Source organism: Pelophylax lessonae (assembly GCF_965119305.1).
Source record: "Pelophylax lessonae genome assembly, chromosome: 10".
NCBI lineage: Eukaryota > Metazoa > Chordata > Amphibia > Anura > Ranidae > Pelophylax > Pelophylax lessonae.
In genome coordinates this window covers 97,290,602-97,434,780 of record NC_138777.1, presented here as the reverse complement: position 1 = coordinate 97,434,780, position 144,179 = coordinate 97,290,602, and the positions used below count along the sequence as shown (strand labels likewise).

The 144,179-nt window shown below is 44.5% G+C and overlaps 1 protein-coding gene and 1 pseudogene across 3 annotated transcripts; one reads left to right on the top strand and one right to left on the bottom strand.

Moving 5' to 3' along the window:
• The first annotated feature begins 40,866 nt into the window (after window positions 1–40,866).
• Window positions 40,867–43,738, top strand: LOC309565711 (protein BUD31 homolog; annotated as a pseudogene). Its single transcript has 2 exons — window positions 40,867–40,942; window positions 43,370–43,738. The product of its transcript is annotated as a protein BUD31 homolog (transcript).
• Window positions 43,739–56,711: 12,973 nt separating this feature from the next.
• DPF2 (double PHD fingers 2) lies at window positions 56,712–137,104 on the bottom strand. Of its 2 annotated transcripts, XM_082270933.1 has the most exons (12): window positions 136,991–137,104; window positions 128,894–129,054; window positions 128,073–128,180; window positions 127,408–127,571; window positions 106,000–106,092; window positions 105,015–105,093; window positions 85,271–85,312; window positions 71,955–72,101; window positions 65,120–65,248; window positions 58,071–58,183; window positions 57,303–57,384; window positions 56,712–56,971 (listed from the first exon to the last, which is right to left on the bottom strand). In XM_082270933.1, exons 1-12 carry the CDS (start codon window positions 137,011–137,013, stop codon window positions 56,898–56,900), a joined length of 1,215 nt encoding a protein of 404 aa, XP_082127059.1. In that variant the 5' UTR covers window positions 137,014–137,104; the 3' UTR covers window positions 56,712–56,897. The 2 variants fall into 2 exon arrangements, with proteins under 2 accessions (XP_082127059.1, XP_082127060.1); XM_082270934.1 differs by lacking the exon at window positions 85,271–85,312.
• Between the last annotated feature and the right edge of the window lie 7,075 nt (window positions 137,105–144,179).

Genomic DNA, 144,179 nt, shown 5'->3' with positions numbered 1-144,179 from the left:
GCTGGGTTCCCGGCTGACAGATCATAGGCACAGTAAGAGCAGGCGGCGCCTGTAGTCCTGCCCACCGTGACCGACTGCCTCTACACTTTGTAATTCCCAGTCTTCAGAGGAGCATGGAGCGGAGAACACGCAAGGTAGCAGTGCTGCTGCTGAGCAACTGAGCCCCCCTCTTTCCCTTTCAGCTTACTGCCTGAGGGGTAAGTGAGACTGTGGCAACTGGCAAAGTTTTTCACTAAACACTGGGATAGTGGGTTATCATTTTCCACTGATAGTTTGGTACTGACAGTCCAGCCTGGCTCTGTCAGCCATGTTGTGGTGCTGACTGCAGAGCTAGAGGGCTCAGGGTTTACTAGGTACAACATGGCTGCCAGAGCCAGGCTGGACTGTTTGCTAGATTCAGTGCCCTAGACCTTTTTTGATTGTGTTATAAAGGCATTAATAAGCTTCCGTTCATACTAGGATGTGATACAGAAAACCTGCAACGTGTGTCCTGCACAAGGCTGCCTTTAACGCAGGGCAAAAGGGATAGCTGCCCTGGACTCAGCCCCAGTCCTTGTTGTGGGGCGCAAAGCAGCTGCCCTTTGAGCCTGCACTGCCTGTAAAAAAGATGACAGCCAAATGCTAATGTGGCATGGTTGGACTTGAGCTGTCTGGCGGCAGGGCAGGCCTGGGAGGATGCGTGCCTGGCTCTCTCTAACCACATCTAAAATCTCCCGGCTTGGTGCTCCATCATCTCTCCCAAGTCCCAACCAACCACTGCCTGACATGTCCCACTTATTCGCCTAACAAATGATCACTCCGCCCCCTAACAACCAGAGCTGTGATCAATGGAAAGGAGAGGGAGGGGCCGCTCCTCCTTCTTCTGTACAGCCCATGCTCAAAGTCTGGGACCTGTCCTCATTGTCCGTGTCACACAGTAAGTAAATGATGTGTGGTGTGGGGGCACTGACAGCACCTTTTATGGTGATCAGGAAGGATCATTGTGAGTGTTCAGCAGACCATGTCCAGGGATAGGACATCAGACAGTACATGGAGCAGTGCAGTCTCTGACCATCTCCTGTACTATGTCTGCAGTCTCTGACCATCTCCTGCAGTACGTCTGTAGTCTCTGACCCTCTCTTCCAGTATGTCTACAGTCTCTGACCATCTCCTGTAGTACGCCTGCAGTCTCTGACCATCTCCTGTAGTACATCTGCAGTCTCTGACCATCTATTGTACTCTGTCTGCAGTCTCTGACCATCTCCTGTACTATGTCTGCAGTCTCTGGCCATCTCCTGTAGTATGTCTGCAGTCTCTGACTATCTCCTGCAGTACGTCTGCAGTCTCAGACCATCTCCTGCAGTACGTCTGCAGTCTCTGACCCTCTCTTCCAGTATGTCTACAGTCTCTGACCATCTCCTGTAGTACGCCTGCAGTCTCTGACCATCTCCTGTAGTACATCTGCAGTCTCTGACCATCTATTGTACTCTGTCTGCATTCTCTGACCATCTCCTGTACTATGTCTGCAGTCTCTGGCCATCTCCTGTAGTATGTCTGCAGTCTCTGACCATCTCCTGTAGTACGCCTGCACTGCAGTCTCTGACCATCTCCTGTTGTAGTACGTCTGCAGTCTCTGACCATCTCCTGTAGTACATCTGCAGTCTCTGACCATCTCCTGTACTATGTCTGCAGTCTCTGTCCATCTCCTATAGTATGCCTGCAGTCTCTGACCATCTCCTGTACTTTGTCTGCAGTCTCTGAACATCTCCTGTACTATGTCTGCAGTCTCTGACCATCTCCTGTAGTATGTCTTCATTCTCTGACTATCTCCTGCAGTATGTCTTCACTCTCTGACCATCTCCTGTATTATGTCTGCATTCTATGACCATCTCCTGTAGTATGTCTGCAGTCTCTGACCATCTCCTGTAGTATGTCTGCAGTCTCTGACTATCTCCTGTAGTATGTGTGCAGTCTCTGACCATCTCCTGTAGTATGTCTTAATTCTCTGACCATCTCCTGTAGTACATCTGCAGTCTCTGACCATCTCCTGTACTATGTCTGCAGTCTCTGTCCATCTCCTATAGTATGCCTGCAGTCTCTGACCATCTCCTGTACTTTGTCTGCAGTCTCTGAACATCTCCTGTACTATGTCTGCAGTCTCTGACCATCTCCTGTAGTATGTCTTCATTCTCTGACTATCTCCTGCAGTATGTCTTCATTCTCTGACCATCTCCTGTAGTATGTCTGCATTCTCTGACCATCTCCTGTAGTATGTCTGCAGTCTCTGACCATCTCCTGTAGTATGTCTGCAGTCTCTGACCATCTCCTGTAGTATGTGTGCAGTCTCTGACCATCTCCTGTAGTATGTCTTAATTCTCTGACCATCTCCTGTAGTATATCTGCAGTCTTTGATCATCTCCTGTAGTATGTCTGGCACTAAATCAGTGTTTTTCAACCTTTTTTTCAGTCAAGGCACCCTTTAAAAATTACGGACAGTCTTGAGGCACCCCATTCTGAAATGTAAAAACTATTCGAATTGTTTTACATAATGCAGCAACATCCACACACAAAAAAACACCTAACATTAGAGGTATTTTATTCTTCCAAAGAAAATACACTTTTGCAAACTGGTACTGACTAGTATTCCAGTGTTTCTCTTCTCCCTCAGTTTTTCTCCATCATTCAGCTAATGTGACCCCAATGCTGATGGAGAGGGGCAAGGGAGGGGCAAGGGAGGGCCAAACAAGGATGCTATGCAGGCAACTGACATCCTCCTTATCAACTGATGATGCCATTGGTCGTTAGGACGCCAGCAGCTAGAAGGTTGCAAGGTTGCACAATGAAAACCTGTGGCCTTGTGTAACTAAAAGGAAAGCTTTATCCATACGCCGTCTTCCCCCATTTCACCACTTGGTACCTGGCTGATGCTAAACCCCCCCCCCAGGACAGAAAATGATCTACGGCCCTGTTCAGGACATATTTATCGCTAGCAAAGAACAAAGTACCCTCATGTTTTTTATTATGGTTGCGTGCATAGTGTTTTGATACACTATGTCCAAGAAACCCACGCCTAGGAACATGTTAGCTACATGTTCCTCGATTCTAACCTACATAGATCTAATTGTGTTGCCCACATATTGAGGGCCGCATAGACATTGAATTAAATAAACAATATTATCTTAAATACAAATTTTTGTAGTATATTCTTTTGCACCATTCCATTTGCTTCCCTCTGTGATGTATATTGATTTATATATTGATGTTCTTTGGTTTTGTTTGACACAGTGGGTGAACACCTGTACAGACCCAGGGTGGGTAACAAGCAACAACAAGGAAAAAATTCCCAGCTAACCTATACAGACCCAGAGTGAGTGAACATCTGTACTGTCCAAGAGTGGGTCAACTGTAAGTGCACAGTATTCTGTTCCACCAACAGAAATGTACAGGCTGAGCATGAATAGCAACAATGAAGACCCGGCCTTATTGCACTGTCTGGCAGGGCAATAAGCTGGAATCTTATTATACACAGGAACGTATTAGTGAGAATCAGCAATATGATATGTTGGATGGCTGTGGGCCATGCACAGCTACCCTGATCCAAGGCCTTTGCTGGCTATGCAAAGAGCTTGCCTTGCCTGTAGGGTCATTAGCAATACCAGTCCTTAAAAATGTAAAGCCAAACTCTGGGCAAAAAAAGATTTCCCATGCAGTAGTGCTGTGCCCGCACTGCATGGGCCAACTGCTACTTTGGTCTAGGGGTAAAGAGAAAGTTTTTACTCACCCAATCCTTCCTTCCAGTTGAAAACGGTACTCCCCCACAGTCCAGCGGTGGACTGTTCCTGGACAGTGGTACTAGGAACACATATCCCCCTTCTCCTCTCCCCTAGACAAAGACAAGCAGTTAACCCGTGCAGTGCTGGCACAGCCCCATTGCTTGGGAAAACGTTTTATTTTTTTTCCCCAGAGATGGGCTTTAAATCTTCAAACTGGACTTTAAAAGATTTTATTACACTCCACTGGGAAGATGAAGCCAGGAACAAAAGCGGAGTCAATGTCACATAATGACGGCCTCCTGTACATTTACTGCGGCACTCTGCCACTTACAGTACTACGTCGCTCGCCCACTCGCAATCTCCCGCAGGAGAGGGAGAAAGACAGACGGCTGATGAAAACACAGCCGTCTGTCATTCTCACTACAGTAATCACAGAGGCTATGCGATCCTGCTATGTAGGATCGTATGTCTCTGTGATAACATCACAAGCCACCCCCCCCCCAGTTAGAATCAGGCCCCTAGGGACATACTTAACCCCTTGATCACCAGTAAAGTTAACCCCTTCCCTGCCAGTGTCATTTTTACAGTAACAGTGCATATTTATAGCACTGATTACTGTAGAGATGTCACTGGTACTCCAAAAATGTCAGTCAGGGGTCCGATCTGTCCGCCGCAATGTCGCAGTCCCGCAAAAAAACAATAAGCCATTACTAGTTTAAAAAAAACAATAAAAATGACATAAATCTTTCCCATAGTTAGTAAACGCAATAACTTTTCCGCAAACCAATCAAAATACGCTTATTGCGATTTTTTTTTTACCAAAAATATGTAGCAGAAAGCAAATTGGCCTAAAATGTTAAAAAATTTTGATTTTTACATTTTTTTTTTTTGAGAATTTCATATTAAAAAATGTGAAAAATATTGTTATTTTTTTTTAAATTATCGCTCTTTTTTTTTTATAGCGCAAAAAATAAAAATCGCACAGGTGATCAAATGCCACCAAAAGAAAGCTCTGTTTGTGGGATAAAAAGGACATCAATTTCATTTGGGTACAGCGTCGCACGGCCGCGCAATTGTCCGTTAAAGTTACGCAATGCCGAATGGTCGAATTTTGCCAAATCGCAAAATAGGGCCTGGTCTTTGAGCAGCCAAATCCTCTGGGGCTTAAGTGGTTAAAATCAGTAAGGCCCCATCCATTTTTGTCTGGGAAGATAAAACATGGAATAGAACTAGTATTAAGGGCTACCCCTTTTTCCTTTTATTCTCTCAAGGCACAGGTGAAGGTGCTTGCAATGTAGAAAGAAAGCGGCACTTCCAGCAGTAGGAAAAACTTGATTTTATTGCAGAATTAAAGGTCCAACATCCAACATCGAACACACAGGACAAACTGGATCAAGGTGAAGGTGCTGACAAAAAGTAGTGTGCACAAACCCTTTATTGTTTATTAGAATTTCAGTATACTACTGTGACTCAAAGGCTATATATTTCTAGCTGTAGCACAACCCATACTGTGCAGTAAACATTGCTTTTCATGATCACAATTTAAACACAGGATAAAACAAATATGAGTTTATGTTTACCAGGCGGCACCTTGTTATCATGTACAGTGTACAATTAATACGGTGTCTTGATAAGAAAAAATCAAATGTGTATTCCAATATCCTGTATATGGAACCACCGTAGAAAACAAACTATCTTGATTTTAAAACATAACAGAGGATGCTGAATGGCATTCTATTTTTATAGGAACAAAATACGATTAACTGCAAGCTGTTTGGTCCTGCAAAAACTAAAATACAGAACAGGTAGTGCATGACCTCTGCTGGTGGATCTATGCATTGCCTTGAAAGTACCATAAATTATATCTCAACTCTAACTATTTTTGCCATTTTGCCATGCCAAGCATGGCAAAAACCTACCACAGTATACACGGAAGATAAAAATCAAAGGAGTGCTATACAAGTACTGGAAACAAGCCAAGATATGCACATCATGAATGGCCTACTATGACTATCCATAGGACATTACTATGACAACAGTGGAAGAAAAAAGACAAAGAAGAATCATAATCTCATTCAAATCTAGCACTTTACGTGACAAAACCCTGCACTGCATAATGTTTACTTTATCATAAAAAAAACACCTTCCTAGTACAGGAAATTAAAATTTTAATCACTGTGGGAGAAGCTTAAAACAGTAACTGAGCCAAAAAGAAAAAAGCAAAGAAACAAAATGACATTGTTACAGAATCCGGAAAGATTTTGTTATAAATAAACAGATTAAAATATAAAATAAACAGGACCAGTAAACAATTTCACATAGTGCAGAAAAGCTAACATTCTAACTTCTGTTTTTAATAAACCTTTATTCACAAAGTTAAACAAGATCAATATATATATATATATATATATATATATATATATATATATATATATATATATATATATATATATATACAGTATCTCACAAAAGTGAGTACACCCCTCACATTTTTATAAATATTTTATTATATCTTTTCAAATGACACTATGCTACAATGTAAAGTAGTGAGTGTACAGCTTGTTTAACAGTGTAAATTTGCTGTCCCCTCAAAAAAATCCAATACACAGCCATTAAAGAGGAAGTAAACCCTCCTCTACAACTTGCACCTATAGGTAAGCATTTAATAAGGCTTACCTATTGGTACTGTAAATATCTCCTAAACATGTACCGTTTAGGAGATATTTACCTTACATGCAGCCAGTGACGTCACTGGCGCATGCGCTCTGAAGGGACGGCCGCTCGTGCCGTTCCTTCAGAGTCCCGTGCCGTGACTGTCGGCTCTCGCGCGCGTGTGCGGGAGTGACGTCACCGCGGCTCCGGCCAATCAGATGGATGCATACTAGCTCATTATGTCTTTCTCTTGCAGGGTGTAAAAAAAAAAAAAAAAATACGAGTTTACAACCTCTTTAATGTCTAAACCGCTGGGGAACAAAAGTGAGTACACCCCTAAGTGAAAATGTCCAAATTAAGCACAAAATGTCAATATTTTGTGTGGCCACCATTATTTTCCAGCACTGCCTTAACCCTCTTGGGCATGGAGTTCACCAGAGCTTCACAGGTTGCCACTGGAGTCCTCTTTCACTCCTCCATGAGGACATCACAGAGCTGGTGGATGTTAGAGACCTTGGAATCCTCCACCTTCCCTTTGAGAATGCCCCACAGATGCTCAATAGGGTTTAGGTCTGGAGATATGCTTGGCCAGTCCATCATCTTTACCCTCAGCTTCTTTAGCAAGGCAGTGGTTGTCTTGGAGTTGTGTTTGGGGTCGTTATCATGTAGGAATACTGCCCTGCCCTGAGGCCCAGTCTCTGAACAGAGGGAATCATGCTCTGCTTCAGAATATCAGAGTACATGTTGGCACTCATGACTCCCTTTAATGAATTGTAGCTCCCCAGTGTGGGCAGCACTCATGCAGCCCCAGACCATGACGCTCCCACCACCATGCTTGACTGTAGGCAAGACACACTTGACTTTGTACTCCTCACCTGGTTGCCGCCAAACACGATTGACACCATCTGAACCAAATAAGTTTATTTTGGTCTCATCAGACAACAGAACATGGTTCCAGTAATCCATATCCTTAGTCTGGTTGTCTTCAGCAAACTGTTTGCAGGCTTTCTTGTGCATCTTCTTTAGAAGAGGCTTCCTTCTGGGACAACAGCCATGTAGACCAAGTTGATGCAGCGTGCGACATATGGTCTGAGCACTGACAGGCTAACCCCCCCACCTCTTCAACCTCTGCAGCCAAATCTGACCCTCAAGGCCATTTCATGTGGCCCTCGCACCTTTCCTAGAGCTGCAGTAGAGCTCCAGCCCTCCTTTGCACCTCGTCATGACCCTGCACTTACTGCTTCCCAGCTGTGCCCCTAGCTTCTTCCCAGCAGCAACACAAGGTAAGGGTGCACTTTAAAGTAAGGGAGGGTGGGGGGGACTCTTGACATCTGTTGTAAGGGGGTTGGGATACTCTGGACATCTAGTATTACAGATACAACCGGCCCTTTGAGGGCAATCATAATGTTGATTCCGCCCCTTAACGAAGTTGAGTTTGACACCCCTGGTCTAGGGGATAAAAGCGCTATTACTTACTCGATCCTTTATTGTCCGAGCAGACATCACTTCCCCTTGCTCTGGCAGTGGACTATTGCGTCCTCACATCCAGTGTAAGGTTATGGTTTCTGCTGGGCTGTTGGAGCACAAGGGGGAGAACAAGCTGTGGGGATTAATCTAGCAGCACAGAGGAGCCTGCAGGAGCAGAATCAGGTTAGAGAAAGTACTTTACCAAGTCCCTTAGACATAAATGAACAGGCAACCCTTGCAGTGAAGGCACAGCTCCAAAGCATAGGACGATTTTTAGGTTTCTTAGAATACAGCTGTAGGAAAACTATGTTTTCTCAAAAAGAAAATGAAAATACACTGTGAAGGCCCTATAAACATTTCTGGCTGCTTTATGCATGAAAGAAAGTGCAAAGCAGACAATGATAATTTTAAAGAATTGGTTGCAAGATCAGTTTGTGCTATGATTATAAAGTGCAGGGCAAAGGGCTGTAAAGCAGAGTTGTTACTCCAAAATGTTCTCTGTGGAAATCCAGGATCTGACATTAACAGTGGAAAAAAAGAGGAAATGATGAAGGTGGCATCTATCCAACAAACTGAAGCAGTAATGTCTTCATTCTACTCTCTGGGGGCATTAAGAAGCATTGCCTCTCCACCCAAGGAAGCTGCAGTAGCCAGACCAGCTGGGCAAGAGATAAAAGAAAATCTGAGAGACTCTCCAGTTTTTATAAGCATTTTAATTCAGGCCTTATTTAAAAATGTCCAGAAAAAAAGAAATTTCAATGGCACTTGCTTCAGTGAAAAGCCATTCAATTACAGCTTCTTGATCAGCTGTAATTAATTGTAATAACAAGGGACATTTGGCCTATGTGTGCTCACCCAGTACATAGCTAAAAGATCCAGTTTGAGCATTAACATGGATTGGTGAGTGATGGCCTGACAATAAGGTGTCAGGTACATCATTAGTAAATAGACTTTATATTAAACACATGATCACCAGTGAGCGTCATAACATTGGGACCTCAGAGCCTTCAACTCTACAAAGAGCATGATGATATACATACCCACTAACAACCTCTTTCTTTCAGGGGTAATTATACTTTTTAAAGGGATAATTAGACTACTTGTTGTAGTGCAAATTCTTCTAGCAGGGTGCTTTCTTCCTCAAATTAATTCCTACCAAACATATTTTTATGATTATCATTATGTCTTTCAAAAATGTAAAAAGTAGGGAAGTCAGACTCAAGGAGTGTGATTCTGGGAAACTACTAATTTTTTATGCAACCCAAGGCAGACTGTTCACTAGTTCAAAGATATCTATCTACCTGTGTTTGATCAGTTTTTTATATTATACTATTATACATTCACATTAATGATAAATGAAGATGAAAAATCCCAGCATGGCAATGGAAATTCTGCCAAAAAAACCCTCTGAAAATTCTGGGTGATATCATCAGAGCAGAACTGTAGTTTACTTGTCCATTTTCTAAAGGATCCTGCATGACAAAAGAATGCCTCTTGACCTATAGTCCTCTTTCATAGTCGTGTCTAATTCCATCCATTGTCACTTTGTGATCTCTATTTCCATACCAACTTTATTCCTCTCTATGATAGTTTTCACTTTATTCAATGCCCATTCTCATCTCTGTTAATTTCCTCTGATTCCACCAATACCAGCTTTCCTTTACTTCTCGCTATGCCAGCTCTTCTCTTTGGTCATTGTCCTTGTCTTTTATTCCAGTGGAGATGTAGGAAGGTGTAGGTTGCAGTGTTTCCAACCTGAAGGTAGCACTGTGCCATTTCTTCAAACTGGCAGGAGCCAATTGAGGAATATTTGCCTCCTGCTATGGGCTCAAAGCAGTCATTTTGGGGAGGATCTAAATCCTTTTTTTCAGACCAGTCTTGCAAGAGTTGGGTAGCCATCTTGACTAAGGATTCTAAAATGAATCTGATTCTGCATCATCCGTTGTCCTGCAGTGTGGGAGTAAGATAAGGACAGAGCCCCTGCTGTTAGTGTTCCATAACACTGGAAGTCTGCCTTTTTTATGATCATTATTTTATATACCTGAAGAACTGTCAGGTTCAGCCAAGGTACCCTTTAAAATTATGGACAGCCTCCAGGCACTCTATTCTAAAATGTAAAAAGCTATTCTAATAGTTTTACATAATGCATCAACATCCACACACGTAGGACACACAAAGTTAGAGGCGATTTATTCTTCCAAATCAAATACACGTTTGCACACTAGTACTGACTAGTATTCCAGTGTTTCTCATTTCCCTCAATTTCTCTCCATCACTCAGCTAATGTGACCCCAGCCTTGACGGAAAGGAGCAGGGGAAAATCAAACAAGTATGTTGTGCAGATGACCTTGATTGTTAGGATGCCGGCGGCTAGAAGGTCATAATGGTGCACAAACAAAACCTATGGCTTTGCACAACTGAAAGGCAGGCTCAATCCAGCTGCTAGCTTGTATACAATTTTTGGGCAATTTTTAGGGAATTTTTCCAAGGCATACCTGAAGAAACCTCAAGGCACCTGGTGCCTGGCTACCCTGGTTGAAAAAGGCTGCTTTACAACATACATAGCTCCATTGCTATAACTGCTTTCTTTCTGCATATTCAATTTCATCATATAGCTAGTGTTCAAGTAACTCCTTTGGCAATTCCTCACAATCTTCAGGTACACTGATTAGCCCCCCCCCCCCCACACACACACACACATACACACACACACACACGTTCCTTCCCTCTGTGATAATTCTCCTGCTCTTTATCCTCACCCTGTCTCCTTTGATGTCATTCTCCTCCGCTTCCATTCATGCCAGCTTTTCCTCATTCTCATCTACCTCCATTCTCATCCACTTGCATCCTGGACTTATTAATTATGTAACAAACACGTACAAAAAACAAATATTACACAAAATGACTGCTCTACAGAAAACATACACACTCAACATTACTCCACACATGAATGGCCACACATCTGTTAGTGCAATTTAAGGCAGTATTTATTTTCTTCATATATTTCTCTACATGCAACTGCCCAAATGTGTGTCCAATATTTTGTAGCTTAGATTTACATTTGAAGATCCAGAGATTCTCCCTTTGTGATGTGTGAACAGAAGGCAGCAATATTTTTTGTTATTATGACCTTCTGCATCTGCTCATAAATCAGATATACAAGCAGCACGCTATCAGCAGATGTAAAAAAACAAAAAAGTCTCACAGGCTTATGATGTAAACTCTTCATAAAAAGTATATCTTTCAAAAGACTGGCAACTATTCGAGTATAAAATCACTGATTGTTCCTATGCCCTCTTATATGTGTTTTAAAATAAAGCTATACCCAATCACTGCTTCTTTCTTTTCCATTAACCAAAACAGACTAAATCACAAATTTTCTCCTAGGGTATCTTACTCACTTTCCTTTACATTTTATTTTTCAAAAATTCAGTTTAGCATTGTAATAACAAAACAGGGAAATTGGTGAGGTGCTGCTACTCATTAGCACACAATCAAATTATTATTAAAATACCGTGCTGAATTAATAAAATTAAGTTGTGCTCAATGGTCAGTACTAATTAATAATATGTGCTGTATGGTCAGTGCTAAGCAGTCAGTGCAATTAGAAGTGCTAAATAAATTAATGTAAAAAATTGGAATATTATACAATGCATCAAAAATCTTATAAAAATAAAGTGCAAATTACAAACATACGTACAAATATATTTTATTTTTTTGCTGTTCTATTTTATAGACAGCAACTCAGTCTGGTGAGTGTGCACTTTTACCATTGGTGGAGGCACGTCACTTGGGAGACATTAAATGGTGAAGATTTGGATACATTTCAGCAAAAAATTGCTCACATACACCAACTTGTGGCATCCATCCCAAATAACATAGAATTCCAGTATCTCCGAGAATGCCAGTGTTTTTGTTGATTCATTTCTTCGTCCCTTTGTTACAAGTTTACCATCCTACGTCAAAGACACTGGTCATTTTCTTTCCTGTATAGATGGACTCCACATCCCTGAGGGCACCATTTTGGTGTCCTTTGACGTGGAGGCACTCTATTCATCAATACCCCACTCCAAGGGTTTACGTGTGGTTATGAGCTTTTTTACACAAAGTGCGATACATTCCAAGGAGGAATTCCAGTTTGTCCTTGACATTTTGGAATACATCCTTTATCATAATGTTTTTTTCCTTTGATTGTTGCCACTTCCTCCAGGTACAAGGCGTAGCGATGGAGACTAGTTGTTCCCCATCCTACGCCAATTTGTACCTGGGGGAGTGGGAACGTTGGTTCCTTCATTCTGAGGAATTTTTTCAGTTCTCCCGACATTTTCTTTTATGGTTACGTTATATAGACGATGTATTTGTCCTATGGGATGGCTCCTCAGCCCTCCTATAGGTCTGTCAATCGGCCATGAATGTCAATGATTACAACTTATCTTTTACAATGACATATAGTCATGAATCCATTACGTTTTTGGATGTTTCGATTGGTGTTACCCCCAAGGGCTTGCTGATGAGTGATCTCTTCCGCAAGCCCTCGGCTGGTAACACAATTTTGCGGGCTAATAGCTTTCATCCGGAACCACTAATCTGTTCCATCCCTTACTCACAATTTCTTAGGCTTTGCAGTGACGATAATAAATTCAAGCTTGCAGCCTCTCAACTTAGGGACCGGCTCCTACATAGGGGTTATTCTAGAAAATGTTTGCAGAAAGCATTTAACAAAGCTGCAGGGAAGAATAGATTCTCTTTACTTACTGACAGATCTAGAGATGCCTCCATCACTAAACAGCCTATAAGATTCATTACCTCTTTCCCAGCATAATGTTATATGCAAACATATGTCCAATTTTTGGCACTTACTTCAGGCGGATAAAAAAATTGCTCAATTGATCCCTCCAAAACCCCTAATCACGTTTAGGAGGACTCCCTCTTTAAGGGATAAGTTGGTATCAAGTACATTTACCTCTCCTATACCTGTGGGTGGGCCTCAACCCCGCCGGGGTACACATCCTTGTGAGGATTGTCAGTGGTGTGTATTTTTGAGGGATTCCAACTACCACATTCTTCCAAAGAAACACAAACATAAACCCCCACACTATGTTGATTGCCAGACCGTGGGAGTGATCTATCTTTTAGATTGCTGCTGCGGGGCTTATTATATTGGCAAAACAAAGAGGGAGTTTTGGCGGAGGGTCAGGGAACACGTTACGTCAGCAGAAAGATAGGTAGACATGTGGCTCAGGCACACAACTACCACATGCCAACCCTGTTGTTTTGGGTATTAGAAACCATCAACCCGAATCAGAGAGAAAGAGGGGGGACTGGAACAAGACCCTTCTACAGAAGGAGGCTCGCTGGATTTACAGTTTAAAAGCAACCCCCCTGGTTCTTAATGACATTTTGAGTTTTAGACCCTTCATGGAGGGCTTTTCGTCAGGACGCTCTGAACATCTTATGTAATTTTGCCTTAATTAGTGTGTTTATTTCTATTATGTTTTTTTTTTGTCATGATTGCCCATGCCCACGGTGACTAGCCAACTGGGACGTGGTTCCGTGACTGGGGAGTATAAGGGAATAAGGGAAATTCCTACTATAAGTAATAAGACTGGCTGTGACATTTTCACAGCCTGCGCTGCCTTTGGCCACCACTACTAGAGGGAGACTCTACTCCAATCCAGCTGGCTGGCCAGACACAGGCAGATATGAATCTTACATACAATCTGGTGTACTTTTTTTTTCTGTCACGATTACCCACGCCCATGGTGACTGGCTAACTGGGACGTGGTTTCATAACTGGGGAGTATAAGGGAATAAAGGAAACTCCTACTGAGTAATAACACTGGCTGTGATACTTTCACAGCCTGCGTTGCCTTTGGCCACCACTAGAGGGAGACTCCATTCCAATCCAGCTGGCTGACCGCACACAGGCAGATACGAATCTTACATACAATCTGGTGCATTTTTTTTTACCCCCTCCCTTCCCCTCCCTTCCTCTTTCCTTTTTTCATCCTTTGTTCCTTTCTCCATGTTGATGGATAACATTTATTTGTTTCTACACATTAGTTATGTTATGTTGCTTTGGAATTGTTTATATGTATGATCTGTATTGTTATGTCTTGGCTCCTTGCATTGTGATTGACTTCCTGTGGGGGCTCTAGCTTGCTTGGTGCCAACCGGGTTCCACCTGGCACATGTAGCCCCTTCCCTTGTGGGTTGGGGCTTGGAGGTGTCACTTAGGTGGGTTTCCTCCTTTCCAGTCTCCCCTTTGGGGCCACCGTATACCTGTGTCGGCGCTAGTGTTTTTCCCATCCCTCTGCCCTCTTCCAACATGGCTGCCCTGGCTCCTCTTTCACCCTTCTGGGCGGACGTCACTGAACGTGTCATCATCCTCCCCCCGACGTTGTTCCCGGCCACGGGTGCCCGTCCCTTTGAGCGGCGTTGTTCTGTTGCCATGGATGCCCTATGTCGGTGGCCCCGCAATGTGATGGGTTAACACTGCGGTGGGCAGGTGGAGTTCTTTGCTCCATTACAGGCACCTGGATGGGAGTCTTCCCTATATACCTCCACACCTGACAGGTAGGATCATTCCCTTGCTTCAGCTGGGAGGTACGCTTGCTGTGTGACGGTGTGGAGGTAATTACATGATATCTTAGATAGCCCTTATCCTTTTTTTTTTCTGCTATGCTACCCCTATTTAATGGGATTATTTTTACTTTACTACATCACTGATAGTTCCTTTTTTTCCCCTGTTTGGGGAATATTTTTTTTCTCTTCTTTATCTGCAGAAAGGAGTATTGGTTACAGCTATCTTTTGTGTCACCAAGCCTCCACTCTGGAGGCTAAGTGTTTTTGTTGGACTGTGGACACACTGATCCCTAACTGGGCCTCGCCTTAAAGTAAATATATAGGTGCCCTAGTTCATACATATATATCATACTCTTTATACTTGCCCCTGCTATTAGGTGCTTTTCTGTGGCCACTATTGTTCTCTATGGCTTTACACTTTATATTTGTTTTTTGCTAGGATTCTCTCCATCCATTTTATGCCTTGCACCTTGGGGTCCCTGGTTTGAACTCGTGCAGTTGGGTTGTCCTGGGGTCTTCCATCTGCATACAGCCAATGCATTGTACATCGTTCTTTCTTTTATAGTTGGTGCATTTTCTTTGGAGGACTGTCTAGTACGCAAGTGCTTCAGTCTTATATATAATTATGTTGTTGGATATTCCATATATTGTTATGTACTATTTTATATTCATGTATTGTATAGAATATTTGCTCGCCTGCTTATTATATGTACAGGTTGAGTCCATAAAGAGTCTGTAGGATCGATATTCCCCCTGAGGAAGACTTCTCAAAAAGTTGAAACGCGTAGGGGTCTGCATCCTGAACCAATAAACTTCCATTGTGCCATACGTGTTATCCTCCTAATGTGAATTTTAATAAATTTGTCATGTATTTATTGTCATGGATTTTTGATGATCTGTATTATCATTAGAATGTTTTTGTTTGTTCATTTATTGATGTATTTAATAAATATATTTTTTTATACATTTAGATTGCATTTATATACTTTTCCGGCATCACAACATCCTTTCCCTCGCCCCTCTGTCAAATCCTGATCCAGGATTTGTGTATGCATTGGATAAATTTCAGCGTGGATCACTATATTGCTCTTCTGCATGGAAATTTTGGACATTGGTCCTTTTATATTTGTTTGAATATTTATACCTGTTTATGGACACATACCGCATAAACTGCACTGGGTGTTATATAAACGTTTTATTTCTAGTGCTGCATTTTTTTCAGTTTTTTTACATGTAATATATGTCTATACTTATTTGCACGTGGCTACTTTTACTCTTACCATTAAGCAACTTATACTCATAGTTTTGATACTTACCTAGGTGGATGCAGCATCATGCCAATGCTGCATTTGTCCCCCCCCCCCCCCCCCCGGCTCTAAGTCTGAGAAGTGAGCGATCAAACACCGCTGAGTGCTCAGCTCTCAGTGCTCTGTGAGCAGAAAGCTGGTGACTGGTAGTCACCTTCATTCTGCTCTGACCCCCCTCCCCCCCCCACGCTCACTGAGAGGCTGAGCCAGGTGCAGGTCCAGGCTCCTGGGTGGATCCCGACTATATGGTCTCTCTGAACATGGGTCACAGGACTGTAATACGAACTGCACTCCTGTGATCCACAGGACAAGTACAGCCAAACGAGTTTTATCTGTACTTCTCCTTTAAGCTTTGCTTTACTGATCCTTTCTCACCATGTAAGTCAAGCAGCCAGGCCAGACTGACCACAAACAATTAAATATGTTGCTTTTATAAAAAGTCCTTGTGATGATAATTGTATACCCTGATGTACGTGTACAAATTTCTGTATGAGTTAAAACAATAAAAATATGGAACAACAAACTCATAAAGATTTCAAAGGTTCATTGTTTCAAATGTTAAAATAATTATATGGTAAGCCTTTTGCAAACATTCGTATGAATAAAACATATAAACCCTAACAACAAAGTTGTCTTATTTGCTTCCTTTTGGTCTGCAAAATATACCATTTGAAAGAGTTTTGTTTCATCTTTCCAATAAGTACAAACTTTAGTATCTAGTAATGCTTCCAAAAATCTTGTGACCTAATAACTTCCTGTGTTTTCTGCCTCTGCTGTTACCAGTCATCATTATTCTCTCTTTGTCATAGAGAAGAGGAAAGAGGGTGTTCTGTAGTCCTAACAAACTTACTGTCCTAGGTGGCAAGGCTGCTCCTCTATCGATGCAGTATAGTGATTGAATGATGGCCCCCTAGTACAGGGATTGTGTTACTAACAGAATCCCCAAGTGATAATAAAGAGAAATTAAAGCGTTTGTTACCACAACATTTTATCTTCCTGATATGTGGCTGCTGTACCATGTACTTATGTGAGAAAGTCTTCTGTTCTTTGTATTGCTTCCTTTGTGTGAAATCCCTGGCATTCCTGCTAGTCCCCTAGCTTTCCTTTTAAAAACTTACCACACTAAGAAGGAAAACACCACATCATGGTCAGTTCTCTAGCTGTGCTGGGAACTCAGCCTGCTCTCCTCCAATGATCAGACTTGTCCTGACACCCCCCTTTCACTGGGAAGCTCAGTGTGCTGCTGCTTCTCCTCCCCCAGCTCTTTTGTAGCTGAGAACAGATGGAATGTGATCACTTATAAAAATGGGGAAAAAGGTATTTTGTATTTTTTTATATCTATACAAAAATGTTTTGCCTTTCATTTTTATTTCAAATTGAATGGGTTGTTTTACAAGTTTAAAAAAAGAAAACCAATACCGCCACCATATCTAAGTGCTAATAAGCTTCAATGTATTACATTTATTACATTTTTATTGTTGGATTTATATACACTTTAACCTTCTGTCTCTGGTATCAAGAAAAGTAAAGGTCTGAGATATTTAAAAGATTAAAAAATACATCTGCTAAATAGATAAACAAGGGTTAACATGTGGTAATGTCAAGTACTTTCCATTTAAGTATGGTAGCCCTAAAATATCCCCTTTTGTTACAATTGATTTAGAGAAATAGTAGCTTGAGCTGCTTCTTAAATCCAGAGATTTGCTGTGCATTTTCTCTTGGCCACTTCCTTCCCTTATTAAGTAATACAGATAAATCCACCATGATTAAATTTTCATTTTGGGATTTATAACTAGCAACTTAATAAAAAATAAATATATAAAAGCAGAATATAGCATCTATTTCATATTAAAGTAAATCTACAGCAAATTAAAACAGTGACCTGTTTTCCTGTAATTTAATAATGCCGGGGTTTAACATAGTTAAAACGGCCATATATCAATAAAGTGAGCAGGTTAGGCTCTTGTTAGCACTGGACCTCACAGTTTCCCTACCATGTTTAGTGTTGTCCAAGTCTCTGCTTTTAAATTCTTTCCAATGTGTCTGAAAGCAGATTCCTGCACTGCAAAGAAATAACAGCAAAACAGTCAGGTTGGTCATTTTTAAAGCAGAAGTTATTCCCAAAAAAAATAAAAATAATAAATTGCATTTGGTGAACTGTGTAAGTGAGTAATCACTGTAGTTTGCTAAGCTCCTTTCTGCTCTGGAAAGGTTCTAGAAAACCTTACCTGCAGGTAAAGTCTGCAAAGCAAAAGGCATGATGCTTAAGCTACTTCAGTAGGATGTGGAAGTAGAAGTAATCCATTGACAGCCCAAAGTAGTATAGTTATGCCGATTCCCACCCCCGGAGATGCCTTCATGTGTGCTTTAAGTGCACCTCTACCTGTGCACCTATTGTAAGACAGTAGTGAGGTCTGACAAATTTCTGTGTGGGAAGAATGAAGGAGTCACGCTGAACATAGTGCCACTCTCACTTTTCCAAAATGTCCAGAAACAATTGAGTACTGTCCAAGATACTTTTTTTATTTGCACTAGTATACAATTTTTCAGAACAAGCTTTCAGAGTGTGCCCCCTTCTTCACGGTCTGAGCAGTACTAATTCACAAAAGTTTTAGCAGAATGTTAAAAAAAAAAAAACAACAATCTTTGAGGTAAAGGAAAAAAAAACATACCATAGTGTGGTCTTCATGGGAGAAGTGATGTCCCACAGGTGTGCAGTACTCATCTTCTTTATGTTCCTTGATTGTATGTCTGTGCAAGTGCATCCTTGTTCGCAACTACTACTGTTTAGCCAACATAAGATCCTTTGATATAACTTTTGCATTGGGTGAGGTACATGACATTACTGGAGGTTCAGTTGTATGACCCTGTGATATTGAAGTTTTCTTTTGTGTGTGTGACACTTTTAGATGGATTGATTCGGTTGCACAGCTTGCAGCGTCTTTTATTGCAGGGTTTGCTTCCATTATTTGTGACTTCATAATCAGAATGAGGTTTCCTGCTTATTTGATTATGTCTGAGGTTGGGTAGTAGTCTAAATGCCAGTATCGCTGGTTGTTGGAATATTTCTTTCAGAGTTTCATCCTCTGTTATGATGGGTTGTAAATCTTTGATTATGTTTCTTATCCCTTCTAGTGCTAAATTGTATGCGGTTACTAGAGGTATACGGATATTTGTTTTTTTCCCTTTGCATTGAAATAGATTTTCTCTTTGTATTTTCAAGGCCATGTTTATGCTGGTGTTGATGGTTTTGTCTTTGTAAACTTTTTTTATGGACAGAGTCTGCTAGTGTTCTGAGATGCTGTAAAACTTTCACTAACAGGGTCTGCAAAAGACTTCTAATGAGGCCTGGCGTAAATAGTCTGGCGTAAATTGGCTTATAAGCAATACACATCTGCGAGTCTGGTTTATAAACTTAGGCCCCGTTTACACTTGTGCTAAATTGTATGCGGTTACTAGAGGTATACAGATATTTGTTTTTTTTTCCCTTTGTATTGAAATAGATTTTCTCTTTGGATTTTCAGCCCCCGTTCACATAGGGGCGATCCGACTTCGGGTGGCGACCTCCGAGATCGCGGTACGAGCAGCGCGCCGCGACCTCGGAGCGGCCGCCACGGACTTCATAACATTGAAGTCTATGGCGGTCGCCTCCTGGTCGCCCCAAAGAAGCTCCGGACCCTTTTTCTAAGTCGGAGCGACTTGTGTCGCTCCTATTAGAACGGGTCCGCAGCTTCCCTATGGAAGGCGACCTGTGAGGCGACCAGGTCGCCTCTATGTGAACGGGGGCTTAAGGCCGCGTTTATGCTGGTGTTGATGGTTTTGTCTTTGTAACCTTTTTTTTATGGACAGAGTCTGCTAGTGTCCCAAGATGCTGTAAAACTTTCACTAACAGGGTCTGCAAAAGACTTCTAATGAGGCCTGGCGTAAATGGCCTGGCGTAAATTGGCTTATAAGCAATACACATCTGCGAGTCTGGTTTATAAACTTAGGCCCCATTTACACTTGTGTGACTTGTCCTTGCTACTTGGGACTGCAAAGTTGCATGACAAGTCCATGATTTCCAATGAGTACCGTTCATATCTGTGCTACTTCAACTCGCAACGACTTCAAAATAGTCCCTGCACTACTTTGGTCCAACTTTGATGCATTTTGAGGTCTATAGACCTCAAGATTACACAGGCATCGCTTCAAGTCCAGTCAAAATCGTGGCAAAAAATTGCAGTAAAATCGCGTGACTTTTAGGTCGCACAAGTGTGAAAGGGGCCTAAAACATTACTTTCATACCTCTCAAGCTTTCAACTCTGGTTCAAATTGCATAACTTCCGTGGCAATGCAGTTACATTCACAAAAGTGGTTACACTAATGTGTTGCAAGAGGACAAGGTCCAGACATGCATGCAAAACTTCTGCATGCAGGACTTTTGGTGCACTTTCAGAAAGCACATCAAAACTATGGGATATAAAATGACTCTATGGGTACACTGCGCTCAGGGCTGGCCCTACCATGGGTCCCGCTGGGTCCATTGGACCCAGGCGGCACTTTGGGAGGGGCGGCCGCAGCAACAGGGGTGGACTGACGCTTTGGCCAGGAGAGTGCAGTGTAAGGATCACTCTGTTGGCTGTGTTGTGGGGCGGACACATCAGTTTTGACAACACCTCCGTCTCCCTCCCTCTACCGTGCAGTGTCATCCTTGCATGTTGTAGTGCTAGGGGGTGGGGCTGGGGAGCAGAGCGGGGTGGAGCAGCTCTCCCGGAAAAGCACAGACTCATAGCAGGAGCTTGCGCTGCTGGAGTTGGGCTGGCCGGAAGATGCCAAGAGTCAGATGAGACGATCCGATCCTGTCTGCGCCTCTGCAGCAATTGTTCCACCCCCCCGTCGACTTTCAGCCAATCAGCATTCAGATCTCTACTATAACCCACCCCCCTCCACAGCCGCCACATTTGACACATTTGACAAATTTGAAGAAGATGTGGGCAGCCAGGAGTGGGCAGGCCTCTGAACTGCATTATGCGCATTACCAGTAAGAACTAGTAGGTGAATCAGGAAAACAAACTTGAAGTGATGGCAGATGTGGGCTGAGAAGGGGGAGCAGTCTCTTTATTCTGTTTGTTGGGTAGGCTAAGGCTCTCTCTCTGTTTGTAGTGTTAAACTCACCAGGGGGAGCTGTAACCGTACCAACCTTTTGGGTGAGGATAATAGAAGGAGTGAGCAAAAGAGGATCTTCTGGATCGCTGGATATTGAAGTCAAAGGTCTGGCATTCATGATTGTCACTACTTCGGCCATAAAGGTTGTAAGAGACTCATGGGTAAGCTTCAAAGTCCCCAGCTGTAGAAAGATAGAATCAAGGATCCTGCGGGCTATACCAATCATACGCTCCCAAGAGCCTCCCATGTGAGAGGAGTGTGGGGAATTGAATGTCCATTTACAGTCTTGGTCAGCAAGATATCTCTCTACATGGTCACTGTCGATGTTTGAGGGGATCTGCAGTTCCTTACAGGCTCCCACAAAATTAGTGCCTCTGTCAGAGCGGATTTGTTTGACTGGGCCTCGAATAGAAATGAAACGTCTGAGAGCATTTATGAAGCTGGATGTGTCCAAAGACTCAATGACTTCTATATGCACAGCCCTAATACTCATGCAAGTGAATATGACTGCCCAGCGTTTGCTGTTTGCACGACCTCCTCTGGTGTTTCGTGTAGTGACAGACCAAGGGCCAAACACATCAAGACCAACATTTGTAAAGGGAGGGTCTGTACTGAGTCAGTCGGCAGGAAGATTAGCCATTTTCTGTGACTGAAATATACCACGTAGTCTTTTGCAAGTGATACATTTGAAAATTAGACTACTCACAAGTCTTTTTGCTCCCACTATCCAGAATCCAGCTGTCCGTAAAGCTCCTTCAGTGAACAAACATCACTGGTGCTTGGTCTTTTCATGGTAGTGTTGCACAAGTAACGATGCAATATGACTGTTTGGAAGTATTATTGGGTTACATTCCTTACTCTCAAGTTTTGCCTTAGAAATACGTCCCCCAACTCTCAATAGTCCATTATCATTTATAAATGGGTCAAGTCTCTTAAGGGAACTGTCTTTAGGAACGCATTTTTGCTTTTGGAAGTATTCAAGATCTTGAGCATAAACTTCTTGTTGGATACACCGGATGATAACGTCTCTAGACTGTGTGAGTTCATCCACTGTATAGGTTTTATGACAGTAATGCCAACCTTTACAATGTTCTGATCTTGTAGATGTGGCTCTAAAGGATCTGGCTATGTGGATCAAACCAGCTAATGCTCTGTTTAACGATTTCCATGTGGAAAACTTGTTGAATCGTTCAGATCCAAGATGTCTGTTAGAAAATGTTGTGGTGAGTACAGAAACGTGAGGACGAATCTCTGCATCAGAATTCGGCTCTGACAGCTCAAATGTATCTTCCTCAAGAGTGTCCACTACTGGTCTGTAGAGGAATGTTGACCCTGTGAGCCAGGTAGAGTCTTTAAGGTGGGCTGCAGGAACAGCTCTTGTGGCATGATCTGCCGGGTTTTGGTCAGTCGGTACATAGCGCCACTGGGTAGGCTGTGTTGACCTCCTAATTCTTTGCACTCGGTTGTTTACATAGACGTAGAATCTCCTAGTCTCATTGTAAATGTAGCCCAACACTACTTTGCTGTCTGTATGAAACACTGCATTGTCAAGTTGTATGTCTATTTCTGACACGATAAGCTCTGCTAGTTCTACTGCCAGAACAGCAGCACAAAGTTCCAACCTTGGTATGGTGAGCTCAGGACATGGTGCCAGCTTCGCCTTGCCCATTACAAAGCCAATTCGAACTTGACTTTTATTGACTATTGTTTTGAGGTAAGCGACAGCAGCAATTGCTTTTACTCTGCTGGAGAGAGGTGGGTATATGACCTAGGTATGTGTAGGGTAGATAATGTCTTTAAAGAGTCTCTCCATGTTATCCATAGTGCCTCTTTCTCTGAGGAAAGTGGAGAATTCCAATCACATGTATCTGTGGTTAACTCTCTGAGCAGAGTCTTACCTTGGATGATCACAGGTGCTGCAAACCCAAGTGGGTCACATAGACTGTTGATTGTAGATAAGACACCACGTCGTGAGAAGGGCTTTTCCTCTTGGTTGACCTGAAAGGTAAAGGTGTCAGACTTGAGATCCCAGCTGAGCCATAGGCTGCGCTGCATGGGTATTGTGTCTGTAGCCAAGTCTAGGTCTTTCAAGTCGCTGGCGTGATCTTGAGTGGGAAACGCTTCCATAACAACTTTGCTGTTTGAAGCTATCTTATGCAATCTGAGGTTTGAACATGAAAGCATAGTCTGAGTCCTCTTGAGTAGGCTGATCGCAGCTTCTGGTGAGGGAAGTGACTTTAGACCATCATCAACTTAAAAGTCTCTTTCAACAAACTTCTTAACATCCTGTCCATAGTCTTTCTCACCTTCTCGGGCAGAGAGTCTTGAGTCCATATATTGCGACTGCAGGAGATGGGCTGTTGCCAAAAACGTGTACCTTCATGCGGTATTCTATGATGTCCTTGGTGGGGTCATTGTCTCTGAACCAGAAGAATCTCAGGAAGTTTCTGTGCTCCTCTGTAACTTGGAAACAATAGAACATTTGTTGTATGTCAGCAACTATAGCGATGGATTCTTTACGGAATCTGATGAGGACACCTAGAAGAGTTATTGAGGTCTGGTCCTGTCAAAAGAACATTGTTGAGGGAGACTCCCTGATATTGTGAGCTGGAGTCAAACACTACTCGGATTTGACCTGGCTTCTTAGGGTGATAAACATCGAAGATTGGCAGATACCAGCATTCTTCTTTTCCTTTCAGAGGTGGAGATAATTCTGCATGGTTGTTTTCAAATATCTTGCCCATGAATAAGAAGAAATGTTCCATCATCTCTGGTCTTTTCTGGAAATTGCGTCTAAGTGAACAGAAGCGTTTTAAGGCCTGATCCCTGTTGTTAGGAAGACAGTGTCTCTGAGTTTTGAATGGAAGTGGTGCAACCCAGGTGTTTGTTTCATCCTTGAAAATTCCTTGTTCCATTATTTTTAAAAAGGTCTCATCTTCAAAGGAGGGAGCTATCTTGTGATCTTCTTTTGTCCCCTGGAACACTGTGCATCCTAAGTGGTCTAGGTCTCCACCACAATAAGAGTTCTGGATTTCAGTAAAGTCAGAATATAGCATACCTGCAGGCTTCTCTCTTACAAGGAATTTGTTAGGGCAAGGCTGAAAGAGGGATGGACGTCCATTTTCCAATGTATGCGTGTAAAAGGAATTTACAGTGGTTGGCTTGTGGACATTTCCTAAGCAGACATCACCTATAATGACCCACCCTAGGTCCAGCTTCTGAGCATATGGAGAATTGTGAGGACCGTTTATCTGTTCTCTCACCTTGTGGACTCTTATGATGTCTCTTCTCAGCAGGGGTATTATTTGAGCCTCTGGATCAAGTGCAGGAATGAGATGTGCTATGGGTTTCAGATGCCAATGATGCGATGCAGCCTCAGGTGTAGGAATCTCTTCTCTATCGTTTGGAATCTGGTTACATTCGATCAGGGTAGGCAGAGGCAAGGATGCTTCCCCATTTACGGATTCGATTTGGTAACCAGTAGCTCTTCTGCCTTTTTCTTCACTCACACCTGTACAATTTTTAAGTGAGTATGAAGATTTATGTCCTTTAATACTGAAGATATCAAAGAAAGCTGAGGTAGCAAGAGATCTATTGCTTTGATCATCAAGGATGGCATACAGCCTTAGGCCCCTTTCACACAGGTGGACCGTTCAGATCCGCCTGTCCGTTTTTTTGGCGGATCTGAACGGTCCCCCCATGCATTCCTATGGGGCATCGGATGTCAGCGGAGACATGTCCGCTGACATCCGACCCGATCCGTCAAATCTGGACGGATGGAAACCCTATTTTCCATCCGTCCAGCCGATCGGATAGCATCGGATGAGAACGGACAAACGGTCCGTTCCCATCCGATTTACCCCATAGAGATACATGGGGAACTGACAGCTGTGTCTCCGCACACAGCGCGGAGACACAGCTGTCATCCTCCTGCTCAGCGGGGGATCGGCGGCTCGATCCCCCGCTGAGAAAAACGGACGGAGTGTGTGAAAGGAGCCTTATGGCTTTCTCTTTGTGACCAATGGGGTAAACTGTAACCAGACAATCAAGAGCATGATTTGTTACTAAGACCTTCTCCACAGACTTGGGTGCACTGGGGTGTCATTTCAGGAGGTTTTGTATCTCTCTCCTCCCCACCGTGCTCTGCAGCCTGGTCTGAAGGTGTGAGAGCCAATGGAGGTGGCCCAGGGTGTAAAGCTGTAATATGCTCTTCACTGTCACATTCTGAGCATTTAATGTTCTCTGTACAGTCTTTTGCGAGATGAGAGGTTGATGCGCAACACTTGTAGCAAATATGGTTTTCCTTGAGGAAGGTTTTGCGTTCCTTGAGAGGTTTTCCTCTAAATCCTCTGCATTTCAGCAATGAGTGTGGTTTCTTATGTAGAGGCCAATTTCTGTGCAGGTCTTTTCTTGGGACCTTCTCAGTCTCTGTAGTACTGTAAGTTTTGATTGAGGAGTCTTTAAGAGATACACTGGTTTTGTGTACTGCAACAGGTGTACCTTTCAGGTTGCGAGGTGAGACAGGTTTACCTAGTTTGGGGTATGCGGTGTCAAACATTGAGAAGTCAAAGCTAGGATCATTTCTGGTCTTTGCTTGTTGGTGCACAAAGTCCACAAAGAATGAAAATGGAGGAAATTGGACATTGTACTGCTGTTTGTACTTGGAGCCTTGAGCGATCCACTTCTCTTGTAGACTAATAGGTAATTTTTGTACAATGGGGTTGACACCACGCGCCATATCTAAGCATGCTAGACCTTGCAAGTCTCCTTCGGCCTTGGCAACTTGGAGTTCCATCAGCAGATCGTTTAGTTCTCTAAGCTTTTGATAACCTTTGTTATGAATTTTGGGAAAATCTTGGATTCTTTGGAATAGTGCGTTCTCTATTACTTCTGGTGAGCCATAACACTCTTCAAGTCTCTCCCATATGGCGTTCAGCCCTCTGACTGGATAGTTAATGTTAATGTCTCTAATCCGCTTTGCATGTTCTGCGGACTCATTTCCTAGCCACTTGACTAGAAGATCAACTTCTTCACTTGCAGACAGATCTAGATCTCTGATCGTATTCTTGAATGATGATCGCCATGATCTATAGCCTTCAGGTCTGTCATTAAACTTGGAGAGCCCCTTGGTTATTAGCTCACGTCGGGCAAAGAATTTAAGGAAGTCTGACATACCTTCATTTCTGTTTGATGGACCTGGAGATAAGCTGTGGTGTAAAGGTCCCGTGGGCTGGTATAGCTTTTTGGTGTCAACTTGTTGCTGTAATAGTCACCATCTACTTCAGGTTGCACTGAGGGATGATGGTATGCAAAACTGCTCTTGCTTAACATGAGGAGAATGGTCAGCAGAAGTTGCTTGCCGTGTGTCAGGATTCTGCTGCTCTTTAGCAGGGGTTGACTCTGCTCCTGGTCCTAAATGCAGACTGTCACCTGACTTAGAGTGCTGCAGTATGTAGTCTGTAGTGCGTTTCATGTTATCAGGATGGCCAGGTTCAGGCCCAAGCATGTTGCTGAGTCTATCACTTGTGGAGTTTGCTGCTTCCTCTAAAGCTTCTGCTTCTGCGATAGCGCGTGCAGCTTCCTTCTCCACTTCTAGCTTTTCCAATGTTGCCCGTTGTTCAGCTAGGACTGCTTCCATGCGTGCTTTCTCTGTTTTCAATTGTCTCTCTTGTTCCAACAAATGTGGCTCGCATTTTGGCGGCTTCAACCTTTGCGCAGGCAATGGCAATAGTGGAGCTGCTCACTGACCTCTTTGAGCTTCTGGAACTGGCTGAGATGTGGGACCTTGTCTCCAATGGATCAGACTTGCTTGTTGACATGGTAGCAGGTTTGCACACTTGCACTGTGTGGGGTTCAGTATCACGTGGTCCAACCTGTACTCGGTTGCTGTTTCACTGCAGCTTGTGAGAGGTCACAGCGTCTTGCATCAGCTTGTGCAGAATCTGCAGCTTCACTGTTTCTCTAGCTTGTTAGGAGGTCGCTGTTTTACTGTTCTGTCCTCCCTATGTGTGAGGGTACATAGATTGACAGGCAGTATAACCCTGATTTCCTTCAATGCATTGACAAAGGAGTAAGGTCCAACTTCAACTTTTATTGCAAGGAAATACGTGAAAATGAGAGGTAAAACTGTGGAACAGAAAAGAGAATACAGGTACTAATGTATACCGACATGTGGCAATGCATATAAGACATTACTATACATAGCAATGCAAATACAAGAAATGTGCACAAGATGTAAGTTACCCAAGACATAGATACAGGATGGTAATGTTAAGCATCCATAAGAGTATACACAGTTATATACTGAGCAGCATGCTATCTTATCTGCATGAGAAGTAAGGTCCCTAGCTGCTAACTATAGACTGTAATCACAGACACTTTACTATGCATAAAGAGTTAAACTACAACATGAAGTAATAAAGTACACACCAGCGATGCCGCCATAAACTAGGATGAGGGAGGATGCAACTAGCCGTGTTTCCTCTAGCCGAGTTCCCTGTAGAATGCACGATATGGAGGGAAGATAGTAGCCCTAGTAACTGATGATGTCACCAAAATTCGTAGGTGAAAGCTATGGTAGCTGAACTGGGACAAACTTGTTCTATATATGTAATATGTGATATATGTAAATGGCCACTAGATGGCGCTGGTACAACATGAACAGTAGGTTACACAGTGAATTACACATTGTGAAAACTCTCATAAGAATAACATGACAATATAATGATGAAGACATGACAATTACGGTAGTGCTCTTTATTTATGCTGATGGGCAAATACGGTAGTACCTTTTATATAAGCTGACAGGTAATTACGGTAGTGCCCTTTATTTACGCTGATAAATACTTACGGTTGTGCCCATTATTTACGCCGATAGGTAATTACGGCAGTGCTCTTTATTTAAACTGACGGGTAATTACGGTAGTGCCTTTTATTTAGGCTGACGGGTAATTACGGTAGTTCCCTTTATTTACTCTGACGGGTAAATACGGTTGTGCCCTTTATTTACGCTGATGAATAATTGCGATAGTACCCTTTATTTATGCTGACAAGTAATATGGTAGTGCCCTTTATTTAAGATTACGGGTAATTAGGGTAGTAGTGTCCTTTTCTGACAGGTAATTATGGTAGTGCCCTTTATTTACGCTGATGGGTAATTATGGTACTGCCCTTTATTTAACCTGATGAGTAATTACGGTAGTGCTCTTTATTTAAGCTGATAGGCAATTACGGTAGTGCCCTTTTTTTTTTACGCTGACCGGTAATTACGATAGTGTCCTTTATTTACGCTGATGGGTAATTACGGCAGTGCTCTTTATTTAAACTGACGGGTAATTACGGTAGTGCGTTTTATTTACTCTGACGGGTAAATACGGTTGTGCCCTTTATTTACACTGATGAATAATTACGGTAGTGCCCTTTATTTACGCTAATGGGTAAATACGGCAGTGCCCTTTATTTACGCTGACGGGTAATTACGGTAGTGCTCTTTACTTACGCTGATGGATAATTACGTTAGTGCCCTTTATTTAAGCTGAAGGGTAATTACGGTAGTGCCGTTTATTTAAGCTGACAGGTAATTACGGTAGTGCCATTTTATTTGTGCTGACAGGTAATTACGGTAGTGTCTTTTTCTACGTTGAAGGAAATGTATTTCACTGGGTTCTACCATTGCAACTAAGAACTATATAACCGATATGTCAGAGTATAAAATTGTATGTGCTAGTAGCAAGAGTAATGACATAATCAGAGGATAATTTGTATCAAAGTATGTCCAGGTGGTGCAAGTATGAGATCCCAGAAAATTAAATGAATGGTGGGAAATCCCAGGATTGGGGTGTTATGACCATGAGAAAAGGAGGGGGAGAAAAAGGAAAAGGAAAGAGGTGTCTGAGGTCTCAGATTAAGGAATGAACAAATTGTAGTGAACAATAAGTAAACTATTGGCAGACTGTGTGATAAAATGAAGCCCAAAAGTAGCATTAAGGAGTGAGTGCTATGCTGAAATATGAATGTATTGTGTCCAAGCCATTCCTCACCTGGGAGCCCGCATCCACTGCATGTGGGTCCTTGTTCCTAATGCCATGTAATGGTTTGGGCAAGCACACGCCGACAGCATGTGCACATCCAGTGGAAGCAGCCAGGATTTGGCCAGCAGTCACAACCAAGGATAGTGATCTCTGTATATAAATGTGGACGCCACAGGTGTGGTGAGTGCACATAAATAGCAGGAACATGGCGTCGATATATAGGTGGCCCCACCCTAGGGGGGGAGGGTAGGGACAGCAGGGGAAGAAAACCTTCCCCATAATATATCGCAGCTCCCGGTGTAGGCAATGCACCACCACCAGAGGGAGCGATTCCAGCAGTGAATTGCAAAAGCACAAATGTTGACAAAATTGGATATAAATAATTTGTATAATTGTCTTGTAAGACTAATTAAACCAACGCTATTGTAGTGCATTGGTAGGACTCAGGCAGCATTAGACCATGAATGGGCACTTAATGTGGGTGTCTTCCAACCTATACATATGTAGAAACTGGGAAATGGTCTGATGTTGTCTATTACATCCACTTCCATCCCTAAATCAAGCAAAAAAGAGAAAAATGGCCCAGATGGGACTTTAAATGAAGTGGATGCATGAGTCGCTGATGCATAAAAGTAGATTTTAATGAGTAAAAAACATGTAAGCAAAAGTACAAAAGTACAAAATATGGCATGGCAAGATTTCAACAGCAATATTGATATAAAAAAAATCATGTAACATGGAGTGAGCAGGATACACACAAAATCCATACTTGCTGATTTATCTCCAACATCTATTGGTTTTTGACATTACATACAAGTCTTTCATTCCTTTGACAGGTTTACCTGTACATACTCCTGATGAGTGGGCTACAGACCCACGAAACGCGTTGAGTTTTCTACTATGTTGTACATTATATTTAAGACAATTTTGTGTGTATCCTGCTCACTCCATGTTACATGATTTTTTTATATCAATATTGCTGTTGAAATCTTGCCATGCCATATTTTGTACTCCATCCGTTGGGCAATGCATGTTTTTGCTTACATGTTTTTTACTCATCAAAATCTACTTTTATGCATCAGTGACTCATGCATCCACTTCATTTAAAGTCCCATCTGGGCCATTTTTCTCTCTTTTTTTTTATAAGACTCCCCAGGGACCCAGGAGGGATCCCTGGAATAACACCTGAGGGAAGGGGGGAACCGAGCCCCCACACAGGTACAGTACCCCCCAGCCGACAGCTCAGTCGCCGGAGGCGTACCCCCGCCCCCCACTACCATTACAGCACCATGCCCCAGCAACAGCCCAGATCACCACACTAACCCAGATGGGGGGGGTTGTATGGGGGGGCTAGATGACCCACAGGGACCACCAAAATACAGGGGGGCCTAACGGGAATGAGGGGAACCCGGGGTCCGACCATCCCAGGGAGGAGCACACGTCCACCCAAAATCCTCCGGGGGGAGTAGAGACAGCTACTCACCATACCGGAAACCATGTGGGCACCGCTCCAGACAGAACCTCCTTGCCATCGAAATTATGCTGCGACGTAAGCCGAGACCCAGTCGTATGTGATGTGCATTGACGGACACAGCTCCTGATCTTCTTAACCATTGGGCTAAACTGCCCTCTACAGGAGTAGGACACTAGGCAGAAAAAAGTCTGACTACACCTATGGGCAGTCCCAGGGGTATACTCCCTCTCTCTGCTATAGGTACTCAGTTTTGTTATAAGCAGTGTCAGAAGAATTACAACTCCACCGAGGGTTGAGTGCTGTGTTCGTCAATGAACATCAGAGAAATGGATTTTACGGTAAGTCAAAAATCCCGTTTTCTCTTTCATTCATTGACGGACACAGCTCCTGATCTTCTTAACCATTGGGACGTCCCAAACAGTGTTAAACATGAGGGGTGGGAAAAGCGACTTACCGTAAAATCCTTTTCTCTTAAGCTCATTGACAGACGCAGGACTCATATCTTGATATCCGTAGGGTATTGCTGCCCCCTACAGGAATATGACACTAGGCAGAAAAAGAATTCTGGCTACACATATGGGCAGTCCAAATGGGGTATACCCTCTCTCTTTCTGCTATAGGATGTCAAGTTATGTAACAAAGCAGAGTCAGAGAAACCACACCAACCCAACTCCAAGAAAGAGGGGCGGGTGTTGCGTCTGTCAATGAGCTTAAGAGAAAAGGATTTCATGGTAAGTCAAAAATCCAGTTTTCTCTGTCGCTCATTGACAGACGCCGGACTCATATCTTAATATCCGTAGGGATGTCCCAAAGCAGTGCCATAATTGAGGGGTGGGATAGCAGAAGAAAAATATTCCATAAGGCCAAGAACATAGCCAACCAGGAAACCTAGGACTCATCGGAACAAAAAGATGAGACCACCTGACCCAAAACAGAACCCCCGAGGTAGACCAGGGGTCCCCTCAAACAGCAGCCTGCAAAACCGTGCGGCCACAACAGGCATCCGCGGATGCCAGCACATCAACCTTAGAAAACTTAGTAAAGGTATATACAGATGACCAGGTAGCCGCCTTGCATACCTGAAGCACAGACGCCTGATGGCGGAAAGCCCAGGAAGCCCTAAGTGCCAGAGTAGAGTGCACCTAAAAAGGGAAAGGGGGAACCTGACCCTTACTCGAATAAGCCTGCACCACCGTCTGCCTGATCCATCTGGAGATAGTCGCAGCAGACACAGGCAACCCCTTCCTAGGCCCATCTGTGATCACAAAGAGCGAATCTGACCTACGAAAAGAGCCAGTAGTGGCCAGGTACACCCTGATCGCCCGAACCACATCCAAGGTGTGCAGTGCAAATTCTTTAGGATGGCTGGGCTTAGGACACAGGGAAGGCAACACAATATCCTCATTTAAGTGAAAGCCGGAGACCACCTTAGGAAGGAATGACGGATCCGGACGAAGAACCACTTTATCCCTATGAACCACCAGATAGGGAGAGCGACAGGACAACGCAGCCAGTTCCGACACCTTGCGCGCAGAAGTAATAGCCACCAAAAAGGCCACCTTCTGTGATAAGGTAAGCAGGGGAATCTCCTTAAGATTTTCAAAGGGAGGTTTCTGGAGAACCAACAGCACCGAATTAAGGTCCCAGGGCGGTAAGGGAGAGCGCACCGGAGGAACCAGGTGCCGCACCCCCTGGATGAAATTCCGCACCAGGGAATGAGTGGCCAGTGGTCTCTGGACCAAAATCGCCAAGGCCGAGACCTGAACCTCGATAGTACTCAAAGCCAGCTTCTGCTCAACCCCCCCCCCCCCCCCCCCATTGAAGAAAGGCCAAGACCTGAGCCACAGAGTAAGAACGTGAAGGGACTCACACAACGCAATATAAGACTTCCAGGTACGATGATAGATCTTTCTAGAAGTCGCTTTCCTCGCGTTAAGCAGAGTAGGAATAACAGAAGCAGACAATCCCCTGTCCTAGCTCTCAACAGCCAAGCTGTCAAAGCCAGCGACCGTAAAGCAGGATGGAAGATCGGCCCCTGAGACAGCAGATCCTCCCTGAGAGGAAGCCACCATGGAGCGTCTGCGACCAGCCTGACCAAGTGGGCGTACCAGGCAAGACGAGGCCAGTCCGGAGCCACAAGAATGACCGGAATCCCTTCCGCCTCTATCCTGCGAAGAAGTCTCGGCAGCAACTTGAGAGGAGGAAAGGCATACAGCAGCTGATACTGCCCCATGGGGCCACCAGCGCGTCTGTGGTGTCTGCCAGAGGATCTGGGGATCGGGCCACAAACCTCTGCACTTTCCTGTTGAGCCTGGATGCCAACAGATCCACATCCGGGGTGCCCCAACAAAGGCACAACTGGTGAAACACCTCCGAATGAAGAGACCATTCTCCTTGATCCAAGGTCTGTCGGCTGAGAAAATCCGCCTGCCAATTTTCCACGCCTGGAATGTGAACCGCGGAGTGAGCTGGAACAAAGCGTTCCGCCCAACGGAGGATGCCGGCCACTTCCAAGGCCGCAAGTACACTCTTGGTGCCTCCTTGGTGATTGACATAAGCCACTGCCGTGGCATTGTCCGACTGAATCCGCACTGGACAGCCCCCGAAGATGCTCGGTCCAGTGAACCAGGCAAAGCCTGATCGCTCTCAGTTCCAATACATTTATCGGCAACCTGGATTCTTCCAGGGACTGGATTCCCTGAGCAGAAAACCTGCCGAGAACCCCTCCCCACCCAGATAGACTGGCATCCCTGGATTTCCCTTGAATGAGCATCGGAGACCGAAGCCACCATATCAGGGACTCCCTGGTCCGCTCACTCAGCCGGATCTGATTGTCCAGGGAATGGGGATTCCTGTTCCATCTGAGAAGGATCTCCTCTTGGAGGGTCCTCGTATGAAACTGAGCAAAAGGTACCGCCTCAAAAGATGCCACCATCAGTCCCAGAACCCTCATGCAGGTCCGAAGGGACGACCATTTGGCGGAGAGCAACAGCTGAGTCGCTGTGTGGATTTTCTGGAGTTTTTCCGCAGGAAGAAACACCTTGGCCAGGGATGCATCCAAAGTCAGGCCCAGATAGTCCAGTCTTCTGGAGGGGACCAAGAAAGACTTCTGCAGGTTCATAAGCCACCCAAACTCTGCCAAAGTGGTCATGATGATTTCCAAATTTGACATTAGAGCCTGCGGAGACTCCGCACAGAGGAGGAGGTCATCCAGGTAGCTCAGGACCGATATCCCCCATTGCCGCAACAGTGCCAGAACCGGAGCCAAAACCTTTGTGAAGACCCGGGGAACAGAAGCGAGACCAAAGGGTAATAGCACAAACTGATAATGGTCCTCTCCCACTGCAAAGCGCAGAAAACGCTGGTTTCCTGCGTAAATGGGAATGTGAAGGTAGGCATCCTTGATGTCTATGGAGGCCAAAAAGTCCCCCTGATGCAGGGAGGCCACCACCGTGCGAATGGACTTCATCTTGAACTTTTGCACCCGGACAAAACAATTTAGCATCTTTAAGTCCAGGATCGGACGCACCTTGCCCTCCTTTCTGGGTACTGTGAACAGATTTGAGTAAAAGCCCCGAAAACATTCCCCACATGGAACCGGAACTATTACACCCTGTTGTACCAAGTCCTGGACTGCCCCCAACAGAGCCTCACATTGGAAGGGAAGAACCTTACCAGTGGAACCGATCAAAACTCGATCTTGTACCCCGACCGTATGACCTCGTGAACCCATTTGTCTTGAATCCTGGAGAGCCACGGATCCGGGAGTCGGCAAAGACGTCCCCCCACCCCTGACATGGGTGGGGGGGCGCACCTTCAGGCCAAAGCGGACTTGTCCTCAGGTCTGGAGGAACCTGATTTCTGCTTACCAGACCAGGGTCGCTCTGAACCCCCCGAGGGGGCCTTGAAGGGCATCATTTAGTCGACCGCTCCAGTGGAACGAAAAAACTTCTTGTGGGCTGAAAAGGAGGGTCCCTGTCTGCGACGAGGGTCCTTACCCTTGGCAGCCTGTGGGAGAAAGGTGCTCTTGCCCCCAGTGAGACCCTTGATAATATCATTCAAGGTAGCCCCAAACAGGCGATCCCCCTGAAAAGGGAGATCAGTCAAGGCTTTTTTAGAAGCCTGATTCGCCGACCAGCACTTCAGCCACAGCATGCGCTGGAGGACCCCCCCGCCGAAAACGACAAACGCCCCAGCATTGGAGCAGTATCCAGTGTGGCGTCGCAAACAAATTGCAGTCCCTGCACCATCTGGTCCAGCAACTCCGACACGGCAGGGGGGAGGATTCTCCCCTCCAGGTCATGGCGTAGTAACTTGGTCCATTCTGTTAATGTTTGCGAAACCAGGGCAATGGTAAACACCGGCCTGAAGGCAGACCCCGCCAGGGAAAACATAGTGCGGGACACAGACTCCACCCTACAATCAACCAGATCCCTAAAGGACGGGGAGCCCTCCACCGGGATCACAGTAGCTTTATTCAGCCTGGAGACCCATGGATCCGCCGCAGCTGCGTCCTCCAGCTTTAGGGTATCCCAGATAGACACAATCAGTTCGTCCACCAGTACCTTGTCTTGTGCGACAGCGGAGGCAGAAAGGTCATCCTCACTATCAGAGGAGACGGGGCGCGAGACAACAGCCCCAGAGGGGAGACCTGTGTCAGCAGCGCCCAGTTCAGATTCCGAATCTGAGGCATCAGATGAGGCAGGGGTTGGCGGGGGTAGTTTTTAAGCACCTCGCCCCTGAAAAGCCACCTCCACCCGGGACACAAATGACTCCAGGACTGCCGAAAGTGCATCAATAGTGAGCGTGCCTAGAAACCCCCGCAGAGAGAGAGAGAGACCCCCCAAGGCTCACCACCCACAGAAAGATGCACCAGAAGTCCCAGTATGTCTGCTCAGCAGTGCTCGTCCTTTCAAAAGGAAGGCCTGCAGGGCGACGTGCCCGGGTCTAGGGAGGGGCTCCACCCCCTCACACGCCTCCAGGAACTCCCACAGTAGCCCAGCTTTGAGGAAAAAACTGAGCTGGGTGTACCAAGATGGCCACCACCATGTAAAGCACATGGAGGCTTCAAGAAAATGGCGGCCCCGCGCGTCTGCGGCGGTAAAGGGGGCCCCCCTCCTGACTGACCGACGATCGACCAGCAGGTGGGCCCTGGGGAGCCAGGTTGGAAACCCCCCCCCCCGCACAATAGCCGTCCACACCGGCGGGACCCCCCACCCCCTGCCCGCTAAGTGGCCTGCACGCAGATCCAGTCTCCCCACATATCCCCATGCGACAGAGACCCCCCCAGGAGGGGGGAAAAGGGGGTGGAGGAAGGGGGGCACCATAGGTGGGGGGTGCACAGTGGAACAGGGGGGGAACCCGGAGAAACGGGGGTCTGACTGTCCCAGGGAGGGGCCCGCATCCACCCCCAAAACCTGACATGAGGAAAAGGGGAAACAGCTACTCACCATACCGGAACAGGCAGGCGCCAACTCCTGACAGAACCCCTTGCCGCCGTAGTGGGGGGGGGGTTGTCGGCCAATAGGAATGCTGCGACTCGGTCGCAGACCGGTCGTATGCGACCAGGCTAGATGTTTAACCCCCGTCCAGTGGGACTATGTCACGGCCGACCCAGCGCGGAGCTAGGGCCTGCACGCACTTGTAGGCCGGCTGGGTTGACCACTGGATCTCAATATACAGCCTGTCGCCCAGATCCGGCATAATTGCTTGTAGATCTCACAAGAACAATCCGGAGAAAAAAGCCAGCTAAAAAAAAAAAAGGAATAATCTAAAAAGCTTGCCAGGACCAGAGATCCCAGCAAGAAACTTAGGTCCTTACTCCTGACTAGGCAGAAAAAAACTGACATCCTATAGCAGGAAGAGAGAGGGTATACCCCTTAGGGACTGCCCATAGGTGTAGCCAGAATAATTTTTCTGCCTAGTGTCCTACTCCTGTAGGGGGCAGACATACCCTATGGATATCAAGATATGAGTCCTGCGTTTGTCAATGAGCGACAGAGAAAACAATACACCCTCAAAAAGAACGACCTTTTAACCGGCTGTGGCGATTTCTGTGATCTCGCCGAGCCGGTGGAACTACGCCATTCCGTCTTCTTACAGCAGGTAAATTGGTCTCTAATTTTGAAACCCCGTCTACTTCAACCTCTGATCTCTGAAGGACTAGTCTGGCTTTCTGACTTTATCTCAAAGCAAGCACATTTGTTACTATTGAAACTATGGGAACACTTGTCTTGGCTGCATATGTCATCCTTACTTTCTATCTCTCCACACACTCTTTCTATGTCTTGGGTCCATTAATGTTTGGTCAGTATGATTATCATCTATAAGTATTGGACAATTTAGGTACAATATTTAGAATTCAAACGGGATAAATTGGATCCTTTCTTCTTATCCTTTATATTTATATCTTTGACTTCAGAACATTGGCTCTTTATATTTTATATATAATTTTTATACTTTGACACTATATTTGAGTTATTGACCAAAATCTCTATTTAGACCCATCATTTATTTGGGGTACACTGCTTAACCTACATTCACTGTGCCAAAAAAATTTTGGGCAACTTCCGGTGGTCTTCTTAGTCTTTTTCTTTTCCCTCACTTGTGGATTCTTTACACACATACTGTACATTGCTTCTGTGTGATAATCTCATTTTGCACATACTATGCCCACATTTTGTGCATTTCTCCGGTGGTCTTACTATTCTTTTCTTCTCCTTCTCATTTGGATCTTTCACTTACATACATTTCCTCTGATAGATATTCTTTTATATTCATATCCAGTAGGGCCTCTGCTGAGGCCATCACCTGCTGCCTGTTACGGATATATATTTGCTTCCATTCAAGGTGTTACAAGTTACCTGGGATTATATTATGTACGTATCCAACCGGTATTTACTTATGTAAAGCACATCACCTTGGGTATTGATTTGACACTATAAAAACTTCTCACTTACTTCCAACTTCTCAGACGTCCAGTGTGGGCTTTCCGGGATCCTTGCGGAATCGACCGAGGCAGTTTATTCAATTATTTGGGAATTACTCACATACTACTTCATTCAGATGCACCTACACACCTTGAAGATCTCTTCTTGCCTCGGCCATAATCGGCGCCTTTTTTGCTACACCACCACTTAAATGTGGCAACATTCAGACACGGCCTTGTACACCATAGTAGAATGACTAGAGTGCTGCGTATTAGCTACATTTTTTACTTTTATACAATATTATACGACAGATGCAGTGTATGTAGATGTATTGTGAATATCTATATTTATATGAATTACTGATGTATATATTCTTTTCACCAACATCTAGAAATGAATTCCAGTTGACCTCTGAAGAAGGCCACTCCCGAAACGCGTCAGTTCTTCTCTGGAATTCATGCGCTCTACTCCTGGCCCTCTGTAACGTGTGATGTACTATGTTAGCAGTGCTAATGTCTGTGTTTTTAACAATATAGTGTTTATCTACAGATGTACCGCTGTATGCGGTTTTGTTTTATTATGGTTCACTCAATAAACTTATAAATGTTATACCTTTTGTATTTTTTGGATGTTGGGTTGCCCATAAAGTCCCGCCTTATAGGGGAATCTTTTCTTTTCATATACTACTAGGGATGTTGGCAACACCCATCCAGACACCTATAGCTGAACAAATACATTTTCTCAAAGAGGACCAGGTCCTCTAAACAGCAGCCTGCAAAACCTTGTGGCCAAAGGAAGCATCCACAGATGCCAACACATCCACTTTATTGAACTTTGTGAAAGTGTGCACCAACGACTAGGTGGCCGCCTTGCATGCCTGTGTCACTGACGCCTGATGACGGAAGGCCCAGGAGGCACTGAGCACCCGAGTAGAGTGCGCCTTAACAGGGAAAGGAGGAACCTGACCCCTGATGGAATAGGCCTGAATCACCGTCTGTTTGATCCATCTGGAAATGGTCGCAGAGGAAGAGGACAAACCTGAGTCTGACTTCCTAAAAGACTCTGTAGCTGCCAGGTACACTCTAATTGCCCAGACCACATCCAAGGCATGCAGCAATTTCCTTCAGATGTTTTGGCCTGGGACACAGGGAAGGCAACACAATGTCTTCCTTCAAATGAAAATCAGAAAACCTTTGGAAGGAACAACAGACAGGGACAAAGAACCACCTTATCTCTGTGAACCACCAAGTAAGGTGAACGACAGGATAACGGGACCAATTCCAACACCCTGCACGCAGAGGTGATAGCCAACAAGAAAGCCACCTTCTGGGACAACTTAAGCAGGGGAATCTCCCAAAGATTCTCAAAAGAAGGCTTCTGGAGGACTGAGAGCACCAAATTGAGCGCCGAAGAATGAAGCCACCATATCAGGGACTCTTTCGTTCCCCGGCTCAGCTGGATCTGATTGTTCAGAGACTACAGATTCTTGTTCTATTTGGCCAGAATCTCCCTTTGCAGGGGCCTCTTATGGAACTGTGCAAACGGAACCGCCTCAAAGGTGGACACCCATCAGGCCTAGCACCCGCATGCAAGTCCAGAGGGATGACTATCTGCTGGACAGCAGGAGACGAATCGCAGCCTGCAGTTTCTGGAGTTTGTCCAGAGGAAGGAGCACTCTGGCTAGGGCCTAATCCAGAGTCGGAACCAGATAGTCCAGCTTTGTGGACGGAACCAGAGCGGACTTCTGAAAATTTAGAATTCTGCCGAACTACCTCAGAGTTCGTATGGTGATTTCCAGGTTATCCACCAGAGCAGTATCAGACTCGTAGAAGAGGTCGTACAAGTAGCCCAGTACCCAGATCCCCCATTGGCATAACAATGCTAGCACTAACACTTTTCTGAAGACCTGAGGAGCAGAGACAAGACCAAAGGTAAATGCCACAAACTGATAATGATCCTCTCCCACGGCAAAGCGAAGGAAGCGTTGGTGACCGGCGCATATTGGAATGTGAAGATAAGCATCCTTGATGTCGATTCGCACAAAGCAGTTCAGTGCCTTGAGATCCAGGATTGGACACACCTTGCCTTCCTTCCTGGGAACTGTAAACAGGTTTGAGTAAAAACCCTGAAAACGTTCCGAAGTTGGAACCGGGACAATTGCCCCTTGAAGTAAAAGGTCTTGTACCGCCCCAAACAGACCCTGTAAGCAGTCCAGGGGCAGGCGCAAGATGGAAGGCAAGAACCTTGCCGGAGGACAAGAGCGAAACTCGATCTTGTAGCCTGACCGAATGACTGTGGACCCACTTGTCTTGTACCAGGGAAGTCCATGGGCACAAAAACCAGCGAAGACGTCCCCCCACCCCCGATACAGGTGAGGGCGCACCTTCATGCTGAGGGAGCCTTGTCGGCAGGTCTGGAGAAGCCCACTCTCTGGTTGCCAGACTAGGTTCGTTTGGATCCTCCAGAGGAGGCCCTGAAAGGCTTCGAGCCCTTATCAGTCGACCCTGAGGGACGAAAAAACTTCTTATGAGCCAAGAAGGAGGGCCCACATCTACGACAAGGGTCTTTGCCCTTAGTAGCCTGCGGATAAAAGGCACTCTTTCCCCCTGTGAGACCTTTAATGATGTCATACAGGGTAGCTCCAAACCGGTGATATCCTTGAAAGGGGAGATCAGTCAAGGCCTTTTTAGAAGTCTGGTCTGCAGACCAGTATTTGAGCCAAAAGACGGCCCAAGGACCACTGTAAAACAGAGAACCGAGCCCCTAGGGGGGCCGCATCCAAAGAGGAATCACAGATAAACTGCAGCCCCTGGACCAGCTGGTCCGCCCGCTCAGCAAATACAGGGGGGAGATGTTCTCCCTCCAGGTCAAGGCACAAAAGCTTAGCCCATTCAGTCAGTTTGTGACACCAGGGCAAAGGTGAATAACAGCCTCAGTGTTGAACCAGCCAGAGTGTACATATTGCGGGCCACAGCCTCCGCCTTGCTGTCAGCCGGATCCTTAAAGGCCGGAGACTCTTCAAATGGAATCATGGTTTCCTTGTTCAATCTGGAAACCAGAGGGTCCACCACCGGTGGAACAGTCCACTTCTTAAGAAGGGACTCCTCATAGGGGTTTCGCCTAGCAAATCACTTAGGGACCCCAAGGGGACGCTTTAGTCATCCTCACTCTTTAGCGACAATTCTGTCAAAATAGGCGGGGAAAGGAAATACCTCTGCCGCTCTGTATTGCTTGTGAGTGCCAAAGGGAACCTGCACCTCCATCGCAGCAGTAGCTGCATCCTCCATCTTTAAGGTCTCACGCACAGATACAGTCAGTGTTTTCACCAGTGCCTTATCGTGCGCAGTTACAAATATGGAGTAATCATCCCAGCACCGAATCTGGGAAGGACCCCAGCAGATTGGTGATGTCATCAGTCAGCGTTTACACGGAAGTGGTGAGCAACGTTTCCGGATCATAGAGCTGTGTGAGAAGAGCTGGGGTCCCGGGCTGTGTGTTCTCCCCTGTGTTCAGGTAGTCGGATAAATGCCAAAAGTAAAGCGAAGCCGGAAGCCTCCTCCCGATGGATGGGAGCTGATAGAACCTACATTGAGATATAATGGTGGTATGGCGCTTATAGATAATGCAGGGGAATATATAATAATAATAATGATAAAAATAGGGAGTGGTAAGTATGGAATGAGTGGCCAGGACAATATTCAGCGTATAATTATATGCTGTACTGATAATGAGCACAAGGTGGGGATTATAAGTCCATTGTGCAAGTCTCTGGGGAGATAAAGAACTGGAATCCACTGAAGGATAAGCAGATACAGGGTAGATCCAGGGATGGATGGATGGGTGGGTCACAAGGCACTCAGGGCTGCTGTCCAGGAGAGTGAAGGGCCGGCCGACTGCCTTAATGAATACTTCTGTTCAGTTTTTACAGAAGAAAAAGAAGGAGAAGGACCTCCACTTGAAAGGATGACTAATGAATCGTTTGATGCATGTGTCTTTACAGAGGAAGACGTTCTAAGATTGCTGTCTAAAGTGAAGACAAATAAGTCACAGGGTCCTGATGAGATACACCCAAAATTATTAAAAGAGCTTAGTGGTGAGCTGGCAAAACCATTAACAGATTTATTTAACCAATCATTAGTAACAGGAGACGTCCCAGAAGATTGGAAATTGGCAAATGTCGTGCCCATTCACAAGAAAGGTAGTAGGGAGGAATCGAGCAACTATAGACCAGTGAGTCTGACATCAATAATAGGCAAATTAATGGAAACCCTATTAAAGGATAGGATTGTGGAACATCTTAAATCCCATGGATTGCAAGATGAAAAACAACATGGGTTTACTTCAGGGAGATCATGTCAAACAAATCTTATACATTTTTTTGACTGGGTGACTAAAATAATAGACGGTGGAGGTGCAGTAGACATTGCATATCTAGATTTTAGTAAGGCTTTTGACACTGTCCCACATAGAAGACTTATAAATAAACTGCAGTCATTCAGCATGGACTCCCATATTGTTGAGTGGATTAGGCAGTGGCTGAGTGACAGACAACAGAGGGTTGTAGTCAATGGAGAACATTCAGAACAAGGTCATGTTACCAGTGGGGTACCTCAGGGATCTGTACTGGGACCAATTTTGTTTAATATCTTCATAAGTGATATTGCAAAAGGCCTCGATGGTAAGGTTTGTCTTTTTGCTGATGACACAAAGATATGTAACAGGGTTGATGTTCCTGGAGGGAAACGCCAAATGGAAAAGGATTTAGGAAAACTAGAAGAATTGTCAGAACTCTGGCAACTGAAATTTAATGTGGATAGGTGCAAGATAATGCACCTGGGGCATAAAAACCCAAGGGCAGAATATAGAATATTTGGCACAGTCCTGACCTCAGTATCTGAGGAAAGGGATTTAGGAGTAATTATTTCAGAAGACTTAAAGGTGGGAAGGCAATGTAATAGAGCAGCACGAAATGCCAGCAGAATGCTTGGATGTATAGGGAGAGGTATAAGCAGTAGAAAGAGAGAAGTGCTTATGCCGCTGTACAGAACACTGGTGAGACCTCACTTGGAGTATTGTGCGCAGTACTGGAGGCTATATCTCCAGAAGGATATAGATACTCTAGAGAGAGTTCAGAGAAGAGCTACTAAACTAGTACATGGATTGCAGGAAAAAACTTACCAGGAAAGGTTAAAGGACCTTAACATGTATAGCTTGGAAGAAAGAAGAGACAGAGGGGATATGATAGAAACTTTTAATACATAAAGGGAATCAACTCGGTAAAGGAGGAGAGCATATTTAAAAGAAGAAAAACTACCACAAGAGGACACAGTTTTAAATTAGAGGGGCAAAGGTTTAAAAGTAATATGAGGAAGTATTACTTTACTGAGAGAGTAGTGGATGCATGGAATAACCTTCCTGCAGAAGTGGTAGCTGCAAATACAGTGAAGGAGTTTAAGCATGCATAGGATAGGCATAAGGCTATCCTTCATATAAGATAGGGCCAGGGACTATTCATAGGATTCAGATATATTGGGCAGACTGGATGGGCCAAATGGTTCTTATCTGCCGACACATTCTATGTTTCTATGGGAAGTCGACTCTGAGCAGTAGATAAAGAGAAGAGGGAAGCACCTCTTGAGTGTGGTAAAAGCACAATTTATTACAAAGCGATATAGTAACTTACATTATAGTAAGCAGGTAAATACATGGCTCTCCAAGGGCGGCTGCTGGGGGTTACATCCCAGTGTCCCGATGTCCAGGTGCAGGCTTGATGACCGGAAATTGGTGGAGACTTTCCTGGGTCCTTCCGGAGGTGCCGTGCAGCGGTGGAGACTTGTGCGGCGGCCGGGAATCAGCGGAGGCGTCTGACGTCACAGGTAGGTGTGGGTAGTCTGGGCTTTACAACTAGTTTCGGAGCATGCGCGAGAGTCTGATCCCGGACCTGCGCTCTCCTTTCTCAAGTAAGCTTACTATAATGTAAGTTGCTATATTGCTTTGTAATAAATTGTGCTTTTACCACACTCGATAGAACCTACATTGGATGAGCTCGATCAGAAAATGAGAGAAGCTGAGACTGAGCTTCATGAAGGAAAGAGGAATTTCTGTGGCTAATATTTCGTATTCATCATCAAAAAAATCGTTATATATTTGACCTCTTTTACAAGAGAAAATCTATAAGCAGAGAATTGTATGATTATTGCATCAGAGAAGGATATGCAGACAAAAATCTTATTGCAAAATGGAAGAAACAAGGATATGAGAACTTGTGCTGCTTGCGCTGCAGACCAGAGATACAAATTTTGGAACAAACTGCATTTGTCGAGTCCCCAAGAGCAAGCTTGAAGTGGGGAGAATTATTGAGTGCACACATTGTGGCTGCAGAGGATGCTCTGGATAAAGACTGTTTTATCTTTGCTTTTTTTTTCATTTATAGTGTTGTTATTTTAAAATGGTAACTGTTTGTTCCAGATATCTTGAAGCTATTCATTTTTATGTTTAATAAACTTGATGTCCACCTTTTGCTTTTTTCAAAAATAAAAAAAATCATCCCAGCACCAGGGGATTAGGAGGGGCTCCCACGGCCAAAATCCCCATCCACAGGGCTCCACTGTCATGGCCGCTGCTATTTTCAATGGCAAACCACGTAAAATGGCCACCGGACTACACAAACATGGCCGCCGTGCATTGAGCACACAGGCTACAAGAAAATGGCGGCCCAGCACCATAAGGCTCCCAGGGACCCAGGAGGGATCTCTAGGCCTCAAGGACAGGCCCAGGCAGGACAGGGGGATCTGGCAGGAGCCCCCACCAGGTACGCCCCCCACCCCCATCTCCAGTATAGCGCCCTGCCCGCACCCCAGGAGGTAAACCAGACCACCCAACAGTCCCAACATAAGTGGAAGGGGGAAAAGATGAACAGGGTTCATACACATTTTCACCAATAAAATTCCATGACTTTTCCATGATTTCACATAAATATTCATGACCTAATGTTTCATGAAATGTCTATGTATACATGTTAAATAAGAAGAAAATCCATGTCACACCCAGCATATTTTTACTAAAATAAATGACAATCTTTGTAGTGTACAGTACCTCTGCATTTAGGGTTTAGTTTCTGGATACAGCGTGACTCAAAATGGTCCCTTGTTTTACAGGGGATGAGATGGAAGTACCGCTGCTGCAGCTGGGAGCCGGTGTCACTTAAGGCGCACAGGTGAAAAGGCCAGCGATCAGATTGGAAGCTGTCAAGCACGCAGCTGCAGACTGCTGCTTTGCACCTTTAGCGTGGCTAGACAGCGCTGCCTCTCCCATGTTCGAAATGTCACACTGTACATTTAGCGGACATGATACAGGAGAAGGTCAGAGGCTGCGGACATGATACAGGACAAGGTCAGAGGCTGCGGACATGATACAGGACAAGGTCAGAGGCTGTGGACATGATACAGGAGGTGGTCAGAGACTGCGGACATGATACAGGAGGTGGTCAGAGGCTGCGGCATGATACAGGAGGTGGTCAGAGGCTGCGGACATGATACAGGAGGTGGTCAGAGGCTGCGGACATGATACAGGAGGTGGTCAGGGGCTGCGGACATGATACAGGAGGTGGTCAGAGGCTACGGACATGATACAGGAGGTGGTCAGAGGCTGCGGACATGATACAGGAGGTGGTCAGAGGCTGCGGACATGATACAGGAGGTGGTCAGAGGCTACGGACCTGATACAGGAGGTGGTCAGAGGCTGCGGACATGATACAGGAGGTGGTCAGAGGCTACGGACATGATACAGGAGGTAGTCAGAGGCTTCGGATATGATACAGGAGGTAGTCAGGGGCTGTTGACATGATAGAAGATAGAAGAGCACAGGGGAAGCAGAGAGCACTGGAGGAGCTGAAGGGCACGGAGGGGGGGAGGGAGACTGGAGAGAATTAAGGGGGGGTTTGGAAAGCATTGCAGGGGGGTTGGAAGGCGCGGGGGGAGCATTGAAAACCAGGGGGATGGAGAGCACAGGGGGAGGGGGGGCTGGAGAGCACTGTCTGGGGGGAACTGGAAATCACCGAGGGTGGAGCCAGGGAGCTAGAGAGCACTGGGGGACCCAGAAAGCATGTGGGGGGAGAGATGAAAAGCACTGTGGGGACGTGAAGAGCAACGGGGGGGGGGCTAAAGAACACTGGGGGGGCTAAAGAGCACTGAGGGGGGGCATTTTTACATTCAGCGTATAGCACTGGTACAGGTAGGTGTCCTTCCGGGTCCGCATTTTGACCTTACTCTCAGTCACTGGCCAGCAGCAGCCGAGGAGATGATCGTCCCTCCAGTGATGCGTCCGCTGCCTGTGATTGGTTTGTAATCTCCCGGCTGTTATTGCTGCTGCTGGCCAGTCACAGTGTCTCCAGGCAAACCGCGGCCGGCCCTCCCCGCTGCCTGATTGGTTCACAATCATCTCCTTGGCTGCTGCTGGCCAGTGACAGCGCAAAGCAAAGTAAATAGTATGTGGCACTGGCAATAAAATAACATTAGGGAATAAAATAAATTAAAATAATTAAGCATCCGCTCCCCGCTCCTCCACGTGACTTTTCCAAAACCTTAGTGTGTTTCCTAAGTTTCCATGATCTTTCCAGGCCTGGAAAGTGTCATCTACAAATTCCAAAACTTTTCCAGGTTTTCAAGGATCGTACGAACCCTGGATGAAGGGGGTGCCTGATGAGGAGGGGAACCTGGGGGTCCAACCGTCCCCAGGAGGGGCCCATGACCACCCCAAAACCCTCCAGGGGGAGAGGGGGGACAGCTACTCACTATACCAGGAACCAGACAGGCACCACCCAAGACAGAACCCCTCGCCATTGAAATGGGGGCTGTAGGCCAGGAGGAAGGCTGCGACTCAGGCCAGGACCCGGTCGTATGCGACCTCACGTGGCGTTTAACTCACAGTCCAGCCCCCATCCAGTGGGTCTATGCCGACTTATCGCGGAGCGGAGATCTGCGTGCGTGTGTGTGCTGGCCAGACTGGGGTGACCACTGGATCTAGATTATCCAGCCCATTGCCCAGTTGATTGTAGATCTTACAGGGAAAAATTCAGGAGAAAAAAATCTATCTAAAAATAAAAATTTGCCAGGACCAGAGATCCCAGCAAGGAACTAGGTCCTTACTCATGACTAGGCAATAAAAAAAAAAAAGAAGTACCTATAGCAGAGAGAGGGAGTATGTCCCCTGGGACTGCCCATAGGCGTAGTTAGACTTTTTTCTGCCTAGTGTCCTACTCCTGTAGCGGACAGTATAACCCAATGGTTAAGAAGATCAAGAGATGTGTCTTTCAATGAAAACAGCAAAATAAAGGTAGAAAAACTGGGATTTTTTTCATTTTGACACATAAGGCTGAATTCCGCTCACATTATTGATTGCATGGGAAAATTTAAGGTATTAGGCTGTACTTGCGCTTTAAGACCAAACAGATTTTTACACATTTAAAATTTTTTATATGTAGTAGGTGCACTTCAACTTACAAGGAGCTGCATAGCTGATTGAGCATATGTAAAATAGAACAAGAAATTATGGGAATGGCACAGTATTTTGGATTCATTTATAAAGAATGGCTACAAGAAGTAATTTCTGCTACAGTGGGCAATATCAACTTTTGATGAAGAAAGGAATACTTTTTCAATGGCAAACCATTACATCTATCTAATTAACCCCTTCCCTGCCAGTGTCATTTTTACAGTAACAGTGCATATTTATAGCACTGATTACTGTAGTAATGTCACTGGTACCCCCAAAAGTGTCAAAAATGTCAGTCAAGGGTCTGATCTGTCCGCCGCAATGTCGCAGTCCCGCAAAAAAAAAAAAAAATTGCAGATCGCCGCCATTACTCGTTATAAAAAAAAAAAAAAATGACAGAAATCTTTCCCTTAGTTAGTAAACGCAATAACTTTTGCGCAAACCAATCAAAATACGCTTATTGTGATTTATTTACTAAACATAGGTAGCAGAAAACAAATTGGCCAAAATTTAAAAAAATTTTGATTTTTACATTTTTTGGGGGGGGGGGGGGAATTTCATATAAAAAATTTTTAAAAATATTGTTATTTTTCAAAATAAATGCTCTTTTTTTTGTTTATAAAAAGTAAAAATCGCACAGGTGATCAAATACCACCAAAAGAAAGCTCTGTTTGTGGGGAAAAAAAGGACGCAAATTTTGTTTGGGTACGGCTTCGCACGACCGCGCAATTGTCAGTTAAATTTGCACAGTGCCGAATCGCAAAAAGTGGCCTGGACGTAAGACAGCAAAATCCTCCGGTGGTAAAGTGGTTAAACACATCCAATAAAAAAAAAAAAAAAAAAATCTATTTTTTTCATCAATTTAGGCCAATATGCATGCTGCTACATATTTTTGGTAAAAAAAAATCCCAACAGGCGTATATTAATTGGTTTGCGCAAAAGTTATCGCGTCTACAAACCATGGGATATTTTTATATATTTATTTTTACTAGGAATGACGGCAATCAGCGATTTTTAGCAGGACTGCGCCATTGCGGTGGACAAATTGGACATCTGACACTTTTTGGGGAACCAGTGACACTAATACAGTGATCAGTACTAAAAAAAAAATGCAATGTTACTGTACTGACACTGGCAGGATAAGTTAACATCAGGGGTGATCAGATCAAAGGGTTAGGTGTGTTCTTAGGTGGTGCTTAGCAGGAAGGAACACAAGATCTCCATCTTATCCCCTTGGAGAACGGCAACCCGCCTCGTTTACATAGGCAGAGCGCCTTCCTGCCTGTCCCAGGGATGATTGCGGGTGGCCGGCAGACATCGGGTCTGTCGGACCCATTGATTGACATCACCACTATACAATCATGGCAACATCTAGTGGCTATTGAACGAGATGACATAAAGGTAGGCCCTTTTGTGCAATAGTGCCACTTTGCAGCAGTATATACACGGCGGCTGGTCGGCAAGTGGTTAAAAAAAAAAAAAAAGGTTTTTATTTGTACTTACCGTAAAATCCATTTCTCTGCGTTTGACGGACACAGTGCTCCATAAATCATAACTAGTGGGTTATATTGCCTCCTCCAGGAGTAGGACTAGGCAGAACAAAAAACCACCTGGCTATGCCCATGGGCTGTCCACAGCTTGGTATATAACCCCCCTCTCTGCTCTAGGTAATCAATTTTGTAGCAAGCAGTATTAGAAGTATCAGAACTCCATAGAGGGATGGGATCTGTCTCAGTCAAACTCAGAGAAATGGATTTTACGGCAAGTACAAAAATCCCATTTTCTCTTTCGTTCATCCATAAATCATAACTATTGGGACGTCCAAAAGGAAAATGAGGGGTGGGGAAAATAATCCAAGGCTAAGCATAGGAGCCCTTAACCAGGACACAGGAGCCCCATCTGTAAAATAAAGGTTTAAAGAAAAAAAAACACCCCGCAAGAGAGAACAGCCCCTCAAACAGCAGCCTGCAAAACTTTTGCGGCCAAAAGAAGCATCCGATGCCAAAAGAAGCATTCGATGCCAAAGTATCTACCTTATAGCATTTTGTAAAGGTATGCATGGATGACCAAGTGGTCGCCTTGCAAACTTGCGATATTGAAGCCTGATGACGGAAGGCCCAAGAAGCACTCAGCACCTGAGTAGAATGCTCTGTGACAGGGAAAGGTGGAACCTGACCTTTAATGGAATAGGCCTTTGTCACTGTCTGTCTGATTCATCTGGAGATGGTAGCCGAAGAAGCAGCTAAAGCGGGTCTGACCTTCGAAAGAACTCAGTAGCTGCCAGATACACCCAAATCGCACAAACCACATCTAAGGTATGCAAGGCAATGTCCTTGGGATGAGCCAGTTTGGGACACAAGGAAGGCAACACAATGTCCTCATTCAAATGTAAGTCAGAGACAACTTTGGGCAGGAATGATGGACTATTAAATAGGGACTGCAACAAGATAATGCCGCCAATTCCGATAACCTGCGGGCTGAGGTAATCGCCACCAAGAAGGTCACCTTCTGAAATAAAGTAGGCAAGGGAATCTCCCAAATATTCTCAAATGGAGATTTCTGGAGAACCGAAAGTACTAAATTTAAATCCCATGGCGGCAAAAGAAACCGCGTACAGGTGAAGCCACATGTCAAAATCCTCGAATGAAGGTATGAACTAAAGAGTGCATGGCTAGGGGTTGCTGAAAGAAGATTGCCAGGGCAGACACCTGGCCCCTTGATAGTACTCAAGGCAAACTTCTGATCAGCGACTTGTTGAAGAAAGGTTAAGATGCGAGCCACAGAAAAGGATCGAGGATGTGCGCCAATCGACTCACACCAAGAAATGTACACTTTCCACGTACAATGGTATTACTTGCTGGAAGACAACTTTCTCGCCTTCACCATAGTAGGGATCACTGATCCAAACAGTCCTCTATCTCACAGTACCTGGCTTTCAATAGCTAAGCCATTAAAACCAGCCACTGTAAAGCAGGATGGTAGATCAGCCCTTGGAACAACTGGTCTTCTCTGAGAAGAAGCCCCCAGGGGATGTTAACAGCCACCAGGATGATTGGAAGATCCTCGCTCTCGATTCCTCGCAAGAACTGCAGAAGAAGCCTTAGCCGAGGATGATATTAGCCTTACCCTGGCCCTTGGAGGCCTGTGGCATCTATCAAAGGACCCCGTAACCTCGTCACGAACTTTGGTATCCTTCTTTGGAGCCGAACCTGCTCCTACTAAAGAAGCTGCATGTAACACATGCATGTGCAAACAGAACTGTATTAAAAGGTGGATATCACCAGACCCAGAACCTGTATGCAAAATGGGGGAGAGAGAACTATCTGTGTGATAGCAGCGGGTGAATCATGGCCTATGGTCCTGAAGTTTGTGCATAGGAAGGGCCACCCTGGTCAGAAATAGAATTAGACCCAAGTAAATCCATTCCCTGGACAGGGATAGGGGGACCTTAGGTAGTTCACACATTACCTGAACCTTTGCAGGAATTAAATCCGCACAAGGAGACTCAGGACCTAAAAACGCTGTAAAGGATAAGCTTTGTCCCCCTTTCTGGGTACCCCCAGAAGAAACATTTCACAGATATCCTTGACGCTCACCAAAGAAGTCCACACAGGTCAGAAACCAGCGAAAATGTCCCCCCACCCCAATAATGGGCGAGGGCAGACCTTCGTGCTGAAGGAGTCTTGTCTGCTGGTCTGGGGAAGCTAGCTCTATGCTTACCAGACCAAGGTTGCTTGGAACCTCCCGGGGAAGATTTAAAAGATCTATTTTCCTTATTCTCCATCCCAGAAGAACGAAAGGATTTTATATGGGCTAAGGAGAGCCCCAGTCTGCGGCGAAGCTCCTTCCCTTTCCTTGACTGTGGCAGGAAGGTACCCTTCCCCTCCGGGATACCCTTAATGATGTCATCCAGAGTAGCCCCAAACAAGCGATCGCCTTGAAAGGGCAGATCAATTAGAGCTTTCTTAAAGGCTTGGTCTGCGGACCAATACTTAAGCCACAGCACACGCTAATCGCCACCGCTGAAAAAGACAGCGTGGACAGCACAGGAGCTGTATCCAAAGTTGCATCACAAATATACTGCAGCCCATGGACCGACTGGTCAGCTAAAATCAACATAAGCAGCGGGGACCTGCTTACCCCCCCAGGCCCTGCGCAAAAGTTTGGCCCATTTAGTTAGGGTCTTAAGACACCAAGGCTTAGGCAAACACTGGCCGCAATGCCGAACCAGCCATAGTAAACATGCTGCATGCCACAGCCTCCACTTTGTCAGCGGGGTCCTTAAAGGACGGGGATTGCTCTACTGGGATCATGGTTGCTTTATTCAACCTGGAAACAGGAGGGTCCACCACTGGTGGATTAGCCCACTTTTTTTTTTAGCCCACCCAGGACAATAAAGACTGCAGGACCGCCATCAATGCAACCATTGGAAGCTGGGGTTCCAAGGGGCCCGCCACCTCAATGAGTGGGTCAGTGGGGGAGATGTGACCCTGAGGCGCCATAAGGAAAGGAAGACCTTGCAGTAAAAAAAACAATCTTTTGGCACCACCAAAGGATCCCCTCAAGGCTCAGGGTACCTATCAGCAGAGAGAAAGATAAGAGGGACCCCCAAAGACTCACCCTACCAACCGGAGGAGCGCCGAGAATTCGAACCCAACATCATTATGGAAGCTATCCCTGTTCATATGGCCCGGGCACAGGAAGAGGAAGAACTTGGACATCCCCACGAGGCTTCAGTTGTCTCCAGCATCTCCCAGACTAATGGAAAAATCGACCCTGTGACACCATCCGGCTACACAAACATGGCTGTCAACTGGAGACCAGCCAGACTAGGGGAAAATGCCCACCATAAGCTATAAACACTGAAGCATGCTGCCAGGATCTTTCTTGCACCCTCTGCAAGGTGAACCCCTCCCCAAAGGTAGGACACACATTTAGGGGAAACTATCCACCAGTCTCTGCACTGGGACCCCCCCCCTGCACTATACCCACACTGCAAACACAGCAGGGCATGCACCTAGGGGTATCCTACACTGGGACCCCTGCAGACTACCAGGAAGGGACACACACTATCCCAGGACCCTTACTGCGTGGGGATAGCAGGGGAGAGCCCAGGGGTCTCTGCTGCATTCTCTGTCGTGGGACCCCCACCAGACCTCATGTCCAGACAGGGGGAATGGGAGTGGGGGAAGCCCAGCTCAGTGAGGGATTTAAGGATGGGTGGTTACCTGCATCCACCCCAAAGAAAACCAACAAAAGGGGAGAGGGGGACTGTACTTACCCTTCCATGGTGCAAGTAACATTCAAGATAGAACTCGCCACCAAAGTAGGGGAGCTGTCGGCCAAGGGAGCGCTGCAACTCAGACCCAAGCCCGGTCATATGCGACCCTGCGAGGCATTTAACTCATAGGCTAGCCTCTGTCCGTGAGGTTATGTCGTGGCTGACCTAGCACATAGCTGCAGTCTGCACAAGCTTGCTGGCTGGGCTGGGGGGACCACTGGATTTAGATTATCCAGCCTGTCCCCCAGCCTGGCAGTTGATTTTAGATCTCCAAAGAGAAAACAAAAAAGATGTAAGGAAGGAGAAAATTGCTAGGACCAGAGATCCTAGCCAGAAGCCTAGGTCCTTACTCCTGACTGGACGGATTAAAACTGATGGCCCATGGGCATAGCTAGGTGTTTTTTGTTCTGCCTAGTCCTACTCCTGGAGGCGGCAATATAATCCACTAGTTATGATTTATGGAGTGCTGTGTCCGTCGATGAACGAAAGAGAAACATTTTTACAGTCTCCTTAAATTTTTTTTCTTTTTTTTTTATGAACTTTATTGCTGTCACAAGGGATGAACAACTCTGAAAGCATGGGCAGTGACAGGTCCTCTTTATGAAGAAATCTGGAGTCTTTTAGACCCCAACCATCTCCTCTGGCCTCCAATAGAGCCTAGTCCTGGAAGAGGCAATATAACCCACTAGTTATGATTTATGGAGTGCTGTGTCCGTCGAACAAAAGAGAACATTTTTACACTGTCTCAAATTTTTTTTTTTTTTTTATTAACTTTTTTGCTGTCACAAGGGATGAACAACATCCCTTGTGAAAGCATGGGCCAAGACAGGTCCTCTTTATGAAGAAATCTGGAGTCTTTTAGACCCCAACCACCATCTCCTCTGGCCTCCAATGGAGCCAACCACACACAGATTGGTCTGATCTGCTGCTTCCCTGGCCGGTAATGGCCAGGTAAACATAATTGAAGCCGGAAGCGATGAACTCGTTGTCGCTTCTGGTTTCTGACGTGAACATCAAGGTGTATCCAGAACTGGATGCTGTCGGTCAAACATTGGGCTTCCAGATTGCTCAGCCCAGTAAAGGCGGTGGCAGCGACACCAACTGCCTGTAAAAGTAATCCAGCAGCTCTTTAGCCACTCAGATTACTTTTACTGGCTATGAAATCACAATGACCAAGATGTCAGCCTTCCTATCCAGCATCATACTGGTATGTCGCTGGACCGGAAAGGGTTTGAATTGAATATGGAGACAGTTCTGGATTGAGGGCCAAAGAATCATTGTAGAATAGTAAGATAACTGTTCTTTAGATGCTGCTGAGCACCAGGAACACAGCCAGATATGCCAGTGGACACAGTCACATGGTTCCATAAACAAATTTCAGATCTGTGGGAAAAGAAATGTAGAATAGTGTGCTGGTCTTAATGTGAGACTCATCTATCAGTAAAGACATTGAGATAGTGAGTGAACGTAAAAGTAACCTGAAAAAAGTGCAACTACACAAGTTAAGCAAAAATGAGGTGTAACAACAGAGATCTTAACTTACCTAATACCTTTATATATAGCTTAACTCTTCTCTCATACTTAAAATCTTTGCATCCATTACCTATTAGTAGAGCTGCACAATTAGTCGTTAAAAAAAAAAAAAAAAAATCACATCTTGAGTCATTTCCCCCCCACCCCATTGCAATCTTTTATGTCACAGTGTATTTGCGCAGAAGTCTTTCAAACGCAGTTTTATGGGGAAAAAATACACTTTGATGAAGTTACACTGAGAATTGTGAGAGAATTGAGATCTTTATTCTGAGCAAAAAAATTGTGATTCTCATTTTATCCAGAATTGTGCAGCTCTACCCATTAGGCAGTAAAAGACTAATGGCTGTGCAATTCATGACTGCCACTCGGTCATAAAACATTTACATAAGCTATAACACAAATACTGCCGTGAAGCTGAGGCCCCATTTTTTATATATAAATGTAGCATTTTTATTTATTAGTGTTCAGAATGAAATGCAACAAAAAGTTAAATTACAGTATTTTCACAATAGATTCCCTTTCATTCCATGGCAATATTTGATGGATCTACTGTTCACTATGACACAAAGCACTTGTGCTAAAAGCCATATCTTTTGGTGAACGCATGATGAAGTAACATTTGCCAACTAATTAAGTAAGATACAGCAATGTAGAACAGGCAGGTATGATGCCTAGCAATTCATAATGTGTTCTAGATAAGAAAGGAATCTAAGTACTAAAACCAACCATTATCAACTTCATTATTCTATACCATATTATATTTAGGTCATGATATGTAATCACAGCATTAAGGCCCAAGTTACTCTTCTGCTTTAAGGGTCCATGCACACTGGGCTTAAAAAACAACAGTTCTTTTGGCAGAAAAAAAACACTCATACAGAGCAATTTTGTACATGCAATTTGGCACGTTTATCATTTTTTTTCTGCCAGAAAACTCTTAAAAAACGCAATAAAGGGGGCTTTTTTTTTTTCTGCCTTCAAACGTTGAGATTAAAATTTGCCTCAAAACCAGTTTTTCCAACCTTTTTTCAGTCAAGGCACCCTTTAGAATTGGGCACAATCTCAGGGCATACCAGGCTCGTTCACACCACGTGGTGTCTGAGCCTACTTTTTTTTTTCCACACTCCCTCGTGTATCAACCTTTTTTTTTTTTTTTCATGGGTTGCCCTATTTGCATAAAAAAAAAAGTGCCAGCGAGAACTTTTAAAATTACATACCAAAACCTGGTGTGAACAAGCCCTAAAATTTGGTTTGTGAGGCAGAGTTGGAAAATTCTCTTCCCCCCATAACCACCCTGGTAGCACGAATCCTCTCCTAGCCCAAATACCCCCCCCCCCCCCACACACCTAACAAAAAATGTGTTCTTCCTCCCCTCTAAAAATGCTCTGATCCCACCACACAGCAGCAGAGAAGGAGAGCGAGCAGGCTGTCTAGACCCCCCGCCCCACCCCCAGTCTGATCTGTGTGGGCTTCGCATATTTGACAGTTGCTTTATTTGCAAATCTGTTCTGGAGTGGATGAGTCTCTCCACTCTGAGGTGCCTCCACTCATCTGGATGAGTCACACAGCATATTTTAGATGGCTCCAGGAGTCAGCAGCATTTCTCTCTCCAGTATACAGAGATGAGAGAGCACAGCCCGGACCCCCCCCCCCCCTCTCTGCCGCTATCTATATTTGAATCAGCAATACAGAAAGCTTTGCAGGCTGCCTGACCTGTCCATAGCAACCAATTACATCATCGGTTGGCAGGACGCAAGCAGGTGGCCCAGACTGCATTCTGTATTGCTGACAGGAGTATAATTAGTGGCAGAGAGGAGGAAAGAGCCGGGAGGGGGTGGTCTTGGCTGTGCTCTCTCCTCTCTGAATAGTGAGGTTAGCACAGTGCAAGTTTTTTGTCCTTTTTTCGCGGCACCCTGGTTGACAAACGCTGTTCTAATGTCCTAAAGTGCATGGACACAAGATAACATTGAGCTGCTTCTACAGGCAAAACTCCTGTAGTAGTGGCATTTAAGCCCAGTGTGCATGGACTCTAAAAAGTATGTGCAATATAGCAAAAAAAATTATTTTTACTGTGAGAGTATATGTACTATACATATTCATTTTTTTGATTCCTTTAGAAGTGCTTAATAAAATTGCAATGCATTTTTTATGCAACTTTGATGTTTTTGCATGCATTTTAACATTACCAAAATGCACATTTGCACTATAAGATTTTTTTGTAAAGGTTTCTAAAAGTTTTAAAAAGCAGAAGTGTGAGGGGTCTTCAGGCTGCTCAACCACAGCCCTGTTGGGTCAGTATGTAAAAAATATATATATATTTATATGTGTGTATGTATAGTCTAGAAAAATAATGAATATTGTCACTTCCAATGCTGACAGGAATAAAAACAAAAATCTGCAGATTTTTCAGACCCCAGAGAAGCAGCAAGTTTGGTACTGTGAAGGGAAGTCTTTGGGAGGAGGCTAACAGCTTTATTATTGATCAACCTGCAGCAGAAAATTACACACAGCTATTTTCTCATGCTATACACACCAGTTTACCCTGAGAAGGAAGGAAAGGATGGTTAAAAACACTCTATGGAGGATATAAGCAATGCTAGTAACTATGATCATTTGTTGGTCTATTCTAAGACTGGTTCTGTGTAAATTATGTACCAAACTTTTACATCCAGCTATACTAGAGCTGAATATTACTGAAAAAGCTTGGTACATGGCACTCTTACACTACCTGAAGGGAGATCAAAGTGAAAGGCACAGAAGGTTCACCAAATGTCATGGAGGTAGTGTCAGCAATACTGAAGAAACTTTACAGTGAATACTAAATAGAATCAGCAAAAGACAGCACAACATTTTATCTTCTCTTCGGTGTTCACTCTAACAGTCATCACTTTCACTGGCATTTTAGGTTAGACAACCCTATACAGGTTGCCCAGACAAACGTTAATGAGCTTAGCAATCTTTAAGGATCATGATAAAAAATGTTTACATAGAATTTCTGCCATACAAGAGATCAAAAGGTCCATTGATAAGACAATGTGATATTAAAAGTGATTAAGATACTAAATCTTTACATGTTTTTAATGAATAAGAACTGCCAAATAACACATTGTTCATACGTATGTGTGTAAGTTCACGCATACGGCATATAGAATTAAGGGAAAAAACCCTCCCCCCATAAGGTGTTCTGTAATCAATTCCATGGGGTCTTCTCTGCAGCCTGCACTTTGTATTGATGGTATTTATGGATCTGTCAGGAGTTTTGGTTCTGGTAAATAGAAGCCTTGTCCTTTAGCAGATCGAGACACAAATGACAACTCCAGCTTCCTAAAATAGCAGAGAAAACATCTTTAAAATTTTTTTTACGATCATGAAAAGTACAATAAAAAAATGATTGTGCGGATTTATCCCAATGCTTCCATCTACTGGGTTTGACGTCACCCATTCACTTTGTTCCCTGTGACCATGTTACAAGGTAAAATGTATCCAAATTAAAAACAATCTATATTGGCCAGAGGGTTCTCATGTATTAATTTGAGCTTATAATTATTTTCAAGTTATTTATTGAATACAAAAATGAAAAAAATACAGTGGATGTTAACTTAAAGAAAAAATATCCTGCCATGGTTGGGAAAACAGAAAAATTGCATATACTCACCCTCAGGAGGCTCAGCCATTGGTGGAGAGAGGCAATACATATGGTATCCACGGTCACAATCATCACAGAATAGCAACTGATCCTATTAAAAAGCAAAAAAACAAAAAAAAACACTTGGTACAGAACATGTCTGAGGCAACATGAAATGCCAAGATGACCAGCCATATAGTGGTAACTAAGTGATGCTCCTTAAGTGCAGGAACCTATGTAATCCAGTCAAACTCTACCTTGCAATCCTATGACTTCAGCAGAGTGAATCCTGATTGGTTACTATGGGTTTCTGCATTTATTTTATCAGCACTCCTGTATTTAGAGGTTTTGTTGCTTGCTTAAATGCATTACATTAGGATTACTGTCTTCCCCAGGTAACTATGATCTGTTGGGCAGCTCTTTAAATAGAAGTTAGAGGTTCTCCCATTACTTAACATGTTTTCCTGAACTGAAAAAAAACTTCAGAACACATGGTTCACAGAGGCCGGTGACAACTCATAGCCTGCCGGTGTTTCATCTCTTGAAAAAGCTAATTGCCTGCCTGAACTTGATGGTGACTCTCTGGTTTTAATATTTAGAGACAGAGATTCAGAAAAAGTATGCAGATCACTTTCCCCTCCTTCACTTGCTGCATGCTTATTTAAAAAAACATTAAGTCCTGAATTCAGCAACAGCCAGGAAACCAGTGTTTGCAAAATATCAGTAATTGCAACTTATAGATTTTCTTCACTCCCGGTTTCCTTTATATTCAATTAAGGGTAAACAACATTTACTTACATCATTCTCAGATGTCCCACAGATGTTGCAGCATTTACACTCAATGCACTGCCAGCGGTAAGTCTTCACAGCAGCCATCATCACTGCAGTAAACTGCAAACAGGAAGGATGTCCTACGATCGCAAGAGAAATGGGGCTCAGACTATTCCAAATGATTGCAGACAGTTTTATTATGGTGTCACACTTTTAAAATGAAGTACACTAAGATGTGGTCATATTACCAGATCTGGACTACATGTGATGAACTTAAATATGGCAATATATCTTGAAAAATTATTTAGGGATAGGTGTAATTGATTTCTAACAAGTTTTTTTTTTTTTTTTTTTTTTTTTTATCTGAGATTGATCAGAACAGCAAAAGCTGAATTGGAATATTTTACTACCCTTTTCCAGGGTTTGGAAATCACAAAAGGAAAACTAGATATACTGAAAGTATACCAGTGGACCTGAATTATAGGATAGCCAGATTACTTTGTTTTCTGTATAACATAGTCCATTAAGCATAAATATCAACTGCTGCAGTCATTAAAAATAACCTGTTCTTTTTAAAATACGTGACTCTTCATTTTGATGCAAGGTATGTTTTACAACAATGAAACAGTGTTAAGGCTCCATTCACACCTGGGCGCTTTCAGCTCCAAAACCGCAGCTCCAAAAACGCTCAAAAGAAACGTTTCCAAAACGCCCAACAAGTAAAACCTCATTCATTTAAATGGCCCCTGTTCACATCTGAGAGTTTAAACGCCTGAAGCAAAATGCCCAACGCTCAAAGTACATGAGCTTCTTTTTGGGCAGATTACAGGCGTTTTCCATTGGTCTCTAGTCAATCTAAAAACGCCTGCACAAAAAACGCCTGTAAAACACCTGCAAAAACGCCTGAAAAAAACACCTGAAACAAAAACGCCCAGGTGTGAATGGAGCCTAAAAGCTCTTTCCACAAACAAAATTACATCCCATCCCAAATATGCCTTCTACATCAGTTCTTCTTTCAAATCCCTAATCCCATATGCTCCCTGCTACCTAGTTGAACTCTGATTGCTATTACCTATACTTTTTCTTTGGCAAAATCCCTGCTCCCTAACCTCAGTCATGACCTACAAGATACATTTTTGATGGACAAATGAATAGAGTATCACTCAAAGTATCTGAAGAAGTTGGAACACCAAACCTGGGCTAGTAACTTCTAGATAAAAAGGGTAAAAATATTAGCCCTGGTGCCAACACCTTCAAAAAAAATAAATCAAAAAAAATTCCTGGTAGCTTCACTTTTTCGGTTTCCAATTTTACTACTGATCAGGCAGCACTACTCCCAACGGCTGAAGGATACAAATGTAGTCTACATCTGACAAATCGGAAATCATGTACAACTTTCAAATTTCCTCTATGTAAAAAAAAACAGCTCTGAAAAAAAAAAAAAAAAAAAAAAAAAAAAAAAAAAATTGATAAAATATTTCAAAAGGAAAATTTTCTTTAATGGCAACACCTCAAAATGATTATCATATGGATAGTTGCTTTGTTTAAGTCTAAATGACGCAATAATTTACACCACAAACACACAGGGCTATTTAAAAAAAAAAAAAAGAAACCTAGGCCAGCATTGGTTTCAGTTAAACCTGACACTTTCTGGAATAAGTAGATGTGGGGGAAACTAAAGGGCAGTAAAAATTGATCCATCTTTACATACCTACTACTGTATAGGTGTAATCATTACTAAATCCTTGTGCGAGTTTGTAAAATGTGGACAACCCACAGACCAATGTATTCAAACACTAAACAGAGGAGATTAGTGAACAATAAAACAATCTGATCAGATTCAAAGTGTTCTGAACTCAGCAATTTTCTATAAGTGGATTAACGTTGTATTCCATGTTGTCTGAAGAAACGGTTGTTAAGCTGTTCTACAAATGAGTCGCTAATTTGGCATGTCATGTGGATGGTGTTAATGGAAAAAGCCAAAGTGATCTCTACACAGAAATCAAGTCTACCCCAGAAGTATCACATTCTCCTTCGGTGTCAAGCCATGTGAAGTGCACAAATAATAAAGTTTTGCTGCTTGTTAAAGCTGAACTCTAGAAATTATCTGTATTGTATACTTACATTCCTCCAGTCCAGTTTTGCACAATGTAAATAGGCATTAGTCATACTACAAGAGAGTAAGGGCAGCGATGCCAATCTTTACCTTGCCCAATCAGAGAAAACCTTGTATTCATTGAAAAAATACAAGGTTTTCTTTGTATGATGGTGGTGCCAAATGATTGACCCCCAGTGGTCAGTGCGGTAGCCACAGAACCAGAGCAGGACCCAAAAGATTGCAGCTACTCACTGTAGGAGTGCCAACTACTACAGTGATTTCCAGATTTTCCAGCAGTCCATCGGGTAAGGTCAATGCATTCTTACATCCTGCCAAACTGGAGCAATAAGTATGCAGTGCAAATATAACCTGGAGTGCAGCTTTAACTAAAATTTTACATAAAACCGGATAACCATTTGTATACATTTAGCTTGTCTAAAACTGTAATTGTATGTTTTATGAAGCTAGGTCGGTTTCTTCCTTAAAACACAATGCCATCATAGGATATTCGTGTATACATAGGTTATAGAGTGTGGTATTCTTCTTATAAAACAGAACAAAAAACACCAACATCTGCAAGAGCCTATTAAACAATGAAGACCCAAGAAGTTGGCCACGCAATCTGATTGTACAGTCTCCTTACAACTTTCCTGAAAGGTAAACAATGATTTTGTTGCATTATTTCTATTATTTTACTTTTTTTTTATACCATTTTATACTTTAAAACGGTTTATTTTACAGGACAAAGGTTTCCTGAAGTACTGTGGGTAATCTAAAGAGCAAAATGGAACAGCATGCTTTGCAGTTCTATTTGTCAAACAGAAATCTTTAGGCTAGGGGTTGACTCGTTGCTTTGATAACTCTAATTCTGTAAACAATGGGCTTTTTTAGAACAACTGAGATGTAGTCAAGCTAGTGATGTGAAAAGAGGACTGGAGCTCAATCTGTTGGCTGAACAGAAGAGCTACAAAAATTAACAGCATATTGTTTAGTCTGGACCACACAAAAAGAAAAAAAATCAAACCATCTATCAGTCCCTAAAATTTACTAACAATGTATAACACCGATATCCAAAATATGGAAGGTTTTGCCCTACCCAGTAGCTGGTAAATCTGTTTGAGATTGTACAGTGTGAAGAGTGTGTGGCCAGCTTCATACCTAACCCACTTACCTGTGGCTAGGTCACAAACCGGAAAAAAAAAAAAAAAACGAATTCAACAGATTTACCACCTTTTTTTGCCATCATTGGATTATTGGTAATTAATTTGTGTATGATGTGCAGGCTTGTGGCACTTTGACTAACTTTCCTGCCCCCAGCTCATTCTCACCTGTCATCAATCCAGCGAGAGGTCAGTGGCGCACAGCTGCTTTTCAAATCTTCTGTGCTGGGCCCATGCAAGGGAACCAGCATCTAAAATTGATTCCTATGAAGCGTTTGATCTTCACTGAAACACAAAGTTTGAGCTCTCCAAATGGACTGATCAGAGAGTGTGGCACACATGTGGGCCAAGCAGAGACTTTTGCAAGCCCCTGCATGGGGCCAGGGAGACTGTACAGTCAATATATTGCTGGATTAGGGGACAGTTGAGTAAAAAAAATGGTGGTTTGTAAATGAGGATGTAGAAGAATGTTCAAATTACATGCAAAACCACATATCTAGCTTATATCTAAAACAGCTCAATTTACTTACAAATCCATAAACCAGCTGTCTCCATTAAAAAAACATATCAACCAATTATCTACAAATCTCCGATAGGTGGTTCAGATCATGTTTCTTTATACAGCCGTATACAGAAGCTGTTATAACAGGATCATGACTGTAGCTGCAGCTATAATCCAGGTATCCACTTTCAGTTGGTGATCCTCTTGTGTAAAAGTGATCTCCGTGGCTCTAAAGTCACCCTATCACTTTAACAGGGGTAGAGGTGAGGGCACCCCTCCTGCCGCAGACCCCCCCCCCCCCCAAAACGCCTATCCCAGGCTCTCCCATTCCACCAGGAAGCCAGGACCGATGAGGCCTGTCGTACCAGGGACACTACGAAGAGTTTTGAGGAACTACCGTTCTTCAATATCTTCTGTGTCCTAAGATACTGGAAGCGACAAGGATTTCATAACTTCAACTTCCAGTTTACTAACCAGTACCAGTTAGTAAAGCAGTCGATTAACCAATCTTTGGAGGGCCCAAAACACCCCAGATCTCTCCATAGATTAAAAGTGACTGAAAAAAGTTGAATAAAAGGAAGCAGGGTAAAAAAAATAATAAAGTAAAATAAAAATAAAATAATTTAAAGCATACCCGTCCCCGTATGCAAATAGGTCCTGAATGCATCTGTAAATGATCACACCAAAGGAGAGGTATCTCAGTAAACAAAGTGAGAACAATAATTGTACCTCCAGACCACCTGTTCAACTCTAAACTTGTAACCTGTAAAGGCTTTTATTTGTTGACTTTGGATACATTTAATGCGTAACATCTTTTATAGTTTAGCAAACAAATTGGCAAATATGTTCACTATAGTACATTTAGAAAAATCTTCCTGAAAAAATTGAGTTTCGTAAACCACTGCGCAAATATTGTGTGATGTAACAAAGTGCAACAACCACCATTTTATTCCCCATGGCCTTAACTTTCAGAAAATATATGTTTGGGGGTTCCAAGTAATTTTCTAGCAAAAAAGAAAATGTAGATTTTACATGTTTGAAAGAAATGTCAGAATTGGCCTGAACGTCAAGTGGTTAAATTATGAATTTGATAGTCTTCCAATTCATGTTATAACTTCCTGTTCCACACTGAAAAGCAATGATAATGCTTTTTGTTTACAAGCATTCCATAACTCATAGCAGACTACGATAAAGAAAGAAACCCCAAAGACAGCTATAGCTAAATCCAATAATGTACCTTCAACAAAAGGTATTTTTAACCACTTCAGCCCGGGCCAATTCTGGCACTTCGCACATATATGTGAAACTACATATTTTTGCTAGAAAATTACTTAGAACCCTTAAAATATTATATATTTTTTAAGCAGAGGCCATAGAGAATAAAATGGTGGGTGTTGCAATTTTGTATATCACACAGTATTTGCACAGCAGTTTTTCAAAAGCAATTTTTTGGGCAAAAAAGCACTTTGGTGAATTTTAATGCACAAACATAATATAAAATACCCAATTGTTTGATAAAATATAAAAGATATCAAACAAGAAGAAGCTCTATTTACCAATCAATAGTCAATTACAGGTACCACATCCCGGTTATATTGGAAAAAAAAAGGGAGTACAATAATGTGGGGCATATGTGGGGACTTTATGGGGTACCGTCTCAGACAAATAGTAATGGTACATTACCACACTATGTATGTTTGATCTAATGTTATATTTGTTGTTCTCCTGTCCTCCCTCTTCGTTTTTTGTATCTTTTTATATGTTAATAAAATAAAAAGATTTTATACTTTTATTGGAGTGGTAATATACCATTACTATTTGTCTGAGACGGTACCCCATAAAGTCCCCACATATGCCCCACATTATTGTACTCCGTTTTTCCAAAATATAAAAGATGTTACGTCGAGTAAATTTAGATAATTTAAATAATATATTTTTAGTAAAGTTTCACAGGGGGTCTGGTGCTAGAATTATTGCTCTTACAATAATGTTTGCAGCGATTCCTCACGTGTGTGGTGCAATCACGGTTTATATATGCGTGCGGGATCAAAGCATGTGTTTGTCTTCCTGCGCAAGCACGGTCAGTCTGGGCGGGGGGGTTGGCTTTAAAAAAAAATGTATTTTATTCGAATTTTTTGTTTCTCTGCCTTCCAAAGCATCAGATCAAATCAAGATCCGTTTTATCTGATGCTTGTGCAAGTCAGTAATGGCTTTTTTACATGAGACGGAAACCGGACATGACAAAATCCTTGTTGTTTCTGATGTCACACAGCGGGAGGAATAACATCTGTACCTCTTACTGTGTCTTAGGAACCAGATGCTGCTGGTTGTGTCCTAGCTAAGCTCCCCGATTGCTTGGGAGAACCCAGTAAATGCAGCAGCAGAGAGGGGACGCCCTTCAGCTGCCTGTAAAAGTAGTCCAGTGGCTCTTCAGCCACCTGGATAACTTTTACCAGCATCAAATTCAAAAGCTGAAAAAAATCATCACTCCGTCATCGCTGCAGCAGCAATCACCCCAAACATTCGACAAAGGATGGTGAGTGTTGTGTTGCTGCTTAGTAAATCATTCAGAATTTATTCCACATAATTGTATGCATCTCAGCCTACATAGCCATGTTATTGTAAACCCTGGTCCTAGGAAGTAACATACAGGTCATGTTTTCCACTTTCAGTAGAAGCAAATCCTTGTTTATTAATAATGGCTGATAATATGCACATTTTACACTTCATTCTGGGAAGAGAACATGAGTACTGCTGTTGAAAAGCACTGAACTGGCTCTCATTCATTAAATGGCTTAATTAACCTTCCTGCTATAAGCAATGCAAATGCATTTGAAATGTGAAACGTAAAATATTCTCTACAGTTAAACACTTATATGTATTGTGTTTATTTTTTAGGGGCCAAGCTGTTGGAAATTCCTCAGGGTTTACTTCTAATGTATGCTATCGCTATCAACATTTATTTGCATAGTCAGATTATTGTTGCTGAATTTCTCACCTTGCAAGCATTTGGTGATTAGAAATAATAGTTTTACATGTTTATATCATTTTATTGCACCACAAAATATTAAAATGTATAAATAACCATCTCCTGTACAATGATCAACTGTCTCTAACAAAATTAGGTGAATGCTAAAAAGGTAAGGGTAGGGGGCACGCACATTGCTCAGCGTCTTAGACAATCTGTTAATAACTTAAACTGCAGACAGTCTACACCACCCATTCTTCTTGGGCAGCAGGCAGTTGCTGCACTATGGAATTCTCACAGCTGAAGATGCTCATTGTATCACCCTCCTTTTTCCCCTGCCTCTCATACCAGAGCGACCGCAGTCTGAGCAAGATACCAGCTCTTCCGGCTGGCTTGTCTTCTTGTTGATCTTTGAATCTCCGAGGCAAAAGTCACAATAATTGTTGGGTAATGCTAGACCATCTGGACCCTTTTTAGCTAAATGGGGAAGCAAAGAGAAAAAAAAAAAGGCATTAGATTGATATGCAGCTTCAGAAAGTAGCACCTGGGCACAGATTACAAGACCTAAACATCTAAACAAGAACCCAAAAACAGGGATCATTGGATCGTGGTGTCAACTGCTACTCTCGCAAAAAGCATCTCTCACGTTCCTCTACCTGTGAATCTGTCTAGGTTTTGAGAGAGTTCAAATATAAATCTTACATAGTGGGCAGGCAAAAGGCAGTGCAGGAAATCATAGTGGTTAGGAGACCTCGAGGGGGCAGAAAAAAAAAAAAAGCACAAAGGTGACTATTTCAACTTGAATTTGGTTGTGTTATACTTTAAATAGTCAACTTGAAAATAAGCAGTTTTACCTACACAGAATTAAAAGTATTATAAGTGATTACATGAAGCAATTTTCCTTGCAATGTACCCGTGAACTTGCTCTAGTCCATTCTCTAGGAGAGACCCATTCCTCCTTGCAGGTCATGGCCCTCTTCTCTGCTGGGAGCATATAACTACTCTACCCTCCCCTCAAACATAACCTTTTATGTAGAAGCCAGTGGAGAAATGAAAAGGAATACTATGAAGTGTCACCTGAGTGACAGCTCTGAGTCTGATGGCACTGCTGACATCACACATAAGATAGAGGTGCCGCAACCCAGTTTTGGACTTTTACTCAAAGGACGTTTTAACAGGTAAACAACATGTCTAAATACACTGATCAGCTATAATTTTATGACTACCCACCTAATATTGAGCAGGTCTCCCTTTTGCCACAAAAACAGCTCTGACCTGTCCAGGAATGGATGCCACTAGACCTCTGAAGGTATGCTGTGGTATCTAGCACCAAGCCATCAGTGGCAAATACTTTAAGTCCTGTAGGTTGCGAGGTGGGGCCATGGATAGCAAATCCCACAGTTACTCGATTAGATTGAGATCTGGAGCATTTGGAGGCAAAGTCAACTTCATAAACTTATTCTTGTGTACCTCACACCTTTCTTGAACTATTTATGCAATGTGGCAGAGCTCATTCTGCTGAAAGAGCTACTGCCATTAGGGAATACAGTTTTCATGAAGGGGTGTACTTGGACACCAACAATGTTTAGGTAGGCAATATGTGTCAAAGTAACAGCCTGAACATGAATCGCAGGACCCAGCGTTTCCCCATTAGAACACTGCCCAGAGTATACTAGTGCCTCCGCCAGCTTGCTTTCTTCCCATACTGCATCCTGGTGCCATCTCCTACCCAGGTAGATGACACACACACCCCACCATCCACATGATGTAAAAGAAAAAGGAGATTAATCAAATTAGGCTACCTTCTTACATTGCTCCATGTTTCAGTTCTAATGCTCACGTGCCCAGTGTAAGTGCTTTTGCCTGTGGACACGAGTCAGCATGGGCACCCTGACTGGTTTGCGGCTATGTGGCCCCATACAAACTGCAATGCTCATTTTTTCTGCTTTCAACACAACTTCAGGGACCGGTTTACTTGTTGTCCAATATATCCCACCAACTTTTCAGATGCCATCGCAAAGCGATAACGTTATTCACTTAACCAGTTAGTAGTCATAAAGTTATAGCTAATCGATGTATGTGCATGCAAATAAAATCTTATAGTCTGGTGACAGGTTCTCTTTAAGCCTTTTACTGCCTTCGATGTATGTCAAAATGTTGGTAGCAGCAGGTTGTCTTTTCTCTTCACACACTCTTGCACTGTGAGTATCACACCTCCCATTTGCTGATCTCCCCTAGCTGCAAGGAATGCGGAAGTGACATGTTTAATGCCACTTTTAGTTTCAGGTGTCATCTAGCCGCTGTGGCCAGGCAAATAAGTTAATGTAGTGCGACCAATTGAAGAACAGAAAAGACATCAGGGGTCTAAAAGACGATGTGATAAAACAACAAAAGACACGCCCAAGCCCTCAAAACCCCCCGCACAGCCACATGCACGCATATACAAAACATACACATGCGTCGGGGGCACTGATGTCCAAAAACTCTGATTGCACCAATCATGTCAAATATACATTATCCACGGTCAACTCTATATGGATGACCTGCAGGGGCTGCTAAAGCATCACCTATGGAAAATTTAAGGTGCTGAAGTTTGTCTCTGAGTCACAGGTATGTGCAATTTTAAGGCTTGACAGGTATCCATTTACTCGGTGCAACCCATTTAAAATTTTACCAAAAATTGGGTAAGATGTGTTTGCATGCCCTAAAAGTAGAATTTTTTAATTACCTGTCACATCTAAGTACAGTACAGGACACAAGCTTCATATTCAAAGACCCTAGATTATAAGCCGATGATTGGAACTGGAAACTGAAAAAGCTTTTGAGAACTAGCTACTCCCTCCCAAGCATCCGCCTATAACCCCTCCCTACTTCGTGAGCGATTTATAGTGAAATTACAAACCTTGTGGCAGAAAGGTGTATCTGCAGAAGATTGGACATCCACCTGGTAGAAAGTTGAAAAGGAATGAACAGAAGACCAACTAGTGGCCTTAGAAAGCTGGGAAAAAGAAGCTTGACTTTCGGATGCCCAGGAAACTTCAACTGATCTGGTAGAGCGAGAAAATCTTAGTGCAGGAGGTGCTGTGTCCTTTGAGACAGTGGTTATCAACTTTCTTGAAATGGGGGCCACAGGTGCAGCACCCACATCAAAAAGCCACACATCAAATTTAGTGAGACAGCAGACACACAACAGGATATAGGCAAAGGCTATGGGCATGATAGAAGATTGTCAGAGACTGTGGGCATGCTGGAGACTCTCAGAGACTGTGAACATGCTATAGCAATTGTTGGAGAGTGGGGATATTGCTTTAGAAGCAATCATGTATTAGAACCATATTATATTAGGCTTCTAGAAATCATAGCTATAACAGAGCAGTAGAGACACACAGATTAGTGTCTTCAGGGGCCACAAGGGCTTCACGAGCTCCAAAGGGCCACATGTTGGGCATCAGGGAGTAAGCTCTTGAGGTTGTCTTGTATAACTAGCAATGGGGGATCTTGAAGCAGGATGTCCTATGTAAGGTCCTGAGGGCAGGGTATTGGGGAGTTTATATAACTTCCTGACAGAAGCTGTAGCTTTGAAGTAGACTGATGGCTGTGACCACATTTAGACAAAGCAGTCTCTTTTGGGTGCTTTGGAGCCAGGCACAAAGGAAGGAAGGATTAGGACTTCACTGGAGGTGGAAGGTTGACCCCACCTTAGGAAAAAAGAAAGGCCCTGGGCACAAGAGAACCTTATCTTTAGGAAGGAGGAGTAATGGCTCCTTACAAGAGAGCCACTAAATTAAATGTGTTTGATAGACATAATGGTCACCAAGAAGGCTACCATATAGGAGAAATCATTCAACGGGTTAAAAGGGTGATTTCTGCAAAGCAGCGAACCAAATTGAAGTCCCAAAGAAGCGCTGGGTGCTGTAGGGGTGGTTTGGTCTAAGAAACATCTTTAATAAAAGGTCTTAAAGGAAAACAAAGTCAGAGGATTTTAGAAAAGAATGGACAAGGCTGAAAACCACCCTTTAACAGTACAACAGGTCAAGATCTGGTTCCAATTGAAGGAAAGCCAGTATGGGAGGCACAGAGTAATCTGAGACTGAAGTGCCTGAGTTCACATCAGGCAAAGAAGGATTTCCAGGTATGATAATAGTGGTTTCTGGAATTGACTTTCCCTTCTCTGTCCCTCAAGATCCAGGCTTTAACAGCCATGAAATGAGAATCACTGGTTTATTTTCTTGCTCTATCTTGCTGAGCAGTCAAGGCAGAATTTTCACTGGAGGAAAGGTTTAAATTAGCCTGAACTGAGTCCAGGGAATTATCAAACCATCCAATGGCAGTGGTAAAGGATCCTTGGTCTTAGCCACAAACATAGGTGGCTTTGTTGAACCTGGAGACCAAGATGTCTACATCAAGAATGCCCCATCCCTGACAAATCAAGATGAAGATATTGGGGTAAAGGGACTATTCCCTTTACTTTAGGTGACAATGACAAAGGTAATCCGCAATCCAATTGTCCACTTCTGTAATGTGGACAGTAGAGATCACGGGATAGTATTTTCCCCATCCAAGAGATGATCTGGCTTGTTTCCTTCAAGGCTGCATGACTCCTGGTACTGACCTAGCGATTATTGTTGGCTGCAGCTGCAGAATTTACTAACTGAACTCTAATCGGGTTTTGCTAAAGAAGGGGGGGGTCCAGTGAAGCACGGCTAGATCTCTGGGTTTTCCGACAATGATGAGTACAGCAGAGTGAAATCTTTGCCTGAGCTTTTGCTGCGATTCCCTAGTGCCTGGTTAATGCCACTGCTATCAGTCAGGATATTCCCTCTTAGGGACCCATGGAATAGTGTGCAAGAAATGGAGTAGGCGTGTGCGAGGAGGAGGAGTACACAGCAACCCAGGTGGTGACTGTAAAATAAACTAGTTAAAGTATAACTGAAATCAAAACTTTTTTTTTTTTACATTTTCCATAGAGTGGAGAAGGATTAGAACAATTGTCAGGTTTTTATTGCTGTCTATATCTTCGTTATCGAGATTCACCCCATTTGTCCTGTTTACCATTATCACCAACTGCAAAAGTGAGGACAGGCTCATGTGCCCACATCCAATATTCTATAGACTCAACAAAATGTGCAGCAAAGGACATTTTTTTAGGGCACGTTCCTAAGATGTGGTAATACCAGATCCATACAGTTTGAAAATTAATTTTATACAGATTAAAAAAGAAACAAAAAAAAAACCTGCATAGGCCAATGTCTACATATTAAAGCAGAGTTTCTCTCTCCCCCCCCCCCCTTCCGGTGCCACATTTGGCACCTTTCAGGGGGAGGGGTACCTATTTTTGACAGGTACCCTTCCCCACTTTTGGGAGATTGCGCCGCAGCGCTGTCCCTCGGACGTTTTGCCCCCTCCTCCTACTTCCGAGCCAATCCGAATGCGCAGCGCGCTTTGGGCATGTGCAGTAGGGACCCGCCCGTGAAGCCGTAAGGCTTCACTGCCAGGTTCCCTCACCAGCAATGGCGGCAGCAGCATCAGACAGCCGATGGAAACATCGGCTGCGGTGCCGACATCACTGGACTCCAGGACAGGTAAGTGTCCTAATCTTAAAAGTCAGCAGCTACAGTATGTGTAGCTGCTTACTTTTAATTTTTGGAGGGGGAGGCTGTAAAACCACTTTAAACACAAAGATTTTACACACGAAAAATATCAGAAACTTTTCAGGAGCACATGTGAGCAATATCATCACAGTCCATCTTAAATCTTTAAAAAACTGGGAAAAAAAATGACAGCACTAAGAGGCACTAAAAAGAAAGACCAACTCCGGTTACCAGATTCCAAAATGGCCACAATGGGGCTGCGTTTGCGTGGTACCTCATGTCATAGCTCCGCCCTACGTTTCCTTACGAAACTTGCAGGGCAGAGCTTGGATGTACAACGCACGAGTTACTACGCATGTGGGGCCCCATCGTGGCCATTTTTGGAATCTAGTAACTCTAGTTGGCCTTTTGTTTTAGTGCCACATACATGCTTTGATTGCTGCCCATGTTTGTAATAGCAATACTTTTACAATAAATGCTTTGAATGTGAATACAGGACTTCACTATGGTCTGATTGTTCCATCTTTAGGTGTACGATGAGGGCTGGTCTGAATACTGTGTCTATTTGGGTGGACAACAACATTAAGAGGCTCCCGTTAAGGAATGAGTGACCAGGATTGGAACTGGTTAACAGATGATTATATCCACCAAGGCATATTTTGACCACCTTATTGGGGTCAAAAGCTTCTAGTATGCCCCCCTTTTGCTACACTAGGGTGGCGTGACCCCTTTCTCTCTGGGAGTTTGGACATCTTTTGCATTTCCCTGCTCTGGTGACATCTCTGCATTCATTTATATGAACTATTTTATCACCTTTGGAGGCCATTCCATCTGCAACCACTTTTCATAGTTTTCGTGATAAGGACTATACTGTTACATGTATTATTTAGTTCATTCTTTATGCACAAGCACTTTAATGGATTGGATTATTTGATGATTTTGCAGATTTGTTTTTATTTTATTTATATTTTGGCTTACTAGCAACTCAGTTGACTAACTTAATGATTAATTCACCTATGAACACCACAATTTGTCCAACTTTATTTTTTTTTGCACAACCACTTTTATGGATTCCACTGTCATTCTTTTCTGAGAGAATGTTTTTTGTATATTTATTTTTTTTGGGCAATCAGACTGCTATTGAATTATTGTTGTTACATATGTCATGTAGTATTGATTTAGAGCCGAGTCTCATTAGCGTGACTTGTAAGCCTGACAAGTCGCGGTCCATTGACCGCTACAGGACCCGTTCTAATAGGAGCGACACAAGTCGCTCCGACTTAGAAAAAGGGTCCTGTACTATTTCGGGGCGACCTCGGAGCGACTTGCATAGACTTCCATTATGTGAAGTCCCTGCAAGTCGCTCCGAAGTTGTGGTGCAATGTAATGCACAAGTCTCCCCCGAAGTAGTAAGGAGTCGTGTCGCGCTAATGTGAACCGGCTCTTATGGTACACATCAGAAATGTTTACAATAAAAGAATAATCAAGCATACTTTAAGATTAAAAAAAAACAATATGTATGGAGGAGTAGCCACGCAGACAAACAACTACAAAAGTATATAAACAAATTACGACTTGAGATCAAAACTTACATTTCTGCTCCTCAGGCCTATGCATAATAGGGGTAGGTGGCTGAGAATCCTCCTTGTCCTCTGCTCCTGCACCCTCTTCATCAACCAAATGAGAATGTGCATAGTGATAGCTCAAACCAGGTCGATTCTTGTATCGCTTTCCACAGACTGAGAGGGGAAAAAAGGAAGTAAAGTAAAAGAGAAAGCAAAAGGGAGTAAAACTGGTCAAAGACAACACTTAGGGCATACAGAGCGAACAGGCAATGAAAAAGCTGAATAGCTAACAAAATATTTTCTAATCATTCCAGCTAAAGAGGGGTTAACACACAGTAGCAAAGCCTTGATGGGACTGGGAATGGAAGTGAGAATCACAGATTGCAAGCTTCTTACATATTACTATTAATCCTTATGTATACTATACAATACTAAGAACAGACCACCTAGTGTACGCATCAGCCATTACCACTCAGTTTCTTAGCTAGAAATTATAATTACACCCAAATTTATCAAATACAGTAACTTAGCATATTCTATATTCTTTAGGCTGTGGACGACCACAATCACCTTTATTGTAAGCAATGAAGATTCGTTATATGGCAGCAATCTCATTGCTGGGAGATTGTTCAGTGCCAGGTATATCAGGCGTTAAAGGATAAGATCATCTTTGGAACAGGTTATATGTTCCACCCGTTTTTAGGGTGGAACATATAACACATTTCAGCATCTGCAGCCTCTCTCTGTCACAGTGGGCGGGGGATCTTCTCCCCACACCTGCTGTCACAATTTGAAAACAGCACTGCTGTGCAGTGCTCCGCCCACAGGACAGCATTATTCACTCAGTTTCCCGTGACTTAATAGATTACAAATACCGCTTGTTGTTCTCAATGAACTAGGAGGACATTGGCAAGTGTCCTCTTAGTTTATTGATCTTCCTGGTCTCATGCAACAGCCTGCCCATATCAGAGGTACGGGCAGACCACTATCCTGATAGTCTGCAGGAGCCTGGCATTGCATCTGCAATCTGTTAATAATGGGTGCAATGCGCTGCAGGCTCATTGGGGAAAAAAATAAATGCACATTTTTCTTACCGGTGCCATTTTTTTTTTTTAACAGATAAACTTAACATTTAATGTGTAAAAAAGCTAGGACTACACACAAACTAGATTACTAAAAGCTAAAACAGCAAAATATGCCTTTAAAATAGGTTTAAAGTGAATTATAAATGCCTTGCAGACTTCACAAAAAAGTCTACTTTCCAAGAACGCTTCAACTCTTTACATGGTATAAAATCAAGTCACAGTGCGTGGCTGGATATGCTGGTTAAAACCAAAAAACCCCTATTTTTTTCCCTTTTACACTACTTCATAAAACACATGCACACCTGGAGCACCCACGTTTGTATATTTATATGTATGTCCACAGAGGCAAAAGTGTGCCTTGAAACCAATTGAACTAACTTTTTTAAAAGCGAATAAAATAGGTTTGACCAAAATTCATCAATACAGTGAGAAATGCCAAGCTTATTCTTTGCTTATCAGACAGGAGGATAATTGCTTGATCCATGACAAACAAGTCAGGTCCATGGCCAACTAAATTATAACTACTTAACTGAGAATAGAACTCCTGTGCTGGTAAAAAAAAAAAAAAAAAAGAAAAAGCAATTTATAGGACAAAAAATTGTGTAGCATTACTATAACCCTGCCTTTTGTTAATAAAGAATCTTTCCCATTATTGTAGTTTATATTCTTCTCTGGGGGTCAAGACTACATAGACTATAACCCAATTTTTTTATTTTATTTCATCATTTGACACCTTCGCCGCACGACTATATACTGCGGCGGTCAGCCCCGGCCAGGCAGAGTGACGTATGGATACGTCACTCGCCTGTCACTGACTTGCGAGCCAATTGCGGGCGGGCGGGCGCCCGCCGCGGCTCGTTCACAGACAAGTCAGTGCGTGTGACCGGCGGACTCGATGTCCGCCGGTCACACTACGATCGCTCCTGTGAAGGGAGAAAGGCCACACTTAACCCCTCCCTGTCCAATAAAGTTAACCCCTTCCCTGCCAGTGTCATTTTTGCAGTAACAGTGCATATATATAGCACTGATTACTGCAGTAATGTCACTGGTACCCCCAAAAGTGTCAAAAATGTCAGTCAAGGGTCCGATCTGTACGCCGCAATGTCGCAGTACCGCAAAAAAAAAAAAAAAAAAAAAAATCGCAGATCGCCGCCATTACTCGTTAAAAATAAAAAACACCAAAAATGACAAAAATCTTTCCCTTTGTTAGTAAACGCGATAACTTTTGCCAATCAAAATACGCATTTTGCGATTTTTTTTTACCAAACATATGTAGCGTAAAACAATTTGGCCGAAAATGTTAAAAAATTTTGATTTTTACATTTTTTTTGGGGGAATTTCATATAAAAAAAAGTGAAAAATATTGTTATTTTTGCAAAAATTACGCTCTTTTTTTGTTTATAGGGCATGAACAAAAAATCGCACAGGTGATCAAATACCACCAAAAGAAAGCTCTGTTTGTGGGGAAAAAAAAGACGTGAAATTCGTTTAGGTACAGCGTCGCACGACCGCGCAATTGTCCGTCAAAGTCACGCAGTAAAAAAAAAAAAAATCGCAAAAAACCCCCTGGTCTTTTAGCAGCCAAATCCTCCGGGGCTTAAGTGGTTAAAAACACACTATACACTTTAAAGGCCCTTTCTCACTGATCCCTTTTAATGTGTTTTGGGGGTAAAAAAAAAAAAAAAAAAAGTGGAAGAAAAATGCATGAAGAATATATCCCTTTAATATTGAGCTCTTCGCACCAGTGCATCTCGAGTGCAGTGTGTTTTTAAAAGTCCCACATGCAGCATCTTTGGTGCACTTTTCAAAAACACACCAAACACGCATCTCCCATTGATTTCAAATAGAAAAAGCACTAAAAACGGTAGTGCTTTTTGGTGCGTTTTGAGTCACACATCCCAAGTTTTCACAGATACATGATTGGAGTCAAGAGTTCAGAAAACACAAAAAATGGATTTTTGTAAAATCTTACCGTAAAATCCTTTTCTCTTAGCTCATCGACAGACGTAGTCCTCGGTGATACACCACCTTCGGGTTACGTTACCTCCGCAGGAGCAGGACTAGACAGGAAATTAAAAAGCTCTGGCCACACCCTAGGGGCAGTCCCAGAGGGTATATCCTCCCTCTCTCTGCCTCAGCAAATCAGTTATGTGAAAAAGCAGTGCTTAGAGAATTTAACCCAACCCAACTCCAAAACAGAGGGGCGGGGACTACGTCTGTCGATGAGCTAAGAGAAAAGGATTTTACGGTAAGATTTTACAAAAATCCATTTTTCTCTAGCGCTCATCGACAGACGTAGTCCTCGGTGATACACCACCTTCGGGACGTCCCAGAGCAGTATCACAACTGAGGGGTGGGAAAATGGAAATCAAATCCCAATCTAGAAGGCCCAACCGGTGCCAACTAGAAGTTTACAATGCTCATCCTTAATGATGAGACTCAACCAAAAAAAGAGAAAACAAATTTTTTTTTTTTTTTTTTTTCAAACAGAAAAAAACCCTCGAGGTAGACCACCGGTCTCTTCAAATTGCGGCCTGCAAAACCTTGCGGCCAAATGAGGCATCCGCCGATGCCGTCACATCAATTTTATAGAATTTTGTAAAGGTATGTACCGACGACCAGGTGGCCGCCTTACATACCTGGACCACTGACGCCTGATGGCGAAAGGCCCAGGAAGTACTGAGCGCTCGAGTGGAGTGCGCCCTAACAGGGAACGGAGGACTCTGACCCTTAATAGAATAAGCCTGTACCACCGTTTGTCTAATCCATTTGGCAATGGTCGCGGCAGATGCAGGCAAACCCTTTCTGGGGCCATCCGTGATCACAAAAAGTGAATCCGTCTTACGGAATGATTCCGTAGCTTTCAGGTATACCCTGATTGCCCGAACCACATCTAAGGAATGCAACGCATGTTCCCGATGATGCTTGGGCTGAGGACACAAGGAAGGTAGTACAATATCTTCATTCAGATGAAAATCTGAAACCACCTTGGGAAGAAAAGATGGCTTAGGATGAAGTACTACCTTATCCCTATGAATCACTAGGTATGGTGACTGGCATGATAATGCAGCCAGTTCTGACACCCTGCGAGCAGAAGTAATAGCCACCAAGAAGGCCACCTTCTGGGATAATGTAAGCAAGGGAATCTCCCTGATGTTTTCAAAGGGAGGTTTCTGTAGAACCGACAAAACCAAATTAAGATCCCAGGGCGGTAAGGGCGCGCGGACTGGAGGAGCCAGGTGCCGCACCCCCTGGATAAAATTCCGCACCAAGGATTTGGTAGCTAAAGGCTTCTGAAAGAAGATTGCTAATGCTGAAACTTGACCCTTGATGGTGCTCAAGGCTAGCTTCTGCTCAACCCCTTGTTGCAAAAAGGCCAATATTCGAGTCACCGAATAGGTACGTGGAGGAAATCCTAAAGATTCGCACCACGCAATATAAGTCTTCCATGTGTGATAATAGACTTTGCTGGAAGTCGCTTTCCTTGCTTTAATAAGGGTAGGAATGACTGAAGTAGACAAACCTCTGTCCTTCAGTACTTGGGTCTCAATGGCCAGGCCATTAAAACCAGCGACTGTAAAGCACGAAGGTAAATTGGTCCTTGAGACCACAGACACTCCCTGAGACGAAGTTCCCACGGAACGTCTGCGACTAACATGTCCAAGTCGGCCAGGCCGGCTTGAGGAGGCCAGCCTAGAATTTCTAGGACCACTGGCGCTGATTGGATCTGAACCAGGCGTCCCTAGAGCTATCTGGCCCCGACCATCCGAGAAAGTCTGGTCGTTTTCTGTTCCCACACATTTATCAGATACCTGATAGTTATCAGAAAAGGTGATCTTTTCTGGTTGAACCTCAGGGACCGAAGTCACCCGACTAGAGGCTACTTGGCCTATCTGGTCAACCAGATCCGATTCCTGTGAGGTATCGGGACTAATCTTAGGAAAAGGTAAAGGAAAAGATCTTTTCAGGGAACGGTAACTACCGCTTCCTGTGGTACTTAAATGTTGGAAGGGAAGAATCGCACCGGTAGTAGTGGTTGATGTTCGATCTAATGTCCTGAATACCGGTGAAAACGTCCCCCCACCCTGAAACCGGGTGGGGGCGCACCTTCAGGCTGTGTACTCCTTTGCTTCGGGTTTGGCTGGGTTGGTCCCCTTCTTGAACCCTCCTGGAGGAGTCTTGCCTTTCCCGCTAGTACCAGCCGGGCGTCCTTTATGGGCGGTAAAGAAAGGTCCTCGCTTGTTGCGAGGTCCCTTAGCTTTTGCAGCCTGTGGCAAAAAAGTGCTCTTGCCCCCAGTGGCATCCTTAATGATTTCATCTAGGTTGGCTCCAAATAGACGATTCCCCTGAAAGGGGAGATTGGTCAAGGTCTTTTTGGAACCTAGGTCAGCTGACCAGCATTTTAACCACAGCACACGTCTGAGGATCACTGCTAACTTAGATGCATGCCCTAATAGGGGAGTAGTGTCCAAGGCTGCGTCACAGATAAACCGTAGCCCTTGTATGATCTGTTCCATCAAATCAGATGTCTCCTGGGGAATATCTTTTCCCCTAAGATCTTGGCGTACCATTTTCGCCCATTCCGTAAGTGTCTGGGAAACTAGACCAATAACGATTACTGGTCTAAATGCTGACCCTATCAGAGAAAAGATAGTGCGGGACTCTGCTTCTATCTTTCGATCCACCGGATCCTTAAAGGACGAAGTGTCCTCCACTGGAATAACCGTGGCTTTATTCAGCCTGGAAATAGGCGGATCCACGACTGGTGGTACCGTCCATTTCTTAATGATGGATTCCTCAAACGGATAGCGTCTAGCAATACGCTTGGAAATAGTAAAGGTACGTTTAGAATGCTCCCATTCTCCTTTAATCTGATTACCAAAACATTTAGGTACAGGAAAAGCCTTCACCGTCTTGATGGGCTTATTAGTCCCAAAAGGCCTCTCTGTTTCAGTTGCCTCTGCCGGTAAAGCCTCAAGTTTTAAGGTTTCTTGCACTGCCACAACTAGTGCGTCCACCAATGCTTCTTCCTGAATTATAGCAAGAGAAGAAGCGTCCTCCTCACTGTCTGAGGGGGCTTTACCTGGGATAACAGCCCTTGCAGAGGAACCTGCAACTGCCGTGACCATCTCTGAATCTGAGTCAGAGGTGTCAGATGGTATAGGGGTAGGCGGGGGTCGTTTCCTTGACCCCCGTCCCTGACAGGCCGCCTCCACCCGAGCCACCATAGACTCCAAAATTGCTGTAAATGACTCTATACTCTGTGCACCGGCGGGTCCCGAGGCCCCCTCGAGGGAAACAGGTGGGGGAATATGTGTGGCAGGGTCCATAATAACTCCAGTTACTTCCTGGATAATATAATTCAAAGTAAAGAAAAAAACTTTTTTTTTTTTTCTTTTTTTTTTTTTTTTTTCTGACCCCCAGCGCCACAAAAAGCCCCTTAGTGTTACCTGCTTAGGGATCCCTATCGATCGAGAGAGAGAGAGATAGACCCCCAGGCTCACCACTTGATGCTCAGAGTTAAACTGCAACAGCTTACAGCGCTGTCTTGACAAACAGGAAGTCTTTTGGCTGGCTGCCCAGGAAGAAAGGAGGCGGCTCCGCCCCTCTGCATGCCTTCCGGCGCCTCCCCCAAGCTCCACGAGGTGTAGAATCACCTCAAACATGGCCGCCCCCATGCTGGAGACACGAGGCTACGCCAAAATGGCGGCTCGTGCGATCCAGCAAAAAAAATGGCGGCGGCCTAAACTGAATAGCGGTGTGCTGCAGGGCACACAACACTCTCTCTGCATGGGGATATGGCGTGGTTGGCGGTACCGGCCCTGGCGGACCGCGTGGCCGTTCGGGAGGCCTGCTAAATAGCTGGAGATCTGATTTGGAAGGCAGTCTACATGTCCGTGGCTTCTGACTGGTAGGTAGCTTATACTTAACCCATAAGATTCCCAGAATGCCACAGATTACATCTTTAAAACATGTATACAATAGATTGTTAGCTCCCAAGCCAAGCTTCCTGGCTTTGCACACATAAATCACACTCAAAGTAGGAGGATTTGTGACATGTTATAGGATAGAAAGGACTCTTTCTTACCATACAGAGAGGGGCCCGCGTTCACCACAAAACCCGTCAGGGGGAAAGGGGGAACATACTACTCACCATACCGGAACCAGGCGGGCACCAACTCCTGACAGTACCCCTCTCCACCGGGCGGGAGGGCTGTCGACCAATACGGACGCCGTGACTCATGGTCTTTGGCGTTTCAGCGAGACGTTTAACTCGCGGGGTCAGTCCCTTAATGGGACTTTGTCGCGGCCGACCCAGCGCGGAGCTATGGCCTGCACGCGCTCGTAGGCTGAACTGGGGTGACCACCGGATCTCAACATCCAGCCCGTCGCCCAGTTCAGCTTTCTTGCTTGAAGATCTCACAGGAACACTGGAGAAAAAAGCTGTCTAAAAAATCTTTTTAAGAAAAAAATCTTGCCAGGACCGAAGATCCCAGCAAGGTATCTAGGTCCTTACTCCTAACTAGACAGAAAATAACTGATTTGCTGAGGCAGAGAGAGGGAGGATATACCCTCTGGGACTGCCCCTAGGGTGTGGCCAGAGCTTTTTAATTTCCTGTCTAGTCCTGCTCCTGCGGAGGTAACGTAACCCGAAGGTGGTGTATCACCGAGGACTACGTCTGTCGATGAGCGCTAGAGAAAAACGCATATGAGCTTTATGGCATTTTTTTTTTTTTTTTTTTTTGTCCAGCGAAGCAGTGTGAAAGCCATCCTAACAAAGAATAAATGTTTTCAAAATAAAAGTTAATTTGAAAATATATTTAAAAAAGGAAAGAAAAAAAAAGGAACACAAGTACTGTACTAGGAAAAATGAAGCATTTCAGCACTGAGTGCAGAAATTCATTAATGTACATTTGAACAGAATGTACATGGGACTTGATGTAAAAGGGGTACAGTATATTGCATTTCTATTTCCTGAAAATAGGATGTTTGTACCACTAAAATCTTTGTGAAGTCCACTGAGGGACACAGGATGCCATGATACATTGTCAGGTTATATTGTTGCCTATTGAATATTGGGCACAGGTACAAGAGGTCATATACTGATGGGACATCCAAAAGCTATTCCACTTCGAAGTGGGCAACACTAAACAAAATGCTAACAGGCCTACAAAAAACAAAACTGGGGACTATCTGCAACACAACGAGCCACCTGAAGGAAATTATGCCAAAAGCTGGCATATAGATGAGGCCTGAAAAACCACAGAGAACATTTTTCTGAAAGAAGCAGTGGCTGTGAGATAAAGCCTCAAAGCCTGAGCTACATCCAGGCAATGTTGAAAGATCTTTCTACTGAACTAGTGCCAGATAGAGGGACAGAAGAACGAAGTCCTTAAAGGTCTGGACCTCAACACTACTTTACCCACATGATTAAGCTTAGATACTTGCCTTACAGCAGTGATAGAATCAAGAAACGCAACCTTGTGAAGTCTGGAAAGAGGAAAATTCCTAAAAAGGTTCATAGGGTGGTTTCTGAAGTGCTGGAAGTTTCCAAATTCAGATCCCACTATGTCGCAGGGAACAAACCGGGGAGCTTCATGCAAAACACCCCCCAAGCAATCTCTAAAATAAGACTTGACTAACATTGCTGAGGGTCGGATTAATGATTTGTAAAAAAAAAAAAAAAAAACTAAGATTTGTCAAAACAAAGATATATATACCACTACTGTGGCACTGTCCAACTGACTTTAGATAGGATGACCTTCTAGCTGGGAGGTCCAGAGTTGCAGGCAAAAAAACAAATTAACTGAAGTTCCAGGATGCTGATCAGGAGACTAGATTCCTCCGAAGTTCCCTGCATTGGGAAGGGGCCCTGGATTCTTCCTTGGCCCAACAGGCTGGTTTTCATTATGAGAATTTTCCAAAATACAGGAAGAACAAATTTCGCTGGTTCTATGGCTGGATTCCTAAGCCACTTAGCCAAAGAAAACTTGGTCTTTGGTGACAGACAAATCAGTCCAAACACTGGACTAACTTGTTCCTCAATGACAGAATGTTGTGTTTAATGCAGCAAGGAACAGAGCAGAGATTCAATTTTCTATTAGGGAAGAAAAAACAATGGCAAGAGCTGCGCCTAGGACTAAACCGAGATATTCCAAGTAACGAGTCTGTTCTAGCACTGATTTCTAAATATTCAGGATGCACATGAACCTTTGCAAGGTCAGGGCTATCTTGTCCATTAGAAACTATTCCGACTGTTCTCTCAGCAGAAGCTAGTCTAGATATACCCCGACAGGAATGCCAGACCTGACAGATTCAATGCAGATCTTCTGGGCCTAAATGAAGACATTCAGGGCTTAAGATCCAAGATAAGGCAGATGGTTTGGGAGGCCTTGGAATTACATGGTTTATGGGCAGACGGGTGCTGGACTTGGAGTTTGAGCAGCAATGAAAAGGACTTTTCTTATCCTTTAGCGAAGGGCGATTCTTCCCAGAGTGAGCCTTAAGATTCTGTGGCCGAGGAAGATGGAGTACTCCTGCCATCTGCTGTATCCTTGATGAGGGTATCCAGGGCAGACTCAACAAGGCACTATCTCTTAAAGGCTATGCAGAACAAGAGAACTTTTTTTTTTGTTTTATTTAACATTGGCTCAACATTCTATCACTTCAGTTAGTTAACATGAGGAGGGAACTCTGTCTAGACACTCATGGGAAATAGACAGGAGACCTGCAACCACCTTGTCCATGCTGCAGCTCAAACCTGCAGACCTACATTTTAAACATTGTTTGATCAAAGGATCAACTGCAGTGATGACCAGATCCCTTCTAATATTCTTAAACAGAATTTGAAATCTCAAGGTTACAGCTAAGACCAATTACAGTGCAGGATCTGCCAGGGAGAACAGAGCTCTAGAATGGACCTCTAGTAGTTGTAGATGGGGTCCTTAAATACAGGTACATCCTCCACTGGGATGTTAAGACACTTTAAGACAGGATACTGCCATATTCACACGAGGAGCAGCCCACTTTTACAAAAAGTCCTCCTCAAACAGGTACCGGATGCTTGGGAGGTACAAACATCTTGTCAGGAAATTTCCAGTCTTTATAAATGAAGACTGAACAGCAGGGTAACTAGAAAAAAGGTTGGAATCTTAGGAGCCGTAAAGAACCCTAGCCTGGGGACTGCACTATTAGTGGCTACAGGCTGATCCTCAAGTTTTAAAATTGGTGCGTATTGTACACTGTCTGAGTTTAGAGTGTTGGCACAAGATTACAACTTTATCCCATCAAGGACTGGAGTAATCCATCTTAAAAACAGAGGGATGCTGAGAGTGGGGGGGCCTGTTCTAGGCTTGCCTACATTTTTTACCCAGTGTCCAATTTTCTAGTAGGCAGCAATGTAACCAGACCAGTATATGACTTCCTGTGTCCCAAAATGGATAAAAAAAAAAAAAAAAAGAAACCCTTGGTTCCAAGATATTATGAAGCACCATGATACCTCACAAAAACAGCCAGCAACATAAAATAGAGTGCTTTTCACACTATAAGCAGAGCTGTTTTAAATGCAGACATCAGATGGCTGTGTTAAGATTTATCCCCTAAGAACATTTCTGAAAAGCTTATGACAAATATTTTACACCTTGAAAGGTGCTTAAATTTATTATGGCTCTGTAAAGTAGCAGAAAAGGGAAACTGGCACAAATACAAAAAAATCTGACTAATGAATAAAACAAACCAATGTTTAATGTGGAGCTAGCATGAGGTTAATTTTTTCATGCTAAATGATGCACAACACTCAGGCTGGGTTCACACTAGACATATGCCGGTTTTCGGTAATTCGATATATAGCGGTATTGCATAGCCACGGTATTGTTATTGTGGCATTTTTAAAATACCGAGTTTCTCTGCTCCTGGGTCTGACTTGTGAATTGATACATTTCAGTGAGCTGGATGACTCATTTACTCACACAGCTAATGCCTATCAGCATTAAGCCCCGGTTCACACTAGGGCGACCTGTGGGGCGACCTGGTCGCCTCACAGGTCGCCGCAGGTCGCCTCCCATAGGAAAGCTGCGGACCCGTTCTAATAGGAGCGACACAAGTCGCTCCGACCTAGAGAAAAAAACCTAGAAAAAGGGTCCGGAGCTTCTTTGGGGCGACCAGGAGGCGACCGCCATAGACTTCAATGTTATAAAGTCCGTGGCGGCCACGCCAGGCCTAAAGCAATAGTAAAGTCATTAATAGATAAAAACACCGGTCCTCCTGCAGGTTTAACCAATTAATGACTTTACTATTGCTTTAGGCCTGGTTCACATGTATGCGGGTTGGGGGCCCACATTTGCACAGGCATAGCAGCCCATTGATGTGAATGGGCTTGAGCTGCTATGCCTGCGTTTTAAGCTGAAAAAAGGTGCATGCAGAATTTAAAAAAATGCAGTGGCCATGAAATCCATCCTTCTTTTGCACCATGCGACTTACCTGCCTTTGATGCACACGCAAACTGTTTTTAAATGCCGTGCCCACGTATACAAAAAATGCAGAAAGCTTGCCAGAGCAGGAACTGCAGGTTAGTCGCATGGTGCAAAAGCAGGATGGATTTCAAGGCCACTGAATTTTAAAAAAATGCTGCATGCACCTTTTTTCTGTGGAAAATGAGGGCATAGCAGCCCGTTCAAATCAATGGGCTGCTATGCCTGTGCAAATGTGGGCCGCCAACCCGCATACATGTGAACCGCCAACCCGCATACATGTGAACCACCAACCCGCATACATGTGAACCAGGCCTAAAGCAATAGTAAAGTAATTTATAAACACCACCTCCTTCAGGTTTAACCACTTCTTGACCACAAGGATTTGCCCTCTTAATGACCAGGCCATCGGATTGGAGCCGAGCGCCAGGACCAGTTATCACCAGTTAGGCCAGACACTGCTTGATGACCTATTTTAGGCCTGGTTCACAGAGTCTGTACTGACGGACTATATAATAATGTGCATAAGTGAACCAAAGCCCCTAAATTCAGCAATGAAATTGAAGTGAGGTGGAAATTGAATAATTTAAATTTAATAATAGAATACCGTGATAATACCGTATACCGTGGCAAAACCTTAATCAATTAATCGCAGCATGAAAATCTGATACCGTCACAAGCCTAGTTCACACTGATGTAAATTGGATGCGGTTTCTTCACATCCAATTGGCATGACAAGAGACTGTGACCAGCTCTCAATGGATCCTGTTCCCACACATCCAGGGCGGCCGCAGTCTGTATTGCAGAAGAGTCCTCTGCATCTTCTGGTCCATTTCAGGTGCAAATTAAGCCAAAAATTCAGACTCGATTTTCACCTGCAACGGTGAACAGACACGCACCGGACCCCCCCGCTGTGAGCCGTGGCTAGCATGAAGCCAGCCTTACAGTTACAAATTACCTCTTGCTGAGATCACAGTACTCCTCTTGACAATACCTTCAGTTACTTTTCTTATCAGAAGGACAGACTTTCTTTCTAGGCATCATCCAGTGTCAGCATCTGCTTACGGGACTTAGATGCTGGCTCAGAGATAAAGCCATATATATATATATATATATATATATATATATATATATATATATATTATATATATACACACACACACACACACACACACACACACACACACATACACACAGGATGGTGCTTGTGCAGATCTTGGCCATGTTCACAGTTGTCTGACATTGTTTACCACCATGCTGCAGCCTCTCACCTTGCTACAAAGTTACAATGTAGCAGTTTGATCATTAAGGGAGAGGAGACTGGGGATGTTTTCTCTTGTCAGAATGATGGAGCTCAAGAACTGCTTTTTACTGATATAATGCAATCTTATAGGAAAACTGTAATATTGCTGTATATTGTGACATGTCAGGAATTGATTCATGCAGAATTGTAAAGCTTCAAGGTCTACTTTAAGATGGAATATGCCCTTTTATCATGTGATGTAGCATTCACAAGATAGAACTGAAAGCTACCATCAAATGAAATGATCCTACTACACACACTGAAACCATGTGCATATTATTCAGAACCAGTGCGCCAGGCAAGGAGGAGATTAATATATTAATAAAATGGGGGCATGATGGACAGATGGCACAAGTTTACAGACACCACATTAATGGCGGCTGGCATGGTTGAAAGAAGACAAAACATGCTAAGCTTCAGCGCCAGGAACACGGGCAAAGTAGGGAAAATGGCAAACTAGCGCCACAAGCGAGCAAGTTCAACTACCTCTTTCGGAGAATTTCGAAGTTTGCTTTAGTTTGTAACTGTCTGAAACGAAGAAAGAAAGAAATAGAGACAGAAGTGAGTAGACTACCTAAACAAAGAGAGCAGTGAGAGCAAGTGCAGCAAAAAGATGTTTTGACTGTAGAAAGTCCACCAAGGTGTTTTAAAGGAAAGCTGCATTCCAAAACTGACAATAAAGACGAAGAAGGAGCACCGAGGATACAAGTGTGCGACAAGTGCAGGAGCTTAACTTAAAACCACCATCCAAGAAACGTAGGTATATTAGAATTTTCCAAATGATCTTGAAGCAATAATACATATGCAATGCACATTTTTATAAAATCACTCGGCACTTACACATTTTGTAGAAACTAGTTTTTATAATTCAGTATACAGGGATACAAAAGAGAAGTAGAGTAAATGATCTAAATAAATAAAATACAAAAAAGGAAGTCGATAAGGTGAAGTGGTAAAGCAATATGGAAATACCATGCACACTATACAATGAAGAATTTTAGAAATGTATAGACGGCAGCGCAACAGTTAACAGCTTACAAGACTAGCAGGAGAACAAGTAATTTTGGCACTTAGATAACAAAACAAGCTTTCGTTGGCATATTAAACAGACCAAAGGGGAGCCAAAATAAATTCATTGTTAGGGTTTACATACACTTAAATATATCTAAAGCCCAAACATTTGTTTTATGTATTTGTTTTTTATATTTTTAAGAGCATAGGAAATGGTAAAATGTCTATTAGGTTTTTTTCCTTTATGCCATCTTTATCCCAATTGGGGGAGATTAATAGAGTAATATGCCCTCTTAGTATTCACCAAACAAATGTACTCATTGGAAGATTTCTTAAAGAGGAACTCCAGGATCCTGCTGTCATTGCATTTCCAGATCCTTCTCCCCAGGCTCTACTGGATCGTTTAAAAAGTGTTAATGAAAATTACTCACTTTTCATGTAATAGCCAATTTTCTGCCCCAGTGACTTCCTGCAATGCCTAGGGAAATAGAGGTTGCAGCAATCGTGTGTGCGTGAGGGCGGAGCAGGCCTGTCATTGGAAGATGCATCAAAAGTGGGCAGTGTCTGCCCACTTCAGCAAGGATGTAGTTACATCCCTATTGCGGAAAAATAACTACAGCACAGAAGTTACAAGATTGTTGGCTGGGGCAATACAGGAAATAGCAGTCACCCATCTTACAAAGCAGAAATCACAGGGAATAAAGCCTGTGATTTGAAAAAAAAAAAAAAAAAACATGAATTTTCTCTTTAATTAAAGAAATGGAGCACATCTCTGCCAAGCACGAGCAACAACAGCAGAAAAAGTTTCTGCTTGGAGTTTAGCTTTAAATGTATCCTGACCTTTAGCCTGGTAAATTTTTTCACTAGGGAAAAAAAAAAAAAAAAAGTGTAAAACTTCCCTAACTGGGACACAGACAAAAACCTGACAGGGGATCCCCTCACCACACTGTACAAACCATAAAATAAAAAAGTTTTGGCTTTAGATATACCAATTCCTAAGCACAATAACCAATAATCAAAATGTCTTGTACTGGCCTGACTAACAAAGAACATTATATTTCTGCTCTTTAGAAATAGCACTTAAAAACCCAAAAGACTAAGACCATGGTTACCTTTTCATAAAATTAGTAGTCCAGAACAATACACGAAAATAATACAATACATTTGGTCATAACATTTAGCCTTCCCAATCAAAATATGCTCCTCATATTCTTTAATTACTCTACTCGTAATGACAATAAGGGTACCACCGTAGATACTAGGACATTAAAGGCTTGCAACATTTCCTAAACCGTCACCAGCATTTGCTCTGTTCTCTAAACATAGCAGCAGTGACTACTCATGAAAATTCCTGCATCTGACAATCACGTTAACTTAATATAACTACATACATATTCATTAGGAAATGTTGGGTGGATGCTTGCTGCTCTCTTTGGGACTGCTGCAACAAAACCTCTGAACCCCAGTTCATAGCTCTAGCCATCAACTACAATGAGGCCTAGAAAAGGTCACTGTGCTTACTGGATACTCCATGCATTTTAAATGCAGAAAACACAGAAGAAGCAGAACTGATTGGGTAATAACTACAAATACTTTTGACTGTCAATACTGTCCCCCCCTCCCTTTTCATTTGATGGTTGCAGTTCACCTATCAGCCACTTCCTATCTACATAATTGCCTTGGACAACCGTGGACCATGCCTGCAGAATGTGTGCAGGTATGGTCACCTGCAGTTCTTACTGGGGGGGTATGTGACAGATATGTGACAGAGTGAAAAAGCAGGAGCAGAGTTAAAAGACAACTGCCATCCCATGGCACAGAGTGCCTGAATAAGGGGCTTCATTAAACATTCACCAGGTATTTAGATAAAATATGCCCATTTAACAGATAACTTTAAAAATTACTTATTTTAAAGTTTATATAAGAATTTAATAGGTGGGTTCAGATGTACTTTAACATTTATAGACCATTGTCTGTGTCAAGATAAAAGGTGTCCATATCTATTTTTTTGAATGCCAAACATTAACAAGAGAGCATCAGTGGAGAAAAAAAATCCCACAAGTTAGTAGAAAGAAAAAAAATGGGATTTTTGACTTACAGTAAAATCCATTTCTCCGATGTTCACCGACAGACACAGCTCCTGATATTCTTAACCATTGGGTTATACTGGCCCCTACAAGAGTAGGACACTTCACTAGACAGAAAAAAATGCCCATGGGCAGTCCCAGAGGGTATACTCCCAGCTCTGCTATAGGCACTCAGTATAGTTACAAGCAGTGTCAGGAGAAATAAAACTCAAGAGGGGTGGGAGCCATGTCCGTCAATGGACATCAGAGAAATAGATTTTACAGTAAGTCAAAAATCCCATTTTCTCTTTCGTTCATTGATGGACACAGCTCCTGATATTAACCATTGGGATGTTCCAAAGCAGTGTAAAACATGAGGGGTGGAAACAGCAAAAACGAAATTACCGAGGCTAAATTATAGCCAACCAAACCAACTGGAGCCCATCTGAAAAAAAACGCACACCCTCAAAGAGGATCAGGTCCTCTTAAACAGCAGCCTGCCTTGTGGCCAAAAGAAGCATCCGCAAATGCCAACACATCCACTTTATATAACCTTGTGAGTGAGCGCCGACGACACTGAAGCCTGATGACAAAGCCCAGGAGGCACCAAGCACCCTAATAGAGTGTGCCTTAACAGGGAAAGGTAGAACCTAACCCCTGAAGGAATAGGCCTGAATCAGCAGCTGCCTGTTCCATCTGGAAATGGTGGCAGAGGAAGTGGACAACCCTTTACGAAGTCCATCCTCGAGCACAAAGAGTCCGACTTCCGTATCTGCCAGGTACACCCTAATTGCCCGGACCACATACAAGGTATGCAAGGCAATTTCCTTCGGATGTTTAGGCCTGGGGCACAGGGAAGGCCACACAATGTCTTCATTCAAATGAAAAAAAAAAAAAAACCTTTGGAAGGAACGGTGGCCGGTGAACCACATCCCTATGAATCACCAGGTAAGCTGAATGAGAGGGAAACGCCACCAATTCCAAGTCTAAGCAGGGGAATCTCCTGAAGAGCCTGAAAGGCAGGCTTCTAGAGAACCGAAAGCACCAAATTGAGATCCCAAAGGGGGCAACGGAGCCCGCACTAGAGGAACAAATGTCTGACACCCTGAAGAAAAGGTACACACCAGGGAGTGTGGGGCCCAATGTCGTTGGAAAAAGACCATGAAAGCCAACACCAAGGCCAATTTCTGTTCAACCCCCCATTGAAATGAGGTCAAGATTCGAGCCACCGTGAAGGAGCGAGGTTGAATCCTAAGAGACTCACACCACACAATGTGCAACTTCCACGTACGATGGTAGATATTCCTAGAAGTAGATTTCCTAGCTTTCAACAGGGTAGGAATCACCGACTCAGATAAACCCCTATCCTTCAGCACCTGGTGTTCAACAGCTAAGCCGTCAAAGCCAGTGACTGTAAAGCAGGATGGAAGATTGGTCCTTGGGACAGCAGATCATCCCTGAGAGGAAGCTTCCTTTTTTTTTTTTTTTTTTTTATATATATATATATTTTTTTAAATTACAAGGACGTCAGCAACCAGCAGCACCAGATCGCTGCACCAAGCAGCCCGGCGAGGCCATTACGGAGCCACTAAGATGACCCTAATCCCTTCTTCCTCGATCCTGCAGCGAAGTCTTGGCAGAAGCTTGGGAAGGAAGACATAAATCAGAAGATACTGACCCAACGGGGCCACCAGCGCGTCTGTGGCATCAGCCAGAGAATCCCTTGACCGAGCCACAGACCTCTGCACCTTTCTGTTGAGCCGAGATGCCAAAAGATCCACCTTGGGGGTGCCCCACCAGAGACACAGTTGATAAAACACCTCCGGATGAAGGGACCAATTCCCTTGGTCCGTCTGACGACCAGTTTTCCACCACAGGAAAGTGTACGGCGGAGGGGGCTGGAACAAACTGTTCTTCCCAACTTAGAATGCCGGCTATCTCCAGAGCCGCCAGGACACTTCTTGTGTCCCCTTGGTGATATGTCCTATACAAAGGGAGGAAGGGTTTGCCCGGTCAAAGCACTGGAAAACGAAGCCACCATATCAGGGACTCCTTCATTCCCCGACTCAGCAGGATTTGATTGTCCAGAGACTGCGGAGTCTTGTCCTATTTGGTCAGAATCTCCCTTGCAGAGACCTCGTATGGAACTGTGCAAACTGAACTGCCTCAAAAGGTAGACACCTTCAGGCCCAGCACCTGCATGCAAGTCCGGAGGGATGACCATCTGCTGGACAGCAGGAGACGAATTGCAGCCTGTAATTTCTGGAGTTTGTCCAGAGGAAGGAGAACTCTGGCTAAGGCCGAGTCCAGAGTCAGGCCCAGATAGTCCAGCTTAATGGAGAGAACCAGAGCAGACTTCTGAAAACTCAGAATGTAGCCAAACTCCCGCAGAGTTTGCATTGTGATCTCCAGGTTTTCCACCAGAGCAGGAGACTCCGCTCACAGGAGGAGATCATCCAAGTAGACCAGTACCGCGATCCCCTGTCAGCGTAACAAGGCTAGCACCGGGCTAACACTTTTTGTGAAGACCCAAAGGAGCAGAGGCGAGACCAAAGGGTAATGGTACAAGCTGACAATGCTCCTCTCCCACAGCAATGTGGAGAAAACGCTAGTGACTGGCACATTTTGGAATGTGAAGGTAGGCATCCTTGATGTCAATAGAGGGATGCCACCACCGTTTAAATGGACCCCATTCTGAATTTCTGCACACACACAAAGCAGTTTAGCGCCTTGGATGTCCAGGATTGGATGCACTTTGCCTTCCTTCCTGGGAACTGTGAACAGGTTTGAGTAAAACCTCTGAAAACGTTCTTGGAGTTGGACCCGGGACAATCACCCCTTGAAGTAACAGGTCTTGTACCGTGCCAAACAGGCCCTGCAAGCGGTCCTGGGACAGGCGCTGGAAGGAAAGAACCTTGCCGGGGGAGGACAGCGAAACTCGATCTTGTAGCTGGACCGAATTACTTTGTGGACCCATTTGTCTTGCACCAGGGCTCTCGGCTTGCTGAAAAGCTTCGAGCCCTTGTCAGTTGACCCTGAGGGATGAAAAAAAGCTTCTTATGAGCCAAGAAGGAAGGCCCACGTCTATGACGAGGCTCCTTGCCCTTAGTAGCTTGCAGAAGAAAAAAGTACTCACCCCCCTCCCCCCCCCCCCCGTGAGACCTTTAATGATGTAATCTAGGGCAGTTCCAAACAGGAGGTCTTCTTGAAAAGGAAGATCAGTCAAGGCCTTTTTAGAAGTCTGGTCCGCAGACCAGCACTTGACTTGACACGCCGAAGGACCACTACCAAAACAGAGCCGAGCCGCATCCAAAGAGGCATCACAGATAAACTGCAGCCCCTGGACCAGCTGGCCTGCCAGCTCGGCAAAGGCAGGGGGGAGCGGTTCTCAATCCAGGTCATGGCGTAAGAGCTTAGCCCACTCGGTCAGAGTTTGTGACATCAGGGCAATGGTGAATACCGGCCTCATTGCGAACCAGCCAGAGTGTACACATTGCGGGCCACAGTCTCTGCCTTCCTGTCAGCCGGATCCTTAAAGGCCGAGGACTCTACAACCGGAATCATGGTTGCCTTGTTTAATCTGGAGACCGTAGGGTCCACCACTGGTGAAACAGTCAACTTATTAAGGATGGACTCCTCATAGGGGTAACGCCTAGTAAAGTGCTTAGGGACCCCACAGGGATGCTTCGGTCGTCCCCACTCCTTAGTGACAATTCTTTCAAAATAGGCAGGGAAAGGAAACACCTTTTCCACTGTGGATGGCTTGAGAGTGTAAAAGGCAACCTGCGCCTTCGTCACCGCTGCATCCTATATCTTCAGGGTCTCATGCACAGATCTAATCAGTGCCTCTACCAGCGCCTTTTCGTACGTGGTTGCAGCAGACGTAAAGGAATCATCCTCACTATCAAAAGATTCCGGGTGCGAGGTTGCAGACCCAGCAGGGTGACCCACGTCCGGGGGCGCTTTTTGCCAGCCTGTTGCCTGAAAGCCACCTCCACCAAGGACACAAAGGACTCCAGTGGATTAAGTGATGGTCGGGACCCGGAGGGCCCGGCAGCCTCAGATAGGGGATCAGGTGGGGAGATGTGCTCCAAAGACTCCATGAGTCACCAGGGGGACCCCACAATAAGTGTAAAAACACTGTAAAAAGGGACAACCCCCACTGCGCTGGCAGCACCACCCGGTCGTCCGGCACATGCACTAAGCGATCTTTAGCAGGGAGGGAGAGGACCCCACCAGACTCACCACCCAGCAGAAACAGGGATCTGCAGCCACCAGGAAAATCTGCACTACACTTATGGCAATCAGGAAGTGAAAGTATCCAGGAGTCAGCACCGGGGGATGAGGAGGGGTTCCCACCGCCGAAATCGCAGCCCACAGGGATCCACTGTAATGGCCGCCGCTATTTTCAAAGGCAACCTAAAGCAAAATGGCCGCTAGACTACACAAACATGGCTGCCGTATATAGAAACACACAGGCTACAACAAAATGGTGGCATCACAGGGCTTACAAGGACCCAGGAGGGAACCCAGGCCTCAAAGACAGATCTGGGCAGGACAGGGGGCCCAAGCAGGAGCCCCCCCAGGTACTACTACCGCCCCCCCCCCCGCACATTTGGTCAATCGGTTGCCGACGGCGCCCCCCCCCCCCAATCACCAGCTAGCTTCCTGCCCCCACCCTAGGAGGTGGACCACACCACCCAAACAGCCTCAGCATATCTGGGTAGGGAGGGGGGGCAGGATCAGGGACACTGGAAAGGGGGGTGCCCGATGGGAAGGAGGGGAACCCCAGGGTCGACTGTACCAAGTACGGACCTATATCCAAGCCAAAACCCTCCAGGGGGAGAGGGGGGGGGGGACAGCTACTCTCGCTATTCCATACCAGGAAACAGGCGAACACCACTCCAGAGAGAACCCCTCTCCATCTAAATGGGGGGCTGTCAGCCAGGAGGAATGCTGCGATTTAACCTGAGACCCGCTCGTATGCGAGGCTTATAACTCGCAGGCCAGCCCCTGTCCAGTGTGGCTATGTCGTGGCAGACCTAGCTCGGAGCTGAGGTCAGCGCGCACGTGCTCGCTGGCCAGACTGGGGTGACCACTGGATCTAGATTATCCAGCCTGTCGCCCAGTCCAGCAATTGATTTTAGATCTCACAGGAAAAATCCAGGTGAAAAATTTTCTATCTAAAAAAAAAATAAATAAAAAAAATTTGCTAGGACCAAAGATCCCAGCAAGGAACTAGGTCCTTAATCCTGACTAGGCAGAAAAAAACTGAGTGCCTATAGCAGAGAGAGGGAGTTTACCCCCCTGGGACTGCCCATGGGCGTAGCCAGACTTTTTTTCTGCCTAGTTTCCTACTCCCGTGGGGGGCAGTAAAACCCAATGGTTAAGAATATCAGGAGCTGTGTCCATCAATGAACGAAAGAGGAACAATTGTTTAATCTTTATTTACCGTTAGAAAAATTGTTAGATTGATTGCACTTCAAAGTGATCATGCGACTTGTACCTTACAAAGAAACTGCAAAGTGAATCAGTTTATCTAACTTCTTGGTTTAAAAGATTTGTGACAGTATGCCCCACAGCCAACAGGCTGGAAAATTAGGAAACCATGGAAATGACTTTGGACAGATAAGCAGCCCTGAATGGTTGTAAAACCTAAAAAAGTAAATTAATTGGTACACTGGCACAAAACTGGCATATCTATAAGGAGGAACAGGCTTGTATTATGAATAGCCATGTCTGCCACCATAAGTGCTCGTTCACATGGATGTGCTACAGTGTACACCCATGCGAGTGCCATGTTTGCCTGCATGAGGATGCACAGATGTTCGTGCATTCCCAAGCAGGCAGGCTCATTCATGTCAAATGAGACACAGCCGCTGCGGCTTCCACTTTGACAGCCTTGCTTGCATGGCCTAGAATGCGCACTATCTGCATTTGGTGCCATGCATCCACACGGCTGTCAAAACGAAAGCAGTGGCTGTGTTTGTGCAGCCGCTATGTCCCAATTGGCATAAATGGACCTGCCTGTATGGGGATGCACAAACATTTGTGCTTCTCCATGTGGATAAAAATGGGACTCGCATGGGTGCACACTGTAGTACATTCTTGTGAACAAGGCCTCATAGTGCTATACTAATCCTGCATCTTTTTCCCCTTCTAGTTTTGCAACAAGGGAAATTTGAATAAAATACAACAAAAAAAAAAAAAACAGTATAAAAGATGAACAAATGTAACTGGATTTTGATCCTGAAAGTTTTTTTAATGGATTAAACTGAAATGAAAAATATTGAGGAAAAATAAGCATATAAGTAGGTGAACAAACCATGCCTTTTCTAAATAAACATTGCAGCTAACCCTACTACACCCTAGAAGGACAATCAATGATAAGGGTCATATCCATCTATAATCGGCTATTTAAAAAAAAATTTGATTTTTCTTACAGCTTACCTTTAAAATCCTTTTTTTTGTAGTACATCAAAGGACACAGAGCAGCCATAATATTTACTATCTGGGTTATACGCCACCTATAGGTGAATGGACACTGGCAACCAAAAAGACAGGAAGTCCCCCCCTATATATATAACCCCCTCCCATACAGGAAGTACCCCAGTTTTGTAGCAAGCAATAAACATCCCAGACAAGAGGGGAGGGACCTCTCTGTTCTGTTATGTACTCCAAGAAAAGGACTTTACAGGTAAGCTGCAGGAAAAATCCAAATATTCTTTATCGTACATCACGGAACACAGAGCAGCCATAATAATTACTATGTGGGACGTCCCAAAGCAATGCATTTGAGGGGTGGGGGGGGGGGGGGGACGCTAAATATGAAAAAACCACCATCAGGCCGAAAAGATCTACATAGCTGCCTGCAGCACACTGCGGCCAAATGCAGAATCCTACCAGGTCCCAACATCCACCTGAAAGAATCTAGTGAACGTATGTACTGAAGACCAAGTAACGGCCCTGCAAATCTGAGCCACAGAAGCTTGAAGGCGAACTGCCCAAGAAGCACCTACTCTTTTGGTAGAGTGTGCCTTTACCGGAAAAGGTGGAACCTTCCCCTTTATTCCATACACCTGGATAATTACCTGACAAATCAACTGAGAAATTGTAGACCTAGATGCTGCCTGCCTTTTCCTTGGCCCTTTTGTCAGCACAAACAAAAAGGTCGGTCTTCCGAATCTGAGCGGATTCAAACAGACCTTAAATGCACATACTACATCGAGAGAATGGAACAACTTTTCCTCTGCTGTTTGAGGATTTGGAAAGAAGGCAGGCAGTATAATGTCCCAATTCAAATGAAAAGCGGACACCACCTTGGGCAAAATCCCTGGGTGTGGACAAAAACATCCTATCTTGATGCAAGATCAAAAATGGTTCCTTAAAAGAAAGAGCCGCTAACTCGAACACTCTTACTGCAACCAAAAAGACTAACTTGCTGGCCAAAAGAACCAGAGGAATATGCCGAAAGGGCTCAAAAGGCTGTTTCTGCAGAACCGCCAGGACCAAACTTCAATCCCAAGGACACAACGGTATCCTAACTGGCGGAAGCATATGCAGCACCCCTTGTATAAAGGCTCGGAACAAGGAATGCAAAGCAATCGGTCTTGGAAAAAAAAGACTGACAAGGCTGAAATTTGACTTTTAATAGTGCCTAAGGCTAGCTTCATATCTACCCGTACTTGCAAGAAGGTTAGAATTCTCCCGATTATATATTAAACAGGGATGCCACTTTGTGGCCTCACACCACACCAAGAAATGTAAGACTTCAAGGCTCTGTAATAAATGCCCTAGAGACTGGTTTCCTAATGTTTATCACGGTAGAGACTGCAGGATCAAATATACTACTCCGCTCCCTCAAAATTCAGGCTTCAATAGCCAAACCATCAAATTTAGAGACTGTAAAGCAGAGCGGAATATCAGATCCTTAGAAAGCAGATCCAGATGCAGTGGGAGAGCCCATTGCCTTGCCACCGCCAACCTTAGAATTTTCGCGTACCAAATCCTCCTTGGCCAAGCTGGAGCCACCAGGATTACTGGTTTCCCCTCTTCCTGAATCCTGCGCAAAAGTCGTGGCAGCAGCTGAACCGGGGGAACTACTCCCAGGGAGTCACCAAGGCATCCACTCCGACTGCAAGCGGATCCCTGGTTCTGAACACAAATTTGTCCAACTTGTTGTTGAACCTGAATGCCAACAGATCTACGTCCAGGACCCGCAATCGTTGACAAATTAATGCATAGATCTCGGGTTGTAAGGACCATTCCCCTGGAAACATCTGCTGGCTACTTAAAGTCTGCCTGCTAGTTTTCTATTCCTGGAATGAAAACCACTGACAGGCATGGAACAAATTTATCCGCCCAGGATAGGATGTAACCCACCTCCTTCTGGGGTGACTGACTCTTGGTGCCCCCTGTTGGTTGATATAGGCAACAGCCATGGCATTGTCAGATTGTACCCTGACAGGGCAACCCCGAAGTCTGGGAGTCCAGTACCTTAATGCCAGACAAACCGCTCAGATTTCCAGGATATTGATGGGGAAGCTTCTTTCTAACCAGGACCATTTCCCTTGGACAGTGACTTACTCCAGAAATGCTCCCCAGCCGGAGAGACTGGCATCTGTAGTCACCACCTTCCAGACTACTGGAAGAAAGGATCTCCCGCTCTCCAACTTCATGGTTGCCAAACACCAACCTAGACTCTGACGTACCCTTGGTACTAGAGACATGCGGCAATCTAGGGCCTGGATCTTTTTGCTCCAGGCTGAAAGAATGTTGTTCTGTAAAGGTCTGGCGTGGAATTGGGCATAAGGAACTGCTTCGATTGAGGACACCATCTTCCCTAGCAACCTCATACAAAGACGTACAGAAGGACACTTACGATCTGAACTAGATACTACAGGGCTACGACCTTTCTTGGTGGCAAAAACACCTTTGCCTGTACTGTGTCCACAAGGAAACCCAGATACTCTAGACTCTGAACCAGCTGAAAAAAGCTAAATTTTCCAAATTTAGAATCTAACCCAGACGTTGTAAGAACTGAACTGCCCAGAACACATTTTGATTTAAAGAGTAGAAGCCGACCGGTCTACAAGTAATAGTTCGTTCAGGTATCCTCGTCCACTGCTTTCCTCAGACCTTTGAATAGCCAATACTAGAGCTAGGGTTTGTGTGAGCACTCCATCGAGCGGTGGCTAGCACGAAGAGCAAGGCTACAAACTGAAAATGACGGTCTTCCACCGCAAAGCGCAAAAACCTTTGATGGGTCTGAAAAATTGGCATGTGAAGGTATACATCCTTGACGTCTATAGCTGCTAGAAAATCTCCTCCTTGCAGAGAGGCAATGACTGAGCGAATGGATTCCATTCAGAATGTGCAAATGTTTAAGAATTGGTTTAGAGCTTTAAGATCCAGTATGTGTCTCACATCCGTTTGGCTTGGGGACTATGAAAAGGTTTAAGAAAAAAAAACCCGATTTTCCAGTCGTCTGGAACTTCTGTAATCACTTCTTGAGACCTCAGATGGTCCAGAGCCAGAAAGAAGTTTATTTTTAGAGGATCTGCAGGTATGTTTGACCTTACAAACCCGAGGATGAGGAAACACCCGAACTTCTAGTTTGTACCCCTGCAAGACTGTGGGAATAACCCAGTTGCCCTGAATTTCCACCCAGGCCTCCGATAACTGTAGCAGCCTTCCCCCAACCCGAGTGTGGGCATTGCTTCACAAGGTAGATTTAGAGCTAGGCTTGGTAGGACTCTAAGCCCAGGGTTTCTTCTACCCTTGACCTGAAGGCTTGGCTCTAGATCCAGATGGCTAAGGCCGTCTACACTGCCTGGGATTAGAAGTACTGGGAACCTAAGCGTTAGACACCTTAAAAGAAGGACGTTTACTTCTCACTGGTAGAAGCGCACTCTCCCCCCCCCCCCCAAATCTTTTGGATACACACTACCGTTTCCTAAGTTTGGGGTCACCCAGACAATTTCATGTTTTCCATGAAAATTCACATTTTAATTCATCAAATGAGTGGCAAAATGAATAGAAAATATAGTCAAGACATTTACGAGGTTAGAAATAATGATTTTTATTTAAATAATTTTGTCCTTTAAACTCTGCTTTCATCAAATAATTCTCCATTTGCAGTAATTACAGCCTTGCAGACCTTTGGAATTCTAGCTGTCAATTTGTTGAGGCAATCTAAAGAAATGTCACCTTACGCTTCCTGAAGCATCTCCCACAAGTCGGATTGGCTTGATAGGCACTTCTTGCGTACCATACAGACAAGCTGCTCCCACAACAGCTCAATAGGTTTGAGATCTGTTGACTGCGCTGTCCACTATTACAGACAGAATACCAGCTGACTGCTTCTTCCCTAAATAGTTCTTGCATAGTTTGGAGGTGTGTTTTGGGTCATTGTCCTGTTGTAGGAGGAAATTGACTCCAATCAAGCGCTGTCCACAGGGTATGGCATGGCGTTGCAAAATGGAGTGATCCATAGACCTCAAACTTAGATTTGTCTGTCCATACCACTTTTTTCCAATCTTCCTCTGTCCAATGGGTGTTCTTTTGCCCATCTTAATCTTTTTCTTTTATTGGCCAGTCTCAGATATGGCTTTTTCTTTGCCACGCTACCTAGAAGGCCAGCATCCTGGAGTTGCCTCTTCACTGTGGACGTTAAGACTGGCATTTTGCAGGTACCATTTTTTAAAGCTGCCAGCTGAGGACCTGTGAGGCGTCTATTTCTCAAACTAGAGACTAATGTACCTGTCCTCTTGCTTAGTTGTGCACCGGGGCCTCCCACTTCTCTTTCTAGTCTGGTTAGAGCCCATTTTCTTAAGGGAGTAGTACACACCTTTGTAGGAAATCTTTAGTGTCTTGGCAATTTCTCGCATTGAATAGCCTTTATTCCTCAGAACAAGAATAGATTGTCGAGTTTCAGAAGAAATTTCTCTTTTTCTGGCTATTTTGAGAGTATAATTGAACTCACAAATGCTGATGCTCCAGATACTCAACTAGCTCAAAGAAAGGCCAGTTTTATAGCTTCTCTAATCAGCACAACAGTTTTCAGCTGTGATATCATAATTGTGCAAGGGTTTTGTAATCATCAATTAGCCTTTCAACACAATTAGCTAACACAATGTACCATTAGAACACAGTAGTGATGGTTGCAAGAAATGGGCCTTTGTACACCTATGTAGATATTCCATTTAAAATCAGCTGTTTCCAGCTAGAATAGTCATTTACCACATTAACAATGTCTAGACTGTATTTGATTAATTCATGAATGTTATCTTCATTGAGAAAACAGTGCTTTTCTTTCAAAAATAGGGACATTTGTAAGTGACACCAAACTTTTTAACGGTAGTGTATTTGTCAAGATCATAACCAAATAGGCGCTTCTCATGAAAGGGAAAGCCAGCTAGCAATTTTTTACACATTAATTCCGCAGACCAACTTTTTAGCCACAGGATTCTGAGCATATGAACTGACAGAAGAGCAAACCGTGACATTTGCTGTTTAGAGTCCTTAAGAGCATCTACTGCAAAACAAAAAGCCTGAGGGAAATCTGCTAAATCTTCAGCAGACTCTCCCTGGGAAGGAAAACTCCTGGACACTCGTTTAATGCGGTCTTTCAAAGACTGACAAACTCCTATAGTTGCCGCTGCCGGTTGCATTGCAGACCCTGCAATAAATAGCAAAGGAAGCTTTTACTAAAGATTACAATTTTTTATCAGCTGGATCTTTAAAAACCTGGGCATTATCTACAGGACATTTCTGTTTACAGAAGAAATAGCAGCATCCACTGTAGGCATACTCCATTTTCTTGTGAATTTTTCCTCCATAGGATACAAAGAAACCCTTTTGGGAGGAATAAAAATTTCAGGATAATAGATATAAGGGAAAAGCCTAAGAATTTTTAGGATGGCGCAACAAGACCAATGAGGGAAAAGACTTGAGAAATCTCTCAGTTAGGTAATTTAAAACTAGTCTCTCTTTCAGAGAGACTGAATTAATCTCTGGGATTGAGTGGCAGAGAATGGCTCCTCAGACCCTGACTCCCCAGAAGTGGAATCCTCTGCTTGGCCTTCTTCTAAGCCATTTACAGCTACTTCTTTCACATCCTCTGCACAATCCTCAACTAAAACTCCTCAAACGCCACGCCATCTCCGGCCCTTACAGCGCATGTGCAGCGTGCTATGTGCATGCCAACGCTTCACGGACAGGTCCCCTCCCGGTTCCAAGCATCAGGGGGGTTGAGAGCAGAAAAAAGGCTTCCAAGCATTCAAGGTACGCAGGCCACAACTGAATACACATACTGCCTCTAGTGGAGGCATATAACATGCCACCTGGTATCTGTTAAGTTAGAAGGTAACAGTGCATCATAATAAAAATGAACTTACCATTCCCGCCGCAGGATTCTGCCAATAACTAGTATCCCATCTTCACCCATCACGGTGGGTTCTGTCACTTGTCGACCTTCAAGGACCGAGTCCCCCACATTTTTGGGGCCACTCCCTTGGACCTGTAGGGCACTCTACCAGAAAGCCTTTGGAGTTAGTCTTACCAAGGGTCCAGCGCCCAAGAGGGTCGCATTACAGGCAATATCTTGTTTCGTTTTACCGAGGCTCAGATACCACCCTTTTAGTCTTCCACTTTTGGATGGATCTGATTGCCAATCCACTTGGATCCAGAGATCCTAACCAGGATCATAGTATAATCTTTTTTCTTCTAATGGGCCATACACACTATAAGATTTTCTGAAGACTTTTTCCTTTAGACTTACCAAAACCATATAATATGAGGTCAAACCTAAACACTTTCAATTTGTATGCAATCTGGCAGGCCCTTCTACTACATAGAAAAGGTAAATCTGAAGGAAATCTAACCACAAAAGTTGGATAGTGTGTATCCAGCTTTACTCTAAAAATATGGAGAGTTTCTCCAACCATGACCATCACCTCTAAGACACTGGTAAAAAAAATAAATAAATAAGGTACTTCCAGTATGGGAGGGGTTATATAGAGGGGGACTTCCTGTCTTTATGGATGCCAGTGTCCATTCACCTATATGTGGCGTTTAACCCAGATAGTAATTAATATGGCTGCTCTGTGTCCCGTAGTGTACAATAAAGAAATCCTATTGTCTAAATGTATGTGGGTTGAGAAACAAAGATTTTAATTTTATATTGCTAGAATTCTCATTTTACAAATTCCAATAATCAGTCAGGAATAAATAGTCAGGAGACTATAGAGTAATTTAAATTCCAAAAAAAAAGCAAACAATGGTAATATAAAAATGAGAAAAACCACATATAAATGCTTATTTATATTTGGCAATTTGAAGCCTCCTTACGGTTCAATGTGACAGATTTTCATACAGCTGCGTGCTTTAGCACAGATGGTGCCCTGGGTTTCGCAGCTGTTATATGTATCTCATTGGTTTCTGGATGTTTGGGCACAGATAGGAGTTCCTGTTTCACACTGTAAACCTCTGACACACAGCAGAGGTGTACATAAAATACAAAGCAATTGTGAGAAGCAAAATATTAAACTAAAAAAAAAAAAGACTCCGTGTACAGCAGAATTTACCAAACATCTTACAGAAATATTAAATAGATATAACAATAGCACACTGGGGTACATAGCAGTAAGTTGAATTTGTGGCAAATATGGGACAGATGTATTATATTTGGGCAGCTTCATTCATAAATCCCCCCTGAGCACTGCTATAGAATAACCATCCAGGGCCATTTTTTAATTGGGAGTCTGTTTTCAGTGAATTGTTCATCTTGAGAAAAATCTCTAATCTCTAGTGGTAATTTCCTTGCAGACCTGTGCAAAGCTGCCGCAGTTTGGTGTCATGATTTTAAGCCTAGTTGTTGCAAATAAACAAAAAAAAAAAACTATCAAATAGTTCATTAACTGACACACAGCTTGTTTAAATGTGTCCCTAATATGCTTGATAAATGTCCCCCATTGTATGCTGAAGTGCGGCAATATACTACAAGTATAACATATACAGGGAGCATGGGGTGGCAATGGCAATCTAACAGATAAGATCCTTGCCCAATAGTGGCTAGATTAGGTGACTCATTTCATGTCTATGGTCCACTTAAATTGATACTACAGTAGTACAAATTATTCCCACAACTGTGGTTTACTAAATATTACATGTATCAGACGGTATTCACATTGCAATGCAGAACAACAAGAGTGATTCACCAATCCAGCCACTGTACAAGGGAGCGTGATGTTTGATTCAGCACATCACACTGCTTTTTTTTATAAACTTTATGTAAAGCGCACAACACGTACACTTCACTTCAGTAGGGCAGCGGAATGGGCTGCGCTGCCTTATATTGCAGTGCGGTTCAGTATGGTGCGCTGCACAAAAAGCAGCATGTCTGCATTTTAGCGCAGCACTAGGCTGTGTTGAAGTGTAAATGGGACACATAGAAACAATTGTAAAACGTCTGTCACAACATATAGCGTGGATTATCCCTAAGGAAAATAATTGGCACTGTACTTCTTGAAAAACAAACTTTGAATGGCAGACATAAGAAACCCATATATCAGTGGATGATTGCGTTAGACAGCTAAATCATCATAATATATTGGCCATCAACACAGTCAAATCTGAAAAAAACAGCTGGTGGATGCTGGAGCCAAACATATGGACCATTAAGCAACCAGCAAGCTGTACAGGGATACTGATTGGCAGTGGGTTCCAGTTTTTGGCTTATTGATTTATTGCCAAATTAGACCAAAAACAGTTTAATAGGCTCAGTGACAGCACAATGTAAAAACACTTTTTTGGGTAAACAGCAAGATTGGAAGTTAAAGCATGAAAATAAACAATCACTGAGATTAAATGTTTTAAATTAAATTTTGAGGTTGATCGGTCTTTAAACTAAATTGACATAAAAAGCACAGTGAATTGTCAATTTTAATTTAACTTAACAAAATCAATTAAGGAACTTGAGCACAAAGACAGTCATTTGATTGCTTCCTAAGATAAATGATTCATAGAACATACAACATTAACAGATCCCCAGAGAACCCATTTCATTGTTACAAAATAGGCCACTGGTATTTATTGGACAGGAAGCATGCTGGAAAACATTTTGCTAACATAAAACAAGTTCCTTTACTACAAAGAAAACATGCATGGCACAGGGCTGTAAAACATATTCCCTAGGTAATAGTATCCCATCAGATATTCACATTTATATATTTATATATATATATATATATTTATATATATATATATATATATATATATATATATATATATATATATATATATATATATATATATATATATATATATATATAAAAAATTTGCTTATTTTTCAAAGCCTCCAAATAAAAAAAATAAACGATCATCGCAGAAATAGAGAAATTAAGCAGAAAGGAAATAATTTCACTCTAACAATTTGGCTGCTCTCCTGTTCATTCAATAATCACAATGGCTATTGCTAGGAAATCACATCATGCTATTACCCATTTTATATGTTGTGCTATGCTAAAAGTGTCACTAAAGCTAAAGTTTTTTAGTTTTGGATAGAGCAGAGAGGGATTAGCACTCGTCATGCGTACTGCTGTCTGTGCCCCTGTGCGGGAGATTCACCCTATTTGTCCTGTTTTTCATTATTGAAAGTGAATGTAAAAGAAAATCCCAAATTTTGGGTTGGCATTAGAACAGTAATAGAGGGAAAATCTTCCAACGAGGACCCTAGTTCTGGTGACACCCCAGGATTACCTCACTTTGGAGGTATATTCTCACTTCCTATTTTTGGTATGGGAAAGGAAGTAAATAAAAATCTCGCCGATGGGATACAGACAGCAAATCACCGGCAGGAGTTATAAACCTCTCTTACTGTATCTAAAAATGAAAACAAAAAGTTCTGCCTTTAGCAACACTTTAAGAGCAAAGAACAATGACACTTGTTGAAAAAAGACTTTAACAGGCAAAACCACCAAAAAAAAAAAATTGCATGAACCATTAAAAAGTGGTTGGACTGATCTGATTAGAGCAAAATGAAATCAGTTTTCCGTTACTATTACATGTTAAATGTTGCTTTACTTAATTGACTGCTTTATTAAACCTATATAATTGTCCAACTGTTAAAGTGACAGTTTCCTTTCTGTATCTAAAGAGATCACCTGTAGTGGCAAAAATAAGCATGATTGAGTCACATTCCAAATATGACCTTTTTAACATGTCATGTATGTTTTATTAAGTCATGCTATTACTAAACCATCCATATAAATTAGGTCAGGTCAAATTAAGGAGAAAGAAAAGTCCAGAAGACCTATTGAGAAATCATACTACTTGTATGAAATGATGAATTTGACAATTTGTGCTTTACTGTATCATTTTATAATGGCATTGTGCTTGCACAAATGACAAGAGAAACTCTTCCTTGTAAAGCACAATCTATTACCAGATAGAGCTTTTAAGGTGAATTTGAACTTTTCCCATGTAGCGCAGAGCAATAGGTCTGCTAAACTCCCCATTGATTATATTTCCCTTTTTGATTCTCCCCTGCCAGGGGAAATGACTTACCCTTTACTTTTAGACAAGAGCAGCACTAGAAGCCTGAATGACCACTCATAAGGCACCACTTTTGTCATGTGAGGGCTAGGAGAACTGGAGCTCACACAAAGCTGCTTCTCTGCACTCCCATAGGCAAATGGAGCGAGGGGCAATGGAAAGGAATTATATGTAACCAGGTAAAGTGTTTGCGAAGTGAACCTGTTGATTTGCCCTGCATGAGCACAACGCAGGTTCACTTTAAAATCAGTTTTAAACCATGTAGATATACTATATTTAATGGGTTAATAAAAGGCAATTATTGTATAAGATGCAGTAATTAAGTACTGATCTTCATATTGACAAAGACTGTTAAAATTAATAAGGAGGGGGGGGGGGGGCGGATATTCCAAATTTTCCTATGATTCTGATATAACCCCTTAAAGAAGAAAGCCCAATAAAAAAAGATTTACATGCCCTGTAAAAAAAGAAAAATATCTGGCAAAGAAGGTGGTATCTGAAACACAGAACAATCAAAAAGTGAACTATACCACAGAGCAAGTGACTGGACAAGTTAACATAAAAAATTAAATAATAGAATCCACAGGAAATTGACTCACTGTCACAGGCGTATGGCTTGTCCCTGTCATCCAGTGCAGCTGCATCCAGCTTCTTCCTGGCACCACCTAAACCTTTTCCCTAGAAAAAAAAAAAAAAAAAAAAGAAAGACTTGATAAAGGATGTTCTAACTAAGCAAAAATGTTGTACACAAAACTCCATAATATTTTGGCTTAACTGTTCAAATTTAATCTCAATGTGCAGATTTCTTTGCACACCATCAGAATTAGACTTTAGTGCCGGTTCACACTCTTGCGGCTGCAGCGATCGCATGTAATATCGGAGCGCACTGCTCCTTCATTACATGCGATCGGCTGTGCGGTGCGAATTCAGCCATACACTTTGTATGGCTAAATTCGCACTGCACCCGCACAAAAGTCGCACATGACCCTTTTTTTCAGCCGCCTCAGGATCGGATCGCACAGTGGTTCACACTTGTGCGATCCGATCCTGTGCGAACTGTAAAGATCGCACTGCGATATGCGATCAAACTGGGGGTGTCGTTAAGATTTCATTGACACCACCCCCAGCGTATCGCATATGGCAGTGTGAACTGCCGGGGGTGCGTTTGCGATGCGGGAACAGGCTGCGAATTCGCAGCCTTCCCGCATCGCATAAGTGTGACCCGGCACTTAAGCTCAAAAACAAAATGTAAAATAGAGTTTCCTTAAGCAGCCCTGACCTCAAAAACTATCCCTAAAGCAGATTACACCATGGAAGTTTTAGTGGCAGGTTTCCTTGATGTGCTTGGATAAGGTTAAGGTCAATGAAGAAAAAAAATAAAAAACACTTAAAACTGAAAACGTGCTTTGATAACAGTGTTGAAATTATAATATGCATTCAATGTGTACTAGGTTTCCCCAAGGGGCTATCCTTTTTTTTTTATAGCAGAACTCACCTCACAACTCTGCCTTAGTTTTTTCATAATACTAAAATAAATAGAATTATGGTTAAAACAAAATCAGCAATAATGCTGGTGACTCTTACTTTGGCTTTACCCTTCCCACGTCTTTTTGGAGTATCTTCTTCATAATCTTCATCATCCAGGTCATCCAAAAAATCTTCAGGCTCCAGAATTCGCTATGGGTTGCAAAAAAAAAAAAAAGAAGACACAAAAAATTTAAAGCCAACAGCCAAATCACCAAGATTCCATCTGATACATAAGAAAACAGTATTAAACCCAGAAAAATGTAATCTATTGCAGACAACTAATCCTTAAATGTGGCAGCTGCATTTGCTTGGTGCCTGGTGAGCAGGTCAGTGACACATTTCCGCCTTGGGTTGTCTTGCTGTCTCCATTCCACTGTAGGAGCAGTGGAGCACCGTTGGGCGGCAGTATTGTAAACCGTGAATAGGGTTATGTTAGGTGCACTATCAGATTTAGATGGACTTGAATAAGAAATTAAAGGGGAACTAATGTCTTTAAAAAAATAAAAAAAACGTACAAGCAGGCAGACTCTTCACTGCATTATAGACATGCACTATCACTTCTGCAATAACAAAGAAACCTTACCTGTCTGCTTGCAGTTTTCTGTAGGATGTACACTGAGCTGTGCATGTGCAGCTCAGTTTATGTTACCAGCATGGTGTCTGTGCCAGGATGAATGCACTACCACACATGCATGGGAGTTAGATCACCCCCCGCCAACCAATCAAGATGGCAGAAGACCCAACATCAGGAAGAAGTAATGAAGAAGAAGCTGGTGTTTTGCGTTGCACCACATAAGTATTGTAGACTTAGTTACGCTTTTTTCCAGCCACTCCTGGAAACACTTATTAAGCAGGTATACCAACAGTTTATTTTTTTTTCCCTTTTGGGATAAAGATTTCAGGCTGGGTTCACACTACAACAAACAGCTCCCGAGGGGTTTACTACTCCAGCAGCTGTCTGTTGCTGGCTGTAGTAGAGGGCAGTGTGGTACACATCACACTGCTCCCTTTGTTTTTGTACAAACTTTATTCAAAATGTGCAAAACGTACACTTCATTAATGGCACTGTACAGTAGTGCCATTCCGTTCTGTACAGTGCACTATGATAAAATGCAGCATACCTGCATTTTATTGCTGAACGCTGCAGCGTAGCCCTCGGCTTAGTTGCAGTGTGAATGAGAAACATAGGAAACCACTACTTCCCGAGTGTCCTTGCGATGCCATTTTACAATGCAGTAAAATGTCTGTTATGCACACACTGTGAATCAGCCCTTACATAAATGAACACAAGTCGACTATTGCAAGCACCCCTACCAGTGTTAAAGCAGCAGAGCTACAGTGGCAAATACTAATCTCTTCTCCAAGGATTAGATATTATAAAGGTCCCCCACCCATTCCGGCATCTCCTAGGCTTCTTTTGGGTGCTGGAATTCAGCCTTCTTGATTGGCAAGCACGGGATGATGCAACTAACGTTGGTCATCCCGGCATGCTGTCACTGTGCCAGAAATAATAGCCAAGCTGCATATGTGCATCTCGGTGTACCCTGTATGGAGGACTGTGAGCAGGCAGGTAAGTGTTTTGTTGCAGTAAAGACAAAGCATGCCAGCAAACTAGATTTTTATAAATTTGACTTAAAGTAGAAGTTTAGCCTTAAACTAAAATCTCTAAATCTACTTGCAGCCACAATCTAATACTAACCTATCTAGCCCTGTAAAGCAAAACATCGCTATACATACCTTTTCTGAAGCCGCTCCGGTCCAGTCCCACGCTGAGCTGTCAGCTTCTCTGTGTAGGCGGGTGCAGAAGAGGCAGCCGACAATGGAAGCCCAATAGTAAAACCATGGGTGATGTCACTTCCCAGCCGTTGTCGCCTGTCTCCTGCACACAGCTTCCTCCACTGCAAGTAGATATAGAGAATTTCATTTTAAACTGAAATTCCACTTTAAAGCGAAAATTTATAACAACTTGATAAAAAATAATGTTCTTCAGCAAAAAAACATGCATTCCACATTTATAATTATGCTACCAAAATTAGCATGTGCTGTAAATTACCCGAAGCCCAGAGACCCTGAACAGCAGTAAATATTTAGGCTGAAGTGATCCAGCAGGATTTAATTTTCTGACTAAAATTCCAGGTTCTGCTTTAAGTGGAACTTTAGTCAGAAAATTAAAAGGGAAACTGTTCCTATTAATAGTATGTGAAATATCTTTATATTTGATATTTTTCATTTTCTGTTTAGCTGCTTGTGTAGCTTAGACAGTGTTATCTAAACTAGAAAAACAGCTTCTTCCTGTTCTTCACTGACAACGCTTCCCCCTTTTATCTTAATTTGCTAAGCTGTCTTTCACTTCCTGAAAGGTTTTCGGTATTTCTTAGACAGGCATGCCTAAACATGCCCAACTCCACCCCCATCCCTCCTATCCTTCACAGAACATGATCTTCTACTGTCTTCATAGCCTTGTTTAGGCTAGCAGCTTTTTGAGAGAAATGGAGATCGAGCGAGAGTGAAATGGAGATCGAGCGAGAGTGAAATGGAGATCGAGCGAGAGCGAAATGGAGATCGAGCGAGAGCGAAATGGAGATTGAGCGAGAGCGAAATGGAGATCGAGCGAGAGCGAAATGGAGATCGAGCGAGAGCGAAATGGAGATCGAGAGAGAGACCGAGGTCACGTGAACGGTGCAATATATAAAAGAAATATGATCAATGTAGACTGTGAGCGGAGACCCCAGAGCACTTCCAGCTACACCGACAGTCCCCCTGTGTCCAGCCTCCTTCTCCTCCCATCCTGTATAAGCCCACTGGCTACACAGGAACAGTGCCCCTCCCTGGAAATGATGTCACTAGCTTTTAGTAACCACACCCACTTGCTGCTCTTGGACTCAGCAGGCAGAGGAATTGAAATCCTGTGACAGCACTGAATACTGCAAAATAAGGTAGAAAAACTGGGATTTTTTTCATTTTGACACATAAGGCTGAACTCAGCTTACATAACTGATTGCATGGGATAATTTAAGGTATTAGGCTGTACTTCCGCTTTAAGTCCTGCAAGATCACTTTAGGCTGGCCCCAGTGTGCAGTGTCTTTATTAGATGTGTCTGGGCAAAAATGCACCCACGCTTGTCTCACTCACATTTAGTCATGGCCAAAACATAGGGGAATTGCGCTCCCTGACCCACTTCAATACTACAAGGCAGTCCATCTTGCCAGGGTACTCGAGTGGTGCAGTGATGGGGGACACAAAGCATGGTTAATGACTGAACAATCCTGAACAGATATCTCATAATGCCTGCCATGGCTACGTCCAAAATCTCTGGGAATTTTAGGACACCATCCCCTTATAAGGGCAACCCTTCAAGTAGTGCAACAAAGTCACAATTTTTCCAGGTCAGAAGGGGAGATTACTCAGCTTTATCCAATGTTGGGAAACCCAGCGTCACCCCCCCCCCCCCCGGCCTCACTGATTGTGCTTCAAGCAATTATTAAGCCTATAAATTGCTAATATGTCCTCCTGAGGGATTCATCCCTGGATTTCTACAGAAATGGGAAAGGGACCTGGGCCTCACACTTTCCGCTGAGCAGTAGGATCATGTCCTCTAATTTGCTCATTACTCCACAGTTTGCCAGTAAGTACCAAGAGCTGAGATATAAGGTCCTCATGCCTTGGTATAAAAGCTTCTGTCTCTATTGAAGAAAATCTACCCTATGGCTGTGAACACCTGTTGGCATTGGAGGAAGGCGGAAGCTACCATGTTGCATATTTGGTCCCAGGTGGAAGGCACCATAAAGGTGCTCACAAACTACGACTTGGGCTCTGACTCGACCAGATATCTTCTTGGTTAAGCTCAAAACCTAAATACAAAAATATAATGTTGGGCCACCTTTTAAATGCAGTAAAGGCCTGCATTCCAGCCCTGTGGAAGCAGGAATCCCTCCATACAATCTTGCTGTGGCTCTCTAAAGTAGCTGATATTTACTCCATCGAGAGTATTACCGCAACCTTGCGAGGTAAAGAGGAGAAATTTAACAAAAAGTGGTTCTATTGGTCCCTTTATACTAGCTGTAGGGAATATGGCTCTGTACTCACTCTCTACCCCCCCTTTATGTTCCCTTCCTTTGTATCCGTTTTGTTACCTTAAGAAAAAAATGATGTACGGTCAGAATGGCAGAGACGCAAATGTCTGTTAAAGCTGGCATTTCATGACATGGAATATGACTTTTGTGTCTTGTGTGCTCACTCATGATGTGACTAATGCTGCCAGCTATATCTTTTGGCATGCACTGGTTAATGTTTCTCCTATATCTGTCTGTGTACGAAAATTGTTTAAAAAAAAAAAAAATCATTGGTATAAGCGATAACGTGTAAAAAAAAAAAAATCCTGATCTCTTCCTCAGTAGTACAGTGTTACTATGGTAATACTTTATTGCTCTGAGTACAGTGTGTAAAAAAAAAAAAAAAAACACCAGTTACACAACAACGCTGTACTGCACTGGTAAGAGTATGTATTTTTTTTTTTTTTTAATTTCTTAATTTTTCTAAAAATTGTGACAATAAATGACAACTTCAAAAAAAAAAAAAACTCACTATGCCTCTTACTAAATGCCTTGGACTGTCCACTTTCGAAAAGGGGTAATTTGTACTGTCCTGGTTTTTTCGGGCCTCAAGAAATGAGCCGGGCCATCAGTAGTTTATTTAGCAAGAAATAAACTCCGTGGTGATTTATTACCACCAAAACAAAGCTCCATTTGTGTGAAAAATTAACTTCATATGGGTACAGTATTGCATGACCACGCAATTGTCAAAGTGCAATGAAGGTAAAAGCTGAAAATTGGCCAGGGCAGAAAAGGGGGAAAATTGCCCTGTATTGAACTGGTTAAAGTCTGTTGAAACCTGCTAGTAGCTTGTTTAACTTTCTCCCATCCGCGCTACAGCCTATATACGGCTGCAGCGCGGACTGGAATTTTCGGGAGGCCGTTTTTAAACGGCCTCCCAGAAGCAGCCACAGCCGACACAGCCGATCACAGATCGTGGTGAATGGCCAATCACAGCGGCCATTCACCACGTGATCGGACCATCCAATGAGAGATGATCTCATATGTAAACATATGAGGTCATCTCTCATCGCCGGCGCTCCTTCCTCACACGGGGCCTGCAGTGTGAGGAAGGAGGGGGAGCCTCACAGCGCCGGGGACACAGAGACATGTAATCAGGGCACTGATCACCAGTGCCCTGATTACTGCAAGGTAAAAAAACATACACAAATTGCCCCCAACAGTGCCCACAGAGCCCGCCATCAGTGCCCCCCATCAGTGCCCATAGTGCTGCCAGTCAGTGCCCATCAGTGCCTGCTCATCTAGGCACTGATGAGCACTGACTGGCAGCACTATGGGCACTGAGTGTGGGCACTGATGGTGCTGCCCATCAGTGCCGCCCATCAGTGCCGCCCATCAGTGCCATCCGCCAGTGCCCAGCAGTGCCACCTCTCAGTGCCACCTCATCAGTGCCCATCAGTGCAGCCTATCAGTGCCCATCAGTGCAGCCTATCAGTGCCCATCAGTGCAGCCTATCAGTGCAGCCTATCAGTGCCCATCAGTGCAGCCTATCAGTGCCCATCAGTGCAGCCTATCAGTGCCCATCAGTGCAGCCTCATCAGCGCACATCAGTGAAGGAGAAAAACTTATTTTCAAAATTTACTCGCAGAAAATAAGAAAAACTTTTTTTTTTTCAAAATTTTCTGTCTTTTTTTTTGTAAAAAATAAAAAACCCAGAGAGGATTACATACCACCAAAAGAAAGCTCTATTTGTGTGAAAAAAATGATAAAAATTTCATATGGGTACAGTGTAGCATGACCGCGCAATTGTCAGTCAAAGTATGACAGCGCTGAAAGCTGAAAATTGGCCTGGATGGGAAGGGTGTTTAAGTGCACAGAAGGCAAGTGGTTAAAGGGATAGGTCAATACCCTGATTAAGATCTGCATTTCACATTTCAAAAAAGAAGCTGAAGGGTGTATTAAATTGCTTCAAGAAAGCTGCCAAAACTTTTTCAAAAGCTTGCTAAAAGCTTTATAAAAGCTTGCAGTTTACTTTGTTGTTCTAAAAGCTGAAGCCCAAGTAAATTAGGCCAAACAGCAAGCATCAAGGGCAATTTTGAACACTGAGGGCAAACATAATTACAAATAAAATTGCATTTTTGGAAACTACCACATTATCCAATTTAAATTACCCTTCAAGGTATTTTCTAAACCGGGCGGCACAGTGGTGTAGTGGTTGGCAGCAAAAAAGGGTCACTGGTTCAAATCCCAAACACTACATTACATGCCTGGAGTTTGCATGTTCTCCCTGTGCCTGCGTGGATTTCCTCCGGGTACTCCCACACTCCAAAAGACAGGTTAACTGGATCCTGTCTAAATTGGCTCTAGTATGTGTATGTATGAATGTGAGTTAGGGACCTTCGATTGTAAACCCCTTGAGGCAGGGACTGATGTTAATGTAAAAGCGCTGCGTAAACTGACAGCGCTATACAAGTACTGTATCTGAAATAAAAAAAACATTTATATGCTGCCACTGGAAACGTATTTGCTTTTACATACTTGTTCCTAGTTCTGCTTCAGATAGGAGTCTGAGCTGAAATGAATGCTGTACAATATAGTAAAGCATTCATTTCAGCCAAGACTCCTATCAGAAGCAGAAGGAAAAAAATGTTCAAACAGATGCTATGCTTACTGGAAAGTAACTAGAGTCTCAAATGAGCATGTGATTCCCCATAGGGCTTCATAATATTAAATCATCAGTGGGTAGTCATGAAAATACAAGCTGTGTGTTATGACTGAGGCACTATATATGTTATTTCACTTCACAAAAGGAAATATACTCTGTAAATGCTGGTATCAATAACCTACATTAAAAAAATTTAATCTGATTGCTACAATTAAAATTCTACAGAAACGCCTCAATTCAAGAAAACTTGACTACCAATCATTAAGTTTCTCATGAAAAATAGGAAGAAAATTGTTCCCACAATGAAAAACAAATAGATGAGCACTGTAAAGTATGTACATCATTCTAGTGAAGATAAGATATACTCCCTGACATCGGGGACATTCACAGGTTTAAACTGGGCACTGAAAAAGCTCATTCTGCCTTCATTTTAATGGATTGCAACAAAGCACCAAAGGAAGTCATATTTTATTAGGGAATTAGGCCACCCCAAAAACAGATATACAGTTTCAGGTATACAGTTTCCTTTAGTTCTAGTCCAATGACTTTGGCCTAGGCTGAAACTGTGTCAATAGTCTGCAGCAGGGAGGAGAAAGCATCTGGTGATCAGACTGCAGCATTGTAACTTTGTAGCAAGTCACAAGGATAGAAGCTACAACAAGATCTGATCTCTGTTGATATTTGTGAGCAACAAAAAAAAAAAAAAAAAAACAGCTGCCAGGATTTACAGATGTGTCAGTTCTGAGCAAGCATCTTAGGCCCTGACACACACACACCTACACAGGTTGAACTGAATGGACTATTGTGTTTATTCAACCAACTACTATGTTACTGCGTAGGGGATGACCCTGGATGCTATTGAACAAAAGATAGTACTATATTTCTATAGAGAAAAGCAGATAAAAGGTATTATCAGAGGGAGCGCTGTGAACTCTGGGAGAGTTGATAAATATATCTGGAAGTGTTAAACTTACACAATTCTATCATGTGTGCACTTAAACAAAAATATCCACTTCAACCTGCTGCTGCAGAGCGATGGCCCTTAATGCCATGCTCTTACATATGAGCACAGCCAACTATGCTATTTTGTGTTATGAACATGGTCACTTGGTGCCCCTGGGTACTGTGACTGTGTTGTCATTGACATCTTCTGGTCAACATCTTCTGGTCAACAGCTTCTCTATGCCAGGCGACCTACGGCGACCTGTCAGGCGACCAGGTCGCCTGACAGGTCGCCCCAGTGTGAACAGAGGCTTACACTGAGGGCCTGTTTATATTATCTTATCATATTACCTTTTATACACACACACTAATTACAAGCAAACAGATCACAGGTGAGGATGGTTACCTTTAATAGCCATTCAACCCCCTTTGTGTCAACTTGTGTGCATGTTATCAGGCCAAAATCACCAGGGTATGCAAACTTTTGATCAGGGTCATTTGGGTAGTTTCTGTTGTCATGATTTAAAAGGAGTAAACTCAGTTGATTGATAATAAATGGCTCAGCCAAACACTAACCATGAGTGAAAGAAAAAATGTTTGCGTTATTCATATTCACAGAAAAATGGCAAGGGAATCAAATTCTGCCAGGGTATGTAAACCTATGAGCACAATTGTATACACACAGTATCTCACAAAAGTGAGTACATCCCTCACATTTTGACACATGACACTTTGCTACAATGTAAAGTAGTGAGTGTACAGCTTGTATAACAGTGTAAATTTGCTGTCCCCTCAAAATAACTCAACACACAGCCATTAATGTCTAAACCACTGGCAACAAAAGTGACTAGACCTCCAAGTGAAAATGTCCAAATTGGACCCAATTGGCTATTTTCCTTCCCCCCCAGTGTCATGTGACTACAAGGTCTCAGGTGTGAATGGGAGCAGGTGTGTTAAATTTGGAGTCATCGCTCTCACTCTCTTATACTGGTCACTGGAACTTCAACATGGTACCTTATGGCAAAGAACTCTGAGGATCTGAAAAACTGAATTTTTGTAAAATCTTACCTGTAAAATTCCTTTCTCTGTGTCCTCCGACAGTCGCTGCCGCCTCTAAGTCATCACTGTTGGGTATTGACTTCCGCTCCGCAGGAGTAGCTAGGCATAAAGACTTAGTCAAAAGAACAAAGGCATTTGCATATACACACCCATGGGGGCTGTCCCATCTGGTCAATACCCCCCTGCAGTGACCACTCCCAACTCAGTTTGGTAGCATAGCAGTAGGTAATAAGAACACAACCCCAAAAGAGGGGCGGGGGCGGCGACTGTCGGAGGACTCAGAGAAAGGAATTTTACAGGTAAGATTTTACAAAAATTCAGTTTTCCCTTACGTCCTCCGACAGTCTCCGCCGCCTCTAAGTCATCACTGTTGGGATGTCCCAAAGCAGTATAGACATGAGGGGTGGGAGACGCAACCGTAGAAAAGGCAACGCAGTACTCACATCAGAGAAAGGAATCTTACATGCACCGTAAGAGAACCTTCTGGGCAACAGAAAAAACAATGCTCAACAGGAGCAACAGCCCAGGAATGCAAATACCAACAGCCAGGGACCCATAGAAAAACAAGGGTCCTTCATGGCACTGCCGCACTGAGAACCTTGCGGCCAAAGGAAGAATCAGTTGATGCCAGAACGTCCACTTTTTAGAACTTGGAAAAAGTGTGCAACGACGACCAAGTCGCAGCCTTGCACACTTGGGCCACCGAGGCCCGATGCCAATAGGCCCAGGACGCACACACAGATCTGGTAGAGTGCGCCTTAACAGGGAAGGGTGGAACCCGTTCCTTCAAGGCGTAAGCCTGTTCAATGGTCTGTCTGATCCATTTGGCAATAGTCGCTGCAGATGCAGCCATGCCCTTCCGAGGTCCCTCAGGAAGGACAAAGAGTGAATCCGTCTTCCGAAAGGATTCCGTAGACGACAGGTAAACCCCGATCGCCCTGACAACATCAAAGGAATGCAGAGAAACCTCCTTAGGGCTCTTTCACACGGGCGTTCCTTTTTTTTTGCCCGATCAGGTCCTTTTTTTTTTGTAACGGACACGGATGACACTTGTGTCATCCGGTCCGTATGTCCGTTTTTCATCCCATCCGTTTGCGGATGAAAAACTGACATAATGTATCTCTATGTAAATACGGATGTCTGCGGATGACACCACTGACATCCGTTTTTGCTTCAGTTCCGTTTTTTGAAAGGAAGAAAAAATAGGGTTCTCCTCCGTTCAAAAAAACTGAACTGAACTGAACTGAACTGACAAAAAACGGATGTCAGAGGATGATCATCCGCTGACATCCGTATTTACATAGAGATACATTATGTCCGTTTTTCATCCGCAAACGGATGGGATGAAAAACGGACATACGGAACGCCCGTGTGAAAGAGCCCTTAGGATGCTTAGGCTTCGTACAAAGCGAAGGCAGGACAATGTCCTCAATGTGGAACTCAGAGACCACCTTAGGAAGAAAGGAGGGATGCGGACACAAGACCACCCTATCCCGGTGAATCACCAACTATGGAGAATGGCAAGATCACGCTGCCAGTTCCAACACCCTGCGAGGCGAAGTGATCGCCACCAAAAAGGCAACCTTCTTAGACAGCAGAGGCAACGATATATCCCGAATGTTTTCAAAGGGAGCACGCTGTAACACGGACAGAACCAAGTTCAAGTCCCATGGAGGTAAGGGCTGCTTCCTGGGAGGAGCCAAATGTCGCACACCTTGAATGAAGGTGCGAACCAGAGAATGAGACGCCACAGGGCGTTGGAAAAGAATAGCCAGTGCAGACACCTGGCCCTTGATCGTGGCCAGCGCCAGTCCACACCAGTCTGGAGGAAAGCCAACACTCTCTACACAGAGTACGAGCGAGGGGAGAACCCCCTAGACTCACACCAGGTGAAATAAGCCTTCCAGGTACGGTAATAGATTTTACCAGAGGAGGTTTTCCTAGCCTTGACAAGGGTAGGGATGACCTCAGGGGAGAGACCCCTGTCCCTCAGGACCTGGGTCTCAACAGCCAGGCCGTTAAAGCCAGCGACTGTAAAGCAGGATGGAAGATCGGACCCTGAGACAGGAGATCTTCCCGCATGGGCAGCCACCACGGAGGCGCCACTGCCAGGTGAACAACGTCGGCGTACCAGGACCAGCGTGGCCAGTCCGGAGCCACCAGAATCACCAGGTGAGGTTCCGAGGCTAACCTGCGGAGGAACCTGGATAGCAACTGAATCAGAGGAAAAGCATACAGACGATACTGATGCCAAGGGGCCACTAACGCATCCGAGGCGTCCGCCAGTGGATCGCGCGTTCTTGCCACGAACCTTTCCACCTTTTGGGTTAACCGAGATGCGAACAGATCCATGTCCGGGGATCCCCACCTCGCACACAGCATTTGGAAGACCTCCGGGTGTAGGGACCATTCCCCCTGGTCCAGGGTCTGGCGGCTCGGATAGTCGGCCTGCCAATTTTCCACACCCGGAATGTGAACTGCTGAGATAGCCGGGACATGAGTCTCGGCCCAAGACAGAATGTCGGTCACCTCCCGGGCCGCCTGAGCACTCCTGGTGCCCCCTTGGTGGTTGATGAAAGCCACCGCGGTAGCATTGTCCGTCTGTACCCGGACAGGACGGCCCCGAAGACGGTCCGACCAGTGAAAGAGACAGTTTTATTGCCCGCAATTCCAGCACATTTATCGGGAGGGAGGATTCCTCCCCCGACCAAGTGCCCTGGGCAGACAGGTTGCCAGCACTCCACCCCAGCCTGACAGGCTGGCATCCGTGGTAATCACCGTCCACACCAACAGACGGAAGGACTTGCCTTCCGACACTGTCGGGGACTGGAGCCACCACAGAAGAGCCAACCTGGTCTGACGACTCAAGGAGACACTCAGATCCAGGGACTGAGGCAGTCTGTCCCACTTGGCCAGGATCTCCGCCCGCGTGTGGAACTGAGCAAAGGGTATCGCCTCGAAGGCCGAAACCATCAACCCCAGGCCCCGCATACAGGCCCAGAGTGACGAGGACGGATTGTCCCTGAGGGACCTGACCTCGTCCCGCAAAGTCCAGAGCTTGTCCTCCGGCAAAAACACCTTTGCCTGAGCAGAGTCCAGAATCATTCCTAGATAGGGAAGACGAACCGATGGAGACAACGTCGATTTCTGAACGTTGATGGTCCATCCGAACTCCTGGAGCGTCTGTACCGTGGTGGACAGATCGCGCACTAGGTCCTGGCTGTCAAGTGATCTCAGAAGTAGATCGTACAGGTAACCCAAGACCGCAATGCCCTGTGCCCTTAGCAGGCCCAGAACCGGCGCCAACACTTTGGTAAAAACCCTTGGTGCCGAAGCGAGACCGAAAGGTAACGCCACAAACTGGTAGTGGTCCTCTGCGATGGCAAACCGAAGGTACCGCTGATGACCCTCGAAAATGGGGGATGTGCAGGTACGCATTTTTTAGATCTATCGAGGCCAGGAATTCCCCTGGACTCAGGGAGGCCACCACCGAGCGGAGAGATTCCATACGGAACTTCCGAACGCGCACGAAGCGGTTCAGCGCTTTCAGGTCCAGAATAGGACGCACTTTGCCCTCCTTTCTGGGCACAGTGAACAGATTTGAATAAAACCCCCGAAACCTGTCCCGATGAGGCACCGGGACAATCACCCCCTGAGCAAGAAGGTCCTGTACCGCTTGGTGCAGGTCCTGCAGACGCCCGGAGGCAAATGAAGATTTGAGGGAAAGAATCTGTCCGCCGGCCGGGAAAGGAATTCGATCTTGCACCCCGATCGAATGATTTTCTGAACCCACCTGTCCGAAATTCGGAGCAGCCAAGGTTGGAGGAAACCGCGCAAACGTCCCCCCCACCCCTGAAATGGGTGAGGGCGCCCCTTCAGGCAGAGGCGGACTGACCCGCCGAGCCGGCATTGCCTGACTTCTGCTTACCCACCCAGGGCTTCTTCTGGTTGCCCTGGGCCTTGAAGGGCTTGCCCTTGGATTGGTTCCGAAAGGCACGAAAGGACCCCTGAGTGGATCTAGGCGCAGAACCCTGCTTGCCTCGAAAGGACTTGTTCTTCGGGTTCTGGGGCAGCAAAGTGCTCTTGCCCCCCGTGACGCCTTTCACTAGGGTATCCAACGCCTCGCCAAAAAGGCGAGAGCCAGCATAGGGAAAATCAGCAACTGTTTTCCACGAGGACTGGTCAGCTGACCAGCTCTTCAGCCAGATCAGTCGTCGGTTAAGTACCGAGACACTAGACAGGCGTGCTACTAAAGGGGCCTCATTCAAGGCCGCATCACACAGATACAGGATTCCTTGGTGAATTTGATCCACCATTTCCAGCCGGGCAGGCGGAAAACATCATCAGACACGAGGTTGCTCCTAAGCACCTTAGTCCAATCAGCCACCGCCTGAGCCACCAAAACGGATGCGAAAATGGGTCTTAGCAACGAGCCCGCCACCGTATAGGAATGGCGGGCTAGAGACTCCAACCGCCAGTCCGTGGGATCCCGGAAAACCGGGGTATCCTCAGAAGGAACCAAGGTAGCCTTGTTTAACACGGGCACATTGTGATCTACCTGTGGAGGCACACACCATCGCGATTCCGTAGCCGGAGCAAAGGGATAAAGCAATTTGAACCGACTAGGTACCAGAAATGGACGTTTTAACAGTGGAATGAAACTCAGCTGGGCAGGGAAAAACCTGCGCCGACTTGCGGGTCCTGTGCGTCCCAAATGAGGACACAACGCCCGGAGGACTGGGCTCATCCTCCAAAATGTAGTGTTTCCTTAACAGAAACAATTCATCCATGGTCGCCCGCTCTTCAGGCGACCCCGGGGAGGAGGCATCAACCCCTTCTACCTCTGCCTCCCCCTCAGACCCCAGCGGGTCCAAGGATGAGCGAGACCCTGAAAAGGGCACGCTCGCAGCAGCCATATCACCATCTGAATCAGATGAGAGAGACAATCTGGGCCTCTTTTTTGCAGCACGTTCAGCCATCAGCATTTCCATATTTGACACCAAAGTCGCCACTACAGCGACTACTACAAATCAGGTCTCAGAGGGGCCACAGGAGAACTGGGGACCCCCAATAGAGCTGGGGGGAATTTGCTGTCCTGAGAATCCATTGCTCAAGGTTACAAAACAACAGTGCAAGAAAAGTTTGTACTGACCCTTTAAGACCGCTGCGGAGTGCGCAGCCCACCACTACAGCTACAGTGACAAAGACCCCCAAACAGGAGAAGAAAAAACTGAGCCAGAAGCGACAATACAGAAAGATATTGAGAGCGATAACCTGCAGAGCCCTGCAGAGTGTTGCCACTGATGTCCTGCTTCAGAGGAAAGGGAAGTGCTGCCAGAGTAGGCTGAACTTCTAGGCTGCATGACTCAGGGAAAATGGCTGCCCCATAGGATTGCATGGAAGGCTCCGGCAAAATGGCCGCCGGACATGCGGTACGAACAATTGTTCTGCTACCGCAAAATGGCGGCAGATGGCACCAAAACAGCATGTAGTATTGCCCATAGAGAAGCCAAACATGCCTGCCCATACCTAAAATGGCGGACCGCGCGGTTTTACCCCGCAGCGGCCGCCACACACACAGTCTGTACCCCCAAAAAGCACTGAAGTGACACAGGGAAGGGGACCCCCAAAAACATGCAGCACCGCAGCGCATGCACAAGCGATCCCCGCAGGGACCGCATCAGGGAGTCACACAGGCACAGACATGGGGGACACACAGCAACACAGGACTGCCACCCCAGACAGAGGCCCCACACAGAAGTACTTACATGTACCAGATGGCATGGGGAGCCTCTCAGAACGGAAAGCCGCTGTCCTCATCTGACAGGGAGTGCCGTTAGCCAGGGACATGACACTGCAGCATCGCAGATGTGTCCTGTGAGGTAGCCACCTCACGGCTGCATCCCTGCCGCGAGCAGGGATGGGTCGTTCATAGTTCCAGGACGAACTACGGCTGAACGCTCGATGGCGGGCTGGGGGTCCATCTGACCCTCTGCCCTGGAGAACCAGGGCGGTCAGTCCGAATCCCAGCACCGCATGATCCATCTTCTTCCGAAGAGTCGACTAAAAACTAAAAGCTGACAAAATAAACAGCTAGTAAAGTATGAAAAAACTGACATTTTCAAAGAAAATCAAATAAAAGATTAGAGACTGAGACTGTAGCCCCAGCACAGGGAATCCTAACTACTCCTGACGCTAGGCAGAAAGAAACTGAGTTGGGAGTGGTCACTGCAGGGGGGTATTGACCAGGTGGGACAGCCCCCATGGGTGTGTATATGCAAATGTTCTTTTGACTAAGTCTTTATGCCTAGCTACTCCTGCGGAGCGGAAGTCAATACCCAACAGTGATGACTTAGAGGCGGCGGCGACTGTCGGAGGACGTAAGAGAAATAAGAATTGTTGCTCTACATAAAGATGGCCTCCTAGGCAAGCTGTCATGAAATGGCGGCCCGTGGTCCAAACACGGGCCAAGCGACGCTACTGTCTGGACCGTCAGGCTGCCAGTGTACATTGCCACATCCCCACTCCACAGTTATTGATTGCTGGGACCGCGAACGTCGCTGCAACCAATGACATTGCATGTGCGCCCCACCCCCCTGCTGTTTACTCTTTTACGGCTCCTGGCCAGGCCCTGAGGTGAGATGTGACACCCCCGCCCCCTGCTGCTTGTCATCTCGCTTCTCTCACTCAGCCAGGCACGAGGTATTGTGGGGTGTTTACAGGGGCACGATGATGGGCACATTTTCTCTTAAGGGGCACATTTAATGTAAGGTTCACTCTGATGGGCAGAACAAAATGTAATCAGCAGTGTGTCTCTTAACATAAAATATGCCCATTAGTGTGAACATAAAACAAGGGGCACTCTAAGGGACATATTTTATGCTAAGGGGCGCGCCCCGATGGGCACACGCTAAGGGGCGCGCCCCGATGGGCACACGCTAAGGGGCGCGCCCCGATGGGCACACGCTAAGGGGCGCGCCCCGATGGGCACACGCTAAGGGGCGCGCCCCGATGGGCACACGCTAAGGGGCGCGCCCCGATGGGCACACGCTAAGGGGCGCGCCCCGATGGGCACACGCTAAGGGGCGCGCCCCGATGGGCACACGCTAAGGGGCGCGCCCCGATGGGCACACGCTAAGGGGCGCGCCCCGATGGGCACACGCTAAGGGGCACGCCCCGATGGGCACACGCTAAGGGGCACGCCCCGATGGGCACACGCTAAGGGGCACGCCCCGATGGGCACACGCTAAGGGGCACGCCCCGATGGGCACACGCTAAGGGGCACGCCCCGATGGGCACACGCTAAGGGGCACGCCCCGATGGGCACACGCTAAGGGGCACGCCCCGATGGGCACACGTTAAGGGGCACGCCCCGATGGGCACACGTTAAGGGGCACGCCCCGATGGGCACACGTTAAGGGGCACGCCCCGATGGGCACACGTTAAGGGGCACGCCCCGATGGGCACACGTTAAGGGGCACGCCCCGATGGGCACACGTTAAGGGGCACGCCCCGATGGGCACACGTTAAGGGGCACGCTCCGATGGGCACACGTTAAGGGGCACGCTCCGATGGGCACACGTTAAGGGGCACGCTCCGATGGGCACACGTTAAGGGGCACGCTCCGATGGGCACACGTTAAGGGGCACGCTCCGATGGGCACGCGTTAAGGGGCACGCTCCGATGGGCACGCGTTAAGGGGCACGCTCCGATGGGCACACGTTAAGGGGCACGCTCCGATGGGCACACGTTAAGGGGCACGCATGTTAAGGGGCACACGTTAAGGGGCACACGTTAAGGGGGCACACGTTAAGGGGGCACACGTTAAGGGGGCACACGTTAAGGGGGCACACGTTAAGGGGGCACACGTTAAGGGGGCACACGTTAAGGGGGCACACGTTAAGGGGGCACACGTTAAGGGGGCACACGTTAAGGGGGCACACGTTAAGGGGGCACACGTTAAGGGGGCACACGTTAAGGGGGCACACGTTAAGGGGGCACACTGATGGGCACACATGTTAAGGGGGCACACTGATGGGCACACATGTTAAGGGGGCACACTGATGGGCACACATGTTAAGGGGGCACACTGATGGGCACACGTTAATTTGACTTCCAAAAATGGTGGATATTATGGCACCCAAAGAGTCTCAATTTTGGTACATGTGGTGAAAATTTCTTGTCAATAGCACCTTTAGAAATATATTTACCTAACATGGTGATGTGTTCGATATTTAATCCACTGTATATATGTATATATATTTTTTTTCCCCAGAGCCTAAATCCTTGGCCTTAAATCACTCAGCGTATACAATGCAATTACAGTTCTAGATGCATTATGCAAGAGTTATGTTTTTCTCACTGCAGAAGGGGGTAAATAAAATGCTTCTGCTTTATACAATTTATTGTGAAATAAAAGAAAAACCCAACAGGTATATTAATGGTAAAGACTACAGGCAGCTTAGTGGGCTTGAGGACTCAAGTTACAAAAATCTAACCGATAAAGTCTCTAAGGGCTATAAAAGACTAATTTGACTGAATGCCTTTCACCCAAAAATAAAATAAATTGATTTTGGTGGTACTGATCCTTTGAAACCAAAACCATTTGATATGTAATTTCGCCATCCTTTTTGTTTGTCAAATATGTAAAGGAGTACTATGTCCCATTGCATGAAACATTTTGCATATACAGAAAATACGCAAAGATGTCCAAAATTTAAACAGGCGTTCTATCATCTGTGTTCATATACAGTGGATATAAAAAGTCTACACACCCCTGTTAAAAGGTCAGGTTTCTGTGATGTAAAAAAAATGAGACAAGGATACAGTATCTCACAAGTCTGAGTACACCCCTCACATTTTTGTAATTATATTATATCTTTTCATGTGAAAACACTGAAGAAATTACACTTTGCTACAATGTAAATTAGTAAGTGTAAATTTGCTTTCTCCTCAAAATAACACACAGCCAATAATGTCTTAACTGCTGGCAACAAAAGTGAGTACACCCCAAGGTGAAAATGTCCAAATTGGACCCAATTAGCCATTTTTCCTCCCCAGTGTCATGTGACTCAGTGTTACAAGGTCTCAGGTGTGAAGGGGGGGGGGCAGGTGTGTTACATTTGGTGTTATAGCTCTCACTCTCTCATACTGGTCACTGGAAGTTCAACATGGCACCTCATGGCAAAGAACTCAGAGGATCTGGAAAAAAAAAATTGTTGCTCTAAATAAAGATAGCCAAGGCTACAAGAAGATTGCCAAGACCCTGAAACTGAGCTGCAGCATGGTGGCCATGACCATACAGCGGTTTAACAGGACAGGTCCCACTCAAAACAGGCATCGCCATGGTCAACCAAAGAAGTTGAATGCATGTGCTCAGATTCATATCCAGAGGTTGTCTTTGGGAAATAGATGTGCGAGTGCTGCCAGCATTGCTGCAGAGGTCGAAGGGGTGATGGGGGGGGGGGTTCAGCCCTTCAGTGCTCAGACCATACGCTGCATCAAATTGGTCTGCATAGCTGTTGTCCCAGAAGGAAACCTTCTAAAGATGATGCACAAGAAAGCCTGCAAACAGTTTGCTGAAGACAAGCAGACTAAGGACATTGATTACTGGAACTATGTCCTGTGGTCTGATGAGGACAGTACAAAGACAAGTGAGGAGTACAAAGACAAGTGTGTCTTGCCTACAGTCAAGCATGGTGGTGGGAGTGTCATGGTCTGGGGCTGCATGAGTGCTGCCGGCACTGGGGAGCTACTGTTCGGTTGAGAGAACCACGATTGCCAACATGTACTGTGACATACTAGAGCAGAGCATGATCCCCTCCCTTCAGAGACTGGGCTGCAGGGCAGTATTCCAACATGATAACGACCCCAAACACTCCTCCACGAAGACCACTGCCTTGCTAAAGAAGCTGAGGGGAAAAGGTGATGGACTGGCCAAGTAGGTCTCCAGACGTAAACCCTATTGAGCATCTGTGGGGCATCCTCAAATGGAAGGTGGAGGAGCGCAAGGTCTCTAACATCCACCAGCTACGTGATGGGAGGAGTGGAAGAGGACTCCAGTGGCAACCTGTGAAGCTCTGAACTCCATGCCCAAGAGGGTTAACGCAGTGCTGGAAAATAATTGGAAACACACAAAATATTGACACTTAGGGCGCAATTTGGACATTTTCACTTAAGGGTGTACTCACTTTTGTTGCCAGTGGTTTAGACATTAATGGCTGTGTGTTGAGTAATTTTATGAGGATAGCAAATTTACACTGTTATACAAGCTGTACACTCACTACTTTACATTGTAGCAAAGTGTCATTTCTTCAGTGTTGTCACATGAAAATATATAATAAAATATTTACAAAATGTGGGGGTGTACTCACTTTTGTGAGATACTGTAAATCATTTCAGACCTTTTTCCACCTTTAATATGTCACAGATAAACTGTAGAAATAAATTGAAAAACAAACTGAAATCTTTCAGGAAGTAAAAATAAAAAAAAAATAAAATAATGTGGCTGCATAAGGCTGTGGATGTAGCGGTGTTCAGAATTAGGCAATAACATTCTAAATCATGTTAAATAGGAGTCAGTACACACTTATCATTTAAAGTGCCACGGACTAACCCCAAATAAAATTTCAGCTGTTCCAGTAGGTCTTTGACAATTTCTTAGTTGCATCCTACAGCAAAAGCCATGGTCCGCAGAGAGCTTCTAAAGCATCAGAGGGATCTCACTGTTAAAGGTATCAGTGAGAAGGGTACAAATAAATTTCCAAGGCATTAGATATACCATGGAACACAGTGAAGACAGTCATCAAGTGGAGAAAATATGGCACAATAGTGACATTACCAAGAACTGGACGTCCCTCCAAAATTGATGAAAAGGACGAGAAGAAACCTGATAAGGGAGACTGGCAAGAGGCCTACAGCAACATTAAAGAGGAAGTAAACCCTCCTCTACAACTTGTACCTATAGGTAAGCCTATGATAAGGCTTACCTATAGGTACTGTAAATATCTCCTAAACATGTACCGTTTAGGAGATATTTACCTTACATGTCGCCAGTGACGTTACTGGCGCATGCGCTCTGAAGGAACGGCCGATCGTGCCGTTCCTTCAGAGCCCCGTGCCGTGACTGTCGGCTCTAGCGCGCGTGCGCGGGAGTGACGTCACCGCGGCTCCGGCCAATCAGATGGCCGGATGCCGCGATCCCGGAAGACGGGCGACTAGACATGTCGCCCGTCATAGAGGTGAGTGAGCGGCACGGCGGGGGCTCGTTCTGAGGTAAGTATTGCATAATGAGCTAATATGCGATGCATACTAGCTCATTATGTCTTTCTTTTGCAGGGTGTAAAAAAAAAAACTCAAACGAGTTTACAACCTCTTTAAAGGAGCTTTAAGAATATCTGGCAACTAGTGGCTGTGTGGTATATGTGACAACAATCTCCTGTATTCTTCATATGTCTGGGCTATGGGGTAGAGTTGCAAGACGGAAACTTTTTCTTAAGAAAAACATTCAAGCCTGGCTAAATTTTGCAAAAACACATCTAAAGTCTCCGAAAAGCATGGGGAAAAATGTGTTATGGTCTGATGAAACCAAAGTTGAGCTTTTTGGCCATAATTCCAAAAGATATGTTTGTTGCAAAAACACTGTACATCACCAAAAGTACACCATACCCGCATCATGCTTTGGGGCTGTTTTTTCTTCAGCTGGAACAGGGGCCTTAGTCAAGGTAGAGGGAATTATGAACAGTTCCAAAATTGGCACAAAACCTTCAGGCTTCTACTAGAAAGCTGAACATTTAGAGGAACTTCATCTTTCAGCATGACAACGACCCAAAGCATACATCCAAATCAACAAAGGAATGGCTTTACCAGAAGAAAATTAAAGTTTTGGAATGGCCCAGCCAGAGCCCATAGCTGAATCCAGTTTGCAAATCTGTGGGGTGATCTGAAGAGGGCTGTGCACAGGAGATGCCCTCACAATCTGACAGATCTGGAGTGTTTTTTTCCAAAGAAGAGTGGGCAAATACTGCCAAGTCAAGATGTGTCATGCTGATAGAATCCTACCTAAAAAGACGGAGTGCTGTAATAAAATCAACAAGTGCTTCCACAAAGTATTAGTTTAAGGGTGTGCAAACTTATGCAACCTTATTGTTTTTGTTTATTATTTTTTACCTTCCTCCACCTAAAAGATTTCAGTTTGTTTTTCAATTGAGTTGTACAGTTTATAGGTCACATTAAAGGTGGAAAAACTTCTGAAATTATTTATCTTGGTTTCATTTTTTTTACATCATAGAAACCTCACATTTTAAGAGCCCATTCACACTGCCGCGACTTGCCAGTCGCGGTCGGTCGCGGTCCATTTAGTACAGGACTCGTTCTAACAGGAGCGACACAAGTCGCTCCGACTTAGAAAAAGGGTCCTGTACTACTTTGGGGCGACCTCGGAGCGACTTGCATAGACTTCCATTATGTGAAGTCCCTGCTAGTCGCGCCGAAGTCGCTGTGCACAGTGGTGCACGCGACTTCACAGGTCGCCCCCCGAAGTCGTGTCGCCTCAGTGTGAACCGGCTCTAACAAGAGTGTGTAGACTTTATATCCGCTGTATCTGAAAACCGTAAACAAAAAAATTAAAATACGAGGGGGGGGGCTCATTATTGTGTTTCCTCCCCACAGGCTGCGTGTCAGCTCCCTGACTTTATTGTAATAATCCGGCTCGCTACATTACGCTGCTTCACGCTGTTGGCCTGTACCTTCCGTGCTCTGCCAGCAACAGACGGGAACTCTGAAAGACTGTCATCATCACGAGGGTCAGGGACAATTCTCTTCTCAATGGGCTCTGCTCGCAGGAGAGCTTCTAAGCTGCTGCCATCTTGTGGAATCAGCCCTTCTTTCTTCAGAACCTGCTCTGAGTCAGCTGAAATGAAAACACAAAATGTAGACAGTCTTTTCTGTGCTCCCATCAGTCTATAATTCAGCTCTCATTTCCTACTGGAGGCTAAAATGGCACGCTCCAAACTTCAAGCAATAGAACTGAAAAGGTTTCATTGTAATGTAAAACATAGTTGGCAAAACATGTTAAGGATATCTTGTCTCCAACACCTTTTCCAGGCTTCAAAAATGCGAAAAAAGCTTTGAGAAGTAAAGCTTATCCACATACACAGTATATTACAACTGTGCAATAGGCTGTGTGCTTGGAGCACTTCTTTAGAACATCTACACGTAATTGGGTACACAACTTCTGATAGCTATACAAACTACATCTACAACCTTACAAGTCTATCGAAATGCCAAACCTGCGTGAAGCATGTCAAAGGAAGGTAACCTGCAGGTCAAATGGAACTGAATTTTGAATGACCTTAGAAGTGCGAGACTAATGTGACTGACCTATTCCAAAGTATAAAAACACGGACATTACCGGGTTTCAGAGAAGGGAATGTAAGTCTTGGGTCCTCAGGAGGGTGCGCCCTCCGCTTCTTCCGCCACCGCCGAGATGGATAGGTATAAAGCTGCCCAGGAGCTGTACCTTTATTACAATAAAGCAAGATAAAGTGAAATTACCCATTTCATGATTGGACACATACACAGAGCACCTTTTATTTCAGCAATTCTGCTGGTTTTATACAAACTAACTTATAGCTCCTCCTATTTAACTAAGCATTCATTTCAGGAAACAGATACAATTTTTAATTGACAGCAAATCTTGTAACTATTTTTTATTTTACTGCGATTAGTTTGGAACATTTAGGAAAAAAAAAGAAACACTAATTCCTGTGACTGGTTTGAGAATTGGCTGAATCAGATTAGAGAGAAACTGATTCCACCCATATATAGAAATCCTATTCCCCTCTTACGGCTGCAAGGTACTATAGATCGTACAATTTGAATGCTGTATATCAATATCTGAGATCCAAAAGCAGAATCCGCTAATGAAGTTAGCATGTACCCAGAGGAGCCCTTCTAAGAAAAAGATATTGACTGGCAGGATATTGTGGCCCATGTTTAGTTCAGTGCAGTGTTTAAAGAATGCTTCACTGAGCACTGCTGTGTAAGGAGCCATGCTGTCCAATACAATTCCCCTAAGCAGGTTCCAGGGATAGTGTTCAACGTAACTTTGACAATCAAGTGCCGTGAGATACAAGACTCAGGACAAAATTACGCATCAAATAATACTGGGTTAGAAGTGCTCATCAGTAGGTAACCAGACTGGCTCTCAGATGGTTTTTTGCAATATCATACCTGGACCTCTGTGCCTTTTCTCCATCCATATGTAACAGTTGCTCTGAGCCACCCCAGTTTGGGAATCCAAAAAAGGCATTCGAACACTGCGCTCTGCACATAAACGTGCATTGTAATTGTGGCATTGCTCCATGGCATCTCTGTAATACTGTTCACCAATGCTGCAAAACAATAATATATATATTAGTATACAATAGTATAACCTACAACAAAGGCGGGAGGTTGCTCTGTGCAGAAGCAACAAACTGACAAGATATCTTTGTCTCTGCCCTATCTTCCATTCAGTGTATGTCTTGCACTGCAATAAAACCAATTGGCACCTTCTATGGACTGTCTCTTTCCTGTCTGAGCTCTGCTATGCAGGGTCAGAAAGAGGCTGCTACAAAGTAAAATTCAGGTGCTTGCAATTAAAAAAAATATATACATTTGATGTAGAGCTGCACGATTAATCGTAACAGAATCGAGATCGCGATTCACTCCCCCTGACGATCTTAACATGACACTTGCTCGATTCTTTACATTCTGTGAGGGAGCAGCTGTCAAAAAAAAAAAAAGCCTCCCACAAAAGCCTATCAGCATTAGTCTCCCACTGAACTGTAAACACAAATGATTACATTGTATCTTTTCTTTCCCTCTGCAGGAGGAAGGAAGTTTAACCTCTTAGGCCCCGTTCACATAGGGGCGATCCGACTTCGGGTGGCGACCTCCGAGGTCGCGGTGCGAGCAGCGAGCCGCGACCTCCGAGCGGCCGCCACGGACATAATGTTGAAGTCTATGGCGGTCGCCTCCTGGTTGCCCCAAAAAAGCTCCGGACCCTTTTTCTAAGTCGGAGCGACTTGTGTCGCTCCTATTAGAACGGGTCCGCAGCTTCCCTATGGAAGGCGACCTACGGCGACCTGTGAGGCGACCAGGTCGCCTCACAGGTCGCCTTAGTGTGAACGGAGGCTAAAAGACGAAACCTTTTACCTTGTTGCTTGCAAGTTAAATCAGTTTATTTTTCCTAGAAAAGTAGTTAGAACCCCCAAACATTTATATATTTTTTTTTTTTTAGCAGAGACCCTACAGAATAAAATGGTGATTGTTGTAAATTTTTATGTCACACTGTATTTGCACAGCAGTCTTTCAAACGCAATACACTTTAATGAATAAAAAAAATAAAACAAAACCGTAAAGTTATCCCAATTTTTTTTATAATGTAAAAGATGTTACACAGAGAATCGTGATCTTTATTCCAAGCAAAAAAATCGTGATTCTCATTTTGGCCAGAATCGTGCAGCTCTAATTTGATGTATTAATGATTACAGAACGGCATTAATCTGTGCAGTTTTGATTTAAAGCATATCTAAACTCAAAAACAAAAATTTAATAGCTGGAAAAAACTGACAGGCTGACCTGATTGGAAAGCCCGTGGGATAGGGCCCTAATATTTCACTAACAATTTAATATATTATTCTCAAATGTAACCATGCAGGTAATAAATGACCATAACACACTAAGGCAATATGAGAGGATTCACACTGTACTACACTGTTACCAAAAGTGACACTGTGACCTGCGTCATGGCTCTTGTAGTCAGATTGGTATATCTCGGTTAAAAAAAATAAATCCAAATCATCCTCAGATGAACGACTAGCACCATCCTCAATGTAGAAATGCTGGCAGATGTGTGCAGGCAGCCCATAGAAATGCAGCGGCTGCATGGACCCAACTATGTCAAAGCTTGACATGCAGACAGGATTGGGTGCACGAATCTGAACGCAGATATTTCCATGGGCACACATCTGCCAGTGGCTCTGCACAGGGAATGGGACTAATGGCCTTTCTGAATGAGACCTTTACATTCACTTCACTAGATGACTCTCAAAGAAAACATGAGGCCTGTTTTTTTTTTTCCTTTAAGGTTAGATTTTTCTTTATATTGTGTCAAAAGTGTTTATTTCTGTAAATTAACAGTTTTTAATGAAAGTAGAATTATTCTTTAAAAATAGCTGTAATTAGCAAAAAAAAAGCGTGTCTCAAAAGACTGCCCTTTCTGCTAACTGAACACTGCCTCAGCAACAAGCTTTGCTTCAACTTGTTTTTGGGTCAAATGCCCTTCCAGCCACTGGAGCAAAGATCGGTCAGCACAATGATAGGATCAGAGAACAGTGGAAAGCTTTACTACTCTTTAGTAACATCTCGCTTACACATGCACACAGATGAAAATCCCATGACATTTTCCAATACAAAATATAGTATACTAGAATTTTTTTAAAGGAGCAAACTGGGCATTTAATGGCATACTAGCACATTATGCCTTTACTTTGCAGGTTATAAAAAAAAAAAACATCGGTTTACTTCCTCCTTAAGGCTTTAGAACCACCTTAAAGTGATAGTAAGGCTCCATGCACACAGGGCGTCATAAAAACGTGCTCCAAAGCTGTTTACATAACGCCGGGAAACAGCAGCTGTAAAAACGTGCTTTCAGTAGCTTTTTCTACTAGCGTTATTGCACGTTTGGCCACAGTAGCTGTTAGCAGCGTTTTTTCTGCCTCCATTCAAAATCAATGGTTCCCTATGGGAGCCTATTGATTTGAATGGAAGTCACACCGCAGGTCGGATCAGGGTGATCCGACTTGCGGTGCGACCTGCACTGTGAGAATCTTGAGGGGGAACTCCACGCCAAAATGGGGAAAAAAACGGCGTGGGGTTCCCCCCCAGGTTCCAAACCAGGCCCTTCGGGTCTGGTATGGAATTTGAGGGTAGCCCCGCGCCGAAAAAACGGCGTGGGGTCCCCCCCAAAATCCATACCAGACCCTTATCCGAGCATGCAGTCCGGCATGCCAGGAAAGGGGAGGGGACGAGCGAGCGGCCCCACCCCCCCTGGATCATACCAGGCCACACGCCCTCAACATGGGGGGGGGGGTGTGGGTGCTTTGGGGCAGGGGGGGCTCTGCAACCCGCACCTCAAAGCACCTTGCCCCCATGTTGATGAGGACAAGGGCCTCATCCCCACAACCCTGGCCGGTGGTTGTGGGGGTCTGCGGGCAGGGGGCTCATCGGAATCTGGAAGCCCCCTTTAACAAGGGGGCCCCCCCAGATCCCGGACCCCCTCCCTATGTGAATGGGTATGGGGTACACTGTACCCCTACTCATTCACCCCATAAAATGCAGTGTATGGAAATAACGACAGGAGACGTTTTGGAAAATTTATTAAAAAACTTCATCCGGCTCTTGTCCTCTCCGGGGGTCTTCTGCTGTCTTCTCCTCTCCGAGGGTCTTCTGCTCTTTTGCTGTCCGCCCTTCTTGTCTTCTCTCCGGGGGTCTTCTGCTGTCTTCTCCTCTCCGAGGGTCTTCTGCTCTTTTGCTGTGCGCCCTTCTTGTCTTCTCCTCTCCGGGGGTCTTCTGCTGTCCGCCCTTCTTGTCTTCTCCTCTCCGAGGGTCTTCTGCTGTCCAATCTTCTTGTCTTCTCCTCTCCGGTCTTCTGCTCTTTTGCTGTCGGCTGTCGGCTGTCCTTCTTCCTCCGGTCCTCCTCCGACGACGTCTCCAGCGATTATGCCGGCCTCTGGTCTCCGCAGCTTATTATATAGCCATTAGGGGCGTGGCCGCCAGATGACGTCATCTGTGACACGAGGGGGCGTGGTCTCCCGATGACGTCATCTGGCGGCCACGCCCCTAATGGCTATATAATAAGCTGCGGAGACCAGAGGCCGGCATAATCGCTGGAGACGTCGTCGGAGGAGGACCGGAGGAAGAAGGACAGCCGACAGCAAAAGAGCAGAAGACCGGAGAGGAGAAGACAAGAAGATTGGACAGCAGAAGACCCTCGGAGAGGAGAAGACAAGAAGGGCGGACAGCAGAAGACCCCCGGAGAGGAGAAGACAAGAAGGGCGCACAGCAAAAGAGCAGAAGACCCTCGGAGAGGAGAAGACAGCAGAAGACCCCCGGAGAGAAGACAAGAAGGGCGGACAGCAAAAGAGCAGAAGACCCTCGGAGAGGAGAAGACAGCAGAAGACCCCCGGAGAGGACAAGAGGCGGATGAAGTTTTTTAATAAATTTTCCAAAACGTCTCCTGTCGTTATTTCCATACACTGCATTTTATGGGGTGAATGAGTAGGGGTACAGTGTACCCCATACCCATTCACATAGGGAGGGGGTCCGGGATCTGGGGGGGGCCCCTTGTTAAAGGGGGCTTCCAGATTCCGATGAGCCCCCTGCCCGCAGACCCCCACAACCACCGGCCAGGGTTGTGGGGATGAGGCCCTTGTCCTCATCAACATGGGGGCAAGGTGCTTTGAGGTGCGGGGTGCAGAGCCCCCCCTGCCCCAAAGCACCCACACCCCCCCCATGTTGAGGGCGTGTGGCCTGGTATGATCCAGGGGGGGTGGGGCCGCTCGCTCGTCCCCTCCCCTTTCCTGGCATGCCGGACTGCATGCTCGGATAAGGGTCTGGTATGGATTTTGGGGGGGACCCCACGCCGTTTTTTCGGCGCGGGGCTACCCTCAAATTCCATACCAGACCCGAAGGGCCTGGTTTGGAACCTGGGGGGGAACCCCACGCCGTTTTTTTCCCCATTTTGGCGTGGAGTTCCCCCTCAAGATTCTCACAGTGCAGGTCGCACCGCAAGTCGGATCACCCTGATCCGACCTGCGGTGTGACTTCCATTCAAATCAATAGGCTCCCATAGGGAACCATTGATTTTGAATGGAAGAAAAAAAACGTATAACGTGGCTTAACGCACGTTAAGCAACGTTATGAAGCCTTATGGAGCCTTTAGCAGCGTCAGACGTTTTTTGCAGCTTGACGCTGGAGCTCCTGAACCCACAGTTCCTGGGTTTTTTTTGGAGCTGTAAAACGCCTATGCCACTTGGAGCTCCTAAAAGCTCTATGTGTGCATGAGGCCATAGAATAACATGGATGGGCGTTCTGCAGCTGCAAAAAAAAACGTCTGACGCTGCTAACAGCAGCTGTAAAAACGTCCAGTGTGCATGAGGCCTAAAGTCTTACTTTTTTTTTTGTTTAAAAATAAACATGTTATAATTACCTCCTCTGTGCAGTTGGTTTTGCACAGAGCAGCCCGGATCCTCCTCTTCTTGGGTCCCACGCCAGCGCTCCTGACCCTTTCCACCCACCGAGCCTGCTTGCCGATGCTCTGTGTTTCAATTTAGAAATTGAGCCGCAGCTCGGCCCCACCCCCTCTCTCTCTTCTGATTGGCTCAGTGACCGTGACTGACAGCAGTGGGAGCAAATGCTTCAGCCAATCACAAGGAAGAGTCCCAAAAAACTTGAGCAACATCGCTGGTTCCAGATAGGGCTCAGGCAAGTATTAAGGGGGACTGCTGCACACAGAAAGTTTATCTTAATGCATTAAAGTAATTGTAATGTTTTTTTTTTTCTTTAATTAAACATGTTATACTTCCCTCCTCTGTGTAGTTGGTTTTGCACAGGGCAACCCAGATCTTCCTCTTCTTGGGTCCCTCATTACTGCTCCTGGCCCCTCCCTGCTATCAAGTGCCCCCACAGCAAGCAGCTTTCTATGGGGGAACCCGAGCCGAGCTGCAACTGTGTGTGTCCATTCAGACATGAAGCTGCCATTCAGCCCCGCCCCCTCTCTCTCCTGATTAGCTAGTTGACTTTGATTGACAGCCACGGGAGCCAATGGCCCCCGAGGCTGTGTCTCAGCCAATTATGAGGGAGAGTCCTGGACGGCCGAGGGACTTGTGGACAACGCTGGACAGAGATGGGCCTCAGTTATTAGGAAGTGCTGGGTAGGCTGCTACACAGAGAAGGCTTTTTATTTTAATGCAATAAGATAAAAAAACCTTGTGCCTTTACAACTCCTTAAACCACTTGCCGCCCGCCGTCAAATGACGGCAGAGCAGCGCGGCTCTCGTTCTGGAACGACGTCATATGACAGCACCCCAGAACAGCCTCTCTCGCACGCCCGCAGGGGCACGCAGTGTGGCGATCATGGCCGCACCGTGTTGCTAGGACACGGCGAGACCCAGATCTTGGTAAAGAGCTAATGACATGGCTCTTTACCCATGTGATCGGCTATGTCCAATCATGAGGAACTGCAGTTAATCAGCTCTCCTCGCCTCATACTGTCAAAGTGTGTGGCGAGGAGAGCCGATCAGTGGCTCCTCCTCAAAGGGGAGTCTAGGAAGGGTAATCAGGGCACTCACTGATCATCATTGCCCTGATAACAGAAAAGTAAAAAAAAAAAAGCATGCCCATCAGTGTGGCATATTAGTACCTCCTCATGAGTGCCCATCAGCGCACATCAGCGAAGGAGAACAAATACAAATTTTCTAAATTTACTGACAAAAAAAAGAAAAACTTTTTTTGTTTTTCCAAAATTTTCTATCTTTTTTTTTTTTGTTTAAAAATTAAAAAAAACAGCAGTGATTAAATACCATCAAAAGAAAGCTCTATTAATTTGAAAAAAAAATTATAAAAGTTTCATATGGGTACAGTGTAGCATGACCGCGCAATTGTCATTCAAAGTGTGACAGCGCTGAAAGCTGAACATTGGCCTGGGCAGGAGGGGGGTGAAAGGGCCCGGTATTAAAAACCATCTGCTTTTAGAACCACTTTAATGCACAGCATGCCATTAAGGCAAAGAAAACTTTATGCTGCCTTCAGACTGATGCATTGCGATTTGACTGCACTGGGGGAGCAGCTCGGTGTACCTGTGGATTAGGAGAGGGTTACCTGTGCTTTCCCATTAACTTGTATTAGATCCTACAGTTTTGGTGTGCTGACAGTGCACCAAAACCGAAGGACTTAATAGAACTCTATGGGAAAGCAAAGATAACCGGTGTTCCGTGAGAATTACCTACCCGTGAGAAAAACCTACCCTCGTCACTTCCGGTTGCACGGCACTGTATGTCATTCGGCGTTTACATTAAAACAGCTGTGCTGCAATACGAGTCATCTCCACTCCTATCCCTGTCACTTCCCTCATCTCGCCTAGTAAACATAAAAGCGGCGGCGGGTGTATGCGAACCTAAATCACGGAGCCGAGACCCGCTTTTATATTTACTAGCCAAGATCAGGGGAGTGACAGGGACAGGAGCGGAGATGACTTATATTGCAGCACACTTGTTTTAATGTAAGCGTGGCGTGGGTAGGTTTTTTTCACGGACACCGTGATAATTTCCTACTAGTGCGCATGCGCACTAGTCAGGTCCTCAGCTCTTTCATTAGGTATCCGGGCCTGTGAGCATGCGCACTGCTGCGCTGCTCAGCTGTTCCTGGCCGGAAGTGACGAGGGTAGGTTTTTCTCACGGGGTAGGTAATTCTCACGGAACGCCGGCACCAAACCTGCAGGTAAAGTGCGCCGCTCCCCCAGTGCGGTCAAACCATATCACTCGGACATGTTTATTTTATACAACCATTCTAAAGAAAAACAAATTGTGAAAAGACGCTATGCAGGAGGGGATTACAGATTACTATATGTACTTAGAACAATTTCATTAAAAAAAAAAAAATAAAGTGTGTAGAGTTAAAAATAAATTCTTTTGAGGAATCTAATGAATGGCCTATGAGCAGCTTGTGGGTGTAAGAGGAGTGTAATAAACATATGGCAGCACTGCTGCTGGTGTATAACAGGAGTGAGATGAGCTGTTATCTGGAGGACGGCCATTGATAGAAAGGTAAACAATGGGTAGCCGAGGATCAGGCAGCTTCCTCTCCCCGGAGTGGTTCATACACACAAGTGATTGCTGCCTGTGCAGAGTAAACATTGTTATCTTTATGTATGATGCTCTGCTACATAATCACACAGCGCCAATCACATCCCCGGGAGAGGGGATATAGATATTAGCGGTCACATGACTGCTGTGTGAGGGATAGGTGCTAACAATGCTCGGCCTACACGAGGAGGGGGCGCCGCTATTCTCTACCTGCCTGCTAGTGACAAGCTGGGCCTTGTAGTTCTACAAGAAGTACAATATGTCCCAGCCTGCCTCAGGACTACACACTCTCCACTCCCTCTCTGAGGTAAACCCTGCCTTCCCGCCCGACAACAACCGCCTTCACGGCCGCCTCTCTCTTCCACTAACTCCGCCACCTTCCCACTTCCCCACTTCACTTTCTCCCATTTGCTTCACTTACATCTTTTCTACAGCCGCCGCCATCTTCTCAGTCTCTCCCGCGACACAAGCACTCTAACAGGGCGCATGCGCACATGCAGCATGACCTCACTCGTACACATGCGTGCTGCTACTGCTGAGTCGCACGCGCTACGTTAGGGCTGAGGAGCTTCCTTCTCATGGCGCATGCGCGGCAAGAGGATTACAGCATTGTGGAGGCTTGCTGGTGCTTACGTAGCGTTATTGCGAGCTGCTGGCTTACAGTAAATTTGTTTTGCCTAATACGAGTCTTCTTCCCTACTTTGGCTTTTATTATTATAATAATGTTAATAAATAAGCTTTGATTTTGTATATATTTTCACAACAGCGGCCTCTCTGAACTTTAACCACTTCAATACCGGGCACTTTCACCCCCTTCCTGCCCAGGCTAATTTTCAGCTTTCAGCACTGTCATACGTTGAATGACAATTGCGCGGTCATACTACACTGTACACATATAACATTTTTATCATTTTTTCACACAAATAGAGCTTTCTTTTGGTGTTTTTTATTTCTTACAAAAAAAAGGAAATTTTGTAAAAAAAAAAAAAAAAAGTTTTTCTTATTTTCTGTGAGTAAATTTTGAAAATAAATAATTTTTCTCCTTCACTGATGTGTGCTGATGAGGCGGCACTGATAGGCACTGATAGGTTGCACTGATGGGCACTGATAGGTTGCACTGATGAGGAGATACTAATATGCCACACTTATAGGCGGCACTGATGGGTACTGAAAGACGGCACTGATGGGCACTGAGAGGTGGCACTGATGGACACTGAGAGGCGGCACTGATGGGCAGCACAGATGAGCAGGCACTGACTGACAGCACTATGGGCACTGTTTTCACTTTTCTGTAATCAGGGCACTGATGATCAGTGCCCTGATTACGTGTCCTGGTCTCCCCTGTGAGGAGGAGCCACTGATCGGCTCTCCTCGCCACACACTTTGACAGTATGAGGCGAGGAGAGCTGATAAACAGCACTTCCTCATTTATATGTGACCGGCTGTGATTGGACACAGCCGATCACATGGGTAAAGAGTCATGTCATTGACATGTTGCTAGGACAAGGCGCGGGCACGATCGCTGCACTGCATGCCCCCGTGGGCGCACGAGAGAGGCCATTCTGGTGCACTGTCATATGACGGCGTCCCAGAACAATAGCTGCACCACTCCACCATCATTTGACGGTGGGCGGGTAGTAAGCAGTTAAGTGGCGGTTCACATATGCGATGCAGGAACCCTGCACATCACACCTGACCCGCAGGCAGTTCACACTGCCATATGGGAATCGCTGGGAGTGTCAATACAAAGTTAACGACACAACCAGATCAGTTTGCATATCACAGTGCGAACTGTCAATTCGGACATTAATTGGATCGCAAAGGTGTGAACACCCATGCAATTCGATTCTGGTGCGGAACAAAAAGGTCCTGTGCGACTTTGGTCCGAATGCAATGCAAATTCAGCCATACAATCTGTATGGCTGAATTCACAACGCACAGACATTGCATGTGGTTTGCAGAGCAGTGCGCTCCGAATCACATGCAATGTCTGACATCGCATATGTTTGAATCCAGCACTAAAAGTTTGCCTAAAATGGAAGTAAACTTCCATGCTTTTACCTATAGGTAAATCAGGGCCATCTTTAACCCAGTCCAAAAGGGGCAGCTGCCAGTCACTGTTATGGGATCCAAAAGCAGCTGCCTCTTGAGCTCACAAATAGTTAATAAGTGAATTTGGGAGGGCCCAAGAAAATGTTTTCCCAGGGTCCAATCAATATTAAAGACAACCTTCAGGTAAGCCTATAATAAGGCTTAGCTATAGGTAGTGTAAATATCTCCTAAACATGCAGTGTTTAGAGGAGATATTCGCATTACATGCAGCCAGTGACATCACTTGCGCATACGCTCTGAAGGAACGGCTGGCCGTGCTGTTCCTTCAGAGTCATCATGTGCCATAAACAGCGGCTCCCGTGTGCATGCCTGGGAGTGACATCATTGCGGCTCCGGCCAGTAACAGAGCCGGAGTCCGTGAACCCAGGAGCAAGACGGGTGAAGACCGGAGCCCCTGCAGCACTTACTTCTCGGTGCAGAAGGGCTTCGTTTTATGGTAGGTTTAACATAATGTGCTAGTATGCGATGCATAACTTGCAGGTTCACAAAAAAAAATAAAAAGGCCAGCGGTGTTACTAAACCCACAACAGTAAAATCGGTCTGTATATGCAGTAAAGCGCACTTGTTATACTCCTTGTGGAACCTAAGGGGTTAATCCTCTGTATTGTGTAAAAAGGCTGTTTTATCCTGTCTTCTCTGATCATCCCCTTCTTCCACAATCCCCAAACCATCTCCTGATAGAACAGAGCCAGGGGACAAACTGCACATGCTCAGTTTGGTGTGTATTGCTAGAAAGTTTTTTTTCTTGGGAGGGTGCATGTGATCAGCACAGGGCCAATCAGCACTGTCCAAACAGAGAGTAAGGGGTCCTGCAGCCACATAGGACAGTCATGGGAAATGAAAACTCCTCCTATAGGCTTTAACCAGACACTGAAAGAAGTCACAAGACTGCTATATACTGCTGATGAGAAAAGGTATTTAGCAGTTTATATTTACTAAAATAATTGCATTTCTGCGGAAGACCAGATATAGTGAATGCATGATCCTGGGTTTATTAACAATTTAAAGGGTTAGGTCACATTTAAAGGAAAAATGTAACGGTGAACTAACACCAGATACTCATCTTACCCCTTCCTGGACCTTACTGTACCTACCTCTGGGGGCGCCCAGCTTTCAGCACCCCTGCAGCAGCATCAACAGTCCAGGAATTTTAAATCCCAGATCTTCATCGTTTTCTACTTCAGGATTTCAAGGACAAATCAGATTGATTCTGATTGGTCAGCACCATCAATGTAACCAGCCCTGACCAATCAGAATTGATGTGGTCTGTGGCAGAAATGAAGAGACGGCAGAAGAGCCATTACCAAACCGCTGGTGCCACTGCAGGGGGGCTCACAGCTCAGTCCCCGGGAGGTAAATACACGGGGGAGTAGGGGGTGAGGAGGGTGTCCGCTGTTAGTTCACCTTTACATTTTTCTGTAAAGGTGAACTTCCCCTTTAACCCCTTCCTGCCGCCAGATCTAAACAAATGATATGTTTCCTGTGCTCCCCAGTCAGGTGAGTACTTTGATTGGCTGTCACAGTTATCAAGAGTAAAAAGAAAATGTAAACAACTGCGCTAAACCAACTAAATAAATGTGGAGCTGCAACTTCAAGTGTGACTATCACCTTAAAAACAATGTATATATATAAGTTGCGCTAGAAAGTGAAAAACATATGTGATTATGTAATAGAGTCCAAAATAAAGTCCATGTATACTCTGGTAAGGAGTATTTTCACAGGATTGGAGGTGTCTGTGTCTTCTACCATCACTACTCTAGCACTTTTCTGACATTCCTATCACCCGGGGTGTTTATTCAATTTATTTGTGGTTTTACGCTATGGCGTTTTTCATTTTAAATTTCACATGAATACCCAACACTGAGGAGATCCATTCAGAAATACGGAGTCCGATTGACATCTGGTTCCTGTGGACCCCTTGAAGTTTTTGGGCTCATATATCATTTGCCTTTGGTAAGCGGTACCTGTACAGAAAATTTCGTCAGACGTGCTGTTTACTTATACATGGACTTTATTTTGGACTCTATTACATAATCACATATGTTTTTCACTTTCTAGCGCAACTTATATATATACAGTTATCAAGAGCCCGCCGTACCAGCTCATAATTGTAAACAGTGACCAGGAGCTGTCAGTGATGGCGTGGTCACAACCCAGATAGCAAGGATAACTTGCCACAAATTTGTGGCAGTGTTGAATTTTAACCACTTTACCCCCTTCCTGACCAGGGTTTTTTTTGCGATTATTTACTACATGACTTTAACAGACAATTGCGCGGTCGTGTGACACTGTACCTAAACAAATTTGACGTCCTTTTTTTCCCACAAACAGAGCTTTCTTTTGGTGGTATTTGATCACCTGTGCGATTTTTTGATCATGCGCTATAAACAAAAAAAGAGCGTCAATTTTGCAAAAATAACAATATTTTTCAAATTTTTTTATATGAAATTCCAAAAAAAAAAATGTAAAAATCAAAATTTTTTAACATTTTCGGCCAATTTGTTTTATGCTACATATGTTTGGTAAAAAAAATCGCAAAAAGCGTATTTTGATTGGTTTGCGCAAAAGTTATCGCGTTTACTAACAAAGGGAAAGATTTTTGTCATTTTTGGTGTTTTTTTTAACGAGTAATGGCGGCGATCTGCGATTTTTTTTTTTGCGGGACTGTGACATTGCGGCGGACAGATCGGACCCTTGACTGACATTTTTGATACTTTTCGGGGTACCAGTGACATTACTGCAGTAATCAGTGCTATTCATATGCACTGTTACTGTAAAAATGACACTGGCAGGGAAGGGGTTAACTGTATTGGAGAGGGAGGGGTTAAGTGTGTCCTAGGGGCATGTTTCTAACTGTGATGGGACATGGCTACTACTGTAAAAACGGAGATCAACGGTCCTACATAGTAGAACCGTCTGATCTCCATTTTTACACAGGGGAGAATGACAGGCGGCTTGTTTACATTAGCCGCCTGCCTTTCTCCCTTCCCGGCGAACGATCGCGAGTGACCGGCGGACATCGGGTCCGCCGGTCACACGCACTGACTTGTTAGGGAACGAGCCAGGGCGGGCGCTCGCCTCAGCGGGCGCGCGCTCGCCCGCTATTGGCTCACAAGCCGGTGACAGGCTAGTGACGTATATATTCGTCACTTTGCCTGGCCGGGGCTGACCGCCGCAGTATATGTACTTGCGGCGGTCGGCAAGTGGTTTAAGTCTGGTAACTTGCTGGACATTTCCACTGGCAATTTTGTAGAGCACTCGAAGCACAAGTTTTAGTCGAGACTTTTCCAATTTGTAGTAAGTTTGTGCAGCAAGTCTCTAGTATGAGCAAAGTTGCAGTGATGAGACTACAGCAAGAACTCTGCAAGTCTACAGCATGAAAATTAAGCTACAGTGATCCCTGTAGGTGGGGTGTAGGTCCTGTTGTGGGATGACTATTGCACAACATAACTGAACCAGAACTAGCAGGAAATTTGAAGAATGTTTGCATAGAAAGTTAATCTGTAGTCATGCAATGCGGACTTGCAGCAATTGTGCAACAAACTTGTGAAGCCTGGCAAGTCTAGCAATAGCTTAGCAAGTCATCTTCAAACTTACAGTACAATTGCTTGCTATCTGGGAATACTGAGGGTACCAAGTGAGCATGCTCTCAGCACAAACAGGACCTCCAGTGCACAGCACAGATAGAAGCCCTGTTAGAAAGATTTAATTTCAATATTTGTTCCAGTGACCACTGGCACTCTGGAGACCTTCTCTTCTCTGTGTGCCACTATAGAAAGCTGCTTCCTGTGGTGACACATGTGCGGGCTTGATCCAGAGCTGCGCTCTGTGTGTCCATTGAGACACACGGTGCGGCTTGGCCCTGCCCCCTGCTCCCTCGTCATTGGATTTGATTGACAGCAGTAGGAGCCAGTGGCTCAGGTGAGTATTTTGGGGGGCTGACAATAGAAGTTTTTTTCCCCTTAAGTAGTTCTAAAGCCTAAATATTTTTTTTACCTTAATGCATTCCTTGCATTTAGGTAAAATGTTTAGGCATCAGTATCCCCCCTCATCCCCCATTATACTTACCCATGCCCTCATCAATCCAACGCTGTGCTTGGCTACAGCTCTTCTTTCCCATCACTTTATGGCCTCACTGGCTTTGCTGGGGCACCGGAAGCCATTGCTCCTGCTGCTGTCAATCAAAGCCAGTGACAAGGGAATGAGGGGGCGGGGCCAAGTGACACTTTCTGTGTCTACAGATGCAGACAGTGAGGCTCAGGAGGGATCCCGCACAAGTTCCAACATAGAAAGCGGCTTTATATGGTCGGAGGCAGTTGCTGGAGCGGAGGAGCCAGGAGCACCTGCGGGGGACCCAAAAAGAGGTGGTTCGGGGCCACTTTATGCAATTCCATTAGTAAAGAGTAAGGATAAAGAGAGGGTACCACATCCTAAATTTAGTTGAAATCAAACAAAAATTAAAAACACACGCCCAGTGGACTTTCAAGGTACCCAGACAACTGTTTGTTGTTACACTATTGAATAAAAGTAAGGTTTGAAAAATATCAGCAAAGTATGAACTCATCATAGGTAGTAAATTACACTCATGTCAGATCCCCAATCCTGTATATACTGTACATTGATTGTACTAATATATATAAATGTTTGTAGTAAATTATCAAAGTGGTCGTACAGTCATGTATGCCCTTTCTATCTAAAGGTAAGCTTATAATAAAGCTCACCTGTAGGTAAGGTTAATATCGCCTAAACGTGCATCGTTTAGGAGATATTCCACGGAGCAGCAGCCGGTGACATCACCGTCGCATGCGCCCTGAAGGAACAGCATACCATGCCATTCCTTCAGAGGTCTGTGCCATAAACAGTGACTTCCATGTGCGGGAGTGACATCATCTCGGCTCGGCCAATCAGACGCCCGGAGCCCGCGAACCCGGAAGATAGACCAGATGAAGATAGAAGCCCTAACAGCCGTGACAGCGCCGCTGGATGGCTTCATTCTAAGGTAAGTCTCTTATAATATGTTAGTATGCAATGCATACTAGCATTATGACATTATGCAAGAGGGTGGAACCAATGCGCTATCAATGGAATAAACTGTATTTGACTGGACTAATAAATATCAGAAGTAGAACTCATCAAAATAAGGAAAAAAGGTGAAAGGAATGATAGAAGACTACAAAAGGTGCTGCCAATTTTATACTGTCACCACTATCAGTAAAGTATGAAGAAAAATAAAATAAATTGGCGCTCCTAATGAAGGTAAAGGAATAGTATGATACTACAAACTGGTGCTGAGATGAGAAGCACAGTCAGGGTATCCCAATGTAAACAATAGAGATATTGTCTGTGCAAGGGGCACAGTAATATATAACACAGATGTGTGATAATTGTGGCAATTAGAACAATAAATAAATTATGAAGCAATATTGGCAATAGATGCAAACAAATGAAAAAAGTGCTTGGGTGCAGTGATATCAAAAACATACCTAATGATAATGAAA

Bases quoted from the DNA above. Each gene is read 5' to 3' on its own strand.
- DPF2 (XM_082270933.1), bottom strand. From the start codon at position 137,013: ATGGCGGCGGCTGTAGAAAAGAT. The intron at 129,055-136,990 runs GTAAGTGAAGCA...ATTGTTTTGCAG, and splicing joins GCGGCGGCTGTAGAAAAGAT to CATTGGTGAACAGTATTACA. The intron at 106,093-127,407 runs GTACAGGCCAAC...TGCAACCCATAG, and splicing joins TTGCTGGCAGAGCACGGAAG to CGAATTCTGGAGCCTGAAGA.